The sequence below is a fragment of the Candoia aspera genome, chromosome 2, assembly GCF_035149785.1.
Source record: "Candoia aspera isolate rCanAsp1 chromosome 2, rCanAsp1.hap2, whole genome shotgun sequence".
NCBI classification, from domain to species: domain Eukaryota; kingdom Metazoa; phylum Chordata; class Lepidosauria; order Squamata; family Boidae; genus Candoia; species Candoia aspera.
In genome coordinates, this window is record NC_086154.1 from 150,491,020 (window position 1) to 150,605,443 (window position 114,424).

Genomic DNA, 114,424 nt, shown 5'->3' on the forward strand with positions numbered 1-114,424 from the left:
AACCGTTTCTGCTGATGTCCTGGGAAAGAAACCTTGAACACACGAGATAACCCAAACACATTCCAATCCAGCTGCTAACATATAACAATCCCACGAGATGGAATCCTCCTCCCCTCCCAGATGAAACACACATCAGCCAAATGACATGCAAAATGTTACGATGTAACGGTGACATTGGAACGGTGAACATGACAGATGGTTTGTTCCAAAAGACAGTAACATTGAAAACAAGGACTTGGACAGGGTTACAAAATACCGATATTTGCAGTTAGGGTTGGTTCCAAGTCTGAACAGATTTGGGGCAAACTGTCCTCTGGTTGACGCTCTCCTTGCTCCAATGGCTCTGACAAATATATTTGCATGAAGTGCCCCTACTTCGAAGAGGTGGGGGGGTGCCTTTTAGATTTCCCACAGTTCCTCACAACCGCAACTCTGGATTGGGAGCACTGCAGAGAGTGTAAACTAATGTTGCCGAAAGTGCTGGACCAATTAAAAAAAAAAATGTGACATTTAGCTGTGCACTCCCTCAGGACCTTGTGAGTTGTCCAAAACTACCAAAGAATGATACTGTTATCACAGCATTTTTTCAGACTAATGAGATAGTCCATGATAAAACAGATTACAGTCGCTTGCTCTGGCCTCCCCTGGTTCTAAAATGTTTATTTTCTGCTGCCTTGATCAGAAATGGAGAGCTGGGAGTGTCGTTTTAATTTTCCACAGTGCCCCAGAGGCATTATCAACATGGGCCCCTTTGGAAAATAGAAGAACTACTGTAGAGTGGCACCCAAAGGCACCCAAAAGCAGCAGAGAAGCCACAATCCAATTTGCTTTTAAAAGTATCCTTCAAATGCCATATTCCAGTTACCTTGCCAGGGCCCATGGACGATATGAGCCAAATTCTTTCTGACCTTTCCTTGAGTGGCTTAAGAGGCCCTATTTCAGCAATACTCTCACTTTCTAGAATGCATAAAGTTTCTGTCTAAGCTCCCATCTTCAGAATGTTTATTTCTAACCCCACAGGATTCAATTAAAATCATAGATATCTGATACAAGCCACCATGGCATCATGCCCACCATGACACCATCACTCAAATGATGCAAGTTATGTAATCTGCATAATTTTTGCATTGACATTACGATGCACTGGGCATCACCCACCCTCTATACAGGCACCTATGCCTTTTTTCAAGGTCCCCGTGCTTTGATCAAACAGGTTTCTTCCTGTCTTTGCGAGTGTAATGCATCTTGTGGCAGCAGATCATCATCTAGGTGACTTAGAAATTCCGGAAACTAAATTTTTCTGTTGACACCATCCATACAGCTAGCCATTGTCTTGTAGTATTTGTCTTGTCTTCCTAGTCCTCTTCCATGGACTGGAGGGAATAGCATCTGAGCCCCCAGGATCTTGCACTTCCTTCTGATTGTAGTATCAATTCTCTCCACATGTATTAGCAGGAAGAGATAATTGTCAGTGGAGTTGATAAGTCTTGGAAGTTATTTTGTCACATCCCTGATCCTCGCTCCTAGCAGACAGCACACTTCATAAACTGATGGGCCAGCATACATTTTTCCCTTCTGATTTCTCTGTAGTGGCATTAAAGAAGAAAAGTAGTGGTGCCTAGTGATGTGTACCCCTTTCCCCCTCCATACGCATGGACTTTGGTTTTATAAACTTTCCTTTCTCCTTACACCTTGGGGGATACTGCTGCTGTCAACGGTGTTCTTTGGCTGGGTTTTGCACTTTTTTTAAGTGTAAAAGGTTCTTGGCTAATGGACTGCCTGGGGAAGGAGGTCAGGATGGGACTGCCTGGAGATGCAATCTTATCTTGTTTTGGTATTTTAGAAGGAGAAGATTAGACTGGTAACTAAATAACCTGGGGCAGTATTTTGGAAATTACTGCTTTGTAGTTTATTATTTTATTTATTACTTAAATTTATATCACCGCCCATCTCCCCCAATGGGGGACTGGGCAGTTTACAAAAAATAATAAAATAGTTGTCTATATTTAGGTTTCTACTCTGATTTTAAGGGATGTGGTGGCACTGCGGGTTAAACCGCTGAGCTGCTGAGCTTGCTGATCAGAAGGTCGGCGGTTCGAATCCGCGTGACGGGGTGAGCTCCCGTTGCTAGTCCCAGCTCCTGCCAACCTAGCAGTAACTGCCAACCTAGCAGTTCGAAAACATGCCAGTGTGAGTAGATTAATGGGTACCACTTTGGCGGGCAGGTAACGGCGTTCCGTGTAGTCATGTGGGCCACATGACCACGGAGGAAGTGTCTATGGACAAATGCCGGCTCTTCGGCTTTGAAAGGGAGATGAGCACCGCCCCCTAGAGTCGGACACGACTGGACTTAATGTCAAGGGAAACCTACTCTGATTTTACCTTGTAAACTGCCAGGAGTGATTTTTGTTGAATCCATCAGTATGTAAACCCCCAAAATAAATAAAGTAATTACAAACATCAGGACTGATTAGAATAAAGGTGTATGTGCTTCTAAATCACCCTCAGAAAGTGAACCTCAACACAGGCCAAAGAGCTGAGAAGAAACAATGCCAAGAGTCCATCACTGCCATAGCTGGGAGTTCTTAGCCAGCAGAAGAGATGTGCAATTTTGAGTTGCAGTTATGCTATAAGGCTTAATTTTCACATACTCAGTACATCCTTCAGCACTTGCCCTAGTTGTCTGTTCATTATCTCTGAAGGTTAAACAAAGCCTGTTCTTACTTTAGCAACGTATCCTCACTGTATTGCAGTCATCCCTTCTTGTACCAAAGCACAATGAGATCAGAGTGGTTATCCATATTTTGCTCTTTTTGAGACCATGACTTTTAAAAAATGGAAAAAATAAGACTTTTTCCAAATTCCATTGAAGAGAAAAATCCCAGGGAGGGTATTATTTAGAACTGTCTTAGGTGCAAGAACTGGTATGCCAAGCAGAACTGGGTACTTGCTAGAAGACCACCCCCTGTCCTTGGTCTGCTATTGCTTTTGCATTTAATCTTGTGTCCACTTCCCCTTCTTTGAACGTTGCTTGCAAAATCATTAATTGGGCAGTAGATGGCAGTCCAAGAAAAATTACCACCAGGTAAATTCTAGCAATTTTCTGTTAAGATTTAACACTCCTGCTTCAGCTGAGAAAAAGATAAATAGTTAAGTCATTGCCATATTAACAACTTTTGAGCTATTTGACAACCCATCAGTGTTCCAGTGAAGATGGGATTATTATCATTCTTTGAGTTTAATGATTACATACAATGATTTGGAATATCCAAGTGACTGCCAGTCAGCCCAGTTACTTCTTTTACTCACTTTTCTCCCACAAGATGAAATGGGGAGAATATTCCCCTTCCTATTCTGATCCTGAAGGGCCTGCCACTGCCACCATCTGAAGGATGCCATGGTTTGGGAAGGCTGGTTTAAAATACTAAGCCAACCTAGTCAACTGGACGATGGTTCAACAAAGGTTCAGTTGACTGTGGGTTAGAGTATTTACAAAAACAGTGTTTGAGCAAGTTTTTGAACATTGGTTTACATTTTAATTCTGTTAAAGTAAGCATTACAGGTAGTCCTTGCTTAAAGACCACAATTGGGACCAGAATTTTGGTTGCTAAGCAAAGCGGTCATTTAGTGAATCAGACCCAATTTTATGACCTTTTTTGCTGCAGTCATTAAGTGAATCACAGTGGTTGTTAAGTGAACCACACGGTTGCTAAGTGAGTCATGTGGTTCCCCATTGATTTTGCTTGCCAGAAGCCAGCCAGGAAGGTAGAAAATGGCAATCCCATGACCCATGCTTTGATGGTCATAAATGTGAACTGGTTGCCTAGTGCCCAAATCGTGATCACAGGACTGTGGGGATGCTGCAACGGTTGTAAGTGTGAGCACCAGTTGCAAGTTGGTATTTTCAACACTGTCATAAGTTTGAACCATCACTAAATGAATGGTCATTAAGTGAGGACTACCTGTACTTAAGCATATGTCTTCACTTTTACTTGCTAAAATTGGGGAGTGCTCAACATTACAGTCCCCTCCAGATTAACATGATGCAAAGAGTTGGGGAGGTTTTACTTAGATTGATACATTCTTGATTATCTGATGAGGAATCATGAAATAGGAGGGATTAAAAAGAATTTGGGCTCCACTGATGCAAGATTGCCAAATAGCACTGGGGATCCTCACGGTAGAGCTGTGCAATACTTTGGGGTGCACCAAGAAGTAAATGTGGTACCCATATAATTGTGCTTAATCATACCCTGAAGCACCTGCTTGGAATTGATTTCTAAGTGCTGCAACAGCTCTACTTGGCAGCATATTCCTACATGTGTCTGCCAACAAATGAGTTCAAATCTTGGAATCTACTTGTGTGTGAATAAGTTCTGTTGAGCTCAGCAAGGTTAATTTCTGTGTAAATGTACTTGGATTTGCATGATTGTTTGTTTGTTTTGACCTATCCAGTTTATAATGCACTCTCCCAGGCCTATATAGGGATGAGCTTGAAGAGGATAATTGGTGGAGGGGTGGGGGCAAGGTAGGTGTGTGGGTGTGTATAAAATCATGGCCTAAAATAAAACATGATATAATTAAATTAGTGGGAGGTTTTCCTCATTGGTTTTGGCTGTGACTGAAATATTTCAACATTATTTGGCTCCTCCTTTCTATCATCAGGACAGTAACAAGCAACTTGCCAAACAGTTCATTACAGATTATACCTAATCAGTTCAATCAATCTTCCCTTACTCAATATGTTGAGACTGTAGCTCCCAGAATGTGCAGGCAATATGATGAAATGTTTATGTTATTTCCTAAAGAAAGGTAAATGCTGATTGAGTTACAAGATGACATAATCGGGGACATAAGAAAGCCGTGTTTGCTCAGCTCAGGGGCCATCCAATCCAGCATCAGGTCATCCAGACGTACCAAGGCACCACCCTAGGGCTGCCATCTCTGAGCTGCAACACTCTGTATGACCACGAGATGGCAGCAAAGACACACGGAAACCTGTAGTCCCTTGCTGTCATCTGGTGATCGTCCGGAATTTTATAGACCACGTTTCTCCCCTCGTGGCCTTCCTCTGTCGGCACTGGCCATGAATTCAGCAAACTTTGCAACTGAAGAAGAAGCTTTGATACTACAGTATTAGTTCCATCCTCCATGATCCGATTCTAGTCTCAAAATGTGCCCTTGCGATTCGACGCCAGGCGAAAGGAAAGGCTGCATCCCCGCGAGAGAGACGCCTGTAGCTTTTGACGGGAAGGGGGGCCCGAAACGTAAGAACCCCTTTCCATTAACTACTGAGCGGGAAAGACTACATTTCCCATCAGACTCCGGGGAAAGACTGCCCTTCGCATCTCCTTCGCCCCTCCCTCTGGTCAGGAGGCGCTTGTCCAGGACTTGCCCGAGCATGCCGCTTTCAGTTTCTCCACAGACCGAGCTACGCGGTCGGAGTCGGGGCTGCGCGGTTCCGGCGTTCCTGTCTCTGAGCTGGGAGAATCTCCGCGAGGTGAGAAACGCGCCCGGCGGTTGCGCCCCTCCTGCCCGTTTGCAGCATTTGGGGCGGGGAGGTATTTTCGCTTATTCAGGAGAAAAGAAAAACAGGCTCCCCCTTTTAATTTTGCCCTTTTCCGTGTGTTTGAAAAGCGAACGAGCGAAATACGGTAGCATCATCACTCCGTGGGACCCAGGCGGCGTAGCGGCACTGGCTCAAGCGGTCGTGCACCCTTTCCCAGCTGCTGGAGGAGGAGGAGAGTCGTGTCAGTCGGTGGTGTCAATACGGAGGGGTCGGGTGGCACCTTTTCCGACTAGCCCATTGTATTAAAAGGCATCAGCTTTCGCAAGCTACTACAGCTCCCTTCATCGGATGCTTGGAGTGGCTAGGCTGATGTGGGATTTAAACTGAAGGGAAGGCGGGGATTATGCAGGTGATATGCGAGAGAGGTTGCCAATATCTTACCAGTTAACAACTGTAATGTGTTACAAACCCATTGTGAAACCTTTTGACATGTTCAACCATTTCTCACCTGTTGGTGCTGTTAAAGTCCCGCTTTTGTAAAAGAGTCACTTTGGGGTCTGCTGTGGAGGGTGCTGGGAGGCTGAAATGTTGATACTACATTGTTCTGGTTTTGAGTCCTGTGTCAAACTTGTGTCCATTCATTCTTTGGCCCAAAGTTCGTCCTGAACCCAGAGGAGCATGGCTGGCAGACATCACATTGGAGGAATTCACATTCCTTCCCCAGCTGGTAACCTCTGGGTGCTCTGAAAAAAAGCTCCCATTATTCCCAGCCAGCCACTGCACTGAGTTTGTTGGCTGTGGGATGATGGAAGCTGTAGTCACCCTGATTGGGAGAGTGACATGTTAATGGAAATGGCCTTTATGTGTTGAAAATGCTTTTCAGGACCACTCCTCGTCCTGTGTTTTGCAACCTGGCGTTCTGGCTATTTGTAAGAATAGAACATGATCCTGAGGACTTCTCACCTATTGTTTGCCCCACCATTTAGAATCTAGCTTTATCTTCTTCTGAACAAGGTTTATTTATTCATCTTCTGCCTTTCTGTTCAAACAAATGCTCAGAGTTGTCCTTTGAGACATTGATAGCTATTGATTGTGAAACTTAACAGTGGTCAATCAGATTAATAGAATTCTGATAATATGAGAGAGAAAGAGAATTTCTTTCTCTGTAATTTTACAAATATCTTGTTTCCTGAGCTTTATCCACCCCAGCATTTTTTATTTTTCACTATATGGAATCACAACCTTTTTTCTTTGCATCTGTTCCTCCCATAATGCCCTCCCATAAAGGAGGACTATTTGGAGATTGAGGTGCATCCTGTATCTTCAGGACAGAAGGCAACTTGCAGACTAAGGCTGAAAATTACAACAGCCCCTATTTTGTGGCCCTGGCAACCCTTTTGATCACAATTGGCATCATGATTTCCCATAATGGGAAACATGCAACAAATTTGGTATAAAGTTTGAAAAAAGAAAAGCAGGACTCTCCAGATCTCACCTCACTTTTAGGAAACACAAAGTAGATCAATGCTGTCCAGTACATTTTCCTTCTGTGAAAGTTTTTGAGAAATAGAGGTGGCTTGGCCTTACCCATTGGTGTGTGGTGGGCTGAAAATAAGATGCAGTGGAAAAATTGATCAGAACTACAAAATAAGCTATTCTGTAACCCTTGTGCCAGGCAGAACATGATGAAAGGTTTATGGTGAAACAAGAAGACAGAGTGCAGAGAAGGAAGAGCATCTATCTGGTCATGTATGCAATTTTAAAAACAACCCCAAGCTCCAGTCCAGAGTAGATATTTGTGTGGTATAGTGGTTGATGTGCCGGATTTGTGGTTACAGTGCTGAACCCAGGTTTGAGGCTGGCTTCAGCCATGGAATCTCCCTGGGTGATTTGAGGCCAGTTGCACTCCCTCAGTCCAACCTACCTCACAGGGTTGTTATTGTGGGAGAAAATTGGTAGAGGGGGTGCTGTGTATCTACCCCTGTGAGCTCCTGGAGGAAAGGCAAGGTAGAAATCTAACCAGTAACAAAACTCTGGACATCTTGTTTTAGATGTATTAATGCCATACTAGGCAACATGGGCTGTTCTGTCAAAATGCAATATGGATATGGATTTCTCCTACCTTACAGGAAGACCATTTTATTTATTTATTTATTTATTTATTTATTCATTCATTCATTCATTCATTCATTCATTCATTCATTCGATTTCTATAGCCGCCCATCTCAGCAAGTGACTCTGGGTGGCTTACAACAATAAAACTATAAAACAATTAAAATACAAAGTAAGTATACATGGCTGCCAAGTAAGCAATGTGTGGATGTTAATATAGCCACAAAACGGGGCCATTCCCATGCTCAGGCCCCAGGCCCGGGCATCTAGCCATGTCTTCGTGGCCTTAGGAAACCAACAGGGTCGGGGACATCCTAATTTCTGGAGGGAGAATGTTCCAGAGGGCAGGTGCTACGGAAGAGAAGGCACTCCTTCTGGTTCCTGCCAACCAGCATTCCCTGGCTGACGGGACCTGTAACATACCCAATCTGCCAGATCGAATTGGACGAGTAGAAACAACTGGGAAAAGACAACTGGGAGAAGACGACCCCTTAGGTAACCCGGTCCCAAGCCATTAGTGACATTAACCCATAACTTTCTCCTGAAGGGAAATCTCACTTGTACAACTTGGCAATGCCTTTCCTCTCTTCTGTGTCAGACTGTTGTAGCATTATTCAGTAATATGAACAATTGGGTGGGAGGGGTGTCTTTTAAGGTGGTGGTGGTGGTGGTGGTGGTGATGATGATGGCAGTGGTAGTCAAGAACACATTACGGCACTTGGGAACACATCCCAGATAGGTTCTTGGTGGATGAAGCAATGCTTGGTAAAGCAACATAATCAATTGTTGTTGTTGTTGTTAACAGTGAAAACTAGATTTTAACACCCTTTGCCTTTGTGCCAGCCATGACTGAACGTCAGGACTACCAAACATTTGTCTTCCTTGATATTGAGACCACTGGCTTGCCTAGAGACCAACCTCGCATGGCAGAGCTGTGCCTTTTTGCTGTTCACCACTCTTCCCTGCCGCCCTCTTCGCAGAAAAATGAACTGCAGCTCCCTCGCATCATAGACAAGCTCACCCTCTGCATTGATCCCCAGAAACCCTTTACCAAGCGTGCAAAGGATATAACCGGGCTGAGCAACCAACAGCTGGAGCAGAACTGCAAGCCAGAAATCAACCATTCTTTGATGGAGATCCTGAAAGGGTTTTTAGACCGGCAAGCTCACCCCATCTGCTTAGTGGCCCACAATGGTCTCGGCTTCGACTTTCCATTGCTGCGTAAAGAACTGCAGCAAATAGGCACTGACCTGCCCCCAAATACAGGATGCCTCGACACTTTGCCAGCTTTGAAGGAGCTGCTTAAAGAGCAAGACCTGTGCTATAAGCTGGGAAACCTGTACCAGTACTTCTACCAAGAGGAACCATCTGGAGCCCACTCGGCTGAAGGAGATGTGATCACTCTTCTCCTTGTGTTTCTGGCTAAGGCCCTCGATCTGAAGGCATGGGCAGCCACGCGGGCCCAGAAGTGGGAGGAGATTCAGCCTATGTATTTTCCCCACTCAAACAGTAACAGGAGCTGATGCTCAGAAAAAAAAATAATTTTCTCCTATCCATGCCTCTCTTCCATTATACTGAACCATAATTTTTAAACAATGGTTTGCTGATTAAACCATAATTTGCTAGCTTGTACTTGACAAATCAAGTTTTTTTTTTCTCCTGGATGTAGAGAGCCATATTGATGACCTTGGAGAAGATATGTGGTGGCAGTTAGCAAAACATGATTTAAGTGCGGAACAGGAAGAGAACATTAGAAAGAAACTTAAACTGGTTCCACCTTAACTCTCTTTGGTATTAGAGGGAGGGAGGGAAAATGCTGTTAGGCTTTCAAGATTTTGCTACTAATGCCTACATCAATAAAATAGAGTGCCAGTAAATCAGATGGAGTGTTTCTTGACCTGGTTCACCTTGAAGGGGTGACACTGGGATCATGTAGCAGCTGCATGATCCTGGGAGAAGGTGCAGCTGCTGTAATGAGTGGCAGACACATGCTGTGTAAGTACCCACTGCATCTTCCAATGGACCTTTTTGTCCCCAGTCTGAAGTGCCACACAGCCCTAGTCATTCCTTTTCATTTGCACATTTAAGGAGCTAATTGTCTGTGCTTAAGATTTTCATCACTGCTTTTAAGCATAATGTACAGGGTTGCTGTAAGGCTAAAACTTAAAGATGTGAGTTTTAGTTTCTCAGTCAAGTTTCCCTATTTTAGAGGAAAGGGATTCTCCTGAAGGCATGGGGTTAAACTAACTTTGAGACAGATCTGGATTTTGCAAATACTTGGAAAGGAAACTTCAGGAATTCTTTTTATGTGCACTGAAGGAAAATAAATTATTGGTGATGAGAAGAACAAGCTTTAGATAACAAGCCTGCCGCTAGATTTCCATTATTTACTGAAGCCAAAAGACTATGTTAAATTGGGATAGAAGTTGTTATGGAGAATTATATTTGAAATGTGGGTGCGTGGCTAGCAGTTTTTCTACTAAAGAATCTCAAATTCTGAGGATTTGGATTGTTTTTATTTGCTCTGGAATAGCTATAAATGCCAACTATTTTTCTCCTAGTGTACCCTGAAGTACGTTATAATCTAGGCGCCTGATCCTCAATTGTTGCACATCATACATTAGTAAAGAAACCTTAAATATCTGGAAGACACCAGGTTGGAGAAGGATGGCTAAAGTCCCTTAGCTGACAATCATGAACTCAAAAGTTTATTTTTGAATGGGATTGCAGTTTTAATAAATTTGCGGGTGAGACCAAATTTGAACTGGGCGTTTCTTGGCATTCATTTCAGCCTGTTAGCCACCATTGCCATCAGAAGCCCTCTGTATTTGCTTTTAACCCTTAATGTTTGGCATTGTGGTGTGTAAACATTGCTGAACACAGAAGTAGTATTTCTAAATACTTTTGGTGATTAGGGCTTGAGAGATCATAATGAAGTTGTTTCCTAGTACGTTCCACTGGCAGCATGTGGGTGTTTTTATTTAAACACCCACATGTTGCCGGTGATTGCAGTAACTTGTAAGAATAAATTTCCTAAGTAAACAGTGTGTTGTTCTAGGAAGCACTTCCTGCTGCTTTCTTGTTTACTTCTTGACTATCAGTTACATTAGACGATCTGTTTTCTTATTCTTTTCATTTTTTATTTTTTAAAATTCCCTTATATTTGATACATGCACAGTTATGTAAAAAAGGCAGAGATTGAAAGATACAATCAGATAATCGGTTAGTTTAAAACTGTCCTCTAATTAATTTGGCCACAGGTTTTTCAAAAATAAAAGTTACTTTTAAAAAATTTACAAGAATTTGCAGAGGTGTTCTTAAAAGAGACATTTTCCCCCTTTCTCATGCTGCAAGACATGCCCCTTCTTTGCTCACCTCCGAAGATGTGGGATGTACCATTTTGGATTCTGCCTAAAGCATCAGTAGTAATGACTTTTCCCAACTGTTTTTATTATAAACAGGTTTATTATAAACATGCCGTACAACATACCCAGTGTAGCATTCACTACAGAGAGAGATCAGTAGTAATGAAAAAACTGATATTCAGACAAGTTTGTTGGACATTTTTAATTTTACATTGAAGGAACTCAGGGGTTGCCTGGGAGCAATTTTGAGGATTAAGTCAAAAGACGTCAGGATTCCATGTATTCAGGGACTGATAGACCAGGCAGACCTTAGCATTAATCAGAATTAAGGTACTTTTTCCTGTGTTATGCAATAGCAGGCCCCTAGACATTATCCCCTATCCCTGCCCCAGTAATGTTCTTGGTTAGTGAGCAAGGACTCTGGATACACCACATAGCCTCTCTTGCATCCCTCAAGTGAGCCTGCTCTGTCTTATCGCCTCTCCAGTCCTTTCCTGTCATGATGCAGAAGGGGAGAAATGTCATCTTGTCCTTCACCAAAATTTGCTTAGGGTGGCTCTGCCTGTGCATGTTTTTGACTTGGGGATTATAAATTTCTGGAGTCTGAGATTAAGGAGGTAGTTGTTGCCCTGAATGAGCAATGTGGCAGAGGAATTGATCTCTGAATGAGGAACAAGAGAAGTTACACTGGCAATAAGAAAACAATTTAAAACAGAATCATGTTCCTGGAATGTACCTACTCCCACATGCTATTTCATCAGCTTTAACAGGCTCCCCTCCTTCTAATAAAACATCCTGCAGGGCTAAGTGTACAGTAAGTATCAGATTTTATTGAATGGGAATAAATAACATTGAGAATTATTTCCTCAACATCTTTTCTGCATGACACAAGGGAAGCTTTAAGGATGTTCCTCTTCTCGGTCAACAGGGTGGGGCCTGCTACTCACAATATGGACAGATGGTCAGGAAAGGTATATTGGCTGGTGGCATTTCCCAGAACCTGAGCAGTGAACAGGAAAGGGTGTTGCACAGAAACATAGTTGTGGGATGTTTCACTAAGACAATCAGAGAATTGCCCTCAAAATCTCAAAAGTCTGGAGATGCAAAGGAAGCTTTAAAGATGTTCCTCTTGTCAATCAGCAGGACAGGGCCTGCCTTGCGGATTTCTCTCTGCGTTTCCTTACACATCTATCCTTATACTTAAATCACAGTATCCAGTGTTGCTCTGACTGCTGTTGAAAAGAAAGCAGGACTTACAAAGTGTTAAAAGCCCTTTGTCAGAAAATGCAAAATGCTTTCTTTCCTTGGGCTTGTTTTTTTTTCCTTATTTGATTGCTACCTTAAAGGTAGGTAATCAACCAGTTAATTAGTTAATTAATGGAAGCCTGGGGTACATAGTTGGCCATTTTCTATAACACAATGGGGGTTCATTTACAACTGGTGTGTAATGTGCCAGACAGCACCTGAATCTATTTTCCATATCATACCTTGTTTATTTTTCAGTGATGCGATAGTTCTATGCTTCTTTGCTTTACTAATTTCTACAGATTAACTTGCTCTGAGCAAAAGAACAGGCTGGTTGCCCCATCTCCGGCCCTTTGCAACCTTAATAAATTCCTGCTCATCCCGTAATCTTTCCCAAATTAGTTAATATGCTAAGAAGTTAAAGAGCACAAAGTGCTGTTTAGGTGCAAAAAGGAAGATCGAGGAAAGGCATCTGTGGCCGTGAGAAATTCAGGTGTTGTCAGACCTGAAGAGAATCACTAACCACTAAAGACAGAATCACTAACCACTAAGGACCATGTTTATAAGGGGCTAAGAAAAATTCTGTGGCTGTAATTGATGAAAGATGACCCCTTTTTTCCTGAAGTGATGTGAGGTGGTTGGCAAACACTGAATTCATGGATTGTGTTTTTAGCTTGAGGTGAAATGATTCAAGAACAATTCAGAAAGCAGATTCTTCTTAGCTTGTGGCTACCAACAGGTAAGGAAATTACAAGGTGGTGGTGTGTTCTTTTTCTTTTCTTTTCTTTCCCCTGACAATCCTGCTTTGCCACAGGGGCTCATTTTCAAATTCTAACTCTTAGTCTAATGGTGCAGTTTTCCCTAACCGAGCCAGCCTTGGTGGCTGGGAATTCTGGGAGTTACGAGCCCTTTGATGATCACTTGGACTTACCTGTACAGACATATAAACCTGGAACACACACAGGAGCGGGGATGTTTTCTGGGGTACAGAGAGGTTAAAAAAGATACATGGCTAAGATATATAGATAGGCAGCATGGTAAGACATCAAATAAAGACACTTGAAATATTTATTTTTAAATACATTTTCTGTTTTTATTTGGTTTTTATCCATTTTTTTTTCTATAATTTTGGGGGGAAAGGGGGCATTTTGGGGGGATAATGCATATTTTTCTGAAGTTTTGCTGCTGTTCTTGTTGGTTGTTGTGTTGTTGGTTTTTTTGTCATTTAAAGATGGAAGAAAAAATCACACAATATCGACCGGGGCAAAGAGCCGGACAAACCGAAACGCACAATTACGGCACAATCAGATACACAGACACTGAGTAATATATAGTCAGAGTGCCACTGGGGTGGGGAGGGGGAGAATGAAGGGGTGTGGGCTGAAGGGGAGAAGCTTTGGCTGGTATGGAAAATGGGGCAGTTGGAGGCCTTAGGTTTTAAAGGGAGAAGAAAGGAGCAGGAACTTGGGGGTGGCCTAGAGGAAAAAGATAAGTGAGGAGATAAATGTAAACATGGTGAATCAAGTTGAGAAAAAGTAACAGGCATAAGGAAAAAGGGGAAATCAAATGATTATGGGCTCAGACAAACAAAATTAATTATTAGAGAATTTAAGAGCAAGTGGAAGAGAAAGAATCTGAACGATAAAGCATGTTTATTAGGAAACAAGCTCAGGTGCAAACAACTTTCAATTCATTATGCTAAGGGCTACTACCTGATGCCAAGCACTCAAGATCATATTGTACAAGGCTGATTTAATCAGAATGATTTTGTACACAGCACGTCTGCAGTTGATTAGACACCACCCCCACCCCCGTTTTATCTATAGATCCTTGTCTTCAGGAGCTTGGTTTGTGCGAGTATGTGGAACATCCAGCAAGTGGGCAGTTCTCTGAAAACCATAGAGCTCAGAGACGGCCATGGCATGTCTCACCCATGGGCTTGTATAATTTTGGACCGCTGTGATGATTGCTGAGATCCTGGCAGCTGACGTACATCCTGCATACAGGACATGCCACCATGCAGTTCTCACTGGCTTGTCAAGCCTGAGGGCAGCTCCATGCACCTCTCACAAGCAATCATGTGTGGAGGGCTCTGTGTACACCAGACTGGGGATAGCCCTGCTGACTGAAAAGCTGCAGAGGTTAACCACCCTGACTACGAGCATGGCGGGAAACAGGTGTCTGGATGAATTAAATTGCCGTATCTTGAATACAGGTTTTAGAGCAGATAAGAGAGAGGAGGAGAGAAATAAATCACAAGAGAAAAAGAAGAATGAGAATTAGGGAAAGGATGGATAGATGGCAGACACCTCCCCCGCAATCTCCCCATCCCCCAACTGTAGGCCCCTGGTACAACAGCTCACTAGAAACAAGTCCCCCACCCCCTTTTTGCTCTTCCCTCCCAACTGGACCGAAACCTTCTACAGAGATGGTAGATACATATCCCTTCAAAACAGTAACGGGCACCCCAGTGCTGTGGATCCTGAGGCTTCCCCATTTTACCATCCCTCCTCTCCTGCTGTACTGGGCTGTGAGAAGATCCTTGAGGAAGAGCTGCAGCCGAGGCAACAGATAAGAGAAATCTGGGCCCAGAGCAGGAATGGAATTTGGGAAAGCATCTCAGACTTGAACCTCCTGAGTTCCCTTTAGAGTAAAGGCAAGGGGCGGGGAGGCACATTCAGAATTGCAAGATCCTATTACTGTAACCCTATAATAAAAGTAGTTTTAGTATTCATGACTGTTCAAGTCTGGTTTGCCTCAAAGAGCTGACATCAATCTTGCAACTCTGAATGTGCCAGCACTCCCCCCGCCCCGGGCGCCTTTATACTGAAGAGAACTAGGGAGGGCCAAGTTTCAGACGTTTTCTCAAGTTCCATTCCTGCTTTGGACTCAGATTTCTCTTATCTGACCACTGCCTTCGCTGCAGCTCTTCCTCTTCTTCTTCATGGTTATTTTCACAGCCCATTATACCTGCATGGACCCACCTGGAAGGAAAGCTGAGGATAATTTCCCCCAAATATAGCTGCCCTCTATCCTACCCCATAAATCATTGGGGTGGGGTCAGGAATGGAGGGTGTGTATGCTAAAAAAAACTTTAAAGTGCTGCTAGAGGATTGAACCACCAAACCTCTTAAACCCCAAATCTGCCTGGCATTTGCACACTCAAGAAAACACCCCAACTGCCCTCCATTGCAGTCCCCTTCCACCCATGCCCAGCCTGCTTTCCTCAGGGGCATGCAGCGGAGAGATGGAGGAAGGCTTGGCATCATGTGCTTCAGGTGAGGCTCAACGGAAAACAAGAGTCCTGGGATGCCTTCCACAATACAGAAAGCATGGGATGGGGTTTGAAGCAAATGGTGAGAGAAAGGGTGCCTGAGGAGGAGACAACCCGTTTTGGTTGGGAGTGTAGGAGAGAGGGCCTGGGGAGGCCAAAGGTCAAGAAACTGTCCCGGGGAGGGCAATGATGTGGGGCAGTGTGTTTATGCATGAGGCATTGGGGCAGTGGGAGAGGGAGCGGTCTACCTCTAGTTATAGTTTCTCATATATATATAATATATATGTATATATAAACAGCACAAACATCTACATTCATCCTGGGGGGGTGGGAGGGCTCCACCAGCCACCTCCAAGTATGAGCACCCACCAGCCCCCCCTTCCCCCACACAAGGGACATGGGGGGCCAGGACAGGATGGCTGCTTCCTCCTCACAATGCCTTCTATCTGGGGGTAGGAACCTGTGGAGAGAAAGGGAGAAAAAAGAGCCAATGAATACAGAAATAGTGATATCAACCTGCAGTCAATGGATAGGCTGATACAGAAGGGAAGGACAGGCAGACATCTTGGGCAGGCCCTAGCAGGAATCGGCAGAACAAGGCACCTCTCCCTAGTATAAACAATGGCTGTCTGCTACACATTATCCTCTATCCCCACCTCTGGTAATTCTCTTGGTTGAAGGAGGCCATGAGCACTGGGTGTGCTGTGGGGCCTGCCTTGCACTTCCTAAGTGTCAGTCCCACAAAGTAGGCCAGACGAGAAAATCAGCTCCACCAGAAGACTAGAACTTCTTTTATTGAGATTGGCTATAATAACAGAATCCTGCAAGTCTGATGGTGCTGCTCCTCCTCCTCTTTCTTATACTTCAGTGAATTAGGGAGGCATCTGACTGAGCCGCTTCCAAATGTTACCTTGTAGTTCTGGACTTAAAAAATGCTTTAGCCCCTTTTACCTAGGTAATGCTTCCTGCATATTTCCATTAAGGCCATCTTCCTTACTCTCTACACCTAGTTAGCCTGCTCTCCTCAACTGCAGTGGTACGCCCTGTCTTGTCATCCATCCAGCCTATTCCTGTCATGATGTGGAAGAGGAGAAATATTATCTTGCCCTTTGTCCAAAGTTGTCTTGGGGTGGCTCTGTTGCTACTTGCTTTGGAAAAGGTTTTAGAGTGACTCAGGATTATCAACTCCAGAATCTGAGGTTAAGGAAGTATTTATGTCCTTGGATGAGCAATTATCTCAGCCACGTTATCATGACACGTCCCAACCCAATCCAGCCCAACACCGAAATTCAGGAGACCTGCCAGGGCCAGGAAAGGACAACTTGCCTGACAAGCCTGGCTGAGAAATTACAACCATGTGACCCCAAAACAAGCCATGGAGTCTCATTTCTGTGCTCAATCATGTAAGACACCTTGAATCAAATCAGATTATACTAAGCTGTTTCTGGATTTAGCAGACTATCGAGACGACCAATCATTTGCAAAATAATAAACTCTTATTATTTACAAATGAAGAGTATCCAGCTTTTTTCAAATCAGTCGGACTCAGCTACCAACATGTCACCAGGTGACTGCCATTTAAGTCCAAGCTAAGCCTGGCCTAGGAAGCAGTTTGCAGCCAATATGCCAACTGTGCCTCCCTCCTAAACCCATCAAGATGTCTAGAGCTAGCCAAGTTAGTTTTAGCACACAAAGCAGAAAATCCTGCAATCCTCTCTTTTTATCTTTGGGAGGAAAAATACCGTAATTCTGCATTAAAGGTAGGATTTCCTGCCCTTTTGTGGCTGCTGAAATCTGCTGCCTGAGGTGGATGTCTCAGTCTGCAAACAGGGCAGGCTTTCTCTGGCTTGAGTACCAAGAAGACAAACTTGGTTTTCTTCCCAATAGTCTCAGTATCACCTGTGGGAGAGCAGGAAGCTTAATGCAATTTGGCTTTTGTTGTTAAAGCAGCTCGATATGCAGCCAATTTTCTTTTGTTATTGTAAATTATGTGGGCTTACTCCTTTGACTCAGGACCAAATTAGATATGATACAGAAAGCTTTGACTAGAGTTTCCCTTTAAACACACACACACACACGCACACACAGAAGAGGTGCCGTGCCAGCCTGGAAGAAACACTCTGAAATGGGATTACGACACTGGAAAGGGAATGTACCAATTGCCACATGCAATTTTATTCATTATAATAATTTCCTCTTCTTCCCTAAACTGTTGTCTGTCCTGCAAGGCTAGGTAGGCAGTAAGAATAAATAAGATATTTTATTGACTAAAATTCCTGTCCTCTGGCACTGTTGTTTGCTAGCAGGGCTAAGCAGACCAGATGCTGTATGAATAACTGTTCGGGTGGGCAATTTTAGTTGGGGAAACTCTACCTTCCTCGTCCTAGCATAATTTGGGGAAATCGCTCTTCAGTTGGTATGAATTACATACAGTATAATTTAAATACAGGTTTTTACAGAATCTTGATATAGTTTTGCATAATTATATAGAGGGAACATTTTCTTGTTTATATACTTATATCTATTATTGTAGAAAATAGGTGACTTTATCAGGGGTAGACAATCTGTTGCCATCTACATGGTCCTAACCACTAGTCCCAGTATCCTTACTCTGGCTATATTTCCTAGAGATATTGGGAGTTATGTTTGAGTAACATCTGGAGTGCCATAGATTGCCTATCACTGCTGTAGAAGATTGATACAGGGAAGGGAAGTGGTTTCTTCATTCCATGAGCTGAGAACAGCATAAATGTTTTTCCGCTGGAGAGAAAAAAGAGTTTAGCTGCATTTTGTAAGAGCAGGTACTGCAAAATGAAGTTCGGGAACTTGAAAGTTTTGGGTTAATGTATCTAGTAAGCAGACCAGCAAATTTCTTATACAGACATCTCATAGCCCAGATATTGATCTTACTGCCCTCTTGTCCACAACCTTTTGAGGGCATTTTATTCAGAGTTGCTGTCCCCAGAGCACTGACAACACAATCTCCCTTCTCCCAACCAGTAGACTCATTATTGTGTCTGGGAGGTTGTCACTCCCCTGTCCCCTTCCTCCACACAACAGAGAGGGAGAAAAAAATAGAGAAAGAATGGTAGAATGATTGACGATTTTTTGTTTCTTCGTTTGACTGATTTCCCATTTTTTCTCTTAATTTTTCACTCCTAGTATGGCCATGGGGAGACTGAAAATTGAATCTGACTCATGGCCAACTATGGAGTGGGGGGAGTTTAACCCCTGTGAGACTTAAGACTAAAGCTAAGCACCCTTGGGTTAGTTACTTGGTTAGCTAACACCTTTTGGGTTATCCCTTGATACCATTAAGTGTGTAATGGGACAGGACTGCTGCTGAAAGCTATTTACAAGTTGGACTGTGACTGCTAAGCAATAAGATGTAATTAACATATTACAAAGGCTGTGTTCATATAACATGCTAAAGCAAATAAACAGCTGTAATCACAGCTTAACAGTTGACCTGGTTCATGCAACACCTTGCAACAATTAAACAATTTGTTTAATCTTAAATTAGCTACTGCAGCTTGTAAACCATGGTGTACTTATGTGTATTGTGGGAACACAGCCACATTAATTTCCAAGTCAGAGTAAGATCCAATCCAAGGGCAGCTGTGGGGAAAGACTGTCATGGATTGAGTTGTTGCACTACTTAGGGGCTTAGTCTCAGGGTGTGGATCAGTTCTACTGTGTGGTAACAAGCCCAAGCCCTGAATGCAGGGGTATGTAAAGCTGAAATGGGACAAAAGAATGGGCAGAAGGAGGGCATGCAAGGTTTAGAGGATAGGTCTCCATCCATGATAATGAAGCTGAACCTACTGTATGAACTGTTAATCAGGAGAAAGTTATAGCCTTTCTACTTAGACACGGCTCTCCTGAGGTAATAAAAAATCACAAATACAGTTGGTCATGCATATCAAAATCCCTTGGTACACACAAAAATTAGCATGCTGAAGAGTACTGTATAGCCCTTGCTTTTTCATGAACACACATGGGCGTCTGTGTGTATATGTGTGTCTGTGTGTGTGTGTCAAAATCTACAAGATGGCAGGTGGGGTGTTATGATCAAACCCCTGCCCCTTTTGTATGGAGGTGCTATGTTAATGTCAGTACAAAGGGCACAGCTTTGATCACAATGCCATGCCTACCACTTTGCAGATTCTGACTCCCCCACCATGGATACCACTAACCACTATGCAGAACCATACCAAATAATATGGAATCTTAGGAGGGATCCAATGCCTGTTTTCCCACCTCTCAAGGCAGCCACCTTTTGTACTTCACCAAAGAGATATGAATCTTATTAGCATATCCCTCATCATTTCAGAATCAATATCTAGGATCATCTCACACCCCAGCCATTGCCTCCTTTCTCCACAGACATAAAGAAAACCCCTGCTTTCCTTTATTTTTTCAAAAAAATCTGCTAGTATGCAAATCTTAAGTAAAAATCCCAACCAGTAGATGATTCCACATAGATGTGCCCTGTGGCATTTGAATGGGACTGGGCCTCCTCCATCTGTGTCACCTGGCTCACCTGACGCTGGACTCCCACTTGCACAAAGCTCACAAGCAGAGTATAAGACACCTTGACCTTCCCATTGGCCTGTGGGAAGTGTTCAAATGCTAATTCTAAGGCTGTTACAGAGACTAACACACCATAGTGAGTAATAAAGAGATTTTCCAGTTGTCACACACCTGTGCAGATGTTATTACTTGCTTCACATTTACATATTTGAAGGATACATGGAATTCAGACCAACTCAGATAAACAGTGGATGTGCTGCTACAGAGTATGTAAAAAGCTTATAACATCCCTATAGCAAAACTGTATCAAATAATGCCACATATAAGTAGACTCTATTTACACTTCAAACAATGGTTTTAAACCAGTTTTTCATGTTTTTCCCCTGAGAATTGCTTGAGCTCAGGAACATTCTGGAAATTTTCTTTTGATAGTCCCCCTGTGAAGGCCCTCGACTCTCTCACTGAGCAACCTGGTGGAGAGAAAATGGCTCTTCAGGCAGCTTGTAATGTAAATAAAACAACACAAAAAACCCAGCATTTATCTGTAAATCAAAATAAGGTTTAGCATGTCTACATTTCTCCTCTAGGTCTACCCATATGCCACATCCTTCAGGCATTGATGAGGCCCATGAGCTAAGCCTCACTCATCATTTGTGAGGACTTGACCCTGTTTGACAGGCATATAACAAAACCAGGGTGGTTGGGGCTGAAACAAGTCTAGAAAGAAGAAACTATTCTAGTTAGGTATGGTGATTGGGACTCAATTATTAGCTATCCTTATATTTACTGAACTGGAACTTTTATGGGCAGAATTAACTATGAAAGTATTTACCTGCCAGTATAATTCTGACAATGCTCAATTTTAAAAAATGCTCATGTATTTGCAAGGCTATATGTATGTCATGGTTCTGCCAGAGGACAAAAAACGTACAGAGTGTGGTGGCATCGTAGAATTCAGCCTTCTGAGAACCTTGGATAAAAACCTGCCCTCAGGCTTTGTTGATATCTGTGGAAATCTCATAAATTCAAGCATGGGGGGGAAAAGCCAGACAAGACTTCCTGTGGTCAAAGGGGTCAGGCTTCGGAGCCCTAGATCAGTCCTTGCCTCTCCACCAGAACCATCATCAATCCTGCAAAATCTTACCATGTATAAAATGGGATTGATCTGCACAAGGTATGTATGGACTACAGGACTCCATTTCCCCATGGATAGTATGTTTTCATGACTCACCCGCCTACATCTGGTTTGCAAAGGAAGTGGGCCCGCCTTGGACATAGCCGCCTTGCTGGCCGAAGTCTCCCTGCTGACCATAGCCTTGCTGGCTGTAGTCAGGCTGGTAGCCACCCTGCTGCCCATATGTGTCCTGCTGTCCATATCCTGGAGCTTGGTTGTAGCTATCACCGTACGTATCAGGTGCTGGCTGCTTCTCCTGGGCTGGTGGGTACTTCATGAAGGGGGCACTCCATCCAGTCTCTTTAAATACGAACCATAGGTTTCCAAGCCAAAGCACCAAGTTCAGGAAGCCAAAAACCTATGGACAACATGAAGGCAAGTTGTTGGAAGTGCTGGGGATATACAGCCCTGCCTGTTAAGACACTGCACAGAGCATTCAAGAAGAATAGCTCAGCAACCAGACTAATCTAGCAAGGATATAATGCCACTGAGGAGTAACGGTTCCATTTTTCATTGGTCGGGCCTACCTCAAGTGCCATGTCCAGTTTTGGATCCTACAGAAAAATTCTCACAAACTAGGATGGGTACCAAGATGAGCAGTGTGGACTATCCAGGGCACAGAGACCTGGACTAGGACAGATGGAAGGAAGTGGGTACTGTTCGTTTTGTGTTGAGAAAAAATAACTTTGGGGAGCCACGCATCATACTGCAAATTGTCATGACTTGTCCTTTATTATCCCAGAGATGCAAAATAATGGCTTTCAGTTATAGGAAGGCAGATTTTGGTTGAATATTTAGAATTATTTCCCAAAGACAGCAGCTGTTTAACAAAAGGACTAATTACCTAACTGAATGCATTAGAGCAGTAGTTTTCAACCTTAGCAACTTTAGGATGTGCCGACTTCAATGCCCAGAAATGCTGGCTAGGGAATTCTGGGAGTTGAAGTCCACACATCTTAAAGTTGCTGAGATTGAGAAACGCTGCCTTAGAGCCAAGGCTCAATCTGTTTTAATTTTAATTTAAGCAGTGAAAAAAAACCATAATGACTTAAATGGCCCCATCCAATTCTCTGATTCTATGCAGCTGTTGTGCCCCCTTGCACACTCCACGTAGAGGGAGGCCAAATAAGAACTATCCACATAGAGGTGTTTCCAGAAAGAAGGTCAAAGCACTACAGAAGAATCGTGCAACTAGCCCGTTTTTCCTCCTTATAGTATTTTGTGGAAAGGCGCAAGACTGAAGAACTGCAGAGGAAAGTCCTCATTCTGAGTTAGCTTATATCTAGGTCTTTCTCAGATTTTCTGCAATCATGGATCACTTAAAAAAAATTGAAAAATGCTGGGACCACCCCATTAACCGAACATCACCCCACCTTCTCATCTTTAAGTGCAGGGGAGGGTCATGATTTTTAGTGAATAAGACAGTGGTTCTTAAGCTGTTTGGCCCAATTATCCCTTTTCGTGGTCTCAAATAATGTCATTTCCCCCATAAAAACAAAAAACAAAAAAACAGACTGTGTTATTTAACACAAGTGTCTGGGCAGGGGCAGTTCCAAACTGGATCCTTGACTCACAAATAAGAAATTACAAATTGTTCCATTACCCCCAGGATATGTCCATATTTCTCCCTTGGGGATATTTACCCCCAGTTTAAGAACCACTGGATTAAGATAAATATAGTTGAATTTATGTATGCTTTCCCTTTTCCTCCAGTTTAAAAGGCCTATCTAAACAAAAATTTGTACCAAAAACATAATTAATGGGATATGCACTGCTGCAACAAAGAGAATTATGCACTCATAGAAGAATGCTTGTGTCCCGGACTCTAAAAGCTGGTTAATGAAATTTGTCAATTCTCAGCCTTCAGATTAGCTTTGTATTAAAGGAGAGGCCAAACTGGACAAGATGATTCTGAAATGGCCTAGGTTTAATTCATTGTTCAAAAACTGAATCATAATGATGAAATTGAAGTTATATTATTTGAATAGCCCAGGGTTTCTCCACTAGGGTTCCATGGAACCCTAGGGTTCTGCGAGAGGTTATAGGGGTTCCCTGGGAGATCACAATTTATTTAAAAATTATTTGCAATTCAGGCAGTTTCACATTAAAGAGGTAAGTTTCATTCTTTATTTTTAGGTTAAGAACACTGTTAATGCCTGTAATACAGGCCTACCCATGAAACACATATAATAATTTTGTAGCTTGTGGTGTATATCTGAACCTGAATGCGCAGGGGCTCCCCGAGGCCTGAAAAATATTTCAAGGGTTCCTCCAGGGTCAAAAGGTTGAGAAAGGCTGGAATAGCCTGATATGTTTTGCTTTTTCTTCTTCTTTAAATGGTATTTTCTCTGTATATTTAGAATTAGATTGTACTTAGGTTTGTAAGGGGTTGAGCTTTTAGTTTTGTTTAGTTGTTTTTGTTTGTTTGTTTGTTTTGTCTTTCTTTTCTTCTTTGTCTTTTCTTTTTCTTTTTCCCCCCAAGTAGATTAGTGTTAGGTCTTTTTCATTTTTTTCTGACTATATAGGCTAGGTTTCTTTTTAAAAGTTTATAGTCTTTTATACAATGGTTATGTTGCTGTTTAGTCCATTGTAATGTCCATTGTAATGTTTTTAAAGTTTTATAAAAAATTTTTTTTTTAAATAATCTCCATCTTCCTGGAAAACCAGTGAGTAGCTCCCAAGGACCACAAAGGTTCTCTGGTTGCAACAGCATCTGAATAAGGCCCACTTGTTTGAGCAGTGCGGTTCTGCTTAGTCATTCGTGCTTAGTCATGAATAGATAAGCAAACAGAATGCAGCAGTTTGACTCCCGTGATAGGGCGGCTGCATGGGCAAAAACACACTGGAATTTCAGAAGTCAGCTTCAGGAGCAGCACAGGAGAGAAGCAGCTTATTCTGTTGTGGGAATTCACCTAAAGACATCCTGTTTTTGAATTTAATATTCATCTTTGTACTCTATTTTACCTCATACTATTTTGTCTTACCTTTTATCCTTGCTTTCTCTTACCTTATTACATTTTATCTATTTTATCACACTGTAGCCTATTTTATCTCATTTTATTGTATCTCACCATGTTTTGTTTTATTGTATCTTACTGTGGTTGATGCCTATGCTTTGATAGTGTGCTCTATTTTGTTGTGTGGAATGGGTGTTTTCTTCTTAAGGACTGTGTACATGTGTGCACGTGAAGAAGAAGGATAGCAGAAGTGATGGGAAGATACAAGAGGACTATGCATGGGAGGTAACCTCACCTGGACCCTCTCACAAAATTCAGTGAAAAAGGCAGGATGATTGCACAATAAACATTTATTTGATAGCATTCTGAGACAAAAGGATCATGTCTGGCTATGAGTCAGACCAGAAAACAGGATTGGGGATTTATCTGATAGCAAGTAGATCTGATTTAAAATAACAGTTGACTGTGAAGAGATCAAATGTGTGCAAAAATTCACTTTCCTAGGTTCACTGATTGATCAAAGCAGTGAATGCAGTCCAGAAATAAAGCATCGAATCACACTGGGTTGCCCAGCAATGATAAGCATGAATCAAGTATGGAAAAGTGAGGACATCAGCCTGGCAACTAAATGCAGATTAGTCCACACTATCACGTTTCCCATAGCTACCTATGGTTGCGAAAGTTGGACTATGTAAAAACTAGACAGGAAGAAAATCAACTCATTCGAACTGTGGTGCTGGAGAAGGCTCCTGCGCATTCCTTGGTTAGCAAAGGTGACAAACAAGCAAGTACTGGAGCATATAAAACCAGACATATCGCTGGTAGGCAAAATCACAAAACTCCGCCTTCCTTATTTCGGCCACGTCATGCGATCAAACTCACTGGAAAAGGCAGTTATGCTTGGAATTGTCAGCAGTAAAAGGAAACAAGGTTGTCAAAAAACACAGTGGCTAGACATCATCAAAGCTGACACCAGCCAGAGCATGAAACATCTAAAAGAAGCTGTACAAGATTGGAAAATGGGGAGAAAGCTGGTCCATAGAATCGCCAAGAATCAGACACAACTGAATGGATAGCATCATCATCATCATCATTAGATCTGATGAGAGCCAGTTTGGTCTAGTGGTTAAGATTGTGATCTAGAAACCAGGAGTCTGTGAGTTCTAGTCCCACCTTCGGCATGAAAGCCGGCTGGGAGACCTTGGGCCAGTCACTCCCTCTCAGCACAACCTGGTGCAATGTAGACTAGCCTCCTCGTGGTGCACCCCGGACAACGTGACTTGTCATAGCTAAATAGTCTACACATCTGGCTGCTGGACCTCACAAGGATTTCCCAGCAAGAAAAAGCAGCATGAACACCAAACTATTATGCCATACAATTGAAAAAAAATTAGATCTGATTTGGACCAGCAAATAGTAATATTACACTTATGTAACACAACAGTTAAGGTTGCTTCCTTGAAAATGCCTCATCGTAAGACACCTACCTGTAGATACACATATCTATATCTTGCTGCAGGCATCGCCCCCAAGTTGAGACACACAGGCATCCTTACAAAGCAACAGATACAGATTCACAAAAAGCCAACACATCTGCATAAACATTAAACTCACCCTGGTATGTAGTTCATTAATTGAAAACATATGAAGTACAAATGAACTCTTTGAAAATATAGAGAACAGGCCTATATGGAAACAGATATGCCCAAAAAAACAGATATTGTAAAGTTATAATCAAACAAAGCTGAGAAACACAAACTATAAAATGCATGCTCAGCCTCCCAGGAATAGACCCTATATAAACAACCTATCTACACTTTGATCATATTCTTATGATAGTAGGCTGGAGGACTAACCACAGAGGTGTTGAGGCCAGAAGTGACGGGTTCATGTTCCTCCTTGCATTTGACTCCTGCTGTCTGGCACATGGACATGCCTTCTATCACATTATCAGGGTCGGTGGCCTCCTTGACATCTGAAAGCCCTTTGGCCCAAGCGCAAGAGCTCACCAACCACATGAACACAAAAACAGCTGTGACAATGAAATCCTGCAGCAAGAAGAAGAAAAAAAAACCCAATGAGGTTACAGGTTAAGATTATCCAAAGCATGAAGTAAACCTCTGGAGATCTGGTCAGTGGATATCAGAAGCCTCCCTTGAAATGCAGTAGCAAAATCCTGCCATGCCCTCCCAGCACACCCCAACCCTATCTCAGCACAGGTGGAAGACTTTACTCAGGAAAGCTGAAACAATAAGCAACCCAATGGCCATAGTTAGATCTGTCACCCAAGCTCAAATTCTTAAATTCTTGATTATTTAAATCTCACCTCAGCTAGAAGATCATTAGGTGGCCTCAGGTGAGCCACTATTTTGGAACAATAGGCCCTGGAGGTAAGTAAGAATGCAATACACTTGGTGGGTCACCAGTGGGATAAAATCATTGTATGCTAAACTGTAGCACTATGGCAGTATTCAGAATAAATAAGGAACCCTTCATTTAATTCATCTTTAGTTCAACATATTCTAGACACTCTGCCTTGTGCTGTCATCAATTTAACTTCCTGTTCCAAGTTAACATCTAAAATTTTGGTGCACAAAACAGAACATTCAAAAGGCACTCTGTATTCAGCAGGTGGGACATGAACAACCTGAATGTGCAGTTATTATTTAATGGTGGCTGAAGTTTGACCCTTCCCAATGGAAGGGTCAACCCTAGTACCAGGTTTTCCAAATGCCTCTTTGCCATTCTAGGTGTACCCTTCAGAAGCAGCTACCCCTGCTGAGGTTAATGCAGTCCAATAGAAAAGGGTGCTTGTATCAGGTCCGACCCAAGTGCTTAAATGGCTCATGGCAATCCCCCATCCTATGGCTGTACTCACAACCATGGGCCCCTTGTTGTTCTCCCTGTATTTATCCTGCATGAAGATGTAGACAACAGTCGCAGCTAGAGAATAAAGGAAGGCGAAGACTGCAATGGTGACAAAGAATTCAGCAGAGGAAGAGTAGTCTCCAATCAAGAAAATCTTTTCTTGTTCACTTCCTTTACAGGTAGGAGCATCAAAATACACCTGATGGAGCCTGGAGAAGAAAGAAAAGGACCTGTAACAGGAATTCACAGAAGAAGGGCAGCCAGTATGGGTGACCTTTGGTTACTCTGGACTAGGTGGTGGTGGTTGAGTTGGATTGCAGTTCCCAGCATCCCATTTGGAAAGGGTGACATTAAGGAAAGCTGCCTAAAACTGCAGAAGGACCACAAAGAATTTGAGAGAGAGAAAATGAGAGAGGGAGGGAGGGAGAGAGAGGGAGGGTGGGGCTGACATTGACATTTCACCCTTCCTCAGTACATGTGAAATCAGGATCATATTCTTCTTAAGAACTGGTTTCGGGAGAGACAAAAGCAACATACTTTCCCATGTAAGGTCATAATTTATTAATGGAGATTACTGCCATATGATGACACCCTGATTATGAAAAAGTGATTAGCCAACTTCATGAAGGTGTCTAATTCATAGCAGCAATAGCTATTAGCCATGCCCAGTGGATGGATCCTCAAGGTTCAGAGGAAGGATAGCTCTCAATGCAACATGTTGAGGATTAACTGCTGTGGAGTTCCATTACCATCTGCTCTGCCAGGGCTCCTTGGACTTATCTGGATGACTGTGGGAAAAGCACACACACATAGACATGCATAGGTGTGTGCCTCCACCCACCCATGTATTTTTTTTTAAATTATCCCACCTGTATTATTTTTATAAATAACTCAAGGCAGGGAACATACCTGATACTCCTTCCTCCTCCTGTTTTCCCCACAACAACCACCCTGTTAGGTGAGTTGGGCTGAGAACGAGGGACCAGCCCAAAGTCACCCAGCCAGCTTTCATGCCTAAAGGGGGACTAGAACTCACAGTCTCCTGGTATATATCAGGAGCCCAAAGTTGTCTTCTGTTCTTTATCCAGAAAAGATAACGTTCCCTTTGTGTTGCCCCCTGCTTCTAGTGTTCAATTGTTTTCTTGGCAGCAGCATGAAGTGGTTTGCCATGCCTTTCCTCCTGGATATTTGTTGGCTTTCCAGTCTAGCCTACAATGTTAGCATTTCTTGATGGTCTTCCATCCAAGTATTAACCTAGCTTGATCCTGCTTAGCATTTTGAGAATCCTGAAGTTCTACCAGGCGTTGGACACAGACTGTCAAAAACAAGAAGTAGAGGTCACTGGTTGGTTGCTTGCTTATTTATGGAATGACCAGTGCTGTGTCCTTGTCCATAAACTGCATCTTTGATGTTAACCTTTGCCCACCAGTAGTTCTTTTGCAGTTTCACTGAATGGCCCCAACTAAATCTTAACTCACCGGAAGGGGTAGGAGAACTCCACGTCTATATTGAGTTTGCTCTCATTCTTGTTGGGACAGTTGACACTGAGACGGAATTGTCCAGAGTAGCTGCCACACGTTGCAAATGCAAAAATGGAAAAGAACTGGGGGGAAAAAGAATGAGAAAGAGAAAAAGGGAGCGAATGTGAGTGAAATGAGGTTTCCGAACTTCACAGGAAATTATCTACTCAGCAACAATTCCATTTATCATGCTACTTGTCAGAAGTGTGGCACTGGACAAGCAAAAGGACCAGAGACATATTAAGAAATGGTTCAGATTTCAAAGATATTCAGTGGTCATGTGTAAATATTGTACATTCCTGGAAAAAAACTGCAGTGGGAGCCATTTGCTACACTGTGGAACAGAATTAAGTTTCCTGAAAATATCTCAGTGGAAGATTTTGAAAAAATAGGTTAGTTTTTCATTAGGTGTTGACTTCTTGTGAAATGCATACCATCCTCTTTGAAATATTGAATCTGGATTTTTTTTAAGTATTCCCCTTTTATATCCAGTAAGTTGTTAATGTTATCAGATGTCATACTATAATGCTGATTATACCTGTGAGATTAAGCATTTATAGTGTTGGGGTCCCCCACCCCCAATTTTTTTAAAGACCTTTCCCACAAACTGCTCCAACATGCCAATTAATTTCTGGCCCAGCAGCACAGAAGAAATGTTTCCCAGTCTTGCAGTTAAAATGCTAGAGCCTGGAGGTGAATGGCTTCTCATGGATGCCTTATCCTGGCTCCTTGGACTTAGGTTAGGATGAGTCATATTTTGTGAGATGGGCAGCAATGTAAACATAATTAGAGATAGATTGACAGATGATAGATGATGGGTGGATAGATAGAGGTGGCAGGGACACGGATTGGCTGCTAGCATTTGCCCTCCATGATTGGACAACTGGCCAGCACAGCACATGAACAGCGCATGGTGTAGAAAGGCACCAGGGAAGAGCATAATAGTCTCCTGAGATTTTTGCTTGCAAGGGTTTGGGTGGTGAAACTGGTGAGATTGCTCTTAGATATGATCATTGTTGTACTGTTGCATCTTTAAATATTCTTGTTCTTTAAAATCAATATGATTTTTTTTAAAAATCCAGCCAGTTGAGTTGACTAACTTAGGTATCTGAAGGACAAGCTAAACATTATAATAAAGATACATGTAATACTGTTCCCAAACTGTTTTTTTTAACAGATTTGGCAGGCTCCAAACAAGAGTGGAGGGTACTTAATCTTTTTCTGTCATTCATTTTTGCCCATTCAGTATCCCCTCAAACTACTTATCCCCTCACCAAGGATTAGTATCTAATTTGAATTTTCATTTTAAAGAACCACATTTTGAACGACTATAGCTGTTCAGTAAAAAAAAAAACTTGAAAAACTGAAGGCAGTTGCTATGTTATATTGCAAACTTGCATCAAATTTATACAATTAAAAAATCCATAGCTTCCCATGAAGGAGTCTGGGAGCTCTACGGTCTAGGTTTCATAATATATGAAAGGACTGCAGTAGTTGTAGATTCATCTTAATACAATATAGATCTTTCTTTAAAGAGTTTTAGATAATTTTAATCACTATATTGTTTTATTGTATACAACTGCTGTTTTATTTTTCTCTGTTAAATGTTATATGGCAAATATCATGAAAAATACCATGATATAATGCAAATATCATGAAAAAAAAATTAAAGGCTCTTGTAATTCATGCTAGAGGTCTCCTAGCTTACCACCTCCATCCCAAAAATTTGGTTTCCCAGTTTCACAGAGAGAAGGAATACATGTTAAGCTGGTATACGTTTTTACATAATTAGAAATTAATTACAAGCCATGGGTGGAGTTTGTAGAATTCAAGAGTCTAATCTCTTCCCCATTTTTTTCCTCCTGTGTTATATGGCTATATATGTTATATGTGTTATATGGCTTCTGCTGCTATGCGTGAGAATTCACCTAATATTGGCACCACCTGGCTTAAAAGGTACAACCCAGTGGCAGATTTACTACCTCATTGAGAACTAGGGACTTGAAAAGAAAGTGAGTAGGCATTTAGCATCAGTTCTCCAAGCCAGTCTGAAGTAGGTTCAAGCTGAGGCGTATGATATAGTACACTGCTGAACCTTGTGCCACTTTGCGTGGAAATATATTTTTGAAACACCTTATGAGCCCAACGTGGCGTTAGAGGGCTCTCCCTCTCCACAGACGTCTTTTCTCGTAGATGGCCCTTTCTGTCAGCTGATACCAATGCATTTCCATTTCTAGCAAGCCAGCCTCTTGCCAGTGAGCAGTGCCTGCACCCATATGAGTCACAGGGCTATTTCAGTCCTCCTGAGCAATAGTTCTGGGGGGGACACAAGTGCTGTTGGCTTCACTTGGGCCAGCAGGGGGCACTCTGGGAAGAAAACGGGCAGACCCAGCACCGACTGCTGTAACCTTTGGTGCTGGAAGGGATCATCTCAGCCTTGCCCAGGATGTGGGGGTGGCAGGAGGCATTTGGTTTACTGTCATCAAGGATCAGCTGAGAAATCACTGTGCGATCAGATATTTTTAGAGCAACATTTGCCATAGAAAGCAATGGAGCATGAGGGCGGGAGAGAGCGTGCCTTATCCCTCTCCTTTTAATCTCCTCCTCCTCCCAGTGTATAATCAGGGAGGGACCAGCTATTAACCCAGCCCTGACCCACTTTGCTGTCTACCACCCAGTGAGTCTGCCTCAGCCACCATTCCATGCCTGGGCCCAGCCCACGGAGCAGAAGAGCCCAGAGAGACCCGTGGTTCAAAGACCTGCTATACTGTGATTGCTGTTGGAAGGCTTGTGAAGTATGCCACCATGAATCAGACTGTGAGGAGCTTAAATCCCTTTAATGAAATGGTTTCCAAAGGCAGAGGGCAAGTGGGAACTGCAGTAAAAAGGAGCAGCATGGCATTCAGGGTTCCAGCCAGCTGGCTTCGTATTTTTCCTGGACTCTCCATGCCACTGTACAGCATTCTGTGTCTACTGAATGTGCACAATCCTCATTAATCAGATTTGAAGTTCTCCCCACCAGAATTCCCTTCCCCCAGATGGTTTTGTGTTGGGGAATAACATTCTCCCTTGGAATATTGATAGGGTCAGAAGGGTCCGTGCAAGAGAATGAGCTTCCTACAGACAAATAAATACAAGTGGAGAGAAACCGGTTCCAAGATAAAGCAGGGGCTCATCTTTTTTTGTGCCTGTATGCACACCCAGAGTTTCTAAGCTATTTGCATGGGTCGGTGTGAAGCCAATGTATCAAGCTAGTTCAGGTTCACTTGCTCAGGGGTGAGTTCAACTGAACTGGCAACTCATGCTTGGGGCACAAGTGGAAGACTGTGCAATTTGAAGGTAGTATGCCAACCTTTTTCTCCAACACACTCCACTGCAGACAACTGTGAGGCTGGCTAGGAAGAACAGCTTGGTAGTGACAGTTAAGACACACAATTTCTGAGTTTGGAAGTACAATGGAAGGCTTTGTCTAGAAAAATGTAGGGCACACCACTGCAAAATAGTGAAATAATGCGGCTTTAAGGAAACAGAACAGAGCCTTTTTTGTCTGAGAACAAATCTGCACCAAGTGCCGATCCCCTTCTCTGTGGAAAGTTCTGGGCAGATACAGAGGGGAGCTGCTGGGGGGTACCAAAGGCAGGCATTCCTGAGCACTTCCCAAATCTCAGTGCAAATGTACTTCCAGACTAGTCTTTGAAAAATATATAATAAAAAGTGGATTAAGAAATGCTGGTGAACCTGACAGATAAAGGGATTTAGGATTTATTTAAAGCCTCAGGGGCCAGGATAGGCATCTAAGAAAGCACAACCAGGGGAAACCGGCTTTGAGGTCTTGTTAAGCTCCAGGCTATGCTGGAAGAAGGGTTTAGTCCTGATCCACCCTGGTATCTATACACTAGATGTCCCTCAGTAAGATGTCCAGGAGGCAATAATCTGCACAGCATATTTCTTTGAGGCCAAAAAGCTGACTACCACACCTAGCCTTATTTTAAAAAACAAAAAAACAAATCTCTTAACTTTTTTCAAAATAGGAAGCCAGCTTGCTGCAGAGCAAAGTACCAGCCTCAAGCGTAAGCCTGATTTTCAATTCCAGAGGCGTTATTAGAAAATGGGATGGTGAGTGGCTGCAGGCAAGTACTTCATTTGATTTTTAGTAGATACGGGTGTTTGGGGTTGGCCACGTCTCCCATGGCAACTGTTGTTCCAAGAATGCCTGTAACAGGCTCTCAAAATTCCAAACATGCCCATTGGCCCAAAAGGTTGGTATCCTTGCTCTACTCAGTAGGGAAAACCTTGAACTCCAGAATTTCTCAGGAAAAGACATCCTGAACTGCCAAGTTCATACAGAATCATATCTTTCAGCACCCAAAATCCAGGATGGCTTCAACCTCAATGTCTCACCCTATTATTCACTTATCTTTCTATTGAACAAACACCAATCACTTTTTCCCTCCACAGTCTCCTCCTCCCCCTCCTCCTCCTCCTCCTCCTCCTCCTCGTTTTAAGCAACATGTGTGAGCAGAAATGTTGGCAACAGCAGTGATACAGTGCCAGGATTTTCTGAAGTTATTCGCATGAGGAGGAAAAACTCCAAACCATAAAGCAGTTGCTTTTAGGTTCTGGAATGGCTAGGGATCACTCAATGGCTTCCTGGTTCAAAATTCTGTTTGCAAATTCTCCTTTTTTCATGTGGGAGATTGGTGGTACTGAAAGAATATGTTCAGAATGGCTTATACAGGAGTTGAAATTATTAGGTTAAGTTTAATGCCAAGATAATTGTTCAAGGCAATTTTTATCAGCCTGGGGTTCTCCAGATACGTTGGAACACAATGCCCATAATTTCCAGACACTATGGGAGCTATAGTCCAACTTATTTGGAAGGCAGTAGGCTGGAGAAAGCTATTTTAATGTGTTTAGCTTCAGGGGTTTTGGGGGGAGGAAGGGGAAGAGTAGACCTCCTGTATCTGAGCTGCAAAGTTCTACTCAATCATTAGATGGCAGCAATGAGAGCAGAGAGGTTTAACTCCTGGCTGCCATCCAATGGTCATCTGAAATATTGCAGCCCATGTATGATAGGCAGGGGGGGGGTCTTTAAAGCTCCTCATTTTGACTCCCTCCCGCCCCTTTAGCCATCTATAGAGCACTCTTTCTTTTCCTTCCTTTCTCTTCCATCAGCCAAACTGAGAATTTTTTTTACTGGATAATGTTCTCTATTTTGTGTGTGTGTGCTTCATTCAACTGAGAATTGAGCAACGTAAGGTGTTACATTGATGGTTAACCTATATTTTATAAAAAATGACTGGATTGTTTTAATAGTCCAGGTAAGGGCTGTACTTCTACTGAATTTAAGTTGGACTTACTTTTGAGTAGATGTGCTGCCGCACTGTAAATGTAATCCCTATTGGCTGAGTGTTAGTTTTCAGTGGTATCCCGATATGATACCATGTAGTATCCTGTGATGATACCATTAATAAAGATAAAGGTTTCCCTTGACATTAAGTCCAGTCGTGTCCGACTCTAGGGGGTGGTGCTCATCTCTGTTTCAAAGCCGAAGAGCCGGCATTTGTCTGTAGACACTTCCGTGGTCATGTGGCCGGCATGACTACATGGAACGCCGTTACCTGCCTGCCGAAGCGGTACCTATTAATCTACTCACATTTGCATGTTTTCAAACTGCTAGGTTGGCAGGAGCTGGGACTAGCAACAGGAGCTTACCCCGTCACGCGGATTCGAACCACCGACCTTCCGGTTGGCAAGCTCAGCAGCTCAGCAGTTTAACCCGCAGTGCCGCCACGTCCCTGATGATACCATAGCTTAAAATAAAAAGGTAAAATCTTCTCCCAGAAGGTGGCTCATGGTGACTTCATGGACACATTCTGGTAGCAGCAATACAGAAGTGAATTGCTGCTGCTTACAGAGTGTTTTGATTTTCCACTCTAGCCTGCAGCACTGGGCATCCCTCAAAATCTCTCATTTGAGTACTAATGAGGCCTAAACCCTGCTTACCAGGTTTCAGTGGCAGAGAGAGATATACAGAATACACCTATTCTGGGCACCAGCCAATGTTCCTGCACACGCCCCAGTTCTTACTGTGCTCTACCACAGATACCGTCATTGCAATAAAACAGGGAGATTCCCTAAGGATTGTGCTCTCAGTTACAGTAATTAGGGACAAACGTCTGAATTTTCCATCTTAAGCTCCAAAGCACTCCTGATCCTCCTGATTTTTCTAAGGGCTGTTTTTATTTTAGATCTCATTGTGTGTGGTCTAAAATACTTGCTGTTTCTTACAATAGAAATGTATGAAAGGAAGAATGGGCACTTCCATTGTTACGGCCAAAAAGATGTTTGAAATCATTGGTTACTGGTTTGCATATATATGTTTGGATACTATTCTCTATATTCCGTTTTAATTATTATGGTCCAGAGTGGTCACTTAACTTCTAATGTATAGCACTACTTTTTTCCAACTTCCGTTGACTTTCAGATTTATGCCATGTTGATATTTATTTATTTGTTATATTTATGTCCTACTTTTCCCCAAGGTGGTGTGCACAACATGACCTTCTCCCATTTTTCCTCACAACAGCAACTCTGTGAGGTTGGGTTGAGAGAACGTGACCTGAAGTCAGCCAGTGCAGTTTCTTGGCTGAAGTTAGACTAGACCCGAGTCTGTCCACTCCCAGCCCAACATTTTAACTGCTATACGACACTGGCTGTTATGATTATTAGTTAATAAGCATTCATTCTGGCAACTGTTGATTTGTAATGAGGTCTAAAGTGATATAATAATCAGACCAGGACTGGGAAATAATTGGAAAGGCTTCCTCAAGTTGCGTTCAACCCCTGAAGTCTACCTAGCCAAGTCCATACTGTGTAGTTTTCTTGGCAGCAATATGGAAGGGGGTTGCATTGCCTTTTTTTTAAGATTTCTGAATGGCCTTTTTTCCAAGTACTAACCAGTTTCAATCCTGCTTAACTCGCAGGTTCAAACTTTTAGTCAGAAGCCATAGTTTCAAGCATCTCACCTAGCTTCTGTGACAGGTGACAGTGGTGGCACCCTGCACAGCACATTGTTAATATCATCATCATCATCATCATCATCATCACCATCATCCACCAAAACACTCAATTCAGACAAGCTCAAGGACAATACGTTCTCCACCACTGTGTGATATTTCTTTCCATGAGTGCTGTGTGAGAAATTCTCCTTTGTGGATTGGCCCGTCCATTTTATCTCACTACCTTTCCCAATTACCTTGTTATTGGAATACATATGAATCAGATCGGTAGGCAGATAGATGTATCTGAGGTAGGGGGTCTCTCTTTTGCACCATCTTTCCTGATGCCAGCATCATCACTAGCAAATTCCAGCACTATCATGATAGCGCTTTCTCCCTGTTTTCCTGCCTTCCATCCTGCTAGGTTGCTATGGTCACAGTGATTGTGACAGGGAGAATTTCCAGATGATTAGAAGAATACTCTGCCTGACCTGGTTCAATTCTTTGGCAAACAGACTGTGCTCTAACTACTGTTGTAAGGGTCTAGGCCAGGGGTGGTTGGCAACCCGTATAATCCTGGAGCTAGCACAGGGTGGAGTGAGAAACTTCTTCCACGCTTGAGACCATCCAATATTAAGCAGTGAAATCCTGCTGGGGATAACACCCAGGAGCTTATCTCTCAGCCCTGGTCCTGACATCAAGTGCAGCTGGAGCCCAGCCAGGGCTCAGGAGCAGAATATAAGTGGCCAGAGGCCAAAGAAGGCAGGCCTTCTCCACCTTTAAGAGTTAGATGCAACTTGGGCAGAAGGAGCAAGCAAATGCTGTCCTCTGGCGCATCTGTCTCAATTCTAAGCAGTTAGACTCCTCTTGGCTTGTAGGGGTGCTGGTATGGTGGACTCACCCATTCTAGTAACTTTACAAAACCCAGGGGCTCCTTGAGGACCCGGAACTGTCCAACCGCCACAAGCTGTGAAAAGAGAAAAGAAATTTCATTTAGAAGCCTGTGGAATTTATACATCTAAGACGCTGCGTTAAGCAGAAACCTATACTGGTCCAAGGTCACAGGCCTTTGACATCTTTCAGCTAGACAAGCTGAGGGTTGAATCTGGAACCTAAGGAGTATAAAGGATAGGTATGACCATGTAGCTCCACAGCCCCTTGTCTTCTCTCCATTCATCTCACCCAGAACGGCGATGAATTTTTTCCCTCTCCACTGCTTTGATCAGTTGGGATCCACCCAGTGGGCTGGATCTGCCTGTTTTCAACAAGACCAGACATGCTGAAGAACAGAAAGTGTAACTGGAAGCTCTCTGCCAGACATCTCAGGATCAGTAATTCAGTTTGGCTTTTCTACCAACAACAGAACAGAATAGCATTGGAATCACACAGGGAAGTGGCACAGAGCTGAACATGTCCAGCTAAGTCAGATTTCCCCAATCTGACATCTTCTGGATATGTTGGGATGAAATCCCAAGAACTCCTAGGAATTCTGAGTTCCAGTCCCAACACATCATGAGGGAAAATTCTAACTGGATTTACTCTGGCCTCCTTTCTCACCAATACTCAGGAAACCTTTACCACCCCAATCCTATATAACCTGATTTGCATAGAATAAGTTAAATGGCATCTTTGTTTAATTCTCTGTGCTGCTCTTTTGCTCTTAAAAAATGTGTTGGCTCAAATATGTTTTAAACAAGAAAGCAATTATAAAACATAGTGAAGCTGATAAAACCACAGCAGGAGGAGCTGTGAAGAGAAGAAAAAACAGTTCAACACTGTTGACAGCAAAGATAAATAGCTTAGAAATTCCCCCCAAATTTGCTAGGACTTCTTAGTGAATATAACTCAAAGAAGCACATTCACTAACGAAGGCCTGTCACAATTCCCAAATGCCAAACCAGGGGAGATGTTGCAATTGATTGTGTTGGCCCTTTTTCCTCACAAACCACCTTCCCAGAAAAGTGAGGGCTAAGTTGTTCCTGGCATCAGATAGGTTTGGGGCTGCATCAAGTCAGGGAAGGCCATTTGAGGATTCCATCCCTGCTCTGGAAGGCCAAGAGACTGTGTCCTAGAAAGCAGACAAGAGCCATCGGTCATCTAACATGGCTTTTCTCTTGGATACAATTGCTCCTACAGTTTTGTTTTGTTTTTTGCTGTTCAGTCATGTCTGATCCTTGGTGACTACCTGGATTGGTCCCTGCAGTTTTCTTGGCAAGATTTTGGAAGTGGTTTACTATTGCCTGCTTCCTAGGGCTGAGAGAGAGTGACTGGCCCAAAGTCACCCAACTGGTTTTCATACCTAAGGTGGGACTAGAACTCACGGTCTTCTGGTTTCTAGCCTGATGCCTTAACCACTAGACCAACTAGCTCCTGTTCCTACAGTACAGGTAGTAAACTCGGCAAAGGGAAAATGTATCAGACACCTTAAAAGGCTCATAAATCTCTCATGTGTTGTGCACATAAATGCTGCACTTTTCTCAAGGCCAAAGCCTCCCATCTATGTAGCATTTTCAAGAATCCAAACTGCTTCATATAGATTAGCTCAGTAAACTAAACACACTGGGTGTTAGCCCCTTGGTGCACTTGGGTTTCATGATGCATGCCAAAAATAAGTCTGTCTATCATCACACGTAGGTATGCCTCAGGTTGGCACCATCATCGTTACATTCACTGGTGCACTCTGAGACAGACATAGGATCTGTCCAAAGCACATCAGTGACACATATCCTTTCTTCATACACACCTATGAGTAGGCACATCTGCCTATACTGCAAGCCACTTCTCAGTTTCCACGCACAAACACATGACCAACTCTAGATGATCCTGCAACCTTTTTGTCCCACATTTGTCCATCTTGCACTGATGTACAGCTGAAAGCCCTATTCTGTTATGACACACACATCTCTGGCTTGTATACCCCCACAGAGACAATGTGACACCACTACCTATGCATACTGTCCAACAGCTGAACAGTCCTGCAGGCACTTCAGCAAAACCTCTTATCTTGTACACAAGCAGCTTGCACTAATTCAGCTTCCCAGTACCCTCCTGCCCCTGCATGAAAACATGTCTCAAGATAAATTCACTGATCGGCAGGCACTGAAAGAGCAGGGATGTTCGAAAGTGCAGGTAGCAGCAACAACAACCCTGCTTAATGTGTCTAAGCCGACTGCCTCTGAAATCTTGACACCTTGGGAAAGTTGACTGATTTGCATTTATAATTTGATCTGCTTTAGAGGAAATGGGAGCTCCACATCTAAAAAACACAATAAAATATACAAACATTAAATGTGATTGAAAAAGAGTTAAAACCAACCAATACAGAATCAAATACATTTTGCCCTGAAGCTCACCAAAGCCCAATAAATGACCCCCATTTGCTGATCAAACACCCATTGGGATTGGCTGGAAACACCACAGAAGCCCTCTCATATTTTTATTTTTATCATTATCATATTCTTTTCTTTTCTTTCTTCTTGTAAGATCCAAGGGAAGAAAGAAGGATTGAGTGGGTCTGCAGTCCTAAGCTTCCTTATTACCCAAGGAGACTTCTGAGTAATCATGCTTATGACTGAGCAGGAAGAAATGTAATGCAATGATATTCTCTGGCATATCCCCAAGTCTACCGTTCCCCCTTCAAGAGCCCTGGGGCTCTTCCTCATGTCCCCCTAACCAGGGACAAACATGCCCTGTTAGCTTTCCTCGTGCCACTGACTCTGCCTCATTCCCAGCTCACAGCAGAGGCAGCTTGAAGTCATCTTTAGCTGTTCCAAATTTAACATCATATTTTCCCTCTTGTCCCAGCATAATTTTTGCCACGGACACATCTAGCACATTTGATCAATAGGGTAGCTGATGATGTGGTCAGGAGTTGGGATGTGCCCAGCTCCTAGCCACGTTAGGCTGCTCCAAGCACCCCCCCCCCCATCACTGAACGCTGCCCAGCATGGCCATTTCAGTTTGGGCTGTAGGAGACACCAGAGAAGTAACTGCTGCAGCGGCATCTGCTTGCCTAATTCCTGACCAGCAGTTTCTGAGGTTCTGCAGGCTCTTTATATACACAGGTCTAGCACACTTTTGAAAGAGCACGAGATCTGTGTTCAGAAATAGCCTGGCTGACAGGTACAGGCACAGAGCACCTGCCTGCGACCTATATGGGCAGCTGACTAAACCCACCATTCAAAGGACCCCCCCTATACTTGTTCAGCTATGCTGAGAGCAATCACTGGCTGGGTTTCCTGCTGGCAGGTGGCTCCCAGTGAGAGGGGAAACGAAGTGGGGGAATCCATCAGTCACTTTCCTTATCTTGTCCTGCATGAAAACTGTAAGGACAGTGTCCCTCCTGAGCCTTCTGGCTGAGACTGAACAGGGCTGGCTGTTGGGATAGCCAACAGTACGCATGTTTTTCCACCAGCTGCTGGACTGCACTTTAACATGGACATCTGGCTGTTCTCTTAATGCTTCTCCTTACACAAAGAACAGCTCAAAATCCCACGCAAGAAAATCTGTATTCTTCCCTTCCATCTTTCTGATCTGTTTGAACAACTCTTCCCTCAAGATACTTCAGGTCTCCAGGGGCACTTCATCCAAAAAGAAAAGACAAAAAAAATACAAAGTCCAGCCCAGTCCTTGGGGCTCCCTCAAAAAATTATTTCACTGCATTGAAATATTAATCCCATAACCTGTACAAAAATGATACAACCCTAAACCTCGTCCATCGGGGCAGTGAATTAGAAGCCACTCTCATTCCCAAGGGGAAATCACTTCCTCTTGCAAATCTCCCCCTCCTCCCAGTGCATCTTGCTGCAATGGCTCCAGGGAACGGGGATTAGAAGATGCCCCTAAGGGGCAAGTCTGATTTTGCCTGCTCTCAATTTCCTATAGTATCCAACCATTCAACTACCTCCCTCCAACCCATTTTATCTACTGACATTCCTCTCCACCCAAATACGATAAAATAAAATCTCATCTCATGCCTCCCTTCCCTGCTCTTCTTCTCCCTCATTTCTCTGGCTTGGGGTTATTCCGCAGCCAGATTGACACCCCTTCCCACCATCTGGTGCTCCCTGTACAGGAAAGAGCTCCTCCTTTTACCCTCCATGTTCACATACATTGCCTGCTTGCCCTCTGCACCTCCTTGATATGAAGCAACCATCATTCATTCATTCGGTAGAACTCCAAGGAAAGGAGAATTGTGCATAGGATTTCCCTATGATCCCCTTTCCTCCTTAACCTGTTTTTCTCTTCCCTGCAACCACCTTGCCCAATTTCTACGGCATGCCTAGCTCCAGCTCTGCCAATCCTCTTTCTCCAATTCCCAGTTATGGTGATGCGACTGAGCCCACCCACCTCTTCAGTACTTCGGTACGCCCTCCCTGCACACACTTTCTGCATGCGCTGGATTGCCAACCTACCTCAGTGCAGTGATATTGATTGCTGTCACTACCCCCCTCTGTCTGTTTACTGCTGTGGTGCTTTCTCTTTCCTCCTCCCTCCAAGTATCCCCCACTTCTCCCCTGCCCTTTGGCTCCCAAAATACAGCCTAGGAGCGTATTTTATATTGCGCAGCCTTATTGCATCACCCCAGCCATTTTGGTGGCTCTCCCTTCTCCCCCACACTTCCTCCCCAGTCTGCTGCAATGACTGAAGGCAGACTGCTACTGAGGCTCCACATTGCCTACACTTGTCTGCCACAATCTAGAGCTGCCCTATCAAGTTGAAAGGGAAAAAGGATGAGGAGGAAACATGGTCGACCTCCAGACATCCCTCCCAACAGAAAAGATATATGTCCTGCATCTCCTTTGGTATCTGCCTTCTCCAGAGTCCTCTCTTCCCATTTCCAGCTGCCTCACTGCAGCAATTTCACAGCCTCCCTCTCCCCTCCCTCCCTCCCTCCCTCCCTCCCAGAAAGGGCTCAGTGCATCTTCTGCAAATTGCTGCAGTGGGTAATGTGAGCTCCCCGCGGCTCTATTAACGTGCACCCCCACTTTGGGAGGCTGCTCACCTACGCGTGCTCCCACCCCGACCCCATTCCTATAAAACGGCGGCTCTTGTCTCGTTGCACCCCGCAGATTGTGCTGCACCCGGCGCATCTCCTTGCTGTGTTTAGAATCAATCCCGACCCAGACAGGATAGCATTAGAGCGGGGAGGCGGCCATGGAAGGGTGGGAGCCAGCTTAGGTGATCAACCTTCCGATGCGGAGGTGCACGCTAAGAAGGCTATGGGGAGCTGTCCCCGGTGTTGAAATCCTCAGCGCTTACCTGATTGACGACTTCCATCTTTGCTCGGGGAAAGCGAGGGCGACGCAGCAGAGCGCAGGGGAGGTTGGGGCCGGCGGGGGGGAATTTATCTGGAGCAGCTTTAGAGGGAGGGGCGAAGAGCGAAGTGGGGGGGGGAGAAAAAGTGGCAGGGAGAGACTGGAAGAGCCGGGAGGGATGACGTCAAAGGTACTGGCAGGGGAAGCTATAATGAGAGCCATGTTCTTCCTTGGCAAATGGATAACACTTTAGAATGGGAAATGGAGGTTAGGTTGGGAACTTAACTTTTAATTTAAAGTTAAATTGCTTTCCTGCTGTAATGTTTGCCCACGTTTTGCAATTGTAATCCATAATAAACAGAGCAACTGTTTTGTATATGTGGATTGCCATCAGAGTGTGAGTATGCATGTGTGTGTGTGTCATACTATACAACAGTGTTTCTCAACCTCGGCAACTTTAAGATGTTGGCTGGGGAATTCTGGGAGTTGAAGTCCACATATCTTAAAGTTGCCAAGGTTGAGAAACACTGTTCTACATATTAAGAGTAATGCTAGGTCTCTACCCCAAAAGACTAACATCTAAAATTGGACCCAGGAACTACATCTAACGTTGGATCCACCATCAGAAGAGGAGGAAGCTGGTAGGAAGGGCAGCAGGGAAATTAATATATGTAGGTATAAATTTAGAAATAATATCAGTGCAATATATTTCACTATAAAATAGAAGATGGTAACCAGTTTGTTCCCCAGCTGCTGAATAGTCCATTTAAGGCCCTTGTGTAGCCCTCTTTTCTGAGAGGGCTTTATATTTAAAATCAGATCAAGTATATGCTGTCTTCAAACAGAATACTGTGTTCTGACTGTTATTGGAACAAAGGACTGTCATATTCTCACATCGCATTAATGTTCCAGTTATTATTGTCGCCTCAATGGTTTGGGTGTGTTGTGTGTGTATGATTTTTAAAAGTCTACAGAAATATTGTTTTATTTTTGTGCCACTTTCCAAAATCAGAAGAGTATAGAAAAAGAAAAGGCTGTCATAATTATTGAGCATAGGCTATTATTTTTTTCTAACAATGTGACTAAGTACATCAGTGGAACTCATAATTCTGATGGACTGCAATTTTAAAATATAGCCTCTGTTAATTGTACAGTACATTCTTGTCCCTAGGAAGAGGAGAACTAACTTGAGACTAAGGGATTATAAACTACCCATAGAATTGTTTTAGCTCAAAATCTAGTGCTGTCTTTCTTAATAAATGCTATAGAAAGCTTATCTAAAATATTATCCACATGATGTCTGGTTATTTTTCACACGTTAGTGATACTCAAAAAGATACTTTGGATCTTCTTTGGTGAGTTTATGGGAACTAAATATGTACAAAAATTGGGGCTTTGCCCCTGGGTAGCAAATGAGTGCCAGAATAGAGAACTTTTAATCTGTCAAGAGTCTCATTCCCTCAGAGGTCATCTGTTAGAAAGGAGCCCTGTGTGGGTAAGTCCAAAGCCAATATAGGTGGGACAGAATTCAAAATGGGTCACATTCTCTCTGCCTTCCCCTTCACTATCTCTCTGCCTATCTTGCTGCCTTGGAAGAGACTTCTCAAGCATTTGAACTGAAGGCTTTTAAAAACTGGGTCAAAGTCTTCATACAGCACCCATGTTACCCACATGCCTTTTGATGGTAATACAAGTCCCCCTGGGATCTGTTGATAATGGGGAAATTAGCTCATCAATTAAACATCACAAAGGCCAGCCCAGCTGGAGGACCTCCTCTCACCTAGCATTACCAGATGTCCAGCAAAAAGACACATCCTCCTTTTTGTCCTCAGTCCACCAGGCACAGCCTTAGAATCAAATACTGTCCGGCTTTTTGAGTATCTTAGTTTTTTAAAAGTTTTGGACTGTTTTCACAACAGTAGTCATTCAAACTTTGGTGTATTGCGACCTTGTAAATTGTCTTCTTTATTTCCCTCATCTGTTGACAGCCTTGACAGCCTACATTTATGTTATTTATTCCGATTCCAGCAATCGGCTTCAATACAGCCCCTTCAAATCTATGATCGCTGTAGTCGTAAGATCGCATGACTCGTCATACATTTCTATGGTGAAATTTGAAAACGTGTCAATTCTATATTATTGCTAGCAATGTTCTTGGAAACAAAAATTTGTTAGAAAAATATTGCAATTGAAAAAACAGTCTTTCTGATGCTGAAAAAAGTGACTTCATATACATGTAGGCCTAAATAACATTTTTTTTGCTGTAATGTTTGTTGCAGATGCTAAGAACGTTAAAAAGTGTGTCCTCCTTTTCCCCCATTTGTTCTCCTTTCCAAATGTCCATGTCCTTCTTTGCCTGTTCAGATATCTGATCACCTTACTCTTCCCAGGGTTTTCTTCTCAGCTAGCATGGGCAATAGTGATTGATGCTGGGAATTATAACGCTTGAATTATAATCTGTGGAGGAACAGGTTTCCCCACTTTAGGTCAGGGTTCCTCAACCTTGGCAACTCTAAGCTGTGCAGACTTGAACTCCCAGAATTCCCCAGCCAGCTTTGCAAAGCTGGCTGGGGAATTCTGGAAGTTCAAGTCCGCACAGCTTAGAGTTGCCAAGGTTGAGGAACCCTGCTTTAGGTGAAGGAAGAAATGTCACCCAGCTACAGCAGGAAAAAAAAAAAGGGGGGGGGGGTCGGGGAAGCAAAACCATCCTTCCATAGCTCTATTGGTATATTTGTTCCTTTTCATTTCATCCTCTCCCTGAACTGTTTCCATCCCACTTGATAATTAAAAACATTCTGTAGTTTGCAGAACTGATTTTGGAGTCTGATCTCCTCCTCCTTGCCCTTAAAAGTAAAAGAAGGACAAGGAGGAAAAGAAAATCAGACTCCAAAATCAGTTCGGCAAAATACCGAATGTCCGCCCTGCCTTTCAGTTTCAACGCCTGAAGCTATGCACTCTAAAAAAAATACTCCAGGAGCTTTTTTGGCTGAACCGCAAGTAAAAATAGTATGTTATTTATGTAAATTTTTTAAAAATGCAAATGTATGTTTTCAGGGGACCTTTGATCTTGAGTCGTAGTGCAAAAGAATGTAGTCCTACTTTTGTTTTATCTTGCAAGGAGGAAATATAATTTGTTCGAATTATTTTTATTTTTTTTAAATAAATGGATTAAGGGTTACAATTATACAGATAAAAGCTAATACAAACTACAAAAAATAAAGAAATAAAAAGAAAAGATAGAGTGCAGAAAAAAAAATAATAAAGAAAAAGAAGAGAAATATATAAAGAAGTAACTTCCCCCTTTGTCATGAAAAGTATAAACAATTATAACAACTTATCACCTTCTCTTAAAATACAACAAATTCTTCTTTCCATATCTCATCCCTTATCTATAAACAAATCCTTAAAATCTCGTCATTCAGTTCTGGTCAGCAAAAGTCCATTAAGGGTTACCAGAAATAACAACATCTATTTTATCCTTAATCAAATAAACCAACTTTATATTCCTTCCCTTTACTTTTAACAATCTTGATCTTTAATCCTTTCAAATAATATCCCAGAACTTGATTTCTTTTCTTTTCTTTGTCCCTTCTCACCAAGTCTTCCAAACTTTAACAGGTCTCCTTTGTAAATCCAATATAGGAAAATTATTCACATCACTCTTCTGGTTTGTTTTTTGTATGTCCCCTTAAAACATCAGCCAGTTTCATTTGTATATCCAATATATCGTCTTCTTCCAGATCATTCTTATAGCCTGTCATTTTCAAATCCATGTTCAAATCTATTTCAGTCTTGTCCGATAACTTGTTCCTCTTCTATAACATCATTTACACACAGTCTATCTATGATAGCAGACATTCTTAAAATTAACTTCTGAGTCCACTGTTCATAAATACCCTTCAATATGTCCAGTGTTAAGGTATTTCACTCCATTCTGTGTTAGCAAGATAAATTTAAATGTTCTTCTCCTTTAATTGTAATATTTAATTCCTTCTGACTCCCTCTAGTGTCCAACCTTTAAAGTCCCATCCTGTTTTTTTTTTCAGAATTCAAAACAGCTGTTTCCCACGGGAAGAATTAATTTCAAAATCTTATTTCACATCCCTGAATCTGGACCCTTAGTCCATTTATAACTTTCCAAAAACAATACTCTAATCACCCTTTTGCTGTTTATTCCCAAAAAAGATTTTTCTAAATCCTTAAACTTGTACTTAAAATTTATTTTGTTAAGGATTGAAGGAAACTCACCCAGTGAATGCCATAAAACTTGCTGTTCCAAAGGTTCTTAATATTCTAAAAGCAGTAAAAAAATAATTCCAAAAATGATTAAGAAATTAGGCTTGGCTGAATTTTTTGTCTATAGGCTACATTACGATGATGAGCTTAGTTGGAATCCCTTGACTCCCAGTCAACTCAGCAGCTGACCACAAAAACCTTAGTTCTTTCAGTCTACCTGTGAGGAGCAGCTGTCCAGAATACATGTGGGTGATCTCACTATCTCTCCTTTCTCCAGAGAGATTTCGCCGGCTAGGATCCACCCTCTGGTTGCTGATCTCTGCCATGCCATCCACACTCCTTCAGTTACATCTAGCTTAAAATTATTTTTATCTGTAAAGACTTAACAGCCTACTTTACTTCTTCTTTTGACCCCTCTCTGCAAATACAGAAAGCTACATCACCTTTATTCAGTAGCTTGCTGTTGAACATTGGTAATGCATTCTTGGGTGGCTTTAGGAAAGCAGCTGAAAGTTACCCATTTTTAATTTAGGGAAACTGTAGAATTTCCTGGATTTGGATGTTAGTCTGCTCTGTACAGCGGCAGACAGTAGGAAATCTTCAATGAGCACAATAGATTGGATTAAGTAACCTCTATAAAAGGTTTCTTCCAAACTGATACAATTACAAGATGATCGATAGCATTCCTTTTAATACTGTGGATTCTCACCTATGCCCCACCCCCTCCCAAATCATACACATTCTTTTAATTCAAATAAGTGTAGCAGGAGCAACTCGAGGTTGTTCTGGATTCTTTATTATATAAAGCTCAGGATACCAATATCATTTGTGGGATATTGACCTCATTTATGATTATGGGAAGCTGGGAGAATATAAAAGCTGAAATCCAAAGTATCTGGAGGGCACCGTGTTGGGAAAGCAGCTATAAAAGGACTGGTTGTGATTAATGAACATCAGAGAAAAGTGGAGAATAATCACTTTTTTTTTCTTTTTCATATGACCTGGCAAAATAGCACCCCCCCCCACCCAGATCCTCTAAACAATATTTATTGTTTTTGATGAAAAAAACAACTCATTTCACTGGGAATGTCTGGCTGTTTAACCCCAGGGCTGATGTTTTCTAGACCATTTTTGGATGAGCCAAAGCCTGAAAGACAGTGAGCAGACTCCCTAAACCAAGAAAGCACATTATTCAGTGTCTCTAATATCTGTTTCTGCTACAGCCAATGTGAGGGCAGCATTTGATTTCTTAGCCCGGATCTCCATTATTTTTTAAATAACCATAACCATCATAGCAATGTTTTGGACAGTTCTTCTGCACAACTGACTCTTTGTGCCCTGCCGGGAGGGGCGTTTCCTGGTCAGTAGGTGGTGATGCAGACCATCTCATCAGCCAAGTCCTCTTCCTCACGGGAACGGAAAGTTTCCTCATCACTATAAGCAAGGCCTAGACTCTCAGCTCCGCTATGTTCCCCATCACTGCTGTACAAAAGGTGGCTTCTACCCCCTCGGCTGCTATCACCACCAGCAGACTTGCGACTCAGCAAGTCCGTGGCAGCGCTTTCCATTTCATCCAGAGTCATGTGGCAGGCATCAGCAATCTCCTGTTTGGTAAAGGCCACAAAATTTGGGTCCTGTGCATACAGGCCTAGGCCTTCGGAGATGAGCACCTGGGAGAAAAAAGAAGGCAAGTTTGCAAGCTGTGGTTTGTGTGTCCACTGTTGTTGGGGCTGGTACCTGAATCAACAAGCTACAATCATAATCATCATTCTTGACTGTACAGGCTGTTGTATCACGGAAAGAGGAGTGAACTTACAGACCAACTCCAAAGGATGGTGTACAAAATTATAGTTGGACTTCCATATGTTTGGAAGTTGAAATTATGATTTGATTTATATACTATAGCTAGTATAATCCATGGTTTGGCATGTGGATTCCATAGACCAAAAGGTACAATGAATTAAAGAGTTTCATTCTCTGTCCTCCAACTTCCAAGATTACATATGGAAATGAAATGCTGGAATGGGTGCAGAATTCAGTAAATTTCATTCATTCATTCATTCATTCCTCACTTGCTCACTCACTCAGGCTTATACATTGCTTTAATCACTGCTGAGTCTAAGTGGCATACATTCCAGTTCGTCTCTCAAATCAATTCGCAAAGACTTCCTGCAACAGCCAAGGCCCAATAGCTTTCCTAAATGCTAATAGTTGACGCTGATCTAATCCTGGGGGGAAGCTATTCCACAGAAAGGGGGTGGCAGTGGAAAAGGCTTGTCTTTATGGCCCCTGATGGTAATGCCCCTTTAAAGTAGAGCAAGTGTACCCCCAGCATTTCATGGCGAGGATTTTCAGACCATCCAGGACCAAAAGGGGAGAGACAACCCTCCCTTCCAGATCTTATTGGATGGGCACATTTCTCTGGGAGTGGGTAGTCTCAAAAATACCGAGGTCCTGAGCTATATCGGGCTTTGCCAGCCCTCTGAGGTAGACAGGAAACAGGTCAGGAAACAGACGCAAGAAATATTGGAATTCTATTTTATTCATAGAGGTTATGATAACAGAATCTTGTTTCTCCTTCCCCCCCCCCTTATATCAATGAAATTCGGCAGGGCAATCCTGAATGTCTATCTCGTGCTTTCCTGGGCTAAGTTCATATTTTCTAACAGTTGCCACATATTTTCCTCAAGGCTATCTCCAACTTCCTCCACAGCTTTAAAGGTGACAACAAGCACCCTAAATTGCATCTAGAAGCCAAATTAGTGGTGATATACAAAGTGAGATGTCTAAATCACTATTCAGGCCACTGCATTTTGGACCAGCTGTAGGTTCTGGGTGGTCTTCAGTGGCAGCCCCACGTACAGCACATTGCAATTGTCCCAACAAGAGATGACTAAGGCACGAGGTACTGTAAGCAGAGTTTCCTCACTGAAGGAAAGTCATAACTGGCATACCAGATGGAGTTGGGCTTCTGGTCACAGCTGCCACCCACTCCTTGAGCAGAAGTTGTGAGTTTGAGGACCCTCAAATTATAAATCACTTTGGTACAAGGAAGCTCAAACCCAACCAGAACCAACTGGCTTCCAAACCCAGAGCCATTCCATCTGGTTCAGATTGAGCCTGAGTCTGTTGATCCCTGTCCAGACCTTCCTAGCCTCCAGACACTGGGATAGCACCTTGACCACAGCTCCTGTTATCCCAGGGTTGAGATGTACAATGGAATATCATCAGCATATTGATAATGCCTAGCATAGGGTCAGGCAGCAGCTTCATGTAGGTGTTGAACTGGAAGGGAGAAGGAGCCAAACCCTGCATTATCCCACAACAGAGGGCCTTACATCTTGCTTTCCCACCCCGCAGAACAAGCCCTGGAGGAAGGAGAAGGGCCATGGCAAATCAGCACCCCACTCTCAACCCCTGGAGATGGTCCAAAAGGATTCAATTATCAATAGTATTAAGGTCCACTAAGAGGTCAAATAATAGAGCCAGTTTGGTGTAGTGGTTAAGGCATCAGGCTAGAAACTGGGAGACTGGGAGTTCTAGGCACAAAGCCAGCTGGGTGACCCCGGGCCAGTCCTTCTCTCAGCCAGGGAAGGAGACAACAGCAAACTACTTCTGAAAAACCTTGCCAAGAAAACTGCAGGGACTAGTCCAGGCAGTCTCTGAGTATTGGACATGACTGAATGGATTAAAAAAAAAAGAGGTCAAATAGGATGAGAAAGTCTGCACTCCTCCATCCTGGTCCTGCCACTGGTCATCCATGAGAGAGATTAATGTGGTCCTGATACTATTCCCCTGCCTGAAACCTGACCAAAAAGGGTACAGATAATTTACTCCAAGGCTTTCTACAAGTGAAGATCCAAAAGGGGAGATTGGCGACTGTTTGATAGTTCTGTAAAACGGTTGGGTCGAGCATTCTGCCCCATATTCATTTCTGTATTCCTGGAAGGACATGTGTGTACCAGAGTATGGCTCAGTGAAATCTGTCACTTCTCAGCCTTTGAAATGGCTTTTTGTAGCTGGAGAGGCTATACCAGCCTTTCTCAACCTTTTGACCCTCGGGGAACCCCTGCACATTCAGGCTCAAATATAGGCCAGAAGTTATAAAATCATTATATGCGTTTCATGTGTAGGCCTGTATATATGCATTAACAGTGTTCTTAAACTAAAGAATGAAACTTACCTCTTTAATGTGAAGTTGCCCAAATTTGGAATAATTTTTTAAATAAATCCTGATCTCCCAGGGAACCCCTAGGGACCTCTTGCGGAACCCTGGTTGAGAAACCCGGGCTATACAGTATATTCTCTGGTTCACCTCACAAAATTTAGTTGTAACAATTTGAATAAACATAATATATAACATACTACTACTTTGACATCATAGAAAGATAGTGATTTTTCACTTTTTCATTTTCCTTTCGATTTTTTTTCTCATCTCTCTTTTGATACATATTTTAATTTCTTTCTTTCTGTGTGATATTAAGGCATATAATTTACTTAACAATAGTTTAAATGAAAAGAGATGTAATTGTTTTCTTTTTGTTACTGCTTGTATTACTTGTGTTATTGCTTGTACCCCTCATAGCTTTAACCGTTTTAGTCTAAATTACAGTACTTCCAAGTAGAGGCCTGTCCTGTACTCACCGCCTCCACCAGGCTGTCTGCGCTGCCACACCTGCCGCCGGAGCTGTGCCGGAGTGGGCCTGGGACCTGGAGGCTGCCATAGGTGTGGCAGGTCAGCTCGGGCTCATTCCTGCACCAGTGGGCTTGTGGCATGGGTGGAAGGCTGCTGCTGTTCTTTTCCCAGCTGTATCCTGGCATCCTCTCTTCCTCCACTAGGATCAGGGGAGCATAGAGCAACCGGCCCCGTTTTGGAGGCGTGGCCCACGACTGCAAGGAAGATGCTGAGGAGCGGCTGCTGCTGTGCCATGAGCTGTACTTGCCGTAGCCCTGGTAGGACGGAAAAAGAAAGGGAGATGCAGTCATCCTAGGAACAATAAGGCTGCTGTGCTTTTCAACAGTTTTTCAATTTACATAGGAAAAGGCCAATTCAGTCTCTTGATAACTTCAGATACAGAATCATTGTGGGCAGGGCAGGGCAGGGCAGGGCAAGGCCATCTCAACTTGAGAAAACCTCTCAAGCTGAGATGGCCTTGCCCTGCCCTGCCCACAATGATTCTTTATCTGGAGCTCCATCTGGAGAGCTTTTCCCAGTCAATGAACAGTTTGCAGCTAGACCGAGCAATGCTCTGAGGCAGTACAGAAGCAGCTTGATGCACTCATTGATAGTAGAGCAGAATGGGAGAGAATAGCTGCGCAAAACTCCTGGGATACTCCAGCCAGACAACAGTAACAGAGAAACCGTGTGTGTTCAGTTTCTTCCAGGCTGAAGCCATCAAGTTGGTTGGAACCAACCCACAACAATTTTCAGCAAGGAATTTGGGAATTATAGTCCTGTGGACATGAGATTGGAGAAAGTTGGCATAAATGGTTTGACGTGTGGTATAATCAAATAATGAAACAGCAAATGATAGGAATAATGTTAACCTGGTCTGGCCGTAAAACAACCATATTACAAATTCAACTATATCAGACAGCTGTAGGTTCCAATAAGCAGAAAGTCACATGCACTCTATGAAGAAAGATGATCAATTAGAGAAGACCATCCCAAAGTATACAGTTGAGTTACATGCAACATGCCCATTAAAATGGACACAGCATTTCCATGCAGCTGAGAGAGGCCAAACTAACCTGTTTTCAGTGCTCAGGTTCAACCTAGCACGTTACACATCTTACTAGAATGTCTTTCTCATAAGCAGCCCTCACATCCTGGGAACAATACGGAAAGAGCTCACACAGCAAAGGAATATTGTTTCCCCAAAAGAACCTTCCTGCTCCCAAAGTCTCTCTTTTAGAAAGAAGGCTCTGTTCGTGCTCCTTTTCACACAGGCAACCTGCACAGAAATTACCTGTAGATGGGTTCGGCCCAGGGGTGCGTTTTGGTGGTAGGTGCCTGGGATGGGGATGTCATCGCAGCTGTCTTGACGCTGCAGGCACTGGATGCTGAAGGCTGGTTTGCGGCCTGCCCGAAGAAGGAAAGTGGAGGAAGGGAATGGCACAGCAGGCATAAAGAGGCCATTGGTGCAGGAACACCTTCTGCTGGCCCCCTTTTGAGCTGAGCCAAATATCACCAAAGCATTGATTTATTCAATAAACATAACCATTCCTCATCATACATTTTTAAAAGCTAGAAGTAATAATATCAGCATAAAGCTTTCTAGGACTGCAAAGAGAATGGCAAATAAAAACACGGTAGATAAAGTGACTCTATAGTGGTCTGGTGTAAACACTAGCCATCCTAACCAATGGACTATCCAATTGCATTTAACTCTTCACTTATAAGCCAGTGTTTCCCAATTTTCTCCATATGTTTTGAAACTGTACTGTTTCCAAATTTAACCCTGTCTTCTATTCTTGCCCACAACCTGTCACCGTTTGGCAACTTTAAGATGGGTGGACTTCAGCTCCCAGAATTCCCCAGCCAGCATGCTGGGGAAGTCGTGCTCAGGATTCAAAGCATGCTGGCTGGGGAATTCTGGGAGCTGAAGTCCACCCATCTTAAAGTTGCCAAAGTTGAGCAACGCTGGTGTAGACATCGTTGCTTCATTTGTAGATACACCACTTGCTGTGGTGTGATGGACAAATCTTCCTTCAGCTAGGGCAGGTTTGCACAACTGCTGCTGCTTCCCTTTTCCAGCTGCTCTCCACCTAATGCTCAATCTCCATCATCCTGACCTGTGGGAGTGGCAGGCAAGAGGCGCCGGCGCTGGGTTTGCCTGCCATCCAGTCTTCCTTTGATGAGTCTGCTGTTGACCCGATGGGGGAGGAGGGGCAGCGAGCCCCCATAACCATTCTGCCGGTGATGGTGGTGGGACCGAGGGCTGTGCAGTCGAGACTGCCTGTGTGAGAGAGAAACACAACCACATACTGTAGCTCAGTCAATCGTGTTGATTATTCACAATAATTGGGAGTAAATTTAATTGAATGTGTGAAAGATCACAATCACATTTCTCAGGTGAGACAACTGGGCATTTTCATCCAGGTGGCAAGCTCCCCTGGCTGAGCTCCAAGGTAGCTGAGTTGACCCTGCGAAGCATTAACTGCAACAGCCAAGAGCCAACTGCAAAACGTGATCCCTCAGCAACAACCCCTCCCATCTGCATAAAATGGCCAGAAACAACCTGTCCTGCATAAGGGATACAGTCCGGTAAACCAAGGTCAGGGATTAGGAAGTTCTGACAGTGAAGAGAAAGCAGCTTGGACTTAATCTACGTCTAGTCAGGTTCAAAAATAGTAGGGACAAAGCACGCTATTCAGAAAGGCAGCTACGAAGCCTAGCTGAGCAGGTAACGCAAGGTTCAGGATTCACGGGTGATAAACATTGCTCCCGGTATTTGTTCTACTGAGGCTTTCAAGCAGCAGCAGCAGCAGCAGCAGCAGCAGCAGCAGCAGCAGCAGCAGCAGCAGAGTGCTTCCCCCAAATTCAGACTGCATTTGCTAGCTCCTAAGGGAGACATTCCTGGATCCTGAGTACGACTTTGCAGACAGGGCAGCTGACCCTGCAGCCTGCACTTGTGCACTGCTCCTCTGCTTCACAAAGTTGTTCTCAGGAGTTTGGGGATTATGAGGTATCATAAGACAGAAGTCTGAACTACAGGTTCTGAAGAAGCAGAGGGCTTAGTTTTGCCCCTACTCATGCTCAGGTCTGCTCTTCCAGGTGAGAGGACATCCTCAGAAGGTTCTGCTGATCTGACTCTTCCTCCCTTCTGGTGAGAATGTCCAGAGGGACCATAACAGAGAGCGGAAATGGCATTGGAAGAGATATCATTCGTCCACTGGACTGTTAACTGAAAAAATGTGGAACTGGAACACCAGGAAGCAAATCCAGTTCTCTTGTCATTACTTGCCAACAGAGTTGATGCTGTGGTCCAACACTGCACTACCATGCCTCAGCACCAAACACTTACTTGTCACGGGGGGCCAGGATTTCAGAGTCTTCCTCCTGGCTGTAGTTTCCCTGCTCAGCTGAGGTGTCCTCCACATAATCTTCAGTGTGGATAACTACTTCTTCTACTGTTGGTGGGAAGCAGCTGCCACTGGAGCGCTGCCTGGACAGAAATATAGGGTTGTGAGGAATTCTAGTCTCTAAGCTCTTGCCCCTCCCCCAATTTACCATGCCCCACTGAGCTTACAACTACCTTCTTCCCTCCCCAGTCTGTAACTTCATTTTACCCTTCAGCACCTGCTTATCCTGCGTTGGATGGGAACAAAAGGCAAGTCAGCAGGCTCATCACTGCCACTAACGGTCTCTTCACAGGGCTTCAGCCCATTTGTCACATGGGAGGGGCTGCTCCTAGAGAGGTGCTGAGAAGCCACAAGGCTATTCACCACAGTCTTGTCTTCTTGTTCTGTTGAAGTCCCAGTAACTGAGATATGGTGGTCAGGGGCTTTGCCATACAACTCAGAACTCTGAAGGAAGGAAGGAAGGAAGGAAGGAAGGAAGGAAGGAAGGAAGGAAGGAAGGAAGGAAGGAAGGAAGGAAGTCAGTCAGTCTTGGAAATCAGTAATTCGCCTGTTCTCCATTGCTGTTTCCGGATAGCTTAGTATATTACATATGTGATCTAGCTGGACATTTCAAACTAAGCCTGTTCTTTCAAATCTAAGTGTCAACCTCAGTCTTACTTATGCCTGGAGCTTCTTTTCCTTTGTCAAATTTGTATTCCAGCAGTTTTCTACTCCTTTGATGCTCTTCGCTCTGGTGTCCCCCTCCTTCCTTTATTACTTTGCCTGTATCATTCCCAAATGATACAGGTTAAACCGCTGAGCTTGCCGATCGGAAGGTCGGCGGTTCGAATCCGCGTGGCGGGGTGAGCTCCCGTTGCTAGTCCCAGCTCCTGCCAACCTAGCAGTTCGAAAACATGCCAATGTGAGTAGATTAATAGGTACTGGTTTGGCGGGCAGGTAACGGCGTTCCATGTAGTCATGCCGGCCACATGACCACGGAGGAAGTGTCTACGGACAAACGCCGGCTCTTTGGCTTTGAAATGGAGATGAGCACCGCCCCCTAGAGTCAGACACAACTGGATGTCAAGGGAAACCTTTACCTTTACCTATCATTCCCAAAACAGCAGTCCTTACTATCCTTTCTGTAATCAGACCAAATTGATTTCCCACCCTGATTTCCAATGCAAAATCAGTATCAGTTTCACCAATGAGAAACCACGGCCTTGAGAACAATGCTGGTTTATATTTACAAAGAATTGTGTTTAATTGCATCTTTCAGTTTATATGTATGCATATGTTTTCCCTCTGCCCTTATAACCACTCCCAGTTCCTCCTTCATCTGCTGCTTTGGTCTGATCTGTCTAAGCTATTTTGGTAGCAAGCAGCATCACTGATGGAAGTGCCACCTTCCACAATCTTAAATACATTACATTAGATTTTTCTTGTATGAGGTAATCCTGTATAATTCTGGAGGGCGATGCATTTTTTTCTTAGATTTAGCAGTTGCACTTCAGGTTTTCCAGTGCTTTCCTTGCATTGTTACAGTCCTTAGATGAGAAAAGTAATGGTGATCCACCAATTAAGAGAAAGCTTATGAGGACCTTCTCATATGTTGCCCCTCAGGTGCCCAGATCTGAGATCTGACAAAAGGACTGATAAGACTCATCAGACCTGCTGATCACAGACCTGTCCTACTCATCCAGTTGGACACAAATGACATTGCAAGGCATGACCCCGCCAGCATAAGATTTATTTCATGGCTTTGGGGAGGAGAGGGAAGGATCATGGAGCCCAGCTGGTATTCTCAATCAGTACTTCCCACTGAAGGCAAAAGTCCATTAAGAGAAAGGAAAGTTTTTGAAATTACTAGTTTAAAGAAGAAAAAAGGAAACACAGGGAGGCTGAAACAGGGAGTCTAACCCATTATCTTAAATATCTCTACATTAATGCAAGAAGTATGAGTAACAAGCAAGATAAGCCAGATGACATGAGACAGAAAGGCAAGCACAATATGATAGTGATTACAGAACATGGTGGAATGGCTTGATAGGTACATCTTGTTTCAGAGGAACAGTAAACATTAGAGAGGAAATGGTATAGCACTGTATAAGAGGAATGAACTTACCTATAACAGGTCTACTGGACTGATGGTAACATGAATGTTGAAAACATCTGGGTTAATATAGAAGGGCAAGCTAACAGAAGGAATAACTAGAAGTCTGTTACAAACCACCAAACCAGTCAGAAGAGGAAGAGGAAGATTTATTATTACTGAAGCCTCCAAAAAATTGAAGTATTTCTGAAGGGAGGTTTCAGCTATTCAGACATCTACTGGAAGACTAACTTTACCAAACATAAGATGTCACATAAATTCTTGACTTGTGCTGGTGATAATTTCCTCTTTCAAAAGATTGAGGTAGGTACTAGGCGATCTGCTAACTGGGATTTGATACTTACTAACCAGATCAGTTGACTGAGGATATTAAAGTTGCTCTTTGAGTGAGAGGGGCAGTGACTAAATTTGACAAACAAACAAATAAATAAATAAAGTGGTGAAAACTTTGGGTGCAAATGACCATGCATTGCTAGAGCTCTTGATTTTAATAATTTTTTTTCATAAAAAACGAATTCAAACCATGGATGTTAGAAAGGCTAATCTTAATAAACCAAGAGAAATAAATGGTAAGAAAGATGCCATGGGAATAAAACCTTAAAAGCAAAGGTGTAGGTGTCTGTGACTTATTGAAAAGGAAATTAAGGACAACATAGCCTCCAACAATACGAGGAAGGAAGAAAACTAGGAAGCATCTAAAGAAGCCAATGTGGTTGAATATGGAGCTCAAGAAGGAAGTGAGGCTAAAGAAGGATGCTTACTGGAAATGGAAGGAACAGCTAACAAGCAAGGAAATTTACAAAGCTTCAGCTGAGAAATGTAGGAATCAGGCCACTTGGAAGTGACTGAAGACAGTGCTATGATTGCTAAAAGTTAGCAAGATTATATCAAATATAGGTCCTGTGAGACCAATCTTGTGTTTCATGGCAAGGTAACTACTTTAGTGGACAAGCTACAATGTCATTTGTGTCCAGCTGGATGAGTAGGACAGGTCTGTGATCAGCAGGTCTGATGAGTCTTATCAGTCCTTTTGTCAGATCTCAGATCTGGGCACCTGAGGGGCAACATATGAGAAGGTCCTCATAAGCTTTCTCTTAATTGGTGGATCACCATTACTTTTCTCATCTACTAGCTTTCAGCAACGCTTTTGACAAGGCTCCGCATGACATTTTCATCAATAAACTGTTAAACGGTTGTTTAGATGGCACAACAGTAAGGTGAACCTGCAAATGCTCACCTCAACATGCAAACTTTATTTATTTATTTATTGGATTTCTATAGCCACCCAGAGTCACTTGCTGAGATGGGTGGCTATAGAAATTGGATGGATGGATGGATGGATAAATAAATAAATAAATGGCTGGCTAACTGTACTCAGACAGTCAGCATTAATGACTTTACATGAAATTGGAAAGCAGTAACCAACAGGGTCCCACAAGGATCTGTCTGCCAGTACTATTCAATATTTTTATTAATGACCTGGATAATAGGTTTGAAGGGCTGATTATAAAATTTGTGGATGACACAAAATTGGAAGGTCTGGCCTATACTCAAGAACAGAGAATGAGATTGCAATGTAATCTGCACAGGTTAGAAGACTGAGCTGAGAGAAACAAGATGTAACGTTCAGTCACTCGAGCATTCACTCAATGACAGTTTACAAGCTCTTAGTTGGATAACCGTTTAACGAAGCGAAGTGCCTGATACAAAGTCAAAGTTGCGAATAAAAAATTCCCGCACATTCTACAATTTAAAATCTCAAGCCTCTATTCCCCCTGCTTCAGCTCCCCCATTAGGTATGCCCCTCCTTAATGCCAGCAGCAGGCTCAATGGTTTCTGCCTGGTGACCTTGGGCGAAAAGCACCTAACCCAAACAATATAATTCACACAGCAATCTTGCTCCCCCTCCCTGCTGACACAGGTGTCTGGACTTCTTCAAGATGGACACGAAGTCGATCAATCGTTGTGCTAATGTTTGATCGGGGAGTGTGACACAAGACATCCTTCAATAGGGACAAATGCGATGGATAACGTTTAGGGAGCAAAAACATAGGGCACACAAGATGGGGGATTCATGACTTAGCAGCACAGTGTCAGAGAAGGAAATGGGTTCGGTCATTGAGAACAAACTGAACATGAACCAGCAGCGTGAACCAGCTTCTAAAAGAGCTAACATAATTCCAGGCTGCATCAAAAGAAGCACTGCACAAAAGATATATCAAGTCCACATACCCTCTACTCTGAACTGGTGAGACCGCACCAGGTGTACTGTGTAGCAACAAAGGTGATATAGGGACTTGAGGATATACCTACGATAACAGACTAAAGGAACCTGGGATGCTCAATATGGAGAACAGATGGAGGGGAGACCTGATACTCATTCAGGATATTAAAGGGTACCATAGGGAAGATGGTAAAGAACTATGCATATTAATGGCCACCAAAAGTAGAACCAAAAATAATGGCTACAGGTTGCACTAACCTAGATTTCTTTTAGATACAAAGAAAAACTTCCTGGTGGTAAGATCTGTACAACCGTGGAACAATCTACCTATGGGGGCTGAGGATTCTCCACCTTTGGAGGTTTTTAATAGGCTGGACAGCCCCTCTTGAAGATGGTTTAATCAGTTTTATTGCACATTGCAGAGGGATTGGTTAGATAGTCCTTGTGGTCCCTTCCAATTCCACAATTCTGTGATAATCCAGTATTCTAGGGCATTGTTTCTCAACCTTGGCAACTTTAAGATGGGTGGACTTCAATTCCCAGAATTCTTCAGCCAGATGGGTGGAGGTGAAGTCCACCCATCTTAAAGTTGCCAAGGTTGAGAAACACTGCTCTAGGGTTTGGCATTCCTTCAACTGGAGAAGTAATTTGTAGTGCCCAGCTTAGCACTGGTAAAGTGAATATGAAACAATGCTGCCATGAGTAAATCATGGGTGTCTACAGGGAGGGGGTCAAAAAAGTCAAGATGGCAGCCACAATTATGCAATCAAAGCTGTTTCCATTTTACATGCTGGGATTTTGATTGCATGGTTGTGGTTGCCATCTTGACGTTTTTGACCCTCTGGTGCACACCCTTGGAGTAATCTGGAATAAGTGCAAAATTTTGCTCACTCACAAAAACTAACTATATTCATTAGCTCCAAACCTGGGAGGAGAAGCAGGCTTTTAGACTCAAGGGGACAATTTGAGCCATAATTCTTTTTTAGAAGTCAGCCATTAATACTGATACAAATTAGCTCCAGGATTGTATGGGAGGAAAGCTGGGCAAGAAACCTTCAATGGATCTCCTTCAAGAAAATGCTCTCAAAATATCTTTTAGGTGCTTCATGCAAAATAAGAATAGTGGTCCCTTTCTGACTTTCAGCCAGCCCTGTCAAGCTAGAAACATGTTATAAATTTACAGACAGAATTCTTATTCCCTTCCTCCAAGTACTGTATCTCAAATTCTCTTCTCTTCTGCAATTCAAAGCACCATATTGTACATGCATCTGCTCTCCTAGAAACCTTTTCCAATTTCAGCACAGAACAGTAGGTGTGGAAAAGCAGCGAGAACTGGCTAGTTGAATTATCTCTCGTTTGCAATTAGCTTGAGACCTTCTGGGAGAAAAAATTAAAGGAGAGGCACTAGGATTTGACTTTAAAAATAATTTTAAATAGAATTATCTTGTACATTCTTTTTAAATCTAATCATTGATTCCATGTTGAAATTCTGCCTTAACTTAGATAATAAACTCAAATCTAATTACAACCAAAGGAAAAACCATGAGCAGCCAGTGCTTGGAGTTAAGCTTTCCTTAAGCTTTCTCCATGGATTACCTATCCTATGCTCTCTTGTGGGTTTTCAGGTAGGCTTGGTCATAATTCTCAGCATGTCAGAAGTTGTAGTCAACATGTTAGAGGTGCTCTGTGGGAAGCTGTGCTAAAACAAGCTGGATGACTAAAGAAAAAGCTGGACCACACCCACTAGGAAAGAAAATCAAATTTTTTTTAACACCAGTCCCAATCAAATTCTCTCCCAAATGGAACATTTTATTAGTTGCTAGATTTATATCCCGCCTTCATTTTGCACAATTCCAGTTGTTGTACATAATGCTCTTACCTCCTATTTTTCCACAACAACCACCCTGTGAGGTGGGTTGAGCTGAGCAGGACTGCCTGCCTCAAGGTCACCCAGCCAGCTTTCATGTCTAAGGGAGGACTAGAACTCATGGTCTCCCAGTTTCTAGTTCAGCACCTTTAGCCACTGTATTAAACATTTGAATAAGTTTTACTTTGAATATGAAGCTAACTATACTCCCTGCAGAATAAATGTTCCAGTCAACAATAGCCTTGTTCTAAGTTAATAGATAATAGTCATCCACACTATGGAGACCTCATCCTTACTAAACTGGCAAAAAATGTTTTCCCACTTCAGAGAGCAGATGTGGGCTCACATGCATGAAACTTCCTCCATGCAAAAATATCCTGTGTAAATAAATAAATAAATAAATAAATAAATAAATAAATAAATAAATAAGCCCTAATATGTCAGAGACAAGGGGTCTAGCTCAGCATTCCTCCTGATCTATGTTCTCTCTCTGAAGAAAAATCAATATAATGTGTTCAGTCATGGAACCTTTTCACAAATATTATAATCCAAGCACAGATTTACTTATTCAACTGGACCAAAGGCTTACCTTGTAGATGACTGTCTCTTCTTCACTGATTTTTTCCTCAGCTTCTTCCTCCCCTTCTCCTTCCAGGTCACAGGACATTGCTCTGCGGATCTCAGGCCCTAGATCTTGTAAGCAACTCAGTCCAGCCTTAATGGGGGAGAGGTCCCAAAACAAAAGGATCAGCTCACTGTGTTTCAGTGCCTGTTCATCAGACCATTTAAGGGACTCATCTTAAAGCTGGTAGAGTTACCTGCAAGGCAGAGGAGTTGCTTGGGGACCCATCTGATCCGAGCAGCCCCTTTTCCTTCCGCTTACGGAATTTACGGAAATAATCTTGGATCAGGAATGTGGCATAGAACTTTCCTACTGTGATCTCCTCCCCTGCCAGTGGAAGATGCAAGCGTTTAGGAACCCGTGGCTTAGTTCAAAGCATTCACGTTCCCCTAAAGACCCTGAGCTGGTGCCGCAGGAACGTTTGCTTTTTGTACAGCAAGAGAACAGCACCACTGTTCCTGTAGTGCTGAGTACATTTTGTGGTTTTCAAAGATGACTTCCATTCTGCATCAGGAACAGTTATCAGCGAGCATCAATTCCATTTATTTTTATGTTACACCTGCAGCATCTGACTAGTGTGGCACTGGACAAGGCTTACAGCTGTCCAAATCCTGTGAATATTTAAGAGGCCCATTAAGCAAATATAGTCTCTAATCCTCCCTCCTCTCTTGACTTTCTGGAGACTTGAGAGGGTGAGTTAAAAGAAAGGACAAAGAGACACTAACCTTCTGCAATGGGTATCACTTCATCCAGTAATTTAGGTTTGGTCCGCTTCCAGATCTTTTTGATGACAGAGCGGAGTTCCTTATTGGCGATATTCAGGTCACCTGCAAGAGAGGGAGAGAATGAGGTTTTATCCCAGATTCCTGTACTAGGGCTTTCCAAAACCACCTCTTAAGTTGCCTTTGGAACTAAGAGAAACAAATAGCAGGAATACAGTCAAGTGGAGGTGAAGTAAATTAGGACAAGGAAAATGGGGCAGAAAGCAAAGATTTCTGGTTGAGATATATGCTCTATAGCAGCCTTCCCAATCATATAACCTACAGATGTATTGCAGTTGTAGTCCAACACATCTGGAGAAAACCAGCTTAAATGGCAGGCATAAAGCCTGGAAAGTGTCACTGCCACTATCCTTTGTTTCAGTCAGACAGAAAGGCTGGCTCCTGAGAATAAATCTTATATTTTCATGTTAGGACAGCCTTAGAAAATATGATTTCAAAGGCTACAAGCTGAAAATGCAGTTGTATTATTTTAGAGTACCATGGATTCATCTGATCTCTCTTCTTGCACTACTCCAGCAAAACGCAAGGAGAGAAAAGTAGGATAGAAGGGAGGGGACTCTGTGCTAATCATGTGGGATGAGGGTGCTTGTAGGACATAGGAGGAGCTGTTGATGAGAACTGGGGAAAGGGTTTGTGGAAGCTTAATTACAGAGCCTGAAAATAGGAGCTCTGTTCATGTGCAAAATGCTTTGCTGCATCAAATTAGGACAAACACCATGAGAACTTCCTTGTGCTTTACCTTCTGTCTTGATCTTCAGCGATGTACGCACCAGAGCAAAGAGGGTGGCATTGAAAGTGACAGTTCCATCTGAGTTCAGTGGCATGTTCATGGCCACCAGCCTCTAAAAGACAGGCAAATTAAATCAAGAATCCCTGTCACCTCCTCCCTTTCAGTGCTCACTATAATCCACATGAACCTGATTCTGTTGACTTACTTTGCAGGCTACTCGGTGGGGACAGAGCTTCCCAAAACCCAGAGGTGGCTGTATCCGGCGCAATAGGGTCACCACATCAAGATGCTTGATGTAACCTCTGGAAGAGCAACCTTTATTTAATTAAGCCTTCCTCCATCTGATCTCCTTCAGTTGTGTTGGACTATTCTCCTCATCATCCCCAGTTCCCATGTTGGATGGTAAAATGTGAAATGAAGTTCAACACATTTATAATCTATTATTTATAGGCTGCAGGTAATCTAAACTAGTCTGCATGATCAAGAATTACATTTTCACATGCATTAAGCCCATGAAAAGCCAAGCATTATAAGGGAACAGAATTTAAAAAGTAAATAAAGAATTAAACCACCAACCTATTAATACAAATGTTAATAAAACAGCAGCATAGAAAGTAATAATCGTGCTAAACCCATTCTAAAGAACATTTTAAATCACAAAGATGCAGGAAATGGACAGTGCCACTACTTAGGGCCTTTCCTTACTTGTATCTAACCCTGGTATAGACATGAGCTAGGCAGATCTTTTTTTTTTGCCTTGTCCTAATGATGTTGCCATTGTCTTGTCTGAAGTCCATGAGTGAGACAGTGTTAAGTGACATTTATCTCCTTAGTTAGAAACCATCCAAAGGCATCCCTCAAGGTGTGTAAAATCTGCTAGGCTTTGTCACTCAGCATCCTGGAGAGAAATCAACTGACTTGAAACAGATAGAGGCAGAAGAGGGTCAGCAACTGGGATACCCAAAGTCAAGCCAATACAGGTCTCTGCCAATTCCAGGTGGATGGAGAGCCCAATATATAATGCCTTTTGTAGTGTGCATCAAAGCTACAGAAAGTAATATTCCTCTACTGCCTCTGGCAACAGTAGAACAGTAGAAGCCGGGCAGGATAGCACTGGACATGTGCAGTCTAAGAGAAGTTAAAGATTTCTCCTTATTGTTATAATTTTATATATACAGTACTTATCTAATGTAAGTATTATATAACTATCTGTAACTGTAATTTTAACTGTTAACTATTATAACAATATATTATACTTCGTTTCTTTTTTTCACTTTTTAAAAAGCATTTTTATCCATTGTTTTTTCTTGAGAATGCATGTATTTGCATTGTAATTTTCTTTGTGTTTCGTTCTTTTCCTGTTCCTATTTAATTTAAAATTTAAAAAAAAATTAAAAAAAAATATTTCTCCTTATTGCCCGTGATGGAAAATTCTGGAAGATACTGCTTACTATTTCCAGCAGCAGTTACTGAAATTATTACAGTAAATGGAGTTGTGTTTCTTACTTGGCAGCTGGATCATATTCTGACCAGATCCTCTTGAACTCATCGAGGTGGTGGGGACCCAGAATGGACCAGTCCCGGGTGAGATAGTCAAAATTGTCCATGATGACAGCAACGAAGAGGTTAATGATCTAACAGGGAAGATAAGGAGACAGTGAGAGGAAAAAATCAGAGGGAAACAGCCTGGTCCTGTGAAGGTTATTTAGAAATAAGTCCTGTTGGGCCCAGTAAGGGTAGCCACAGTTGAAGAACAGGGAAGGGTGCCAGAGGGCCTTGGTGAGGGTCATCAGCTCCTTCCTGGAGCCATTGCTTTAGGCTAGGCTTGGAATGTGCTCAACAATTCAGCAGAAAGAGTGCCTTGGAACAGCTGTCATTAGTGGGATGTCTTTCAGCATTCTGAACTCTAATTTGCCTCCCCTTTGGCTGGGGATGAGGGGAGCTATACCCTACTGTATTACACTTGATTGACAGACATTTAGTTAGGGAACGCTGCCTGCCCATTGCCGATTTCTTTTCAACAGGGAGAGTTTGCCACATATTTAGGATAGGGGGTCTTTTTATTACGGAATGTTCATGAGCATCAAACCTCCTCATTTTAGCAATTAAGCTTGGCCCGGTACCTGCTGGAGGCAGTGGAGAAAGGAAATGGTTTAAACCACATACAGATCATTGGTCCAAGCTTCAGTAACAATGCAAGAGCATCACCTGAAGCTAGAACAGTGCTGTTGCCATTGCCCCTGCCGTTGTTGGCTAAGGAGAGCCCAGGAGAAGCCCATTACAAGAACCTCTCTGTGCAACAGAGATGAAACAGCAGCTAGAGGGAGAAGAGCAATTTTAAAGAGATAGAAGGCAGGCATGGAGATGGCTAAGCAGCAGCACTCTCCCAGCTGTTCATTTGCTTCCAATTCCAGAAGCTACTTCAAAGACGACACACATATTCTCTGAGTTAGGTCTATTTTCAGGCAGCAGAACCGGTGCATCAAAACTGTCATACATGGTGGAAATCAATGTTTTAGTGTGGTCATTATAATGAGCTGGATCTTGGCTCTGCAGAAGAGGGCTGGGCTGATGGGTCTAGGACCCAGCTGCTGACTGGGAAGAGCAGAGGGTACTCCATGTCAGGAACTCACCAGGAAGGCACACAGCATGAAGAAGCTGATGAAGTAGACAATGGCAAAGTTGCTGCCACAAGTGAATTCCTCCCCAGGCTCAAAATCGGACTCAGGGTCACAGCGCTTGCCAGGCAAGCTGGCCAGCATGATCTCCTGCCAGGCTTCCCCTGTGGCACACCTGGAGGGACAAGATGGGAAAGAACAGGCTGAACATACCCCACCAGAGTGTAGAAGAGAGGGAATGTGAGAAAGAATGGAGAGAGCAGGCAAAAATAGCCCTCTTTAAATTTGGCTGGGGGACCATTTAGGAGGCCCAGGAGGTGGAAGCACACCGCTGACTTAACCCTGCTCAAAAGAAATGTTAAGCAGAGTCAGATTTCATTAGAACCTGGATAGGAGACAACTAGGAAATCCCAGGTTTGGAAGTTAGCCTGGGCAGCAACAGCAAGCTCCTCCATTCCATTGCCAATGGATGTGTCCATCAGGAGCAGTTAAGCTGGAGTCTAATTTTTATTACATTTTAGGAAGATGGGCAGGGAAACAGATGCACAGATTTAATACAGACCCCTGTTAGAGATCATCTGTGATTACTGCTTAGAAGCCCTGTATGTTTTGGTTGACTCACTGATTGTACCCACTGAATGGCCATTACAAAGAATGAAGCACAACTACATTCCTAGTACTTATTTGTACATTTGAAAAGTTCCTTTTGTGCCTATTCAACTTGTGCTCCCCACATAACTGTTGGGATGAAGTAAGTTCAGCATCCTGTGCTTTGATATCTGTTCTCCATCCCTGCTTCCAAATACTAAAGCCTTGCTTTTATTTCTGATTTATTATAAACCTGAATTGGGCCAAACACTTAGCTGGGAGTTCTTCCCTTATTCTGTGTAGTGATAATATGCAAACTTAGAGGTCAGCCCAGTGAGTCCTATGGGGTCATAAAGAGATTCTGGTGGCCCTTCTGAAACAGGGGAAGGAGCAAAAAGCCACGTGCTTGTGGTCTCCCAGATGGAAGGAGGAGCGTGAGGAGGAGGGCGAGAGATACCTGAAAAGCAGCAACACAGCCTGTGGAAAGGTCTGGAAATTATTGTTGCGATTGATGGCTGTATTATCTTGCATGGCTATTTTGCCAAAGGTCTGAAAAGCAAGGGAGACACTTTCAGGGTCATGACAAGATACAATAAATAGACTCACTTTAATGCAACATGTTTCTGGGTACAAATAATTCAGCCCTTCTTCCAATCTGTCTCCTTAATTAGGAGCAGAGAATAAAAACAGTACTTCTGCCATGCTGCTAGAAGTGGAGCTAGACGATGCTTCTAGAATGCAGCAAGAGCTGACTTTCTGGCTGCTACTTATTCGATTCAAGCCCTACCATAGATGGCAGTAAATGTTTCTTGTGGACATCATGCATTTAATCTGCATTCTATAGAAACGTAGGTGGTACTTAGGCTGGCTGGAACAACCTACACCCATACAAATATCTGTTGCATGCACGTCACTGCTTTGCACAAATGACAGAATCAAATGTTTCAGTTTTGGTAATACACAGGGCCTTGCAAAAGGGTGCAGAGTTCTAGACCCTGCTCACATGAAAAGCTCACAGGTCACTCAGATCTGTGCAAAGATCCATTTGAAAGAAGAAATGCAGTGAGAAATATTCTCTGCTCACCTGCATGCCAATGACAGCGTAGATAAAGAAAATCATGGCAATGAGGAGGGCCACATATGGCAAAGCCTGGATGGGAGAAAAAAATGGTGGTGAATTTGGAGGAATAAGTCTGCAGCCAAGGCCAGATCCTTGTGGTTGGACCCAAGACCTGCTCCTGTCAGCACATTCCCCAAGCATGTTCTTCTCTTCCTACCCTGCCAGAACAAGGTGCGCAATGATTTTAAGTCTCAGATTTAAGGCAACAGTTACTTTCTCATCATTCCCCTTCTGACCTGGAAAGATTTGATGAAGGTCCAGAGGAGGGTACGGATACCCTCACCTTTGCTGAGCAGCTTGACCAGGCGCATCACACGGAAAAGGCGGAAGAAGGTGATGGAGATACGGGAACTGTCCTCTGAACTCTGTGGAGGCGGGTGGAATGAGGTCAGCAAGAGGATACCACCAGCAGCCCCATAATAGAAACGCACGGATATGCATGACGTAGGGCAGCGGTATTAAATCCACTCCACTACCTTGCTGAATCTGAACAGCCTACATGTAGCCCTGCAATCAGCTTTCAGCTGGGAGCAGCAGCCTTGGCAGTTTACAAGTTAGAACTGGATGTGATGGCCTTCTCCTGTATTCTGCTCCAAACAGTTAGTGTTTAGAGGTACAACACTGCCACTGTATATGATGCTCCCATTTAGTTATCATAGTTAATACATGCACTTTGTCACACAAATGTATTTGCATATCTGCAAATAATGATGAGAAGCAAGCTCCATTCCCCCAGCCACCAGCATCTACATCCAGGGAAGCCTGAGCAACAACAATACGTTGGGTACAGCTATGACTCCCCCTGCCTGCACAGCTGCCTGTTCTGCTCCTAGCCCAGACATTTTACTGGTCCAGGATTAACAGAACAGAGCTGTGCAGTTGCTAGGCAACTGTGGTACTTTCCTTTTTCCTGCATCCATCTGCAGCAAAGCCTGCTGGTTCCAGAAACAAAAAAGATGAAAGATGAAAGGAAGTCCCTAGCTGGAAGTGGGGGCACTGGGGCCAGTGAAGCCACATTGCCATTATTCAAGACCAACCTAAAAAATAATACCACCGCATGTATTATGCAAGAACAAGGCAGTACTCCCACACTATTCTTTTGGTTATCTTTGCCCAACAGCATCTTGCATTCCCATGCCCTCCACCACTTTTCTTCAGTTTGGTCCATTAAGAACCCTCAGCCAGAGGGGTCACAATGGGAGTTTCACATCCGTAAGGCACAAGGATGCAAGGACAGTGGCTGGGAATGGCTGCTCTACCAAGCATATGCTCATTTGTTTATTTTACATGTACTAGCCCCACGAAGTATATTTACAACTGGACATACAAATTGATATATAGTATCTGCCCATCTCTGCCTGAATTTAAAGACATTTACTTTACAGTTTACAGTCCCTGTGATAATGAGGCTTGTCACATCAACATTTATACCTTCATGCTTTATCACAGGTCTGTTTCATCCCTACTAGCCTAAACCCCTGGTGTACAGTTATTTTATACCACCTTTCCTCCGAGGAGCTTAGAGCAAGATCTTACCCTCTTTACATCCTCACAACAACCCTTGAAATAAGGCAAGTAAGAGTGACCCTGTGAATTGAGTGGGGATTTGAACCTAGGCTTTCCTCATTGTAATATGGCACTCTAACCACAACACCACCTTGACTCCCTTGTGGATTTGTCATCATCATCCCTTCTCTAGTCCATGCCTCAACTTTTCTGATTCATGTGCAATGCTCTCACATGATAGCCCCCTTTCTACTGGAGGGAAGGAATCACAGCTGTGATTGAAGATATGGTGGAGGTGGAGGAGGTCAAGACAATTTTGTGTCTCATAATATCTAGTGCATGAAAGCAGCAAAGCAGACAATATATGAAAGAAAAAAAGAAATAGGATGGAATCCAGAGATGAGTAAATAAAAGACAAAGAAATTCAGAAGATAAAAGAACTCTGGAGCATGTTATATACCCCAAAGATTGATTCACTTCTTGCATAAAGAACAACAAGAAAACATGGAATAGAAGCACTGAATGTTGATTTTTGTTTGTTGATTTCTAGGTTCCAATCTATCCTCAGCCATGAGAACTCAATGGCTAACTTTGGCCAGTCATTCTCTCTTGCTACTCACAGGACTGGGTAGTGAGAGAGAATTGTTGATTGTTTGGGGAATAAAAGGAAGGGAGAGCCATGTAAGCTTTGTTAAGCTCCTAGAGAAAAGATAGAAATGAATCTAACAAATAAGATAGCAAATAAATAATAAAAGCAGTTAGGTGTGCCCCAAGAATAGCACATGTTACACCCCTGCTCCACAAGCTGCATTGGTTACCAGTTTGCTTCTGGGTCCAAGTCAAGGTGCTGGTGATGACCTTTAAAGCCCTTCATAGCATGGGACTGGGTTATTTGAGGGACTGCCTCTCCCCAGTTATATCTACCTGTCCCATCAGGTCTGGCAGAAGGGGCATGTTGTGGGTCTCATCAGCCAAGGAGCTTCATTTGGTGGAACCCAGGAAGAGAGCCTTTTCTGCTGTGGCACCCGCCCCTTGGAACATTGTTCCCCCACAGGCTTCTGGATGGCCATCAAAACTTGGTTTTGCCATCAGGCCTGGGGATCCCATGGAAGTGTGGAGTCTGTTAAATGGCTGGTATAAGTTTAGATTGCATTCTTCCCTGTTATTTTGTTTTATAGTTTTTTAATTGTTTTGTTTTTAATGGATACATTACATTGATCAGCTTTTGTTTTAAGAGTCACACGCAAGTAAGACAGGCAGCTATATGAATCCAATAAATAAATCCAATAAATAAATAAACAAACAAACAAATAAATAAAGCATGCATTATGACATATTCTGTCTCTTTCAATAGCTTTTCTGCAGATGAACTTCCACGTTGCTCAGGTAGCTTTTATGGGACAGATATCATGTTGGGGATTACTCACATTGATTTCAGTAACAGCAATGTCTACTACACTCCCAACGACAATCAGAGCATCAAAGGTATTCCATGCATCAACGAAGTAGTGCTGCAAGAGAACAACAGAGAAAGCCCCAGAAAAAGCCAGTCAGAGCTAGTTTTGTACCCACTGACTCACCCAAATCTACCCTATCTAGCTGAGCAGAACAGCATGGGTAATAGCATGGGTAATAAGAATGGTTGATCCCCTGCTTTCCCTTGGGCAACATTCAAGGTAGAGTTTTGGGTTAGAAACATCTTCGCAATTGAAGCCCAATCTTAGGCAGAGCTTCTGTTTTCTTAAAACTTCTCATATCTGTAACAATCCTACTTCAGATTATTATTCATGCCACTGATTTAACCGGAAAGGGCAGACAATGAGGAAACACACCCCTCGCTTTCCAAAAGCTTTTTACCATCTTAACAAAATCCAAGCCTGGACATCACCTCCCTTGGGTCCTTTGGGGCTCAAGACTGAGAGGTGGGGAAGGCATAGGCATAATATCTTATTCAGTCTTATTAACCAACCTGAGTTGTTGGCATGGGTTGGCCTAAAAATCAAAATGCATGAAGCACACATTCTTTCAGCCCCCACCCCCGCCCTTCTGCTTGAAAGTGTGATCTTAAAGTACAGGAAGTGTGTGAGGCAAATAGACTCCTGTGCTGCAATATTAAATGCTTCAGAATTTAATGCAAAAATGTATGTCTATCCCTATGGATGTCCTAAATCCCTGAAGAAGATATCCACCAAAGAAAGGCATTTTCACATGTGAGGTTTAAAAGTGGAGAGCTCTAGAGATTGGCAAAGCCATACATTTACCAGAACCTGAAGGTCTGGCAAATGAACTCGCCTCCTTTCTCACGTTACAGCAGTAACTGAGCATACCAGAAGGAATGTGAGAAAATTCTTGGACTGAACATATTGTACCATTTGGAATAAGGGGGCCCACCAAAGGTAGCTCAGTTGAAAAACTTGAAACAGGAGTGCCTCTAAACACTCTCTTAGAACAAATTGTTATAGATGATGCAGAATATTGAGCTAAGAACTGCTTTTAAGCCTCTTAGTGAAAATCCTTCTGCACATAATAGTGATAACTTGGTGCTGAGCAGAGCATCATTTCATTGCAGGTTCTGGAGTTATGGGAAACAGAGATGAGAGTCCCCTATGTATTACTTTTGCAAAACTCCCAAACCTTGGGCTTGAAGGCGATAATCTTCAGCAACATTTCGATAGTGAAGAGGCCTGTGAACACCATATTGAGCAGATCCATCACATAATTAAAGGGCTCTGACTGTTCATAGTGCTGGAAGAAGAGATAAGGCATGAATAATACAGGAGAATCTTGGAGATCTTGTTGATTCAAAGTGGGATTTGTTGAGAATCTCCTTATAAGAAGACTTACGTTGAGCTCAAAATTATCAGTTTTCCTGGGTTCTTTTGGGTTTTCCTTCTTGTTCTGCAGCCATGCATGGACTGGATAGTGACAAGAGTCCCTTTTCACTGGTCTTCCTTTGGGTGAACATGGCCAATATGCCAGGACACAGCACTCTGCACAGAGTTTTGTGCAAATTATCCCATGGCCTTATCTTTGTCACCTACTTTCCTGCTCTGCAGCTGGAGCCCAATTTCTGTGCCACCTCCAGCATCTCCACTTTCTTCACACATGGACTGGACTGAATTTTGTCGGAGTTTACCAATTCATTACATTCACCACTGAGGCCCCAAATCCTGAAGGATTTTACATATTTATTTTTTAAAAATTCCCTATTCACCTTATTAAAAATAAGTTTTCCTACTCATCTTATTAGTTCCAGCACTTGTGGCATTCATAGCTCCATTTTCCTGCATGCACCTGAATCCCATTTTCTCTATTTGTGGCAGCCCATTTTCATTCCAAAAATTCACACATGGACTCTCTCCTATAAGCAATGGGTTCTTCCACTGCCTCACACAGCTAACCTGTTTCGCTCATAGATTTTATAAGGGTGGATTGGTAACCCACTTATCTGTTCCCACCATTTCTATTTTTTTCCCCTTAAAATGGAAATAGCTGTGCAGTTCCTTTTGATTAGTGGCACTACAAATTCTGCTTCTCACCTGTACAGCCAAAGCAATAGTGTTGAGCATGATGAGTACAAACATGATGTATTCAAAACAAGTGGAGTTGACCATGTACCAGAATTTGTACTGATACTTGTTCTTTGGAATATAGCGCTTTAAGGGTTGAGCCTTCAGGGCATATTCCACACATTGCCGCTATGGGAAAAGAAAAAGGAAGCAATTCAGCTGAGTGATAAGAGGAAAAAAATACCCCCACCTTCTGCACATTTCTTCAGCAACACCCAAAGGTGCTAGCTGCAGCAGTATTCACAACATAGAGCAGTATTTCCTAATTTTGTAAACCAGAGCCCCAACCACATCAAGAAGGCTGGCAAATGTCATATTCCACCAATGCTAGAATAGGCCTCAAGGGATGAAACAATCCACCTTATAAATACAGGTCTCCAAAATTCCTTTACCTTAAATTCCTGACCCCATTTCCCTCTGTACATCTACTGACAAAACTCCTTGTTCAAATCCCAATTTCCTACACCTTTCCTGTCCTGTATTCTGTCATGAGGGGGGTTAATGCTCGATAGGTATTGGTTGGATATGAAGTTATTACTAGGTCATACTTATAAGCAACTCATGGGAAACAGAAATAAAAGACATTGTTCAGACCTCATACCAAAAAGTTCTTGCAAAAATAATTACCTATTATTTTCAAAAATCGCAAGAGCTAAACTATGGGGTTTTTTCCCCTTGTTCTGGCCAAAATGGCTCATATGACTGCTACTTTTCTCAATATGCTGTGGTTACAGTAGGTTCTCCCTCAGTGAACACAAATAATAAAACATACATGACTTTTCAAATTCCATCTCCTTTTCCTACATGATTTTTCAAACTCCATCTCCTTTTCCTAGTTATAACACTATGCACCAATGTATATTATTAGAATGCATTCTAAACTTGATGAATAATGGGCTGTACTCATTAAGGAGTGATCTCAGAACAACTATTAATAAATAGGGATAAAACAGTACTTCAGAAATGAAAAGGGCTCTGGTTCTATTTGCATTCCTTTATTCAGTGCAAGAAACTGGGAGAGAGCCATTTCATTTTTCTCAGTAAAGGAGGCAAAAGTAAGGGGAAAAACAGTAATCTGATTCCCATTAAAGGTAGGCAAATGGAAGGTATAGTGGCAAAGTCCTTGGCTGCTAAAGTGAATGAGTAACGGTGGGAGTAAAGGAGTCTTCTCCAACCCAAGACCTTCTAAATATGGCGGAACCGTGAGATGTGCAGAATTCTCAGCCACTGTGGCTTTCGTAGAGTTCCAGTCCCAACACATCTTGAAGATATCAGGTTGGGGAAAGCTGGACTAAGCTAATGTCATTTGGAGAAGAAGAAAGGGAAACGGAAATGTTATTTCCACAAGCAAATACATGGAGTGGGATATTGGAACTCTACCTGATTCTTGTCCAGCTCACAGTTTTTGTATTCCTGTTCCCCTTGGGCCCGGAAAGTGATGATGACAAAGCCCACAAAGATATTCATCATGAAGAAGGCAATTATGATGATGTAGACAATGAAGAAGATGGAGATCTCCACCCGGTAATTGTAAATGGGTCCTTGGTTTTCTGCATTGGCATCAATAGCTTTGTACAAGAGTCTGGCATAGGCAAGGTGGTGGCAAAGAAAATGTAAGAGGGTGCGTAGCAGGGATGGAGAAAAAGAGATGGGTTTTTCAAGACCTTCAATCAATGCCACAGTAAGAATACACCCGAGGACTGGATACTGGGGATTCAGAGGAAGGCGTGGCCATTCTGCCCTGCTTGTAATTCTTTATGGAAGCATTTGGCAACTAATGTGGATACAACACTCCAAAATGGGGTCATGGCTTGTCAAAATTGCCAGAACCCAGAAGAAGCCATTAGAAACCCAATGCCATCATAGTTGTCATTATTTGACATGGGGAATGGTCAGGCCAAAGCATGCTGGCTGAGCCCTGCAATCAACGAGAGCGTAGCCATAGCCCCACAAGAGACGGTGAGCATTTTCTCTGTTCAGAAAAGATTCAAACTAAGAATGGCAGAAGTCAAGGTTCCAAATAAGTTCAAGATGTAAGATATTGCTCAGGAATTCCATATCGTTATATGTGTTTATTTATTTTTTTATTTATTGTTCAAATTTCTATCACCGCCCATCTCCCCCTGAACAGGGGGACTCTGGGCAGTTTATAATAAAATTAACAATTTAAAAACATCCATATATAAGTAACCTATGTTCCCCATCTGACTCAGCATCTGCTCAAGAAACATAGGGAACCAATGCAATTCCCTCAAGTTCTGTTAAAGTCTTCTGCAACCAAATTTTCAGTCTGAACGATATCACTTCACTCACTGCTATCTTCTAACTGATGAACCACTTCATCTGGATTCAGATTCTCAGGAAAATAAATAAATACTTACATATATACCCATCAAGCTATTCCATTTTGGGATAAGCAACATTATAAAGAGCACAGAAAGGAATAAAAAGTAGTAAGCCAAATAAATTAAAAATATGAGATAGGAAAAAGTAAAGGAAACCTGGTTTATACCTACCCCATTCACTATCTGTCTCCTTACCTTTCTATCTAATTCAACAATGGGAGATCAATAGTATTGATAATAATTAGATTTAAATCAGATTCAGTCAGAATTCAATTAAATTCTTGAATCAACTTTATCACTTTTTCCATCTCTATCTGCTTTTTGAAGCATGGAATACCACCATAAGACCAAATGGGGCCCTTCCACAATCTTGATCTAATCTTAGAGCTCTTAGAACCAGTTTGATGTAGTGGTTAAGGCAACGGGCTAGAAACCAGGAGACAGAGTTCTAGTCCCGCCATAGGCTTGAAAGCTAATTGGGTGACTGAGGCAGTCACTCTCTCTCTCAGCCCAACTCACCTCACAGGGTTGTTGTTGTGGGGAAAATAGGAGGAGGAAGGAGTATTAGGTATGTTCGCCACCTTGAGTTATTTATAAAAATAATAAAGGCAGGATAGAAAATTAATTAATTAATAATCCAACACAAGATTTTTACAAACACTAGAAATGTGGGAGAGTATTCAAAAGGCAGTGAGAGAAGGAAAGAGAGGAGTGGATCCTTTTTTGGGGTTTTATAATCATACATCCATCTCTGTTTCTGCAGGACAGGACAATAAAAACCCAAGCACCCAACACTTTGTGGCTAGCAGAACATATTCTCTTACCACACTTCTAAGCTAAGCAAGAATATATCTCAACAGCTGTTTAGAGAGAGAAATGTAAGATAAATCTGGGAATAGCAAACATCAAATGTAGCACCAACCGACATGTGTACACTCTGAGCATAACTCTACAGAGTAACTCACGCTGGCCATCCCTCAAAAGTGGAGACAGTGAAGAGGGCCATCATGCCCGACAGCACATTGTCAAAGTTGAAGTCGCTGTTGAACCAGATGCGCTCACGCACCATTGGGTGAGCCACATCTCCATCCTTGTACACAATGAATGTGCCTCTGAATTTGGGAGGAAGGGAAGGAATAGAAAATGGACAGAAGAAGAAATATGACACAGTTACACCTGAGAGAGTGGCTGAATGTAGAATGACAAGCAGTAGCTTAGATTAACCCTAGTAATTGTATGCCTAATACACAATTACCCCAACTTTCCTGTTTCTATCATCTCTGGGCCAAAAGGAATACTGAAAGAGATACTTATGAATGGGCTTCCTTCCCTCCTGTAACAAGGAAGGCTGCCAGTTGGACTGAGGAAAACTGGGCAAGGGACTTGCTATAACCCTTTTCCTTTTTGTAGACAAATCACCATGTTGAAGCTGCTCCCCTCCCAAGGAAAAACAGTTTGAAGAGAGGAAGTAATACAGAACAGAAAGGATGCAGGAAAGATTAGGTACAGCCATACTTTCCCTCTGCCAGTTTTCTATTCAGGATACAGTATTGTCTCCAAGCCTGCTTTTCAGTTCCAAATCAATTGGATAGATTATTCATATCTATTGAATTTTCTTTATATGCAGTGGATATGTACATGTACTGTATATGTATATGCAAATTCAGTAGATATATATATATATATATATAAAACTACTGTAAACCACTGGGTTTTTTTTAAATAAGCAGCAGTTTAAATATAGGTCAAACAAACAAGTAAGGTATTTATGTAATAGAGCCAAAAGGAACCTGTAATTATCTGGCAATTAGGTCACGCTAATCCCATATTCTAGCTTCTAGCTTTGATCTCACTTCCACCACATATGGGGACCAATCATTAATGTAAGCATGAGTAGAGTTTTTGCCATTCTGCTTCTTGTAGTAAACAGTAGCACAGTTGGAAAGCTGGAATCAGCAGTGTCTGCAAGGGCCCTAGAATGAACCAAGGGGACATGGCAGGGACCAGGAGCAAGTGCCTTTTTTCCCTACCCAATTATCTCAGTGCAAAGCTACAACACTGATGCTACAGGGTGTTCTTTATCAGCCTCTTACTTTTATATTGTTATTAGAGCAGATTTTATACTTACTTGCACTCAACTGGGGTATGCTTGGCCTCATCTGTGCAGCTGTAGAATTTGCCCTGAAGATATAAGGGGGAAAAAAGGGTGGAAGATCAGACAGTCACAGGATAGGGAAGTATTTTTGCTGGGAAAACTATCTTTCCAGACTCCTGGAACTTGCTGAAATTCAGAGGAGATACTTTATATATCAGATCACATAGGAAAAGTGATAGGAGTAGCCTTTAAAAGATCCAGACTAAACTTCTTCATTTTTAGCATGGGTGGGGCACTTTCAACCTATGGACTGGGTATCAAGGCCAGCGCCTCCCCTTCCAGTCCATCGAATCCCTTATGTATCTCCATTTGTGTCACTATCATTATATATATATATATATCACCAACTCTTTAGACCAGTGTTTCTCAGCCCCAGCCACTTTAAGGTGGATGGATTTCAACTCCCAGAATCCTCCAGCCAGCAGACACTTTAAGTCAGACACTTTAAGCTGGCTGGGGGATTCTGGGAGTTGAAGTCCATCCAGCTTAAAGTGTCTAAGGTTGAGAAACACTGCTTTAGTCTGTATTACTGTGTTGTCTTTGGTAAATATTCCCAATAATACTGTGGGTCTATTTTAATATCCTGATGTATACATTCTACCTACCTACCTACCTACTGTACCTAATGTATATACCATATCCCAAGACTCCTGGCAGTTTTCAAACATAAAAAAACACCATGAAACAATGAAGATAAAAACATCATTAAGGAAGGATCAGATCAGCTATGGATATAATTTAAACCATCAGGCAGCACCCACCAGTAGAAGGCAACTTCCACTTGCGAAGGCCTGCACAATACCTCTATCTTGGCAGCTTTTAAAAATGAAGCTAATAACTGTTCCATAGGTTGGTTACCACAATCATGAAATACTATCCCTGGGCCCACACCAATCCCACTTCTTGTGGGAACCTGCAGCATGCCCATCCAGGTCAAAGATACTAAACTGGTTGTTTCTATCTGGAGGAGGAAGTTATGCTTTGAATTGTACCCAGAAGCCTTCTGGCAGACAGGTCATGCAGCATCCAACACACAGATGTAATTTTGTCATAATAGCTCTCACCTATCAGCATGTGTGCTGTAGCATTCTGTACCAGTTGCAGCTTCTGAATAATCTTCAAAGGTAGCCCCTTGTAGCACACTTTGTAATAATATCCATGGATGGAGAGGAGGTGTGAATTACTGTTGCCAGGTCCTCCTGCTCCAGGGCCACAACTGAGTCATCAGGCAAAGCTGGACCAAGGCACCTCTGGCCACAGCTCTTACCTGGCCATCAAGCAGCAGCCATGAGTCTAGGAGAATACCCTACTCATAGACCTGCTCCTTTTATTCCATCTAGAGCAACCAGCAGACAAAGTCAGATGGTCTCTGCAACTCCATTTTGTTTTGGTTGAATCTCTGCTTGCTTCATCCCATCAAGATCTTCATAGCCTCCAGGCACTGAGTCAAGACCTTAACATTTCCTACTTGGCTTCGGATGGCAACGTATAACTGGATATCACTAGCATAATGATGACACCTCACCATGAACCAATGGATGAACTCTACCAGTAGCCTTATAAAGATGTATCAAAGGCCACTGGAAGGGTATGTGCAACTACAAAGGGGAAGAGAAAGGTTTATCCTAAGTTGCAGTTGGATGCTATGCTCATCACAGGATTGCTGCTGAAAATTGCAGGCCTGCACAAGGAGGGGATCCTTTTCTCCATGAAGTTCAGACACACAAAGTTATGCTGTGAAATCCATCATCCTGCTATGTCCATATCCCACTCCTTGTCACTGAGCTATTGCTGGCAGGGGCAAGAAAATAACATGCATAAGCATACGCATAAAAATGCTGAACTCAAGAACCTAAGGGGAAGAGAAGCCTCGTGTCAAGTAATAAGACTATTAACTCTTTCTACATCTTATTTTTAATTCATCTCTAGACTTCTCAGTCTTTCTAGTTGATTCCTTCATCTTTCTTTGCTCAGTTTCCATCCTCTCTCTTCTGCCCTCCCCACCTCAAACGCGCCCAACATTTTGCCAAACTCTGCTCAGACCAGGTCCCAAACTTTCATATAGGATTACAGAATGTGGGAGTGGACGGACCATTGAGGTAATTCAATCAATCTCCCTGCTTAGTGCAGGAATCCAAATTAAATATCCCTTCCATGGCTGTTCAGCCTCCAGAGGCAGAAACCATTTAAGATGAAGTGTTCTCAGAAATGTATCACAAAATTGTTCAAGTTTCCCATGTGACTAGCTATGCGTTTTGTTAGTGTATTTCTTGAGTCTTAGATTTTTCTTTGTGACATCTGCAACTACAGATGAATCAAGCAGCTGTTTTTTACCTTCAGGTATAGGACTTGTTGCTAAGGTGATGTGTTTGGAAAAGTGTAAGGCCAAACCTAAAGAAACACACCCACACATGGCTCCCTGAATGTGGTCATAACTCAACATGTCCTTGAACATTCCAAGCACATGTACCTATCTTCCATGCTCACTTCACCTGAGCCACCCCACTGAAATGTTAAAGATGCCTTACCTTGAATAACTGAACGCCAATGCAAGCAAACATGAACTGCAGCAAGGTGGTGACAATCATGATATTTCCAATGGTGCGGATTGCTACGAACACACATTGTACCACGTGCTGTTTGGAAAAGGAGGCACATGGGGAGAGGAAGAGATGGTTGACCACACACTTTTCAGGCCCTATATCATGTGAAAGGCCCAGAGAAGGAGTTGGACAGAGAGAGGGCCCACCTCTTCACAGTTTACATGCACCCACATGTGATTCAAGAAATGGATCTATCCAGTTCTGCATTTTAGGGCAGCTTTCCCCAGCCCAGTGCCCTTTAGCTGCATTGGGCCACATTTTCAACTCAGCATGGTCATATCTAGAGAGCACCAGACTGGGAAAATTGCTCTAGAACCAGCACCTGTTCTTCAGGTAAGTCCCCACCTTCAGCCCTTTGGCTCGGTTGATGGCTCGGAGAGGACGGAGTACCCTCAGTACCCGCAAGATCTTCACCACAGAGATGGCACTGGAGCTGAGACAGAAACAGGAAAGGAGGTGAGAGAGCTAACAGGCCCACACCCAACCACTTCAGCCCACAGGATGCTCAGAGCTTAATGCTGCTCTTTCATAATCCCTTTGGTTCTTTGTCAGGGGGCATACTTATCCCAGATGTATGGCATATTCCGCTTTCCAACTTACTGGATTCCAAAAGAGATGAGCGAGACACTGACAACAAGCAGATCCAGGAGGTTAAACCAGTTCCGACAGAATGAGCCCTTGTGCAGGAAGGCACCATAAGCGGTCATCTGCAGATAGAGGTGCCAAAGCAACTGGGTGTCTCTCTCTTCCTTTCATAGGTGTAGTAAGAATGAAGCAACTTGGAAATTATTGCCTGGTTATTTTGCTGTCAGTGACTCTGCTTCAAAAATCAAGTCAGCTACAGTACATGCAAGAGGCTACTGGCAGCACAAACCTCTCCCCTCTCCCTCAAGGTCCATAAAGGCACTTCCATTAGTTCTTCAGGCCATACTCCTTGATATCTTTCTCTGTCCCTGAACAGATGGTATCTGTGCCAACATTTCATCGGAACAGACTTACATCCCACCCATATATAGAGAACATAGAAATAGGTGCAATCTCACGGGTATTGCAGTTATATTTTTAAGAAAACAGATTTTTATTTTTATTTATTCCTCACATTTCTTCACCACCCATCTCGCCAAAGCAACTCAGATACCACCAAATTACCCTTGATTAGGCTTGCAAAGATATGCTTTTAAAAAATTATGAGCAATGAATTCTCAGAAGTAGAGGGATGGCTTAATAGGATTTCCTGAGATCAGATGGGCTTCAGTGCCCTGTACAAACCCTAGCTCCTTCCCATGGCCAACAAACACAGAGCAAAATATTAAAAATATGCAGAACTCTCTTGTTTTCATGCTTTATAAATGCAGCAGTTTAGGACAGTATTTTAGTCTAGGGACTGAAGTGGCCTATACATAAATCTGCTCTAATTTCTCCTGATACTTCTGCCCCCCTCTCATGGCACATCAGGTACATTCTATCCTAGAGGAAAGCTGACCTCAATACTGAGTTATTCATTACAATTAAAAACACGAGGGCATTCTCAAATTCTCAAATGACTTAAGAATGGAAAGGTGTTGAAATAGCTACAGTCCACTAAGTCCAGTATTCTTTATAAAAACTGTTACAGACAGTGGTGATCCACAGCCAGGCATCTACCAGTGGACCTGTCTTGGCTTTTACTCTTGTTCAGATTCTCTAGCCCAGTTACATTTACATTTTTCTGGTTCCTAGCAGTTCATTCTGCAGTTCTCTTTAATCCTCTCATCTGCTCCCTACCCCATAGTCTTAGTACTCACAAGACTATGTGATTGACATCTTGGCCTCTAGGATGCATGTTTCATTTTTGAGTTGATAAGCTCGCCCTCTCACAAGGTTCTCCCCTTTCTTCGTTCCCCATTCCTTACTCTACGTAGTCTTAGTACCTTGAGCAAGATCTCAACAGTGAAGATAGATGTGAAGGCATAGTCAAAGTAGCCCAGAATCTGAGTAATGGGAGAAAAAAAGGAAAGAAAAAAAGCTTGAATAGAAAAACCAAAGAGCAGAGCAAGCAAGAGAGAAAAGTGTACAGATGAAGGAGAAGAAGCCTTTTTTTTTTGCCTCCATCTCCGTTCTACCATTCTTCAACAACACAGATCATGGCTTACATTATTGCGGAAGGAGTGAGCCCGGATGGGATCTTCAGCTGCCAAAGAGATGCTGCTAAGAATGATGAAGACAAGGATGAGATTGGTGAAGATATGATGGTGGATCAGCTTGTGGCACCCAACACGAAGGCTGGTGGAAGAAGGGAAGACAATGAGCTAATAATATAAGGCAGGACTGATCTGAGGTTCAAATTCCAAAAATCAGGAGGTGATGCCCTGGGGCTAAGAGGAATCCTGACAGAACACCCATGGAATTTGTTCAAGTAGGGGCAGAATATGCATGGTAAGTTTGGAGAAGAGCCTGGGACCACAGAAACAGTCCTGATGGACATCAGGAAAGGAGTACAGCAAAGCTACTGAAGGGGATATAAATTAAAATAAGTTGGTAGTATAGCAATTTCCTGAAATACCAAATGCCAGGGAACATGAATGTAGATCATAAGCAAAGAACTTAGTGCCTTTTCTTGCACTAACAGGGAAGCTATTGGAGTAAAGTGGGTTGTGCAGCTGGACCACCAGGGAAACTACAAAAAAAGGGGACTGCAGCTCATCAGCCCAGCCAGCCGTGGAGCCAGTAAATGTCTAGCTGACTTTGTATCAGTGTTGCTTCAGAATGTTTCTTCAGTCTCAGCAACTGGTCACTAGAACCTCCAACCTATCTGCTGTTCACTGCCCTTGACTTGACATCTGTCTACCCTAAGTCTGCCTTTTGGATTTTGACCAAAAAAAGATTATGTGCCCTTTTCTGGCTCTTCTAACTGACAACTTGCAGGCCTAATCCCACAGGCTCTGACACTAGAAGAGGGGAAATCTGGACCTCACTCTACAATTCTTCCAGGCTGAAGTCACATTCCCATAGAGCCAGAAGACATTCCCCACATTTTCCCCTCTATGTACTCACGGGTTTGTCTTGCTAAGGCAAAAAAAGGAGCTTCCATCAGGAATTGGTAACACTTTCTCCTTGGGAGTGTCTTCCAGTTTGTCTAGATGGGACTCTGCCAAGCTCTGCTGATCTTCTTCCTCTTCCTCTCCTAAGGCAAAGGAGACTTCAGTTTGGGGTAATTGATTATATAATGATGGACATGTGCATGGGGCATTAGAGTAGCAACAGATAAGCCTCTGTCCCCAAACAGCTTATAAAGTGCAACACAGGAAGAAGCAGTAATTAAACGGGTAGAAGTAGTCAGGTGGGGATGGGGGGTGGGAATGTTTGTTTGGTTCAGTTAGGCTAAACATCTGAACAAGGAAGAGTCCCAAGGAGTTATGCAAAGAATGGAAAATATGAGATCAGAAGGGAGAGAGAGAGAGAGAGAGACTCATGTTAAAATTCTAGGAAGGCAGCCCAGTTATAACAGGCAGCAAATAAAAACAGGCAGAATCCTTGGAAGGAACAGAAGACCTTTGGATATGTCATGACTAACCAGTATGACTAACTAACATTCAAGTTAGAACCAGCTTGAGACCATCTCCCAAAACTGGACCTCCAGTAGCCATAGCCCTTGAGCTAAGCAGACAGCAGTCTCTATACAAGAACGTTAGCATATTTATCTATATAACTTGTATAGTGGTATACTGCTGCTCCTGGCAATGCTAGCCCTTCCAGAGAGCCCATTTTCCAAGGCAGGCATTGGACCTAAAATGAACTAAGTAAGAGACAATGAAGACCTAAATTCCAGAACAGAGTAGTCTCTTTAAGGCTTTATGCTTCTTGAAGTAGAGCAGTGTTTCTCAACCTTGGCAATTTTAAGACGTGTGGACTTCAGCTCCCAGAATTCCACAGCCTTTGCTAGCTGGGGAATTCTGACAGTTGAAATCCACATGTCTTAAAGTTGCCAAAGTTGAGAAACACTGAAGTAAAGGGAAAGAGCCAAGCCAGGGAGCAAATTATCTGCTTGAGCTGTCCAAGGTCCTGCAACCTTAACTGTGGCCTGATTTTATCTTCCTGCCCTCCCTTGCCATGTAGTCTCCTGCCTAGAATCAACAGAAGAGTTGAAACTAATGGAGCCTGAAAAGTGAAAGCAGAAAGCACCATCAAGAGAAGATGGTGGAGAGCTGTGGCAAGACCATGGAGGTATGAGAAGTTGTGCTCAATCAGGAATGGATGGAAAGCCAGTCTGACATAACCACTCCATGTTCCTAGTCTGGCATCAAAAGATATCCAACCGAAAGTGTGATCACTGCTTGAAAGACATGATATTCTCCTGGAATGGCCAATGGACAATGAAACAACAAAACTTCTCAGCAACAAAAACTTCAACTGTTCATATTTACTAGGGACAGCTTTTCTCTTCCAGCTTTTATCTGTCCTAAATAAAAGACTACTTTTCCTTTGCCCTGAAAGAGGGCTTTCAAAACATAGTTAATGGGCGCACACACCACCAGAGTGTCCACACTTCATGTTTTACTTTCCTCTGCCAAATTTCTAGTAGCAAAATTGCACATTTATTTAGAGATAGAAAAGATGCATCTTTATTCTTGCTTAGTATACATGCACATAAAAAGCACAGACAAGGGCACTAAAGCACCAGGCTGTCAAGTAGTGACCCTTAGTGGAAGAAAAGAGGTGCTACAGGAAGCATTCTTCATCTGTGAAGCTTTGAAAAGGATTTAATGTGTTATAATTGTGACATCTGAAACAATTACATGGTTCAAGGTTGGAGCAATTATGGCTATCTACCCCTGCCTCCTAACTTCCATGTCTCTCCAAATCCTTAGTATTCTAGGATGCTATCGGTATGTATAAAACACTTTGCCAACTAACAGCAAAAAGGGAGGTCCGTGAATTTGCAATCCATTATCAACTTACATCATTCCTCTTCCTTTTACCTTGAAATTAGTAGCTGTTTCATTTGTGAGGATTAAATAGCCCAGAGAAACTGAAAGACAGTGGATGTCAATGTCTGTTTGATAGTTGTTTTATGTGTAAAAGAACACACAGGAGAAGGAGCAGAATTAGTAGTCTGGCCAGTTGTAAGTCTTATGCTCAGTTTCAGTCCTGGCTAAAAAAATTTTCAAGTTCCCTCTATGGAAAACATAAATAGTCCTTCACTGCAGTAAAGTAGGAACCTGCAGTCCTGGGGTCACATAACAGCCCTTGAAGCAATTTGATGTGCCCGAAGTGACTTTTGCAAAAAGTCAGTTCAGGTCTCTGTTAAGAACTATGTGTCCTTCCCCTGAATTCTTCTGCTTGGGAGACATAGAGTAAGATTTCAGAAAGAAAGAAGAGAGAATGAGAATGAATATCTCCATGGCCTTCAGTTGTGGCCCTTTCCACTTCCTGCTTCAACTGGCCTACCACATGGCTCCCAACAGACTATCAATAAGAGAATGCAATCCTCACCCCCCCAAATCCCCACCCTTGTACCTGGGGTCCCAATCTTTATCACTCTCACCGTACCAGAGTTGCTTCCTCACCTGCGTCTTCACTGCCTTCCTCTACAGCACCCTCCTCCTCTTCCTCACCACATTCTATCTGTAAAGAAAGAAATCAGGGAGCTCCAATATGGACAGGTATTTCAATGAAAGGGAGACTCATTGCCAAAGTTTCCCAACTATTCCCTATTGCAGTGTTTCTCAACCTTAGCAACTTTAAGATGTGTTGTCAGACTCCCCAATGAAATGTTCCCAGAACATGTTTATCGGACTGACATTCATCAACATAAAACCCGTGTCAGCAGACTGCAAGTCGCCAGCAGGGAGGCGGACTTTGACTGGAGTGTGAATTATTTTGTTTGGGTTAGATACCTCTGCCCAAGGTTAATGGCCAGCACACCAGTCAAGCCATCTGCTGGTACAGGAAGGTGCATGCCTGGGAGGGTAGTAAAGGGGGAGGGATTTAGAAGTTTGTGTGATTTTAAACTACAGAACATGAGGGAAATGCCATTTGAAACTTTTACCTTGTCTCAGACACTTTGCTTCAATAAACAGTTAAATGAGCAAAAGCCTCTAGACTGTCATCGAGTGAATGCTCGAGCGTTCTGGTCATTATATGTGTGGACTTTAACTCCCAGAATTCCCCAGGCAGCCACGCTGGCTGGGGAATTCTGGGAGTTGAAGTCCACACATCTTAAAGTTGCCGAGATTGAGAAACACTGCCGTATTGTGTTCAAGCCAGGGCATATGAACAACCTGAATATGAACTTTCGTTACCAAATGTGGAAGGACACAACAAGCAATGAAAAATTAGCATGCTTTTCTCCTGCAAGGTCTTCCCCTTGCTGCCAGATATACTAAGGTCAGCCATATTTCTTATTCACATATGTGCTGTGCTTGCATCAAAAGCAGGGGATGGGGATATAAATTTTAGACAAATGGGGTATTTGGGTGAGGAGAGGCTGGAAAAAGAGGCTGATGCAACAGAATGCAGTGAGAAAAAAGGCAGGAAAGGGCTTAGTCCTCAACTGCAAGTTCTTATTGTGAAAATTAGTTGTTTTCCAACAAACTGTATCTGGATAGCATCATATCAGAGAAGACTGAAGTATGCCCAATTGTGCAGTAAAAAAGGCTGCATTGGTTTTTGTTTAAAGGTGGAAATGTTGCCAAAAATAAGGCTGATTATGGATTGCAGAAAGCACACAGAAAGTTGTCCAAGCTAATGCTAAAGCTGAAGATGGAATCACTACACCAGTTTTATAGGCTAACAATATGGAAATGGCAAAATTGACCCATTTGATCAGGGATTAGACAACACGTATTTTTATAAAAAGACTGGAAACTTATGGACTTTTTGCTGAAAATGGAAAAAAATGAATTGATGATTTATGGATCTGATATTCAGTCAAAGGGTTGAATATGGGAAGAAGAGAACCATGTTGTTAACTTCAAAGAGGGAGGAGAGGTAACGAACTTGTTGATAACTGCTGTAAAGAAGATTAGAAGTTGCTTCTTTATGGACTTCTGGTGAGGACACGACAAACTGAAGACACCCCTGAAAAAAACAGGGATGACATTATGGCTGAAATCTGTGGCCAGATGCAGGATCCAGACCAGCCAAATCTCTCCAGAGAAAGGAGAGATTGTGAGATAGCCCACACACACTCCAGACAGCCATTCCTCATGAGCAAACTGCAGGAACAGTTTTTCCAGTCAGCTCACGAGTTGAGCGGTTGGGAGTTGAAGGATTACATAGTTGTAATGTAGCCTTTAAGAACTCAAAGTTCAGCCAATCCTCATTTCTTAATCATTTTGGAATTAACTTTTTATTGCTTTTTAATACTGAGAACCTCTGGAATGGCAAGTTTTTATGGACTTAGGGGAGAGTTTCCTTCAATCCATTATGAAAGAAGTTTTAAGTATATGTTTAAGGATTTACATTTTTTTCTTTTTTGAAATTAACAGCAAAAAGGTGATTAGAGTGTTGATTTTAAAAAGTTATAAATGGACTAAGGATCCAGATGGATTTAATAAAATTTGGAAATAGATTATAATAATCCTTCCTGTGGGAAACTATTAATGTTTTTGCATTCAAAGGAAAAACAGTATGACGAGACTTTGAAGATTAGACACTAGAGGGAAATAAAACTATGGATGCATTGAGAGATATTTGTGAACAATGGACTCAGAAATTAGTTTTAAAGAAGGGGAACATGTTTTTCTGGACAAGACTGAAATTTATTTAAATGTGGACTTAAAAATGACAAGTAAGAGAAGGATATATAAAAAAAGACAAAATATTGAACATACAAATGAAACCAGCCGATGTTCTAATAACTAAAAAGGACATACAAATAATAGGCCAGAAGAATGACTTGGATACCCTTTTTATATTGGATTTACAAAAGGGATTTGTTAAGGTTGTCAGTGATTTTGTGAGAAGAGACAAAGAGAAAATGAAAAGAAACCAAGTGTTTGGATGCTATTTAAAGGGACCAAAGATTAAGATTGTTGGGAGCAAGGGGAAGGAGTATAAAGTTGGTTTATTTGACCAAGGTTAAAATAGATAGGTTGCTATTTCTGGAAATTTTTAATGGATTTTCTTTGACCAGGACTGGATGATGATTTTCTAAGATTTTGTTTATAGATAAGAGTTTTATGGGAAAGAGTTCATTTGCTGTATTTTAAATTTATCTATTAAGGTTAAAATAGTTATGTTATCTCTGATAACTTTTATTAGATTTTTACTGACTAGATTTGAATGATGAGGTTTGGGGGATTTGTTTAATGATAGAAAATGAGATATAAATGTAAAAGGAAGGAATTCAAGTGGGTTTATTAGATCAAGGTTATAATAGACAGGTTGTGATTTCTGGTAACCCTTAATGGACTTTTGCTGATTAGGATGGATGATGAGGTTTTACAGATTTTTTTATAGAGAATGAAGTGAGATATGGGATGAAGAGATTGTTGTATTTTAAAAGCTGGTGATAAGTTGTTAAAGTTGCTTATACTGGCTGGAACAAGTTTCTTTTTCTTTTTAATTTTTTTTCTCCTTTTTTCTTCTTTTTTATAGTTTGTATTTGTTTTATCTGTACATATAATCTTCAATAAAATTATTTTTTAAAAAGTTGCTTCCTTATATACTTTTTCTTGTCTTTTTTCTACCTGCACTGTCTTTTCTACTACTTCTTTTATCTTTTATCTCTTTTTTTCTTTATTTCACTCTATATAATTTCATTTTTATCTTTTACTTATGTGAAAATCTTTAATCAAAATTATATTAAAAAGAGATTGTGCAATAAGACGGTTATTGCATTGTTTGGATTAAAACTGATCTAGACAGAAAAAAGACTGGTGTGAATTCTGCCTGTGTTTGCACTTTAAAAAAATCATTCTTGTGTGCTATATGTTGGAAGTAAAAGGTATATACTCATGGAATTCCCTCCACTTGGAAACTAGCAAAATCTGAGAAGGCATCTGTTGCAATGCTGCTGTTTCCAACTAGATGCATTCAACTACTCTTACCTAACATTGGTGTTATCAAAATGTGTTGACCCTGCCATAGCACGGGAATAACGCTAAGAAGAAAAAGTTGGACTCTTCTCTCATATTTTCTAGCCTGCCTGGAGTCCAACACCTCTGGAGGGAATCAGATTGGGAAGGAAGCATTAAACCATGAAACATATATACACACCTATTGTTATCTATAGCTACCCAGGGAACTTGGTTATATTACCAGAACAATAGAACTGAAGCTTACACATTCAGTGTGTTTGGACATTACCTTCTCATTTTTCTTCTCTCTCTCTTTGTTCTGTTCCCCCTCTGCTGGTGTCCCTCTGAATTACAACAAGAAAGGCAGTTGTGGGGGGAATGTTAGAGGACAGAAAGGAAAGGAAGACTTTAGACTTTACCTAGCATTTGCTATCAGAAATAGTATGAGCTTCTCTCCCTAATATATCATACTCTTCTAATCATTATTCAATACACATTTAATGAAACATTTTTTTGTATTTATTGCCTTCTTAAATTGGAGAATATTCCAAACCCCTACTTAAATAAATGAATCCTTCTACTGCAGGATAATATCCTTACATGATGACTTATAACTGCAGTAAAACAAGCAATTTTACGAAGTTACAAATCAAACAGCTGCTATCTAGTTGAGTTCCTTCCCCATCCTGCCAGTCCATAATGCATTACATCCTACCCTCACTTAGGCTATGCTCACTTCTCTCTGCGTTTCTTTTCCTTGGAGGAATTGATATTGTCTCCATCAGCAAGATTGTCCACTGCAATAGCCAAGAAGACATTAAGTAAGATATCTGAGGTGGGAAGTTTAGAGAAAATAATCTGATGTAAGAGGAAACAATCCTAATCCAATCTAAGGCACTTGAAGAATAGTTTTGCAACCCAACTAAATACCTTTTAATGGGGTAATCATCTTAGTTTTAGTTGATTTGGATAATAATTTGCATGTATTTTGTATATATAGAAGAGAATCTTCTTGAAGCACAAACCAAACTTAACTCCATTGTTAGATAAAGGGGGCACTTCTTAGAAGAGGTATCTCTTCTGGTGTATGCGGGAGAAGGGATGAGGCCTCCTTTGAGATTATCTACAGATGTGTATTTACTGTATGTGTGTGCTGCTAGGTTAATTTGGGCACCTTTTTGGAGAATCAAAAGGCTATCAACTGCTTTGCAATGACAGCATTGCCATTCATTCATTCATTCATTCATTCATTCTATTCCTGATCTATCCCACAGATGAAGTTCTGTGGCTAGATTACAAAGTTATTATGGTCATACATCCTTGCAGCCAGGGAAAGTCAGCATGATTGCTCATTTTAGGGACTGGAAAGACTGAGTGATTCATTCATAATGCCAGTTGACTGCCATTCCCAGGAGCAAGCAGAAGAAGATAGGTGAGAAAAACTAAGGTACCATAACAAGGCTCAGATAATTCATCAGGGATATATTCAAATGATACTAATGAAGGAGTTCAAATCTATATTTAAGAGCCAATTCCTGGAATCCAAGAAAAAATGGGAGAAAAGTGTTGACAGTCCCACATCTGGGCCATCAATGCAGTCTTACCCTTCTTACATTCACCAGAGATCCCAAGGTATGGTTGTCTGCTATTATTCTGACAACAGACAGCCTATGTAGTTTAGCATTCTATGTCACATGATAGCAAAATAGGTGCATTTGAGAAACTCTCACGCATGACCAGGAAGGCAATAGTTATCTTCTAATCTTGGCTCATAACAGTCCATTATGTCCAGTCCCTTTTAAAACTATCTAAATTGGTGATGATCACCAACCAAAGCATATGTTTAACATAAAGCCTAGGAAAATTGGGCTATGACGGTGAATAATTTAGAAGGTAATCTCTAACTGCAAAGGTGGACAATTTTCTCAAGGCTCCATTTCTTGAGGGGTATTTGTTGAAGGCTGCATACCAATGGTAGACAAGATTGTAGTCAGTAGTGCATAATGAACCTATTCTCTCTTTCTGACAATTCTCTGCTTTTCTTCCACCAACCTTTTTGTTCTCTTTTTCTGATAACCTCTTCTCTTTTTCTCTCAGGTACAGTAGAGGACTGCCAAATTAAAGATGGATTGCTCTTCAAAAAACTAAATTGATTGTTAACAGAAGACTTTTGCATTTAAGCAACAGGCCCCTAAAAGTTGAGCCTAAAACTGTAGCTAGCCATCCTCTACATTGTCTCTTAAAAAAGTATCAGCTGATCTGCGTTTTGCATCTGCTTCCCAAAGAGAATTAAATGAGGGGAGGGTGAGACTAACATAGCAACTAATTTATAAATTAATTAGCACTAGAGCAACCTCTCATAATTCTTCTGGCCTTAACATGCAATAATCTTCACTGCCAACAGCAAAGTCAAAGGATACAGTTGCCACAAATAAAGAGAATGATGAAATAGATGCAGACTAGCATGCCGGGAAAATAGGGGCCGCCATAGGCCATGATCCCATCATACATCACTGAGTTCCAGTCTTCCCCTGTCAGTATCTATATTGCACAGTTGAGCAGGGAAAACAACAACAGCAAATCAGATAGTTCTATAACCCCTCCCCAAGAAGAACTTCAGTCCTGTAGTGAACAAAGCCTAGTCTTGCTCTGGGATTTCGGAGTCCTGGTATAAAATGACAATTTAAAGATGACTGTGATTGGCAGGAGGTGATTCCAAACTATTTCAGTCACATACCCTCCTGCCTCATTTGGATCATTAAGCAATGGTCTGTGAGCTGTTCTGTGCATTATCATTTGAATGGATGGATATATACAGCAAACCTTTATTATATCCTCATACCCAGTAGAACAATCTTGTCTTCAGCATAACCAGCTTTGCTTTCCCCATAATATTTAAATCCATTAGGAAGTCAGGACAAATCATTGCTTCTTGCAGCAAAATGGTGTTTTTTATATTTAATGTTGCCAAGAGAGAGAGGAAACAAAGCTGCAATTTTTTTAGTTTTATGCCCCTCAAGTTCAAACTAGAGATGACAAAGGCAGGGCCAGCTTGGGTGAGTATACAGAAGAGATGGAACTGAAAGCTTTATGTAAGCAGAGATAATAGAGCTGTCCATACACATTTTGCTCTTAAATGTTTATGTTCCAAGTGTTTTTTTGTCCTGATGGAATTTAATTTCAATTCTGGAGTACATTAAGGGAAAAAACAGCTGGATTATAGTAGCTTTAAAGAGAACTGCATGGATTTACTTAGGTGTAAGCAAGTATACCTCTCAGTCTGAAATGTATACCATTAAAATTCTAACATGCAATGCTGAGTTCTTACTTTTGTATTCCTGAGGTCTATTACAGTATTTCAATAGTCCATGCAATGTTGTTTCCATAACTATTTCCATAAGTCTCTTTCAAGAGCTACGCTTCAACCATTATGGAAATTCAAACCTGTTCCTAAAATGACCCACAAGTCTAGGGAACTACTTGCATGACAGCCATTGCCATTTCCCAAATCTTGAGTTAACACTAATTCCTGAATAGCTTTCAGAATAGTATTTTCTCTGCCTGTAAGTTAGAGACAAGGATTGCTAGCAGCCATGCCTGACATTTATTTCTTGAAAGCCATTCACAAAATTTCTAATTTTGTGAATCAGATCTCACATACTTTTGCATTAAGAATCCTGGACCAAGGAAACTACAGGAGGTACATGTGTCTAAGGAGTAATAGTTGACATTTCAGGCTGTATAGCCAGAATAGAGGATGTCAGCTCCCACAGCACCAGGTAGCATGGCCAATAGCAAGACAGTGTGAGAGCTGTAGTTGAAAACATCTTAGAACACCATATAGAAATGGTGCTAGCCCTTAATCATCTCCCTAAAGGTTCTGGTCCACTGGCACAATGTGCATTCTTTTACCTGAAAGACAGTTAGCAAGGCCTGGGGGAAAGTGTCAAAGGTACTGCGTTTGGTCTGAGTCTCATCAAAGTTAAATTTGCCACCAAAGAGCTGCATGCCTAGCAAGGAGAAGATGATAATGAAGAGGAACAGCAGTAGAAGCAAGGAGGCAATGGACTTCATGGAGTTCAGCAAGGAAGCCACAAGGTTGCTCAGTGAGGCCCAATGCCTGGAAGACAAGTCATGGAGAGGTAAGCAAGCTAAGTAGCATGGGCACTTTAGATGTCAAGAGTGAACTCAGCACTATTGGGTAGCCTTTCAAGACCATGCTGGTAGGGAATTCACAGAAACAAAACAGGTCTGGCACTGTAAGCTGCCTGGACACCCAATTGCTGTAGCCACAGGGAAGGCTTGGCTATCCTTGTGTTGCTGAATTATTAACATCTTTCACTGCTTCTCCACAGTAGCTCTGCTAGCTAGAGTTGCAGTTCAGCAGCTGTCAAAGAACCATACATTGACCACATTGACCATTTCTTTCAATAGTTTTGAATTTTTTTTAGGGCATTACTGAATATTAGTTAAGTCTTAGGCAAAAGTGCAAGCTATTTTCTACATAATTTTTTTCCTATTTCAGGTTTAAATTATCTACCTTTTACGCATCTTTTTTTAATCTTGCCATATTTTTTCTATAAGGAAGAGTGACTGGAGCTATAATCCTCTACTCATTTTCTTGAAAGTAAGTCTCAGACTTAGTGGGGCTTAATTCAACATAGTTTGTGCATAAGTTTGCATGATATAGACATACAGACATAAAAAACTATTTTGTAAATATGGGAAATACTTGACACTGATGGTTCAAGTTCCCTTTAAAAACACCCCATGTCTCCAAATTCCACCATATAGTAAGCCATCTGTCAGCTGCTTTTAACTGTACAGGAACTAGAGGAAGAGGAGAAAGTAGTAGTAGTAAATACCCATTCCAATCATCTCCTCCTATGGGAATTTCAATATGTATCATAAGCAAACGATATTACGGTGAGCAACCTTGACTTTTGCTAAATCTGAGTGAATGCCTTATCCCTGGCTAATGGCAACTTCCTTACCTGGTCATTTTGAAGATCCGTAGGAGGCGGACACAGCGGAGCACAGAAATTCCAAGGGACTGCATGACCTCAAATTCTACCAAGACAGTCTCCAAAATCCCACCGCATACCACAAAACAGTCAAAACGATTGAAGAAGCTGACAAAATAGGCTTGGAGGCCTAGGCTGTACATCTTCAGCAGCATCTCCAGGGTGAACAGTGACAATAATACTTTGTTAGCATAAGCTGCAGGAACAAAAGGCATAGGGCAGAAGTTCTCAAACTGTGCTGTGGATCATTCCAGTCTGTGGAAAAGTTGCAGAACAATTAAAAGCTTCTTCTTCTAATAAAAGAGATTAAGGTATTTTGATCAAGATTGAGTTACTGAAGAGGCTAACACTAGCCTATGGCTATGATAATCATAATACAGTAGCAGTACTACTTTTACCATTTTAAGGGGCTCTCCTCAGCCATCTGGCTAAGAGCCTAAAGAGTTCATACCATACACAGCACTGATTTTGATGAGAATTCTAGCATGAAAAATAAAGCAGTTTTAAAAGGCAAGTTATGTTTGTGCTTCAAATGGCACCCCTGGCAAGTCTGCAGAAATAAAATCAGTCACTGGTATGGGACACAACAGAGTAAATTCTCTGTGGCAGGACTGGTCAAACCATTGTTCCTACTGTGTAATATTTAATCTAAAGTCTCACAATACACTGGATAGAGTACCATAGTATTTGTTCCCAGCTCTGTATGAGTAACAGAGGGTTAACATAAAAATAATAAAATTACAGGTAGCCCTCACTTAACTATCGTTTAGAGATGGTTCAAAGTTATGACGGTGCTGAACAAATGGTACTTACACTAGGTCCTCAAAGTTATAGCCGTTGGAGTGCCCCTGCTGCCATGTGATCAAAATTTGGGCCCTTGGCAGCCCACCTGAATTTATGACCACAGGATGCACTTCAACAACCCCCACACCCTGAGCTCCACCGCCCCCAGCTGACCTTTGCCATCTACGTGCTCCCGCTGTAGAAAAAAAGAGCAGAGGGAGGACATTTTCCCAACCTTCCCCATGATCTTGACAGCTGAGAATAGCACATGTCTACAGGACAATTTGGGGCAGACTGGAATTAAATCTGTTGCCCTTATTGCATTTTTGTCAAGCTTACAGGGAGAAATGACCAACATAAAGGAATGGTCAACTGGTAATTTATCAAGTAGGTTGGCATGGCAGCTTCAACCGGAAGGGGCAAATTAATATATAGCCTTCCTCAGTTTGGGGCCCAACAAACAGCAGAACCATGTGCAGATGCATTAAACAACAAAAGACAAGTGATAATAATGCTTAGAGCCTGCATCACATAATATAAGAATTTCAAAATGGTTCACATGGGAAGTTTTGTTCTTTACCCCCAATCTGGGGCAGCAAGCAATTCTCCACAAATAGGTGGGTTCTTTGGCTCAACAAAAGGAAGCAAAAGTGCCAGCTGGGCTTTTCAGATATAACGAATACATGCAGAAAAAATGCAATTCACATACTAGTTATATACAAAAGGAGTGGAATGGAAAATAAAAGAAGTGGAAAATAAAAACAGAATGCCTGACATGATAGGACTTATGCAGTATTTCACTGCTTCCCTGCCCTCTGCCACAAGACATGGGACAATTTATAATGTGACAATATAATATCATATAACATAGTAGAAGAGGAGAATACACAAGGTTGCCATTTTTAGGGGTCAACCTACCTCAGTCATAAGACAAAGTGGCAGCCTGCAGTAAACTTGGGGTCTGGATGGGAGCAACTGGCTTCAATTCAACCCTCAGAAGACAGAGCAGCTCTGGGTTTTTGGCCTCTCAGGCCCAGGTGATAGTCCATCTTTGACTCTGGATGGGGTGGCTCTCCCCTGAACTGAGCTGGTGTGCAGTTTGGGAGTCCTCCTAGACTCACAGTTCCTGCTCAAGGAGCAGGTGGCAGCCGTGGCTGGGGGGGCCTTTGCACAGACTTTGTCTTGTGCACCAATTGATCCCTTTCTGGTACCAGGAGGCCTTGCTCCTGGTCACTCATGCCTTGGGCACTTCCCATTTGGACTAATGCAACACACTCTACACGAGGCCACCTTTGAAGACCACCCAGAAGTTACAACTGGTCCAGAATGTGGCAGCACATGCAGTGATGGGTGCCCCTAGGTTTACCCACATCACATTCCTGTTGTGTAAGCTGCACTGGCTCCCAGTTTCCTTCCGGGTGCAATTCAAGGTGCTGGTTATTACCTCTAAAGCCCTATATGGCATGGGACCAAGTTATCTGTGGGACCGCCTCTCCCTAAGGACATCTACTCGTCCTACCAGATTGGCATGCTCCTAGTCCCCTCCTTTAAATATTGTCATCTTGTGAGACCTGGGAAGCATGCCTTTTCTGTGGCAGCCTCTGCCCTATGGAATACACTTCCCCCAGAAGTTCAGCAGGCCCCCACCCTTTCAAGCTTCCAAAAAGCACTTAAGACTTGGCTTTTCCCCCAAGCGTTGGGGTAGGTGAGATTGATGAGATGAACTTGTTGTGGGCTGCATGTGAAAGTTTAGCTATGCTGACAGGCTTTCTTTTGTTTTGATTTTAATACTTGTGGTTTTAATATTTTTTATTGTACATAGAATGCTGTATTACCTTTTGGCTGTGAGCCGCCCAGAGTTTGGTACAAAATGGGCGGCTATATAAATGTTTTAAATAAATAAATAAATAAACAAACAAACAAACAAACAAACCCTATTAACTAGTACAAGAGTTTTGTTTAAGAGAGAGGGGATGATAGAAATTTGCCTTTTAGATCTGTAGTTGGGGATAAAATATGCATAACCTGCTACATTCTTACATGCCAGCCAATTATGTCTCAAACTTAATTCAAAACAGTGACTTCCTGCTTCTCAGCCCTATCCTGAAGAATTCCTTTCCATATGCCTGTCCAAGGCAGCCCTAATGCCTAGACAAGCCTCACTTGCTTGAGGTTGTCTCTGTTTACTTTGTCTTGCAGCCCCACCTTGGATCTGGGTGAGCCAGCTAGGCTGCTTGTAATGTTCGGAAGCAATGGTGAGGGTATTCAGAAACACAAGGAGCAGGACCATCCAGTAGAAAGAGACAGATTTGACGGCCAAGCGACATTTCTTCCGGAAAAGTCGGTTGATACGCTGGACTTGGCGGCTGGGGCAGGAAAGGAATAACAGAAATTGCTCAACAGCCCAGGGGCCAGGGCAAGAATGGAAGGACAGGCTACTTTTATACTCACCAGAACTTGGTCTTGGAGAGCTTTCCTCTGCGAAAAATAGAAATTTAGTAAAAAATCAAACAAAATCCTCAGCTAAAACTGAAAGACCCAATGAGAGGTTACAAATCTATCTGGGATACAATGGAAATGGTTCAAAATGAAATTCCACAAATCATCATTAATACATCCTAGACCATCTTTTCTAAATACAGAATAGACAACCATTTTTTAGAATTGGCTGTCATTCCATAGGGGTGGCAATCCATGGCCACGTGCAGCCCCCCATTCCCCTGTTTGTGACCCCTGGAATTTGCTAGCAGAATGGCTGATTTTCTGCTGCACACTTTGGATGGCAAAGTCAGGATGGCAACAGGAGTCCAAGATCTCTGAATGGTAAAACATTCTGATTTCCCTCCCCCTTCTCTCCTCAACCCATGGAGCCATTCAAAAGAGGCTGAACATTTTTGGCCCTACTCCTTTCAGTGACATCAAAGCATGAGTGAAAGGCCTTCTACAGGCTGCCAGCTGTCCACCAGGAGGAGCTGCTGCCTTGCCTCCCCTCCCTGTTTAAAGAGATTGCTGACCCTTGACCTATATATACAAAAATGCAGTTTGACATCGAGATTCTAATGCCATGAATAGAGCCTTAAATCTTTCCCATCGCCATACATTCAGGCTACTTTTCTGGAGGTCAAGACGCTATTTAAAAAATAGGAAAGGACAAAACAAAGTGACACCTCTAAGACAACAACCCTGGACATGGATTTTTCAGAAATAGGCTTCAGGAGGCAGGCCATATGTTCAGCATGTCCATTTGCTCAGCAAATTTGCTTAGTACCAAGAGGGAAGGGTTCAGTCTATGGTAAGAAGAAGTGCTCTACTGAGGCAGGATACAATCAGAGCCATGAGATGCGAGCTTAGGAGAAAATAGCATTCTCAGGAGGATTTGCTCAGGGCAGGCAGGAACACTAAAAATAGTAAAAACTAAAATGGATCAGTTACCAGATAGATATTCAAACAATCCTTTCACTAAAAGAATCATTTTCTAAATGTTGGTTGCTTGTCTTATTCTGGACTAGAGTGGAATCTAAACACTTGGTCCTCTCTTCATCATAAAGTTTAGAGCATCTCTGAAGGACTTAGGTGCATTTGGTCTGACAGTAGAAGACTGAAAACAGATTAGGGCCTTTGGTTTCTCAGTGCATCACTCTGATTCTTTCAACAGGAAATGCCAGGAACTAATCCCGAAAACTCTTACCCCAGCAGAGAATGTACTCAAACAGTGGGAGGGGAAGAACAGGAGGCAAGCCTTTGGATTCCCCATTAGTTTCCTAGAGGAGTTAGCTTGGTCTGTAGAACACTAATAATTAGCATTGTCCTGCAGTTCCCAGCCCTCCTCTCTGTGGCCAGGCAAACTCACAAACACACATCATAGCAGTTGTTCTGAAGGTGCTCTTCATCTCCAACATTCTCCGTATTGACCGAGGTAGTTTCACTGGCAGGAAGACTGGCTGGGGAGAGAAAAGCAAGTGAGATTCCTTGGAACAACCCCAAGTCCTTCCTGCAGTATTTCTGCTCACTGTCTAAGACAGCTGCCCAGCATTAAAACCATAGGATTGACTCTTCCTCAGACCATCAGTTTGATACCTTCGTGATATAGAGAAGAGAGGGAGACAGGAAATACATTGTGCAGCCCCATCACTGTGGCACTATACCTCTCTTGTTAAATGTATTTAACACCAGAGCCAGAAAAAAGAAATGCTTTAAAGAGAATTTATAATGCTTGTCCCTATGCTGTATGTAAACTATGACCTCCTATCAACAGGTTTTGCACATTTTAAAAAAATCACAAAACATGCTTACTGAAGGCTAGCATAAATGAACAATCAGTTTAAATTCTCTTTCAAATAGCATTAAATTTTCCAAATACTTAGGATGAATACAGGTATATCTATATGCTTAATAGTGCATTCTTTGGCTGTTGGGCATAATTCAGTTTCATCAGATTTTATGATGTTATTACTGAATTGGCAGTACATACATGCTAACTTTAATTATTTAAAGAGTCATATGTGTACTCATCCTTTTATCTGTCCCTCTATTACCTTTTTGATTAAAAAAATGTAATCAGAAACTTTATAAATAATAAATCAAAACTACTATGAAGACTGGATGAGCCAGAGTTTCTCAGAGATGTCACTGCAGACTGAACCAGGGACTGTGATATAGGAAACATACGGCCTCCTATTAGCCATGGATCCTATTTGGCCAGCAGACCTGGAAAGTGGCAAAGAGTATCCTATTGCTGCCATATATGCAGCAGGGAGAGGAAAAACACATTGTGGCAAATGGAAACTGGCAGGAGAATTCCCTTGGGAGTTAAAAGCATTTGGATAAGGAATCGCCGTAAGGGCATACAGTAAGAAAAACCCAATAATCAACTAAAAACGAAGAAATAAAAATAGAACTCCTCAGCATAATTACCAAATAGGTGTGAAATCAATAGACTGTAGAATGAAGCATAGATGAGGAATGAGGTGGAGACCTAGTATCTATAGCTTTCTCCGCTTAGCCCTTAAAGAAAACTAAGCATGGACACAAAGGAATAAGAAAACATTAAAATTACTGTGGCTGTAGGTGGAATGACTGCTATGTCTCAACCATTTCTTCCTCCTCTTCTTCTCCATCAGGTCTGCCACAGTAATGTCTTCCAAAAGGGAGGCACAGATGGAAGAAAGATTGGAAAAATATGAAGTGGGGGATAAATGGGAAAGGAAATTGTTTAGGAACAAAATGGATGGAAATGGACAGAGAACAATAAATGATGAGAGCCATAAGACCAAGATGACAGAAAAAAGGAAATGTGGTAAACCCTCCTTACAAATGCCTTGTCCATTTCTTTCCAAGGTACTAGAACTAAAGTGCCTGGAATTTCAAGACTAGAAGCACCTATTGCTACCGGAAGTCTCTTCCCATTTGGTAGTAATAGCTGGAGGTCTTCAAACAGAGATGGGTGGTCATCTGTCAGAAAAGCTTCATTGGATCCTGAATTAAGCGGGAGTTTGACTAGATGACATTTAAAGTCCCTTTCTACTCTATGATTCCATCTGATTTGTGTCCTTCCACGAAATTCCATCCATACTGATGAGAATCAATTAAATGGGAGGAGTGTGTTGCTTAAGCATGCCATTTTTAAATTCTATTACATATTTAATTAACTTTTGAATTTGTGCTGAAACAGATTTTGTTACTTAAAGAAATTCCTTGTGAATTTAAAAGTAATTTAAAGAAATGGATGCATTTAAAGAGTATTAACCCTACAAACAGATATGGGAGTAAAAAAACCCCAATGTACTCAAACAGAAAGGCCCTGGGCTGTTCTTCTTGATTAGTTTTGAAATTTGCTTTAGAACTTATTTCACTTTTGCAGATATACATACACACATACACACATGCACACATACACACATAAATGTGGGTAAAAATATTTTAGTATGATTTAAAAAACAAATTAAAAGAAACAAACAATACATTGGTGCCAACCCAAAAGGTAATTATGAATTTGTTTCTGAGTACAGAGGCATGGAACTACGTTGTTGCAAACACTGAAATCATTCTCCCTAAAAAGACACACGAAGTAGCACTGAAAAGATCTATGCATGAGGCAAATGTATTATTCTTTGCTAAGAAAAATATTTCCATACGGATAAAAAAAAATGTTTTCTAAATGCTCTGTAAAAGCTGAGTGAGGAATATGTAGCAATTTCTTTGTGTTGTGGGAACACTACAGGACTCCTGCATTTGCCTCCATTTTTGGATGGAATCTGGACAAAAGGAAGAACCAAGATTCCTGAAACTTGTTCCACTTAAATTTGGGAGAAATGCAAAGTGATGGGCTGAAGAGAGAAAGTAGCCTTCATTTCTCTTCACTCCCTCAGTGATCCCAAAATACTGTAGCCAAGATAGCTCCAGTGAATTAATTAGCACCAGGAGATGGATATTTGGAATTCAATGCCATTTCCCCAGGCTACAAATTATAGCTACAGGAAAGTAAAGGTGCCACTAATTGGCCAGTCAGGGGGTTATCAAAGGAAGAGCACAACCACAGCATCTCTTACTGCACCAAGAGGCCATGAGAGAAAGAAACAACATATGCAATGTGGAGAAATGGGAACAGCAAAGCTATCCGCCTATCCTGCCCTATTCTCTGCTAACTCTATTCCTGCCACCAGGCTGGCGTGCTCCACTCACAATGATCTTGCTGTATGCCATTTACATTCACAAAGTTGAAACAGCACAAAAGCACTCAAAACGAACAAGTACATGAAAATCTCAGCTCTGTGTCCCAACACATGCATATTGGAGTCCCCTGCCCTCCTCATCCCAATCAGGATTCCTTTTCAAGCTGGCAGTTCAGTTGGTTTTTCCACTAATCTTGCATTGCTGTCGCTTGGATTGATTCTGCTCTAATCCCCGCATCCAGAGCTGTTACAGATGGCAACATCCAGGCTGCTAACTAAACCATCTCTAGAACAGCAAGGTACAGTCCCTGGCAAAACAGGGGAGGGAGCTTGGAAGGGATGGTCCTGAGAGCTCTTACAGGTATGCTTCTCATTTGCCTCCTCTTTTTCCTCATCGGGCTCTATGTCTTCTGCTTGCATGATCCAATCCAGGTAGCCCTTCAGATCTTCCTCCATCTGCTGCTTCTCTCGTAGCTTTTGGAAGTCGCCCCGGGCTTTTGCCTTCTCTCGTTCCTTAGAGAATTCCCTGTGGGATGGAAAAGCTCAAATTAACTGTGACTGTTTGAACAACTGCTGAAAATTCCTACAAAGGCAAAGCCCTCCTCGCCTTTGATCCAGCTGGCTGTTATGTGCAGAATAGTAACTTCAGATTTTCTTTTCTGAACCTCTTTTGCTAATTCAGATGTCCTAGCCATAGTCTAATTATTTTCCCTGCCCTCTTCCATCATGTATCTCACCCTTAATTAGATTATGAGAAAATGAACACTACTTGTTACTGATTTTTTGTACTGTTTTTTCCTTTTTATCTTTTATCCTTTAGTTTTTTAATGAGAAAGAAGGCTGTTCTAAAAACCTAAAAGTAAACAGAACAACATTCTAGCTCCCATGGCTGAGAGTATATATTTGAAAACGGGTAAGCCATAATTGCTGAAATCTCAAAAAGCAGATTATTCACAGATTACTTTCTGTAAGTTAAGACAGAGTTTGAGACATTACTTGCTGTAGTTGTTTGCCCTTGATGGATTCTTATTTTTAAAAAGTAGGATAAATTAGATAAACCAGGCACAAATGTGAAAAAATCAGTTTGCATAATTTATGCGGAACATGAGAACCTTAGTTTACACACTTTTTTCCCCCACCAAGGTGGACGAATACAATCTTTTATTAATGGGAAGTTGCCGAACATGTCTTTTTCCAGGATACGAACTGAAGAATAGTCACATGTCCCATATGTTCCAAACCTGACTTACCCACTTAACACACCCAAAACCAAATTGAGCACAAAGAAGGAGCCAAAGATGACAAGGCTGACAAAATAAAGCCAAGGTAGTTCATGCCCCACTGCATCCTGCATCTGGAAAAGTCAAAAGAAAAATACTTAAGGAATCATACATCAAGACAGACTGAACTGTATGAATTTACCTCAGGGAGGTATCAACAGTGCAGCTTTCTGTTTCTATGCCAAGTAGGACATTAGCTTACCCAGTAGAGAACATCAGTCCAACCTTCCATGGTAATGCACTGGAAGACAGTAAGCATGGCAAAAAAAAAGTTGTCAAAATTGGTGATGCCACCATTGGGCCCATCCCACTTGCCACGGCATTCACTGTTGTTCACTGTGCATTCCCGACCATGTCCAGAAAAAGCACAAGGTGATGGGTCTTCCTCAGCCTCCAGATCTGCAACAGGTAGGAGATGAATCACAGTGACTACAGGAAGAAGATCGTCTAACAGAGTATTATTTATTGTTGAGCTGAATCAACTTCCCAAGTATGTTCTCATCTCTTATAAAACTCCCCCCATACTTTTAGCACTAGACCACACAAAGCAATCACATTAATAACATTCACTTAAAATTACTGTCATTTCTTTAACTCCAACATAAAAACATATTGGCATACCACTTTTTAAAACTAGACACATGATTAGGACATATAACCTATCTTGAAAAGCTCTTTCAGCCAAAGAAGAAAATACTGCAAATGGGTACCAAAAAATGTGTTAGAGAAATCTTTCATAATCTTCAAAATGATTACCTTCATACCAAAACTTGCATTTCACAAAAGTTAGTCAAATACTACTCTGCAAGGATGAAGCAGAATTGTTTCCTGCAATTATTTCATATTTCCTGCAATTATTTCATATTTGAGTAGGACTAACTTTCAACTGTATTATTTTTGGGAGTGGAGGAGCAAGAGTTGCCTTGCCTAGGGCTACCAGTTCTGGACAGTAAAAATACAGATTACCACTAGATGGAAGCAAGGATATATTGAAAACTTCTTTGCTCTCATTTTGTGTGATCTGGATTTTTTAAAGTACAGATCTGACAGGCTTATATTATACTTGCTGAATTATACCTGAATCAATGATAAAGCAGGTCTTATGCATGCGACCAATGAAGAGCTCCAAGCCAATGATGGCATAGATGATGATGACGAAAAGAACAAGTAGTGCTATGTGCAGAAGGGGCACCATGGCCTTCATGATAGAATTCAAGACAATATGCAGGCCTATGAGAGAGGAGTGGTCAGGACACAACATCAGCTTTTCAGAACTTGAGAACGTCTTTCAGCATGAAGGGTACAACCTCAACTGGACCATCTCAGGAGTACAGTGCTGAGTAGAGAGATATCTCTTTCCCCTTGCACAATATTCATTTGTAGAGAACATGGAGGTTAATCATTTCTAGATGACCTAATTAAGCCTCATATATATCGTAGTCAAGGCAGTTCATTAGAAGTTAGCACGTAGTGATACAAAGAATGGCAAACACAATAGTGTGCTATGCATCACAAATAGTAGAATGCAGTGTGGAGTCAGAATGGCAAAGTAATAGTGTCATGTGGCTCTGCATAGTACACAGCTTGCTTCAAGAACAGCAACAATCAAGTGGAGAGCACTTCAGGTTCTGCAATGCACCAGCATACAAACCTACACACAGTCCTATATGTGTCTAGTTCAATGTGGTTCAGTACCTCTGATGCAGTACAGAAGAATTAATATGAGCTGTAGTATGATCTTAAATTGCATTCTAGAACAATGACAAATGGATTGAAAAACATGACAGTGACAAGTAATATGGAATCTCTCTCTCTCTCCATCAAGCACTTTATGTTATCTCAAAACAGCCTCTGTACTTAATACGATATGCTGGTAACAAAAAAGTATAGTATGGCCATTGTGCAACCAGCAGCAATAAAGCAGTTATATATAATTAAGTCCATAGTGTGCAGCCATATAAGGAATAGTCAGCATGCCAGCAGAGTTGGCATCACAACATGTAAGTGCATAGTAAGGGACATTATTTTTTATTCAGCCCTTTCCTCATAGACAAGTATCTGAGAAATGTGTATATAGGAGAGGCTTACTAGGGACACCAGAGACCAGGCGCAGAGGTCGCAGCACACGGAAGGCTCGCAGGGCTTTGACATCAAAGCCTCCTGGCTTCCCACTCATGTGATGGGCATCCCCAGGCTTGTGGGAGACTTGTTCCAGAAGAACACTGAAGAGACTGTGGGGGAAATGAAGGATGAGACAAGGCAGGGGAGGGCTGATTTCAGGATGATAGACCGACTTGGCTTTCACTAGCATTCTGAAATCAATAGGAGCCTTATGCAAAAGGTGGGGAAAAAAAAGGTGAAAGGTCCCCTGTGCAAGCACCGAGTCATGTCTGACCCTTTGGGGGGGATGCCACTTTCACAACATTTTCTTGGCAGACTATAGTGGGGTGGTTTGCCATTGCCCTCCCCAGTCGCCGCCTTCCCCAGCAAGCTGGGCACTCATTTTACCAACCTCAGAAGGATAGAACGCTGAGTCGACCTGAGCTGGCTACCCAAGAATCCAGCTTCCGCTGGGATTGAACTTGGGTCGTGGGGAGAGTTTCTCTTGCAATGCTGCCGCCTACCACTCTGCGCCACACGTATTCCTTCTGCTCAGGTATTTGTTCTGAGAATTGGAACTGGAGATTATAGCCTTTCCCCAAAAAAGACCTCTTCTAACTGTCCAAACTTTCTGCATTTCAGAATATAAGCTATAGCAGTCTTCCTCCTCAACCTAGGTAGTTCTCAAGATCTGTGAACTTCAACTCTCGGAATACTCACCAGTGGCCTTGTTCACTAAGGAATTTTGGGAGCTGAAGTCCACACTTTGGAGACAGCTCAAGTAGGGGAAAACTGGGCTAGAGTAGGTGTTTCTGTCAGGGTCAAATCATTTTTAAATGATTCCGCTATCATTAAACAATTGGGTGTTAGAAATGTTTAACAAGCTACTGTAAATCTTCCAGATCTACCTTCTCCCACCCTTTAAAAATGTTCTGTAAACAAAATACCAAAATGACAGTCCTAAATGCCCCTTTTTATATTAGTTTGGTGTATATATAGCTCCCAACCATTTGATTCTCCTGGTCTATGCATATGTTTTAAAAAATGTAATACAGTCCAACAGACAATCTCAACAGCCTAACTCTCTACTTCAGAGTCTACTTGTTAAATGAAATGTCTGAACGACAAATATATACATGTGCCACCTCAGTTTCAAGAGGCAATGAATATAGTGTATAAGTAGTGTGTAGGTTTACACACATACATACACAACATTTCAGTTTTACAAGTAATACAAGGTGATTGGGACACCAGCCTTTTAAGTTAAAGCCACTATCCTACTTAAATCAAAGCCACTCTGTTGCTGCCCTCATCAGAAGCAAAATTCAGACAGCTCCCCTTTCTCCTGTGAAATGCTGGAAGAAATTTTTTTACTCTGAAAACATTCATAGTAGGAGGAGGAAGAATTCTGATAGCTACATTTTGCCCATTATAGTATTCTGATAACGAATAAACTTTTCTGTGCAACTCTTCAAGTCACAAGACTTCTTTCAGGACATGAATTTACTTTCTCTTCTACATTACAGGATCCTTGCTTGCCCTGCCTATTTCTTTCCACTTAAGCTAAAGCCAAGCTTTTGCAACGTATCCATATCTCCTTCTTCCTTTTTAATTGACAGATGGTCACTTGGAAACTATATTTAAGAATCAGACAACTGAGAGTCGAACCCATGTACCAAGCTGTACCAATCAATTGATTGATTGATGTACCAATCAATCAATCAATAAAAACTTACCCCACCACAACAATGACAAAATCAAGAAGATTCCAGCCATTGCGAATATAGGCGCTAGGATGCATGACCAGACCATAGGCAAGGATCTTGAGGAAAGTTTCCACTGTGAAGATGATGAGAAAAACATACTCCACTTGTTCCTGTAGAATTGGGAGGGAGAGGGACAGGAGCACCAAGTTATACTTGCATTCTGTGTTTTGAAACCAAGTGTGTGGACAAATAGTCCAAAATCAGAGCAGTCCCTAAGAAGTCCATTTATAAGACCCAGACTGCAGGTTCCAGGAAACCCATACTAAAGAAGAGGGACTGGAAATTCCAATTAAGGAAAAATGGCAAGGATTTCTCTGGATTAACACTATCTCAGTTCAACACCACCACAAGTGTTTTACAGAGCCTGCTGGGAAAGAAGAGAGGCAGACAGACACAAATGACACAAGGGCAGAATGCTGGACATCTCTCTGTCACACACAAGCATACCCTGCAAATATTGCCCAGATCACAGCATCCAAAATTAGGGAAGCGTACACAGAGAGCAAAAAAGAGGCCCAGGTTTACAGCAAAGAACATGGACCATTCTTTCTATGTTCTTTTTCAACCCCACTTCTCTCAAAGCGCTGGAAAAAGAATGTAGTCTGAGCCCAGCCTTCTATACCAACCAATGCTCACCTTTCACTTAGTAGCAACTGAATGGTTAAAATCTGAACTCTTCCTTGACACTATAATTTATGAAATTCTCCTTTCCCCAAAGGGCAAATGTTTTATCAATTGCACAACTTACTATGCTTAAGTGTGAAAGGTGAAAGGTCCCCTGTGCAAGCACCGAGTCATGTCTGACCCTTTGGGGGGACACCACTTTCGTGACGTTTTCTTGGCAGACTATAGTGGGGTGGTTTGCCTTCCCCAGTCAGTGTGCTTGCGTAACACAGACACAAAACTGAGAAATTGGATCTTGCCTGACCTTACTGGTCTTTCTGAATTTTGCCCCAGAGGGAAGAGCAGTCAGGAATAGGCTTACCTCCATTTTCAATCAATGGATTATTTTGGATTTTTTCCAAGGAAGCTGAGCTTCAACCCTAGTCTTGACCCTAGCTGCAATTAGCAGATGACCAGCTGCATTTGGGAGCTTTTGGTCAGTTAGTGACCAAAGCCAGGGTGGTATGTGCAGCGAGGAGGGGAAACTGTCACCTCAACTGCCCTGAGTCACATGGTAGATTAATGCCTATTAGGAGATAATAGTTTTAATTAGGATTAAGGTGTTGCCTTGGGCAGAAATCAAGAGGTAAAGGTGGAACCCTGAAGAAAGAAGAAAGATCGGGGGTGAGGAGACTGTTATGCAGGATTTCTGGTTTCTTTGGGAGGAAACTACAATAATGCAACAGCATTAGAACCAGGAAACAGAAGTCAAAGCCAAGCTTCCTAAGTTTGCAGAAAGCTGCCTTATGCTGTAAGCCCATTGGTCCCTCTAACACAGTATTATCTGCTTTGACTAGCAGCAATTTTTCAGGGTCCTCAGGTCTTCCAGAGGCACTTCTCAATTCTACACTCCTAAATCCTTTTAACAGGAACTCAGATTCTCAGTCTGACATGCAAAGGCTATGTTCTTTCACTAAATTAGGTTCACACTCTCTTCCCACTGCTCATACACTTACTTTCTTTCCACTCATAGCTTGAGGAAAGGCACTCACCAAGTTGTGGTTGGAGATATTGGAATCATCCTCTGGAAAGGGAATATAGACTCCTAAGGCCACACAATTGGCAAAGATTGTCATAAGGATGAGGATGTCGAAGGGTCTGGGAAACATTCACATTAAGGTATCAAACAGGAATTTCTTCTCCCACCCTCCTTTCTCCCTTTTCCTAATTTGCAAATTTAGGATACTTCCACTCTACTATGCTGATAGCAGCCCTGCGGATGGGATTGTTCAGGTGTAGACAGAAGAGGGCTCGTGGTGAACGGTGCACCACATTGATGCCCTGGGTCTTATGCTTGTTGTGCTGCAGACGCTTCTTCTGAGCATTGCTGCCAGTAGAGCCCAAAGTATCTGAACCCTCATTGGTAAGTGTCCATGCTAGGGCCTGGCCTGTTGCTTCCACAAAAGCCTCAGCTGCTGTACGTGGTGGTGCCTCCGGAGAGCCCAATGCTGCAAAAGAGGAGTGTGGTGATAAGAGACAGAAGGAATTAAGTAGGAGCCTATCGTCTTTTTTAGGGTTTGTGTGTGTGAAGGGCTCCAGCAAAGGATCATTACCTTGTCATGGTGCTGGAGCTTGAGCACTTCAATGACGCCATGAGCTAAACTGTGAATGGCCACCCAAGACAGGAAGGTCATGACAGAGAGATCAGACTAAACACGATCCCTGGGGAAGGTAACGGCAACCCACCCCAGTATTCTTGCCGTGAAAACCAAATGGATCAGTACAACCAGAGATGTGTCAGTATACCATCGGAGGATGAGACTCCCAGGTCGGAAGATGGTCAAAATACTACTGGGGAGGAACAGAGGATAAGTTCAGCTAGCCCCAGATGTGATGATGCAGCTAGCTCAAAGCCAGAAGGATGGCTAGCGGCCGATGGTGCTGGTGGTGAATGGCGAATCCGATGTTCTAAGGATCATTGGTACTAAGGACCATTGGTACCTGGAATGTAAGATCTATGAGCCAAGGCAAATTGGATGTGGTTATTGGTGAGATGTCAAGATTAAAGATAGACATTTTGGGTGTCAGTGAACTGAAATGGACTGGAATGGGCCACTTCACATCAGATGACCACCAGATTTACTACTGTGGACAAGAGGACCACAGAAGAAATGGAGTAGCCTCCATAATTAATAGTAAAGTGGCTAAAGCAGTGCTTGGATACAATCCAAAAAATGATAGAATGATCTCAATTTGAATTCAGGGTAAGCCATTTAACATCACAGTGATCCAAATATACACCCTAACCACAGATGCTGAAGAAGCTGAAGTAGAGCAGTTCTATGAGGATCTGCAGCACCTACTGGACAACACGCCTAAAAGAGATGTTATTTTCATCACAGGAGATTGGAATGCTAAGGTGGGCAGTCAGATGACACCTGGAATTACAGGTAAGCATGGCCTGGGAGAACAAAACGAAGCAGGACATAGGCTAATAGAATTTTGCTAAGACAACTCACTCTGCTAACAAACACTCTCTTCCAACAACCTAAGAAACGACTTTATAAATGGACTTCACCAGATGGACAACACCAAAATCAGATTGACTACATCCTTTGCAGCCAAAGGTGGCGGACATCTATACAGTCGGTAAAAACAAGACCTGGAGCAGATCACGAACTTCTTATTGCACAATTTAGGATCAGATTAAAGAGATTAGGAAAGACCCACAGATCAGCTAGATATGAGTTCACTAATATTCCTAATGAATATGCAGTGGAGGTGCAGAATAGATTTAAGGGACTAGATTTAGTAGATAGGGTCCCAGAAGAACTATGGACAGAAGTTTGCAACATTGCTCAGGAGGAGGCAACAAAATATATCCCAAAGAAAAAGAAAAGCAAGAAGGCAAAATGGCTGTCTGCTGAGACACTAGAAGTAGCCCAAGAAAGAAGGAAAGCAAAAGGCAACAGTGATAGGGGGAGATATGTCCAATTAAATGCAAAATTCCAGAGGTTAGCCAGAAGTGATAAGGAATTATTTTTAAACAAGCAATGTGCGGAAGTGGAAGAAGACAATAGAATAGGAAGGACAAGAGACCTCTTCCAGAAAATTAGAAACATCAGAGGTAAATTCCAGGCAAAAATGGGTATGATCAAAAACAAAGATGGCAAGAAGAAAAGATCAAGAAAAGGTGGCAAGAATATACAGAAGACCTGTATAGGAAGGATAACAATATCGGGGATAGCTCTGACGGTGCGGTCAGTGAGCTAGAGCCGACATCCTGAAGAGTGAGGTTGATTGGGCCTTAGGAAGCATTGCTAATAACAAGGCAGCAGGAGACAACGGTATCCCAGCTGAACTGTTTAAAATCTTGCAAGATGATGCTATCAGGGTGATGCATGCCATATGCCAGCAGATTTGGAAAACGCAAGAATGGCCATCAGATTGGAAAAAATCAACTTATAACCCCATACCAAAAAAGGGAAACACTGAAGACTGTTCAAACTATCGAACAGTGGCACTTATTTCACATGCCAGCAAGGTAATGCTCAAGATCCTGCAAGGTAGACTTCAGCAATTCATGGAGTGAGAATTGCCAGATGTACAAGCTGGGTTTAGAAAAGGCAGAGGAACTAGGGACCAAATTGCCAATATCTGCTGGATAATGGAAAAAGCCAGGGAGTTTCAGAAAAACATCTGTTTCTGTTTTATTGACAATTCTAAAGCCTTTGACTGTGTGGACCATAACAAATTGTGGCAAGTTCTTAGTGGTATGGGGATACCAAGTCATCTTGTCTGCCTCCTGAGGATTCTGTGTAACGACCAAGTGGCAACTGTAAGAACAGACCACAGAACAACGGACTGGTTTAAGATTGGGAAAGGAGTGCAGCAGGGTTACATATTCTCACCCTACCTATTCAACTTGTACACAGACTACATCATGCAACGTGCTGGGCTTGATGAATCCAAGGTTGGGGTTAAGATCACTGGAAGAAACATTAACAATCTCAGATATGCAGATGCTACCACTTTGATGGCTGAAAGCAAGGAGGAAAAATTCTGAAGAAAAAGGTGGGTTGCAGTTAAACTTCAAAAAAACCAAGATTATGGCAACCAGCTTGATTGATAACTGGCAAATAGAGGGAGAAAATGTAGAAGTAGTGAAAGACTTTATATTTCTAGGTGTGAAGATTACTGCAGATGCTGACTGCAATCAGGAAATCAGAAGACGCTTAATCCTTGGGAGAAGAGCAATGACCAATCTCAATAAAATAGTTAAGAGCAGAGACATCACACTGACAACAAAGGTCCACATAGTTAAAGCAATGGTGTTCCCTGTAGTAACATATGGCTGCAAGAGCTGGACCATAAGGAAGGCTGAGCGATGGAAGATAGATGCCTTGTAACTGTGGTGTTGGAGGAAAATTCTGAGAGTGCCTTGGACTGCAAGAAGATCAAACCAGTCCATCCTCCAGGAAATAAAGCCAGCCTGCTCACTTGAGGGAATGATATTAAAGGCAAAACTGAAGTACTTTGGCCACATAATGAGAAGACAGGATACCCTGGAGAAGATGCTGATGCTAGGGAGAGTGGAAGGCAAAAGGAAGAGGGGCCGACCAAGGGCAAGGTGGATGGATGATATTCTAGAGGTGACGGACTCGATCCTGGGGGAGGTGACGACCAACAGGAAGCTCTGGCGTGGGCTGATCCATGAAGTCACAGAGTCGGAAGCAACTGAACGAATAAACAACAACAAATGTGTGAAGGGGCAAAGAACTTAATCTCCTCTTTAAAAAAAATTCTGAAGAAAAGCAGCTGTTAACATAAAATACAACACAGCATGCTTCAGCTTGGAAAACTAGTCCAAACTGGAGGCTTCTATGAGATCAAGCTGTTAATAAGTTTCTCTTGCGTTTCTGTCCCAGTGTATATTCCCTAATGATTTTACTAACAAATCCATAAACTTCTATTATTCCAGTACTGTTCAAATCTTAAACTATGTCCCAATCACCTTACTTTAACTTCTTTTCTATACTACACTGGCAGGACTTTATTTCAAACAACCATTCTAACTCCAAAGTTCTGCAATCTTCTTAATAGTAAGATTGTGAGTTGTCTATCCTTTATTGAGTCCCACAAACCTGCTTATTTTAATATCCACTACTAATCGGTCCTACTAATTTTTCAGTACATTTTGAATAAGCCCCAGAGGGTACAATCCTATATATACTTCTCATTAAATATGCATAGGCTGCCCTATAAAATCCCCAACTGTCCATACCCTTACTCCTACAACCAACTACATCAACATGGGGTCACTCACGTCTTCCGTTGCACTCCGACTTAGACATCTTGCAGGCTGGTTGTGTAAAGACGAAAGAAAAGATGTGTAAATCTTCAAAAGAATGCTAGCCTTTCAGATCAATTACCTCTCCACTGTGCAAAGAGGGATCTCCATTTTTCTGGCCTTTCTCCCTGGATGGGGAGGAAGGGCCAAGCTAAAAGCTAATGGACTCATGAAATGGGAATGCCAGTCACCAGATGCGCCTCTTGCTTTCACAACAGGGGTTCTTCAGAAAGGAACTGGATTCCCCCCTTGTGTCTGCTTCGTGCTCATTTGCTCTCTCCCCCTCTCTCATTCTCCCTCCTTTCCCTTACTGGGTTGAGGATTAAGGCAGATTGCCTACTTTAAAGGGCAGCACAGGAGGAAGGGAGGAGGGATTTCACAGCTGGTTAGGTCACCCTTTGTGGAGAGCTGGGGACATCCCAATCAACCAACAGGATGAGGCCTTGAGAGTATCATGACCATCTGTGATACTAGAGAAAGGGGTACAGCCTTGTCCCAATGCGAGACAGCACAACTGAGTATATTGAGCTTTTGCATATATCATAAATTCCTCCATGACCAAAAGTTGAACAGACAGCTTGGCTGTGTTCACACACCACAGTTTATCAATTAATTCATTTTTTTAGGTTTGCACAACACACTGAACTAACCACATAGGCTGAATTTGTTCAATACACTAGGCTAAAATATAGCTGGCCAATTTGTGGGCCAGGGCATGCACAAATACAGCTCAAGTTCTTTGTGTTAGTCTAGTGCACATTCCCTTCCTTCTCCATGTAGCATTGTTTGAACTCCCAGTCACCTGCTTAAAGATCTGTTTTGCTGCTTTTCTAAAAGAGCGCATTCTGGGATGGTTACTTCTGACTAAAGATTGTATTTACATGACCTGCTTACCCACTGTTAACTTAATCATGGCTTAGTGAATTAATGGATTTGCATAATACCCTGAACCATAAACTAAGTACACGGGTTGGTTTTCTATAACATGTTAGGCTAAAGTGCATTTAGCTAGTTTGTGATTCAGTATGTGGTACAAACACAATCCAAACCTTGCTTATCTACCTCAGGGTTCATTTACTTGGAAGACCATCTTGCCCATATCTAAATCTTGAGATTGGAGGCCTGCTCTAAGTGCCTCTGAAAAATGAAGTTAGATGAATGACTGCCAGGAAGAGGGCATTTTTTTATAGAGGAACCCCTGTTACAAAAATCCTACAAAGATTAAGTCAACTGGTTTCATCTTCATACAAGTATTTTATTTATAACATGCTTCCCAACAGGCCCAGCCACGATAAAAAAAATTAACTAGAAGTTAGAATTACACAACATCAATATACAGCATGATGTATTTACAGTCACAATAAGTGACACTAAGCAATTATAAAATTCCAAATCTACCTACAGTACCTATTATTCGCAAATTCAAGCTACAACCTTTTTATTCACCAAAGCCTTTAAAATAGTTTGTAGTTGGCTCTGCTTACTTTAACAGTTACGTTGTAACTGTTTGTTTTTATAAGACAACCAGAGAACATACATTACCAACCTGCCATAAAAATATAGTTAATAAATAATTTTTTCTTCCAGTAGGTACTCTCCGGATTCTTCCAGATAAAGTCGCAGCAGCCAAAAATACTGTGCACCTACTCAGGCAGGAAAATCACAGAAGATGGTTCTGTGTGCTCCCAGCCAATAAAATGCTGTGAAGGTAGAAATTACGTTTATATGAAAAAGCCTAATCTTGAAACACTCTTACAAGTATTGTATGATTTAAAAAAAAATAAAGGAGATAAATATCCAATACTTCTTTGCCAGTGAAGAGTTAAATTCCTCCAGGAACTTTTCTCTAACAAGAGCCTTGGTTGATTTAATGGTGGCTTGCCATTCAGTTAAATGAGCAGGAGTAACTCCACATAAACGTCCCTACCTTCAGCTGCTAGCTTCAGGCATCAAAGTATTTCAAGAGGATTGTTTTAAACTGGCCTGGCCCTCACTCTCCATCCCAGTCTGTTATGTATGTGTGTCACACACGGTGTGCATAACCGCTAGGTTTGATAGCTGGGCAATATAAGCATTTTTAATTAAATTGCAATACTGTCCAATCACAAACAGTATCTTAGCAGTAAGCGACCGTGGCCTTTTTAGCAGTTACTTAGGCTGCGTTTAATTTTCCTCTCACAAGTGGTGGAAGGTTATAACCTGATGCAGTTGAGAGAAATGCTTCAGCCTAAGGCAGATTTGGCTGACATTACGATGTTTCAGTTGCTAGGAGACAGCTGCTCCTAATTGAGCGCTTTCCAGCCTTTCCTCCTCCCCCGTCCTCAGCAGTGCTTGCTAAGGGCGCGGAAAGCCTACAATCCCCAGCATGCTCTCCGTTCCCGCTTGATTTAGAAAGGGCGCGGCATAGCAGAACCATAGATATCGTTTTAGAGAGACCAATGCTTCTAACTTCCGCGTTCATTTACATTTTCCTGCTTCGGTTTTTCCAGAAATGGAAGTGGGGGGTGTTAATAAGAATCATTAGACAAATTTCAGGGCCGCAGCAAACACAGCAGTGTAAACTGGAAAGACCTGGCGCATTTTTAACCTTGAGATGTCGGACTGGAACAATAGCACCCATATGCAAGTCACTATTTAAGCTAATATTTGTAGCTCAGGGTTGAACTATGGAGTCCTTGGTGCTCTCTGCGCTTTGTTGTTTTCTTGCAGACGTTTTATTGCCAGACTTAGGCAACAACTTCAGTGCTGAAGATGTTGCCTAGTCTGGCAACGCAACGTCTGCAAGAAAACAAGGCTCAGAGAGCACCAAGGACTCCACAAGTCACTATTTCTCCATAAAACTTAGGGGGTGACCTTAGAGATGCTTTCTTTTAGTCCAAGCTACCTTA

The 114,424-nt window shown here is 42.3% G+C and overlaps 3 protein-coding genes across 3 annotated transcripts; 1 reads left to right on the top strand and 2 right to left on the bottom strand.

The window, feature by feature from the left end:
* Nucleotides 1-8,289: 8,289 nt before the first annotated feature.
* On the top strand, nucleotides 8,290-9,498 carry TREX2 (three prime repair exonuclease 2). The gene has a single exon (XM_063294268.1). The coding sequence runs from the start codon at nucleotides 8,467-8,469 to the stop codon at nucleotides 9,142-9,144; it is 678 nt and encodes a 225-aa protein (XP_063150338.1). The 5' UTR covers nucleotides 8,290-8,466; the 3' UTR covers nucleotides 9,145-9,498.
* Nucleotides 9,499-14,796: 5,298 nt separating this feature from the next.
* On the bottom strand, nucleotides 14,797-41,883 carry SYP (synaptophysin). The gene is made up of 7 exons (XM_063294269.1): nucleotides 41,820-41,883; nucleotides 36,460-36,525; nucleotides 28,516-28,640; nucleotides 27,048-27,246; nucleotides 26,026-26,217; nucleotides 21,270-21,570; nucleotides 14,797-15,965 (listed from the first exon to the last, which is right to left on the bottom strand). Exons 1-6 carry the CDS (start codon nucleotides 41,835-41,837, stop codon nucleotides 21,274-21,276), a joined length of 897 nt encoding a protein of 298 aa, XP_063150339.1. The 5' UTR covers nucleotides 41,838-41,883; the 3' UTR covers nucleotides 14,797-15,965; nucleotides 21,270-21,273.
* A 5,294-nt stretch (nucleotides 41,884-47,177) lies between these two features.
* On the bottom strand, nucleotides 47,178-111,540 carry CACNA1F (calcium voltage-gated channel subunit alpha1 F). Its single transcript, XM_063293004.1, has 47 exons — nucleotides 111,513-111,540; nucleotides 107,433-107,694; nucleotides 107,239-107,344; nucleotides 105,554-105,693; nucleotides 103,806-103,948; nucleotides 102,795-102,947; nucleotides 101,920-102,116; nucleotides 101,688-101,791; nucleotides 100,797-100,963; nucleotides 98,823-98,903; nucleotides 97,617-97,707; nucleotides 96,218-96,244; nucleotides 95,972-96,132; nucleotides 92,954-93,179; nucleotides 91,872-92,079; nucleotides 90,380-90,500; nucleotides 88,696-88,789; nucleotides 88,249-88,303; nucleotides 84,496-84,561; nucleotides 81,991-82,115; nucleotides 81,090-81,219; nucleotides 80,868-80,927; nucleotides 79,558-79,664; nucleotides 79,303-79,390; nucleotides 78,883-78,990; nucleotides 76,328-76,380; nucleotides 75,165-75,311; nucleotides 73,235-73,436; nucleotides 71,825-71,983; nucleotides 70,920-71,030; nucleotides 69,713-69,796; nucleotides 67,016-67,144; nucleotides 66,744-66,809; nucleotides 66,117-66,208; nucleotides 65,087-65,246; nucleotides 63,960-64,087; nucleotides 62,659-62,755; nucleotides 62,463-62,565; nucleotides 61,667-61,768; nucleotides 61,138-61,268; nucleotides 60,909-61,034; nucleotides 54,354-54,580; nucleotides 54,079-54,219; nucleotides 52,847-53,010; nucleotides 52,021-52,133; nucleotides 50,696-51,001; nucleotides 47,178-47,721 (listed from the first exon to the last, which is right to left on the bottom strand). Exons 1-47 carry the CDS (start codon nucleotides 111,538-111,540, stop codon nucleotides 47,413-47,415), a joined length of 6,198 nt encoding a protein of 2,065 aa, XP_063149074.1. The 3' UTR covers nucleotides 47,178-47,412.
* Nucleotides 111,541-114,424: the final 2,884 nt, after the last annotated feature.

Coding starts and splice junctions, on each gene's coding strand:
- SYP (XM_063294269.1), bottom strand. Junction 26,218..27,047: donor ACAACAAGGGGCCCATGGTT/GTGAGTACAGCC, acceptor TTCTTGCTGCAG/GATTTCATTGTCACAGCTGT. Junction 21,571..26,025: donor CTGGCCTCAACACCTCTGTG/GTTAGTCCTCCA, acceptor TGTTGTCCATAG/GTTTTTGGCTTCCTGAACTT.
- CACNA1F (XM_063293004.1), bottom strand. CDS start 111,540: ATGTCTAAGTCGGAGTGCAACGGAAGAC. Junction 67,145..69,712: donor TTGCTGTTACTGAAATCAAT/GTGAGTAATCCC, acceptor CCGCCTCCACAG/AGTTCAGAGGACAGTTCCCG. Junction 61,269..61,666: donor AGTGATACCCATTGCAGAAG/GTTAGTGTCTCT, acceptor TTCCACTGGCAG/GGGAGGAGATCACAGTAGGA.
- TREX2 (XM_063294268.1), top strand. CDS start 8,467: ATGACTGAACGTCAGGACTACCAAACATTTGTCTTCCTTGATATTGAG.